This window comes from Papio anubis, chromosome 14, assembly GCF_008728515.1.
Source record: "Papio anubis isolate 15944 chromosome 14, Panubis1.0, whole genome shotgun sequence".
NCBI lineage: Eukaryota > Metazoa > Chordata > Mammalia > Primates > Cercopithecidae > Papio > Papio anubis.
In genome coordinates this window covers 34830398-34974576 of record NC_044989.1, presented here as the reverse complement: position 1 = coordinate 34974576, position 144179 = coordinate 34830398, and the positions used below count along the sequence as shown (strand labels likewise).

General features: G+C 35.7%; 1 long non-coding RNA gene across 1 annotated transcript; it reads right to left on the bottom strand.

Moving 5' to 3' along the window:
- Positions 1-63480: 63480 nt before the first annotated feature.
- Positions 63481-112775, bottom strand: LOC103876849. The gene is made up of 5 exons (XR_004178217.1): positions 109845-112775; positions 93298-93361; positions 87656-89706; positions 83781-83841; positions 63481-64299 (listed from the first exon to the last, which is right to left on the bottom strand). It is a non-coding gene; the product is annotated as an uncharacterized LOC103876849 (long non-coding RNA).
- Positions 112776-144179: the final 31404 nt, after the last annotated feature.

The window sequence follows — 144179 nt, the reverse complement described above, 5'->3', positions numbered from 1 at the left end:
CTTAAAAATAGAAAAGCAAGAGCAAACCAAAAATGAAAATAGTATAAGAAAATAAATAATAAATATCAGAGAAGAAATAATTGAAATTGAAATGAAGAGAACAATACAAAAGATGGAGACAAAAAGTTGGTTTGTTGAAAAGTTAAACAAAATTGACAAACTCTTAATCAGATTAACTAAAGAAAAAAGAGATAAGATCTCAATAAATAAAATCAGAGATATAAAAGAGAATGTTACAACAAATACCACAGAAATTGAAAGGATCACTATTGGCTGCAATGTGCAACAATATGCCAATAAATTGGGAAATCTAGAAGAAATGAATAAATTCCTAGGTACATACAACTTACCAAGAGAGAACCATGAAGAAATCCAAAACCTGAACAGATCAAAAAGTAACAAGATCGAAGCTTTAATACAAAATCTCCCAACAACAACAATAAGCCTGGGACCCAATGGTTTTCCTGTTGAATTCTACCAAATTCATTAAAGAAAACTAATGTCAATCCTATGCAAACTATTCTAAAATAAAGGAAGGAATACTTTCAAACTCATTCTGTGAGGCCAGTATTACCCTGATACCAAAACCAGACACAGACACATCAAAAGAAGGAAACCACCCACAAATATCTCTGATAAATATTGATGCAAAAATACTCAACAAAATACAGGCAAATTGAATTCAACAACACATTAAAATGATTATTCATGATGACTTAGTGGGGTTCATCCAAGGAATGGTTATAAATGCAAATCAAACAATATGATACATCATATCAAGGGAAGGAAGTACAAATCCCTATTTATCATTTCAATTGAGCTTAAAAGGTATTTGATAAAATTCAACATACTTTCATGATAAAAACCCTGAAAAACTGAGTATAGAAGGAACATATCTCAAAGTAATAAAAGCCATATATGACAGACACATAGCTAGTATCATTCTAAATGGGGAAAAATGGAAAGCTTTCCCTGTAAGATATGGAACATGACAAGGATGCTCACTTTCACCACTGTTATTCAACACAGTACTGCAGGACTAGCTAGAGCAATCAGCTAAGAAAAATAAAGGGCATCCAAAACCAGGATACAAAATCAACATATAAAAATCAGTGGCATTTCTATATGCCAACAGCAAACAAACTGAAAAATCAAGAAAGAATTCCATTTAAAATAGGGATAAAAAATTAAACACCTAGAAATTAACTTAACCAAAGAAGTGAAAGATCTGTACAATGAAAACTATAAAACACTGGTGAAAAAAAATTGAAGATGACACAAAAAATTGGAGAGATATTCCATGTTCATGGATTGGATGAACCAATATTGTTAAAATGTCCATACTATCCAAAGCAATCTACATATTCAATGCAATCCCTATCAAAATACCAATGACATTTTCTACAAAAACAGAAAAAGTAATCTTAAATTGTATATGGAACCACAAAAGACTCAGAATAGCCAAAGCTATCCTGAGCAAAAAGAACAATACTGAAGGAATCACATTATGTGACTTCAAATTATACTACAGAGCTATAGTAATCAAAACATTATGGTACTGGCATAAAAACAGAAACATAGATCAATGGAACAGAATACAGAACCCAGAAATAAATCCACACATCTGCAGTGAACTCATTTTTGACAAAAGTGCCAAGAACATACATTGGGGAAAGGACTGTCTCTTCAATAAATGTTGCTGGTAAAACTGGATATCCATATGGAAAAGAATGACACTAAACCCTTACCTTTCATCATATACAAAAATTTAGACTTAAATCTAAGATTTCAAACTATGAAACTACAAAAAAAAAATTGGGGAAACTCTCCAGGACATTGGACTGGGCAAAGATTTCTTGAGTAACACTCCACAAGCACAGATAACCAAAGCAAAAATGGACAATTGGCTCTGTGCCAAGTACAGTCATGACTGAAATCTGGCTTTTTCCTTTTTCTCAAGGAGGTCATAATCTTGCTAGAGAAAACAACATTATTTAAATAATGTGAATAAACATTTGATTACTAATTAAATACAATTTTTAACAGAGGCATCATTGTCAGAAGAGTCAAAAGTGTTCTCTGAGAAAATAAAACTCTATCTGAGACTTATAAGGACGATAATAAGTTAGACAAAGAGGAGAAGGATGTATAATCCAGGCAGCGAGAATATGACCAACAGCCCTGTGGCATAAGTGATGGATAGAGTATTATGAAACTGATTGAAGGCTAGTAGAGCTGAAGCATGGTAGACTAGAGAGGCATAGGCAAAAATGAGAAATAAGTTGGTAACAATTCACATAAGAATGTATAGGGTGTGTTAAGATTATTTTTCTTCTATCCTAGTATGATAGTAAATCATTAAGTATTTTAAATATGAGAAGGACCTGACTGGAGTTTCATTTATGAAAAATTTATTCTGGATAGATTGTAAAGACAAAAATATATGGAAGGCAAATGGATAGAAGTATAGAATTGTAAAAGCTATTATATTAACACAGCCAGATTTCAGAATAGTGGCACTGGAATATAGAGAAGAAGTAGTCAAGACATAGAAGTGGTTAAACCAGGGATAATTAAGAAGTCTTTCTTAGGAGATAAAATTAATGAGAATCAGTGGAGGATTAGTTATGGTAGTTATGAGAGAGGTTGACAATGATGAAAAGATGGTGAATTGAGAGGAAGGAAGACTTCTTAAACATTCAACAGAGGCAACAGGACTGTTTAACTGAGTGGTATGATGTAAACAGCATCAGAATAACAATCTTTGTTCCTAAGCAAACTTCAAAATAAGAGTCATTTCATTATTTGCACCTTTTGCCAGCCTGTTCTATGTTGTTGACCTCTGATAGGTCAATATCAGCAGTCAATTGATTTCTAGCAGTGAAGTCTACAGTTTTCTTTACTAGAAAGTCAGTTTAATGAAGACAAAGAACTTGTCTGTTTTGTTTGCTTACCAATCCTCAATATCTAAGCCACAGCTTGGCCTGTAGCAAGCACTCAATAAACATCTATTGAAAAAAAAATGACTTACTACCTCCTAACTCCTTCAATGTGTCCTCAGTTACCAAAACGTCTTGTTTGTTCTCAGCTAAAAAGAAAAGTAAGACAATTGACCAAGAATTGGGGTTTGTTCTAAAGTCATGTTTTTTGTTTGTTTGTTTTGAGACACAGTCTCACTCTGTCACCCAGGGTGGAGCCAGTGGCACTATCTTGGCTCACTGCAACCTATGCCTCCCAGGTTCGATCTATTCTCCTGCCTCAGCCTTCTGAATAGCTGGGATTACAGGCACCCACCACTATGCCTGACTGATTTTTGTATTTTTAGTAGAGACGGGGTTTCACCATGTTGGCCAGGCTTTGTCTTGAACTCCTGACCTCAGGTGATCCGCCCGTCTCGGCCTCCCAAAGTGCTGAGATTACAGGCATGAGCCACCGTGCCCAGCCGCCATGGGTCATTTTGATGTTAATAATACTAAATGACAAAAGCAAGTGAATATATGATACACTGACATTCTCTAAAATCAAAGCTATAGTTATTTGATATACAAGTCTAATTAAATTGGGGGCTAAAACATTGTTTTGTTACTTTCTGAAGATGTTCTCATGTATTTTATATTTCAGATCTAGAGGCGGTTGTATGTAAAACTTTATTAATATTAATTACACTAGCTGTTTTGTTTATGACTGTCCTATCAAAGCAGTTAATCTGATGTATGGTCATGTAAATTAGTGTGCTGGATTTAATAGTGTTTCTACAAAATTCATGTCTACCGGAACCTGTAAATGTGACCTTATAATGAATTCCTATCATTTCAAACTACCTACTTCATAGTACTTTGTTATAAAAGCCCTACAAAACGTAATGAGCAAAGCTAAATTGCCTGTATAGAAATTATGCCTATTAGTTGCTCTTCATTTTCGTGCACCAAACGAATGAACTAAGTATAATTTTGTAACTATGTTTGAAAGTGGAATAAATAAGATACTCTTGTAGTAGCAGCATGAACTGCAGAAAGCTAAAAATAACATTCTGAGGCTGGTCAGGAGTAAACTTTTTTCTTTATTCAAAAACATGAGCACTTTTGTCCATGATTTGAAGTAAGTAACATGTTTCTTGCTCAAGCAATTAGATTTTGTAGTTTATTCCCTATGCAAAATGGAGTTCAAGTATGAGATTACCTAGCAGTTAACAGATTAAAAATTCAAGTTGTCCGTCTTGGTTTGACTGATGATAAAAGAATCAATATATTGATGCTATATATAAAATGCTATTGCCTTGGCTAGGCTCATTTTCCTGTACATTTTCCTGTACTCTTCTTTTCTGTTGTTTTGGTGTAAATACATTCAATGTCTTACATAATAACCCACTGAGGCTACCCAGGTAAAATAGCAGCACAGTTATTTTTCTAAAAATGCCATTGATTTATTTTGACCCAGAATGACTTTTTAATTCAAATTATTCTGTACATTTTTGAGTACATGAACTCATTCATTAGTAACCAATTTTCAGTTTCTGAAAGATTCACCTCAAAGTAAAAATCCAGAGGAGACAGAAATAAGCTTGTTACAGAGAAAGAATAAAGAACGGTTCACTTTTATTTTCCCAAATGCCATATGCTCTGTTGATTTGGTCTGCCATCTGGAGATGAGGGCTATAATAGCCCCTGCTGGGTAAAACATCCGTAAGAACAGACACGTGTTGGTGCACACTGAGGAATGCAAACACTTGGCATTCACAGATCACAGTCTGAAATAACAGTGAAGGTGTTTAAGCAGGAAAAAGAAAAAGATTTTGGCAACTCTATAGTATTATGCAAAAAGTAGGTCCAGACTTTGGAATTATGTTATCAGTCAGGAGGATCTAAGCGATTTTTTTTTGGAGCACTCTTTGGCTCTTCTTTCTCATGGACATCTGTGTGTGTCTGAAGGTGCTTCCATTCTGAAATTAAAGGTGTGTGAAAAGATATTAGAATATTAATTGATGCTATAAAATTAAGTATAAATTAGTGTGTAATCTATCTCACAAAAAATTCCTTATTTCCTGAATCACACCTACCATGGAATCTTCACTTTCCACCACATTCTACTGAGATATGTGTGTGTGTGTGTGTAACCATGTGTGTATATGTATATTACTTGTTATACTATACATATATAGAAATACATGTGTGTATATTTAAATTATTTTGTATATACGTATATACAAAATAAAAATAATATATGGTTTTTAGATGTTATATTTAAAGAAATATTTTATTTTTATACTCTGGAAGACTTGACTGTTTGTGGAGGAAGGCTACTGTCAGGCTTTGGGAGAGGTGGTGCTAGATAATGACCCCTCCTTATCCTTGTGTACCATGGAACACAAATATCCACGCAAGTCCTATGTGTGCAGTTGTCATTTTTCAAATTACAGCTCTTAAAGCCATATAAACATATAATTACAGTATATTACTGAGAGGTATTTGTTGCACATAAGATGCCTCTTACTGCAACCTCCTTAAGTTGCAGAGGAATATCATGGATACAGGATTCTTAAGGTGTGGCCCCTTTCAAGGGTCCAAAAAGTAAAAAATAATTTAATAATAATATGAAGACACTATTGCCAGTCTTATTATTTCACAAGAGTACAAGGGAGTTTTCCAGAAGCTACATGATGTGTGGTATTGCTACCTTTTGAATGCAAAGGTGTGTGTTTCTGCTCGTCTTTCTCTCCCCTCCCCTCCTGTCTTTATCTCATCGTATTTAAAAGCTACTTACTTGAGGGTTTATATTTGATTCTGGAGTGTTAAAGGGATGAGAGTGGATCCCAAATAACTGCAGAATTTCTCTGGATTAGTTCTTCAGCTCTGAATTCAATGCAGCAAAGAAGTCTGGGGCTCAGGAAAGAAACTAGAAATCATGCATATTCTATAGATGGAGATCTCTTACATTCTGACTCTTAGAAACCTCAACATGGTATTTTAATCCAGAAGAGCCAGATACTTTAGTGGAGAACATAGCCCAATATGCTATTACTAACTTTCATTGTTTCATAATAAGTTTCTTATCAAAATGGTTAAGCAAGCATGAATTTCAACACAAACGCAATAGTCGTATTATGATAGGTACTTGGAGAGCCAGAAAGGTGAGCAATCAGAGATGTTTTGGTGAAATTATGGTCACCCAGGGAAAACTGCTAGAACACAACTCTAGGTAGCACTGGGGCCACGTGAAACAGGGTCAGGGAAATGGGAGACAGAGAACAAAGCAATTTAAATTAAATATCATTCTGCTTAGATTTTAGTCCCACTCCCTCATGAGTTTGCATAAATTTAAACACGTTTGTAAATGGTCTCAAGTTATGTGTATGGTTTAACATAGAGATAATCGGAAGAGATGTGAGCTTACATAAATTTGCTCTCTAAATTAACCATTAACAAGCATCACAGGGCTTTGTGCTAATGATGTATCCTCTTTAAATTTCACCATTTTTTTTTCTGAAATAAAGATAAGCTGTCTGTCCTGGTAGCTCATGGAGTGGTTGTAGTCAACATGTTAGAAATATCAGTGCTGCCCGTACATTAGCACACTGTAAAATTGTAAGAGAATCATTACTTTCCCAGCGCTCTTTACCAGAATTATATTCCATATATAATGCCATTACTTTATTGAATATTTTCTTACTAGAAGCTGTCATATATAATTATATTTAGGCTTTTGGGTTTTTATTTTAGATCTTCATTTAGAGATTATACAGTGCTTCAAAATCCATAGAAATGGCGATTTTAACTTCAACATTGAAAGTGACAATCTTTCTTCAATATTGCATTAGTTTCCTTTGGGTAGTATTAAAGTGACTCACTCGTATTTGGTTTAAATACCTTTTAAACGTATTATTGAGGTATCTATCATACTTTAAAGCATGTAAAAATTAAGTATAATTTTTCCATATGTATTCAATCATATAACCATCATTTGGATCAAGATTTTGAACTGAAGGGACAGAAGGTCTTTTCTGTCATCTCCCAGTCAGTATCCTCAAATATGAACAGTAATCAGAAAGAATATGTTTTAAAATATGAAATTCTTTTGTGATTAAAAATATAGATGTATTTACATACATCAGATACTCTGATAAAAAAGTGCATGCACTATAAATATCCATCAACAAAAGCATTCAGCAAGAATTTGTAATCAGTACTGTTTTAGATACAATCTGGGATTTTTTTTAAGTATAAATCAATGTTCTTCCCTCTCGCTCTTCCACTCCATCTCTCTTTCTCCCATCGCTATCTATCCAGTTAAAAAGAAAGCATTTAGCAAGCTTAGAGTATACAAGGAGTAACAAGATTAGCACACATGAAACCAGAATCAATAATGCATTTTTATGTTATTCATCCATTGGGTAAACAAATACATAGTATTGCAGGTGTTTAAATGCTATTTTTTTTAACCAACAGTAGGTGCTGGTTCAGAGGGGATAGAAATGAATAAACTTTGAGGAAGAGGAGACTATCAATCATCCATGGAAGAATGAGTATCGCATTGAGATTTGATAGTTTATGCAAACGTAGGAAGCAAAGAATAGAGCATTTAAATGTAACAAAAAATAAAATAAATAAAAAGGTAGTATGAGTTTGTGGAACAGCATGAAATAGTATACGAAAGATAACAAATGTAAATCTGACTCGGCAGAAGCAAAAGAAATATCCTGAGAACTCATGAAAATTAATGCTATATAAGCAGAAACAGCTTAAAGAAGACGTTGCAAGTAAGGCAGGGACATTGAGTAATGAAGAACTGAGAGATACTGCAGCAGTTTGAGATGAGAAGTACTGTTATCAGAGCAGCATTTACAGAAGCTGGATATGCAATCCCACTTTGAGATGGATGTGCTGGCAGTAGAATTTAGAGGAAGACACAGGAGAAAAATCTGCAGTATGATGTGGAGATAGACACAAACTACATCATGAAGAAGGCTAAATCACTGGTTGTAACAAAATGCAGTTCTGTCTGATCGCCACTTACAGAGCCCAGTGACAACATTGAGGTATGGTGGAAAAAAATGTATTAACCAAAACTAGTAATAGGGAAGTGACCAGATTCCCATCCAAAGTGGCCACTTTCAATTTCTGGAGAAAAGGCACAGGCTTGAAAAGGGGGGAATTGATATGGAAGGCATGCAGGAGTTGTTTGAAAAAGGAGAACTTGACATAGGAGGCATATCAAGTTGTGCTGATTCTGAGGTCTGCATGTCTTGTTTCAGTGACTATCTTGTGTCTCAGTCCACCTGGAGTTCAGGCTGGCATCATGTCAACAATGGCCAGGTTGTTGACTAGTTGTCTTGAGGTAAACGCTGGAATTTTACAGCTGGGTCTGTAAAATTCAGGCTTGGTCTCTCTGTCTCACAATTAACCCCTGGAACTTCTAAGTAAGCATATAATTAGGTAGTATCACGCAGATAGATAAATGTGAAGGGAGAATATGGTGAGAAAGCGGGGGATATGAAGTGTATTTCAAAGTTAAGGGAAAAAGCTTCTGCAGTTTGCTTCACGGTTATGTCTTGAGACTAGGGAGAAAAGAGAAAGGGGGAAAAATTAAACACGTTTTGAAGTCAAGCGGCTCAGTTACAAGGTGATGTCAAGATTTTGCATCTGGCTAGAATAAGAGCTTCTCTTAGAAGAAAATATGGAAAAGGTGAATGCATCTGCATACAGAAAAGTCTGAGTTGTGTAGACATAAACTTGCCTGTCTACACACCACACCCCTCCACAATTTTGATGTCATATGATAGGGTCTCTGTGAGAAGATAAGACTAGAGGTACAAATGGGTAATGATCAGAAGATAAGTTGCCACTCTTGATGTTTTGGGTGAGACCGGGGTGAAGGGAGAGACATTAGATTGATGCATAAGCAGAGATGAGCACAACAGATGGTGCTAACCAATTCTTCATTTCAAAGGAACAGATAGGATTGAGAAACAGTAAGCTCAGTTGGACAAAAGAATTGTTTCAAATTAAGTTCCTTCATGCAGAATAGGCATGCTCAGAGACCACACTTACAGTGTGTGCAAGATAGGTGCTTTCAAGTCGAAGCTGCTCTCAAAGCAGTGGGCCATTCTGACCCTAGACAGTTTGCTTCTTACATTTCTTTATTTTCCTTGCTATGGGGAAGTGTCAAAGACTTGAGGCGTGTAACACAGCTAAGATGGGAGAAAAAGTGCCCAATTTGATCAGTTTGTTTATGGTTAAATCAGAATAAGAAAGAAGAATGAGCATAAAGAACCAACCCACCCATCTCTGAAGATATATCTGTATTTACTCAGTGAGTTTTTATGAAATTACAACATATGTCATTAATGTATTAATATCTGCCTTAAATTTGGATTTTTGCCATTTCACACACAAAAAAATTTAACTTTATTTACAACCTCACAAAATTTTAACTTTATGTACCACTTTCTTTCACGGCGTACTATTGCTGGCATGTATTTTTATATTTAAATTATTTTAATTGGAGTTTACTCAGTTGTAATTTAGAGGCATTTACATGCTTACTTGCATGTTCTTTATTTCTCCAAGATACCTATTTAATCCAGCTTTTATAGAAATACTTTGTAGAAGGATTAGTTTAATTCCAGTCATTATGTCATTGCCAGCAGGAGAACTCCTATAGGATTATTGTTTTTATGCATATTCTCTAATAAATCAATTAAATTCACTCTTGTGACTGGTTTGTGAATATTTTTAGTTATGAGTGGGAATCAAATTTTATCAAATTTTGATGCATCTATCGAAATGCTCAAGGGGCATTTTCCACCTCTTATTTTCTCAAGTATAAACTTAGATTTATAGCTTCCCTAATATTAAACTACTCTTGCATTTTCAGGAGGCAACTTAATTATCATGTATTATCTTTTTCTGTATCTGGCTGATTTAAGATTGTTTTTTAAAAAATTGCATTTGTATGCATCAATGAGATCAATTGGCAACTTTCCTTTTTGTTTCTGGTGTGGTAAGCAAGGTTGTATTTGACATAGAACGAAATTGGAAATGTTTCCTACATTTTCAATTCTGATTAACTGTGTGCGTAAAATTCACATAATATGTCTCTACTAAAAATACAAAAAACTAGCCGGGCGCGGTAGCGGGCGCCTGTAGTCCCAGCTACTTGGGAGGCTGAGGCGGGAGAATGGCGTGAACCCGGGGGGCGGAGCTTGCAGTGAGCCGAGATCGCGCCACTGCACTCCAGCCTGGGAGACACAGTGAGACTCCGTCTCAAAAAAAAAAAAAAAAAAAAAAAAAAAAAAAAAAAAAAAAAAAATATGTTCCTTAAAAGTTTAAGTAACCTGTTTTATAAATTATCCCAAGTATTTTCTCATTGACATATACTGTTTCAATCCCATTATGGGCTTATTACCCCCTTGATATGGTTTGGCTGTGTCCCCACCCAAATCTCACCTTGAATTCCCATTTGTTGTGGGAAGGACCCAGTAGGATGTAAATGAATCATGGGGGCAAGCCTTTCCCATTCTGTTCTCATGAAAGTGAATACGTCTCATGAGACCTGATGGTGTAAAAAAATGTGAATTTCCCTGCACAAGCTCTCTCTTTGCCTGCTTCCGTCCATGCAAGACGTGACCTCCTCCTTGCCTTCCACCATGATTGTGAGGCCTCCCCAACCACGTGGAACTGTAATCCATTAAACCTCTTTCTTTTGTAAATTGCCCAGTTTCAGGTATGTCTTTATCAGCAGCCTGAAAATAGACTATTAAACCCCAGCTTTCCCCTACCTGAATAAAATAGGATCTTTAAAATAACCAGCTTTTCCATCACTTTCCTTTTTTTACCTATAATTTTAATAATTTTTAATTTTTTTATCTCCCTCCCTGGCCTCCAAACCTCCAATTCTAGTTCTGCATAATCTAGATTAGTACTTAATTGAAAATCTCCTTTATAATATGTTCCTTCTATGAGTGTCTCTTCTATTAATACATTGCTATTTTCAAAGGTTTCTAGTAGTTGGCAGAGAAAACTTAAATGCAGTTCTAACTTACTCCAAAACCTATACCCTTCCCAGTACCAAACATAGCCCCTATAAAATGAGACAATAAGCTTTATGTCACATGTTAGAATATTTATTAAGATAAAGCACATGAAGTTATTGTCTCATGGCCACAAATCTTAACATTTTTTAAACGGCCCTGAGAAGTAAGTTTTCTGATTAAGCACATAGGGAAATAAGGCCTACGGAGGTTAAGATATTCCCTGAAAGGCAAAAACAAAACAAAACAAAACAGTAATAGACAGAGCTGAAATTCAAATATGCACCTGTCTGACTTCAAAAACAAGCTCTTAACCACAATGTTCTGTGTTTTTCATATGGCATACAAGACTTGGTCCAACTTCAGTCACCTGAATTTATAAATAAGTATGGCCTGAATGGTCCAGTTGTCTCTAACTCAGCAACACAGTATAAGAAAAGAAAATGAAGCACAACTTCAGAATACCTGGAATATTATTTGTGAGATTTTAACAAATAAATTTATTTCCATTTCTTTATATATAAAGCGTATCTATAAAGTTCAGATGTTACTTGGGTCTTCTTTCTTAAACTGTTCATTTTCTGCACCTTTTTCTGCAAAATAGAAACAGTAGTATTTTCTGCACAATAGGAACATGCAGTAAGTACAATAATTTAAAAGGGTTATGCAAAGGAGAGTCCATGGCACAGCTTCCAGGTCACAGGAGCTTTCATGATGAACCTATCAGTTTGTTGACTGAACCTGAAGAGCCAAAAAGCACTGTTAGGGCTCCACAAGCCTGAGAAATATAGGGAGGGGAGAAAGATGACAGTGAGAAGTGAAGAGGCGAGGAAGAGCTTATTCTCTGAAATGGCTTCACCTAAGATTAGCACTTGTGGCGGGGGTGGAGGGGAGGGAGCTAGGGCAGGAAATGGGTTGTCACCTCCATGATCTTCTGCTCCTGTACCCCATCCTCCATCGCCCATTATTTCTAAAAAAAATTATACACACACGCTCGCACTCACATGCATGCACGTGTACACACACACACACACACACACACACAGAGTCATCTCTCTGTGTCCATGGAAGATTGTTTCCAGGACCCCCTGCAAATACCAAAATATACAAGAGCTAGAGTCCCTTATATAAAGTGGCATAGTATTTGTATGCAAGTGCACATCCTCCAGTATATTTTAAATAACCTCTAGATTACTTATAATATGTAATACAATACCTATGCATCACTTCCTTTGCATGTATTCAATGTAGTATTCAGTGCACCATAAATTCAAGTTTGACTTTTTGAAATTTTCTGAAATATGTTTTACCAACAGTTGTTGAATCCACGTACTCAGAACTCATGGATATAGAGGGCTGAGCACACACATATATATGTGTGCGTGTGTGTATATATGAATATGTGTGTGTATGTAGTGTGTATATATAAATACTTTATGTGTATATACACATATATAATGTATATGCTTACATTTTTAAAAGAACGAACAAATTGCAGTCTGAAGAAACTATAAAATGTTATTAGAAAGTTAGCCCTTTGTTGTCTAGAACTGTGCATTACATTCTAACAAAGACGACTACCTTTTTCAAATTGCCAAATCCAAGGTAAACATTTACACTTTTTCATAGGAAGTGTTGTGACTTCCTTAGTTTTCTTTGACGGAAAATCAATCTTCTGTGCGAAATCACTCCAGAATATTCCCTTAGCTATCATTATCCCTCTTCCTGCTTTAATTTTCTGCATAGCACTTAAAATTATCTAACATACTATGAATTACTTCTTGCTTGTCATATATATAGTATATATGTGTATATATATAATATATATGTATATACATTTTTTCTCTGATAGAATGTAGGTTATGCAAAAGTAGTAATTGTTTTATCTTTCTTGGTTTTATTCTTTCTTGTTCTTTGATACCCAAATTCTAAGAAAATACAGGTGCATAATAGGTACTTTAAAAATTGTTGAATGCATGAATGCATGTCTGAAAGGGCTTTCCCTGTTTACTTAGTGTGGAGAAACTAGAAGCTTGCATCGGAATATTTCTGTTCAAGGATTTTAGTTTGTTATATATGTATGTTTAATTTGACTGTAGAAAAATGCACAGTTATCATTTCATAATGTATTTAGCCATTAATTTGGTGAACACTTACTGAACACCACAGGGCAATAGTCATTCTTTCTCAAATAATTCTTCTGCTGTCTTTATAAAAGGTTTTGTAAAGAACAACTCAAAATATGATTGCAAATCATATCACCTCCTCTAGTGAAGATTCGGATGCCCAGTGTGAGAAATCCCACCTGAGTATCAACCTTAGAGAATGTTGCTTTGACAAAGGCTGTTTCTTAGGATGCTACATGAGGTGCAAGTCTGCTCAGTGAGAATCTGCTTGGTCAGTCCTGTAGCCATCTGGCAAATTATAACCACTGAGTGATAAGCATAAATGCCATTAGGCAGCTTCCTGGAACTTTCCTTAACTGACTTCTAGAGGTATGACTGACTTCTATACCTTTTGTTCCCTCTTAGGCCGTTCTTTTCCTGTCCAGCTCCCTACAATGTGCTGCCACCTGAATATGAGGATGTGTGAACTACGCCTAAGATGATAGAAAGGTAAGGACTAAAGGAGCCTGGATGTCTGCGGACATTGTAAGTACAGTTGCCTCTATATCCAAGAAAACTATACAATTCTTCGTAGTGAAGGATGAATGAAAAGATTCTTCTATTTCTCACAGAAGAAATGACCCTAGCAAATTATCAATTCTATCTGGACTTAAGTCACATGATTAAGAAAATCAGTGAAGCATTCCAGTTGATGTACTTTTAAGCATATATTCTTCTCTTAAGATCCAAAATCTTTTAAGATAGAGTAACGGAAGACATAAGGTTAATTGTTTATTATAACTATAATATTCCAAAACAAAATTTTAGGTTAATTATGTATATTAAAATGATCAGGACATAGAAAATATGACTAGAATAAAAATTGGCCAAATATTGAAAGTTAGTATGTAGGCCATGAGATTCTATCCAGGCAATAATTTGGGGCAGCAGCTCTCTTAGTTTCTTAGCAGACAAATTATAGTGGGAAACAAGAGCAATTAAAGTGTTCATTGTCTGTGAAAGGAAGAATATCAAGTTCCCAGAAGAAAAAAGAGACTTATCACAAAAGAAATTTATTTTACAATTAAAAATTAAGAAAAAAATCTTACTTCCCAAGGGTAAGGTTGCAAGTGATGACCAACCTCAAATGAAATTCAAAGTCATTCAAAATACAGTTCAAAAAGCACTTTTGAAAGTACATTTCAAAGTCACCAAGAGTAAAGTTCAAATGTTCTCATCTAAAACAGAAACGTATTTGAGGTGATTGATATATTAATTAGCTTTATTCAATTATTTCATATTATATTCATACATCATCAGTTTGTGTCTCCTAAATATATATGGCTATACTTTATCAATTTAAAATTTAAAAATACAAATTAAACAAAAAGAATTGCGACCCAACTTGGGTGTCTCTTTGATCACCTAACACTACTAATTAATCTCAATTATCTCTGGAAAAAAAATGTTTCTCCATTAACTAAGAAAAGTATTAATAGAGATGTGTACTCACAGGGATGTGTAGGTGGAATCTGTATGTGTGTGCATGTGTGTGTGCACATGTGTGGTATGTGAAAAGTAAGATGAGAAAATATAAAGATTATAGTAACATTGAATGCCAGTATATGTGCTGAGAATTTCCTTCCAATACTACTTCTGAAAACACATAAGCACATACACACACACATACACACACACCCCTCTACACCAAACAAGCATACTAACTTCTGTGATTATCAATATAACTGAATTCAAGTTAGTCATTAATTTATATTTAAACAACAAAAATAAAGTCTTCATCATCTCTAGAATGTAGAAAATATAGTTAATAAAACTACAGGTAAGTAGCCAAACTAATCCAGGCTTCAAGATTTTGACTGAATTTATATAGTAAGTACACGCCTTCAAACAAAAAGTTGGAAGTTGTATTAATTTTAAAACCCATATGGGTTCCTTATAGATTAGGAAATATTTGAATATATGTTATTAATATTCATCCAAGTTTCATTAAAATAACATATACAGAGTGACAGATAACTTCCAAAAGTTATTTTTTAACAAAGTGGTTAACAATCCTAAAGGAAACTGGACTCGGTTATTTATCTGAATTATAACAATATATTTATTTGGGCTTCTGTTTTTCTTTTGGGACTTAATAAAATTCTCAAGATAAAATGCATATGTCAATTCCTGTATTCCTAGTCACATTTAAAACTGGAAACTTGTTTGGGGAAGTGTTCTCATCACATTCAAAAGGAGATGAAACTCCACAAGCCAGCATAAAAATAATAAATCTGCTTAGAATATTTTCCATTTACTGTCTCCTGTTAGCAGTTTTGGAAAAGCTTTCCACTGTCTTCTCCATTTGATTTTGGCACAAGAAGCCAAAACCAAAATAAAACCAACCAACCAAACAACAACAACAAAAATCTGCTACTTAGGGAGAAATAGCAGCAAATTCAGAAACTTCTATTACCTCATAAGGAAAATAAACAGAAACACACACAAAGTAAATAAGAGAAGAGAACCATTTCCCCTAGAGACAATCATGTATGCCAGTGTCAGGTAAACCCCAAAATTCACATTCTCAATGCATTTCCAATGTAGTGTGTCTGAGGGACAAAGCAAACCATCTTTTAATTGTAGAATTCAAAGGGTCATCATTTGCTGAGCTATTTAAACTCTGGAATTTCTGAAGAGATGATAGAGACCATGTAACTTGCAGACAATCCTGAGTCTTATGTTTTATAAGGGATATGTTGGCTCATCTTTATCTTTAAGTTGAATTACTGCCCAAGGCACATTGGTACGTCCAGCTACAAGGCTGGAAGAACTATTTTACTCATGCATTCAAGGATCAGGTAGACATCTGAGCACAGGCAGCCAGAATTATGCCTGTATGTTGTTCTGAATCTTTAGCCTAAAGCCACCTGGCCATTTAAAAAAAATGAAACAACATATATTTGTTTACTGTCTATCTCGGTTCTGCTTCTGTCAGAATGCCTGGACTGGCCAACAAATGTTTTGAATATATGATGGCATGTTCGAATCTGAGACTGCATCCTTCCCGTCCATTCTAGATCAACTGTTTAGTTTAACAAAGGACTTACATGTGGTTTAGAAAAGACACTCTAAGCAGCATTCCCTTAAAGAAAGCTTGGTCTTTCCTTCTCCGTGTTTGGGTGATTGCATGAGAATGTACTTAGCCCAGGGTTTAACCATCTTATTAAGCCCACTGACCACCACAAATGTACTTAAAGCACATTTGTTATGCAGTTATTTCATAATGTAAAATATTGTAAAACCCTATTAATATGTAATCCAGAATTAGGATGGAAACATTTCATAAAGGTATTCAGCCATTAATTTAGTGAATACTTACTGAACACCATACGGCAATAGTTGTTCTTTCTCAAATAATTATCCTGCTGTCTTTATGAAAGGTTTTGTAAAGAACAACTCAAAATATTATTACAAAACATACATACAAAACATATCAGAAAAGGAGTATAGTAATCTCATAAACAGAGACCTAATTTCAAACCCAAGTACAGGTTAGCTCTGGGATCTTAAACAAACATGATTTCTCTAAATTCAGTGTCCTCATCTACAAGATACTGGAAACAATACTTTCCCTATTGCTTTCACTCACCTGAAAACAAATACTCTTTAAAACCGAGTAACAAATAGCCCAAGCCTGTAGACATTACAGATTGGTATAGTCTGTTGTCTTAGATAAACTAAGTACTCATTAAATATATGCCAACATAAATGAAGATCCCTGAGGTATAAAGCCTAATTTAATATTCTATATTATGTGCTGCCTTAACATCTAGTGAAACCAGAAAAGCTTCAAATGGCCTAACAACAAGTTTTCCTCCTCACATTGCTCCCATGGATAACGTCTCTGGTCAAACAACTTTCCTTACCATGGGACCAGCACAGTGCTTGCTTATCCCTGAGGAGCAGGTTTCAATTCCTTTCCAGGCTGCAGAGCTATTCATACAAGCTAATCACATCCTTCCCTGGGATTCAGGGGTCACTTCACCACAGCTTCTGCTTATCCACTGTTCCTAAATGCAATATCCATGTGGTTCTTCATGGCATGCACTGTCCTTCCCCCGAGACTGTGAGTGGATGTGATTAATAATTGCTGTCCATCTCATCTTCCTAGTGTCTAATGTAGTGTGTGTGTGGCCATCCTCATAGCCATAGGGTGTGAGTCCCTCTCTCATCAAAAGGGTGCATTAGAGGTGAATAAAACAACGGAAATTTTTTTTTCTTTTTTTTGAGACAGAGTTTTGCTCTTGTTGCCCAGGCTGGAGTGCAGTGCACGATCTTGGCTCACTGCAACCTCTGCCTCCCAGGTTTAAGCAATTCTCCAGCCTCAGTCTCCCAAGTGGCTGGAATTACAGGCGTGTGCCACTGTGCCCCATTAATTTTTGTATTTTTAGTAGAGACAGGGGTTTCACCATATTGGCCAGGCTGGTCTCGAACTCTTGACCTCAGGTGATCTTCCCGCCTTTGCCTCCCAAAGTGCTGGGATTACAGGTGTGAGCCACTACATCCGGCAACAATGGATAATTTTTTTAATGGAGAAAAAAAAGGAATAAAACTACGATAATGCAAGTAAAAAGCTAATTGGAGATAGAATAAATTGTTAGACTCACAGGTGGAAGAGTAATATGATCTGTCACAATTGCTTCAAGGGTTGCCTTTTCCTCAAAGCTTGGCACATTCAAATGAAAAAGGAGAGAACCCCAGTAATATTTTTCAACATACATTTGTATATAGGTTGATGAGAACAGTTTTTCAAATGTGCAATTGAAAATTGGCAATTTTATAACTTTCTAGATGAGAAGAAAATAAATAGAATAAATGCCTTGTGTGCATTTATTTTAAGACATATTGCAGAAGATCAGCAATAACACTGGTGTCCTTTGGTGTATCAGTGTAGGCTGGAGAATGTGGGCAGAGAGCCTGGTTCTCAGGAAGAAATCTCACTTCTCCGGAGGCTGACATTTAGAGATTTTGTATTAGTTATGTCTTCCTTGAATTGCTCTGGAGACAGGAAGGCTTCATAAATACAAACTTAATTAAATGTGGAAATGTAGTGGTAGATTTGAGATGAAGAGGTGGAAAGAGCTCAAACTGCCATGTTCTTCAACGAAGCAGTTTGCTTAAATAAATGGGAAAGTCATGATAAATCCTCTGCTAAAGTTCACTCTATTTTAGGAAGGTGCTGCATATAATTAAAATACTTATGAAAGCATTCTCTGTTTCTCTATAAGAAATAATCATAGGAGCAGCAGAATTTTCTTTACCCTGGTTTCCTTAGAACCCAAGTTAAATATAGTAAATAACTTTTTTGTACTTATAAAAATATGGCTTATTGTATTGATAAAAATAACTATTCTCTGAGTTTAAAAGCCTTGCATTTGTGTTCCTAATCTGCTGTCATGCCATGAGTTGACTATGGGCAAGTTGCAAACTCCTTAATGTACCAGAAGAAAAAGGCAAAACAATTTTTCTCTATAGTTAATTGTTTTGCTGTATTTGAAAATATGTATACCTATTTATTTATTTATCAATATCATCCAGCACATCTGGCACTCAAGAATTACTACTTCTTTTGGCCTCGCATCACTAAGTCTATTTTTAAAGGTTTCTAAAATGAAAAATATTGAGATATTCTAGTTCAAAGGATCTCCCTGTCTTTCCAAATGGTGCCTTTCTCGTTCTCTGAGCTCTCCTGTGATATGGAATTTTCATTCTCATTCCATGAGTTCAGAGATCCTATTTCTATAAATAGGGCATTTCAATAAAATTGATCTGGACTATGGAGTGATAATGCTGAATGCAGGTCTGGTCTTTTAACTGCCGACATAATGTGAGTTAAGTTTCAAAGACAGCATTACCCAATTTTATTCTATTGCTCTTTGATTGTTGATACATTATAATGTTTCAGTTTGTATAGATTGTATTGAATCAGCCCAACAGAAAGCAAGGCCTTGTGAGGAAACAGAAAGTTAGCCAAGCAAGTTTTTATTGTAATCATCAATCTTGTGTGCCTGTGTGTGTTTGTTGAGGAAGGGCTGTGTATGGTTTTGAAATGGAAGAAAGAATAATGAAAGCTGGCTGGAAAAGCATAAAAGACCAACACAAATCACAATGTTGGTTTGCATAGTAGAAACTCTTAATTTGAATCTTGTTTGTAAGGTTTCTTTTGATACAATCTCCAATAATTATATCAACACTCTCAGCATTATCTGTATCTCTTTTTGTCTTTTCTGCTATTATTACCTTGTCCCTACCACAAATCTCAAGTCATCCTACCATCCATGTTTATTTTATAAACATGGTTGAAATCAGTTTGTTTGGGGGGGGGAAAAAAAAAAACAAGAATAAGAACAAGATGAACAGCCCTCCCCACTGCTTTCCAACTTAATGCCAGTTACTATTCTGTTGGAAGCAGTCCTTCCACCTGCTTTTTGTCTGTTTTTACACCTGTCTGGTCATGTATGAAAAAGACCCAGATATAGTCATTCTTTTCTTCTTTTGTGTTTCATACTTTAGAGAAACCAGAATGTGCCAAGATCCTGACATAAGTAGGACTAACCTAAGTATGTGCTAGAGTTGGAAAAAAATGTAAAGGAAAATCAAAGTTTTGTAGGGAAACAGAAATGGAAATAATCCCTCTTCTTGTTTGATATTTCTTTATTTTGTTATTGAACAACAAAAAAGTTCCTTTCCAATACAATTTTTAAAAATTGACCAAATTTTTTTTTTGAAAATAACTGTAGTGGGACATGGTTTTAGTGTTCTTTGAACCATTTTGCTGTATAAAGTGGGAATATAGGTTATTATTTGCGGCCAGATTTTGCGTTTGATAAAGATTATTTTATTTAATCTAGTAGTATGCATGCCATTGTTTCCATTTTTGAAAAGGTAACTGACCCCTACAAGGGATAAATCACACCTCCAAAGTCCCATGAAGCCAAGATATTAAACCCAGATGTTGGGATTTCAGAGCTCATGCTCTTGCTGCTACCCCATTAATGCTGCTTTGTGAGATACTGAAAAGTTATTGTTCTTACCTCTATCTAGTCCATCAATCCTTTTGACACTGGCCTAATGATGAGCTTTACTGGCAAAGTAGACATCACTGAGAATTTGTAAATATATTAAGCACATTTCTGCTATTGCAATGTGGTTCTAAGCAGAGCAAAAACCTCATCTATTTTCACCCTGAACTGGATTCTTTCCCAACTGGAGGCTGAATATTTGAAGGCTTGAGGATTGATGTCAGGGTGTCCTCCTGAACAAAGACTGAAGTAATTACAATTAAGTATATGGTTGATGGTCTCATTCTTTCCTACATGTTTGCATCTCCACTTCCAAGATTTTCTTAAGCAGTTCTTTGGAAACATTTCAATCCCTGTTAATGCTTCTTTCAATTGAAATCTCTTCTTAAATCCTATATCGAAATGGATATATTGCACTCTACTGAGCAAAGTGGAGGATGTAAAAAATAAATAAGATTAGGGCCTTCCCTTCAGAGAGTTACAATTTAGTGGAAGAGTTTCTTGTTCACAGTCACTAAATAATTTCCCTGGGATTCAGTTTCATATCATGCACATCCTTATGCCTTCTTTCCAGAGCAAAACTCACCAATCTCATAAATAAATAATTTGTTTTAATACAGCAACCCTCTTTTGTTAGCTTACAATAATTTTTTAATAAAAGCTCTCTGGAGACAATAATAACCCAAATGAATAACTCCAAAAGAAGAAATTTCAGGAACTTCAGCACATTGTCTGTGGAAGTTTGGTGTAGATAGCTAACACCGCGGCATCCTTCAAGTGTCATTCACCTATTTTTATCTACATATATGACCAACCTTGATATGTAATATGTCATTCCCTGGCAATCAACTTACTTTAATTCAGAAAACTTGACCCACCTTCTAGATGAGACAATGGCATTATTTTAATATTCATCTTTTACTTATAACTTACCATTTTCTCTATCTTTACAAGGTGGTATTTCAGGAGGAAAGCAGTTATGTGGCCTGAATAATGTCAGACTTTTCACATTATTAGTATTCAGGCTTTGGGTTAAGGAACAAAGTTGCCAGCAGACCTGAAGATGTGTTTAGAATACGCTCAGTGTTAAGGGCCCTTTCAATGATTCAGAGCGGTTACAATTTTTGCTTTTATTAAGCTAGAGCAATTGAAGAGGAAAGATGCCTGCTTTTTCTTTAGGGAGGAGGGAAGGTCTTAATATCTTAACCCCAAACCAAAAAGATGAGAGTATGCAAATTTGCCCTTTTACAATATGAACCAAATTGTCTATCTCCACACAAAGAAAGAAAAAATAGGGCATTCCCAAGGTCATGTTTCCTGAATGCTTTATTGTACAATGGCAATTCAGTGACCTTTCTGAAATAAAGATATAATAAGATCAATCTGATTTGTTTAGTCACTGGTAATGTTATCATGGACATACATACAAATCAATGAGATGAAAAGAAGAAGAAAAGAAACATACTAGAGGCCAATTCAACTATTTAAAACAAAGCATTGCCATCTCCATTTTAGTGAAGTTGATGTGAATATCTGAATAATCCATTTTTTTTTGACATTAACGATTGAAGTTTGATAACATTAATGATTGAAGTTTGATAATCTTCTGAAATGAAAATAGTAAGATGGGAAAGGCAAATGTTTACATGGCCTCTTTTGGAAGCTAATAATTTAGGAAGCACTTTGAAGATACTGGGACAGAGAATATATTGTATAAAGAGGAACCATGTGGATATCGGTGTTAATATTTTTGGAAAATTAGAAATACATATTATATGCTAGATTAGGACTACTTCTCAACTATTGCATATGGATATGGTTTAACTATCATTATGAGCAAGTATCAGAATAAAGATGTTAAAAATACTTTAATAAAATATTCAGAAATAAGAATATTTGTGCCACAAACAGTAACTTTAAATACTAAAATTTAGCATTTTTTTCTAGTGAGCCTTCTGGATTGCTTATCTTCTATGAGGGTGTCTAGGCGTCCCTTTGGTTCGGAAATCACATAAAACCATCACTTAACGACAGAATACATTTTGAAAAATGCATCATTGTGCTAACACCACAGAATGTACTTATACAAACATAGGTGTTATAGCCTACTACACACCTAGGCTATATTGTATGACCTATGGATCCTAGGCTACAAATTTGTACAGCATGTTACTGTACTGAATATTGTAGGCAAATGTAACATAACGATATTTGTGTATCTAAGCATATCTAAATATAGAAAAGGTAATGTTTTGCACTGCCGTGTTACCCCAGCTATGTTTTCACTAGGTAATAGAAAATTTTCAGCTCAATTATAATCTTATGGGGCTTCATCTAATATGTGGTCCATCATTGGCCAAAATGACTTTATGATGTGCATGAATGAGTTGCAGAAAAGACGGAGCATTTGCTGAAAATGTGATGTCAGAATTTTTCCCCTATTATAAGAGCAGAAGGGCCCATTTTGGTTTATGTATGCTGGATCTAATTAAATATACATTTTCTACAACTAAAAACGACCACTATTAGTATTTTAATTTTATCCTTTAAGGGCTTTGATCATAGCTGAAATCATATAATAAATTAATACCTTTTTCACTTAACTATAAATAACAACTATTTCCTTGTCAATCAAGGTTTTAAGACAAATACAAAGAGATTTCAAATTTACATTTTTCTTAAAGGACTGAGGAATAAAAGCTCAGTCTCCATTTTGCTTTAGACTTAAGCGGCATCATTGATCCTAGTTACCAGAAGCTGATAGGAGGTCATTACCATCCCTGAGCTTTCAACAAATAGAACTGCAAGAGTTAGGAAAATGTAAGAAAGAAACTGGAGAGAAATCCAAAAGCATATCCTAGTAAAATACATTCTTGTAGTAAAAGACCTATTTTAGTTTGCACTTCAGATATCAGAAACTGGTTTAGAAATTGTTCAACTGAATAAAAGGAAAACAATCTCATTCTCTACTTCTTATAAATGAAAACTGCATTTGAGTGGGCACATCTGTCATGTGCTGTGACAGGAATTTTTATAAATGTGATTTATTAATTCCCAAACAGCCCATATAAATGACAATATTACTCCTAATGTTAATCTGGCTCCCAATAGCTAATAATAATAACAGCAACCATGTTAATACTTGCCACTCAAGTACTAAATCAGGCACTTAATGTGTGTTTGGAATGTATAATCTCATTTAAAAATTCTTCTCAAAGCTATATATCATGGAGATATACATTTATTACTATTTTACAGAAAACAGAGGCTCAGAAATACAGTTACTAGATAGAATAAAATGTCTGAGTCCAAGCTCAGGTCTGTCTGTTGTCAACATCTGTACTTTCCTTTCTAAAGCGTCCTGCTGCATAACTGTCCTGGAAAGTCAACAGAGTAGGCAAAGTCTACATGCCAGGATGGGAATTCTGTGTGAAAAATAGAGATCAATGAGCTTGCCTGAAATCCTGCTCCCCTGGCATGATCTCTTTTAGCTTTTTTTCCCTTGGCTTTTGATCCTCAAAAAACTTCTAATTTTAATATGAATTACCTTAAAACACAAATTATTGTAACAAGCAGCAGTTAGAGTTGGGAAGAGGCTGAAAATTATAATGGACAGCAAGCTAAAAGAATTCCATGAAAAGTAACCTGCAAGGGGACATTAAAAGTAAACATGGGCACCAGAAAGAAGGCCATCAGAAACATAATTGTCTACTTTGTTTTGGCTTAGTCTCGTGCTGTGTGTGTGTGTGTGTGTGTATGCTTGTGTGGTATGTGTGTGTGCGTCTGGTGTGTGTGTAGACAAAATACGTGAAATGGAGGCCTCCAAGCATTATTTAGACAAATTCACACAGCATATAAAATAAATAATTATTATTTTGCCTTGAGATGTTTCCAAGAGGTCATTTGCATGAATCTCATTTATTGGCTAATCATTCAATCATGTCGTTCCCACTTTGCCTGCATGAGCACAGTCTGCAGCTCAGCAACTGATATGCCACACTGAAGGCAGAGCTGGTAATAAGAAACCACTGTGTGAGATTCTTTTATGCGTTGTTCATGCTATGAAGACACCAGCGGAGGTTGATTTTTTTTCCTTTATTTCTAAGTTAACATCTTTCTTTTCTTGCCATCACATTTTTGTCGGTCTTGCCTTACAGTTCCTTGTATCTGCCAACATTTGGCTGTGCCAAGCAAATTTATTGTTCTCCCTGCTATTCATTTTCTTCTCTATTTCCTTGATATGTTCAGACAAAAATGTTTTATTTTTTTCTCAATAAGGGTAGTTCTGGGTTTTGCCTCTGTTGATTCTAAAGATAACTGCTATGCATTTTTATTGCGGGATCTGGCCGGCAGCCTGCAATGCAATGGGGCTCTCTCTTTGTTCCCAGGCAGGTTGGCAGGTCGAGAAATAATAGACACACACAAGATAGTGAAAGCTGGGTCCAGGGGGGTCACTGCCTTCTGGTCCTGTGGTGCCAACAATGCATTGGATATGCCAGCATTTATTATTTAGTTTAGTGAGGGTGGGGGTAGGTTAGTGAGGGATTTAGGGTCATTTGATTATGAAGTGAGATGGTCACATGGGGATGAAGTAATTCTTTAACATAACATCTGTATGCAGAAGTACAGTATACAGAGGTAAGAATTTACAATATAGTGTGTGCATCAGTAATTTCTAACAGAGCCTTAAAACAGAAATACAGTCTTTCCATAACCTATGATTAGCAAGATATTATTAATCAGCAGTAACAGTTGCAGCAAAAGCTGGTTCCAAACAATCCATAGAAACAGGACATGAAGCTAGACAACTGGTTAGACCAGAAATTCTCAGAAGGGAGTCTGCCTTAACCCTAAAGAGGCCTAGAAGAGCCATGGCAAGATGAGGGCATTTATAGCCCTATCTTATCTATATGGACAGGTGCCCCACCCATGCATCCGTTTATAGGCTCTCCACAAGGGTCTCATTCCATTCTCAGAGCTATGAACATCTGTTTTTCTGGGATAGGAATATTGGTGATGTGAAACGTCCCTGATTGCACGTCCATTCATAGGCTCTCTGCAGGGGGAAGCACATCACGCGCTGTTGGCTCATTCTGGCAGTCCAACCTGGCATTGTCTTTACACAATCCTGCATGCAATTTTGTATTTACAATAATCAGGAGCATTTCATCTTTTATTCTGTAGCAATAGTTTCAGGGGGTCTCCCTACACATTTTATTCTCAAACTTGAAGAACTGTATACATCAGTAATTTTAAAAGTTAGTCTCACATAAAAAACTTTTATACATTTATTTTTCCTTGAGTAATATTGGTAGTATATATGTAAAACATCAATAATCTATCTACCAACCTACAAATATATGTGTAGATAGCATATGTATATATAAACACAGAATTATCTTTATATATATAACATATATGTTTATATACTATATATGTATGTATGCATATATGTTATATGCATATATATACTCAATTGTAAGATAGTATAATAAATATCTTAGAACTGAAAATAAAAGTTTAATGAAATTTTGCTTGCAAAGCCCCACATGAGATAATATTAGGTAGAATTTTTTTTTGAAGTACACATTATGTATGTCCATTTTAGAAAAGATACTGTATGAAGCTATAAAGAAACAACATCAAAAGAAAGACGCAATTTGAAACAAAGATTTGTTGCTTTTATTGTCATTTGGGGTTGTTGTTTTAAACTTAATCTCCACTAAAATAGCTTAGATGAATGCATTAGCCAAGGTTCTTCAGAGTAGGATATATACACACATATATATTAATATAGATATAGTTATATATATATTTGTTTATAAATAAGAATATTTTTATAAGGAATTGGCTCATGTGATTATGGAGGCCAAGAAAGACCAAGATCTGCAGTTAGCAAACTGCAGACCCAGGAGAGTTAATTGTATAATTCTCGTCTGCTTCCAAAGTCCTAAGAACATGAAGAGCTAATGGTGTAAATTCTAGTCCATGTGTAAAAGACCAATGTCCCAGATCATTTGGTCAGGCAGAAAAAGTTCCCTCTTACTCAGCCTTTTTGTTCTATTGAGTTCTTCAGTAGATTGGATGAGGGCTACACACATAGGGAAGACAATCTCTTCTACTGTTTTCATGGGTCGGTCAATTCAACTGTTAATCTCATCCAAAAACACCGTCACAGAAACACCCAGAATAATGTTTGACCAAATATCTGGCCACTCCCTGGGTGGCCCAGTCAAGTTGACACATAAAATTAACTATTATAGAAGGCAAAATATTTCCAGAGGAACTAAAGTATATAAAGAAAGAAAAAAGTAATCTGAACTATATTATCTTGAAAGCTTGGGGGTAATAATGTCACTATCAAAGGTATTTTTTTTTATTTTGTTCTTGTTAAAGAAACTAGCAACTATTTAAAATTTTTCCAAGCATTTATTGTGTAGAGGGATAGTCGCAGTAGAAAAATGAATATAACATGGCTCTAGCTTTCAGGAAACTCAAAACCTAATACATATGGTAAAATGTGGCTCTTGGGGCCATCTATGTCAAAGTTCCTGAAACCTGGCTAAAATGTAGATTTCTGGATGTCAGTACAGACCTATTGAACCAGAAACTAGGAGATATTGTGCATCTGAAAGGAAAACAAAGACTTCATTTTCAGGAATCATCAGTTTTGTAGGGCTACCATAGAGATCAATAACAACCATACCACGTGATGAAGTTTGTGAGGAGGCAACATAGGAGTGCAGGTTACTGACTTTGCTTAAACTGGCAAATTATACAAAATGTGCGCAGAAAAAGAAAGACATCTAATATCTAATTCATTGATGATCTCACTATGAATAAATCAATCATCAAAGCCTAAATATCCCCTAGAGTATATGGTCACAGAGTCATAAACAGTCAAAAACAGTCTCTCTTGTCTTTATCCATCTCACTCCTGTTTTACTCTAATATCCATGCAGTTTGATTTTTTTTTCATTTAAGTCTCTAACCCATTTGGACTTGAAGTTTATTATTGTATATTGTATGGAAAAATAATATTTTTCTGCCGTACTATTTGTAATTACATAATATAAATAACTTTCTAAATGTTCAAACTAGAAGATTTGTTGCATAAACTATAGTACATAGACACAATAAAGTAATAGGCAGCAATAAAAACTGAACCATCTATAAACTGATATGGAATGGTGTCTAAAAGATACTGAGCAAAAAAACAAACTTTAAAATAATCTATGTATATGTGTATATTTATATGTATACACACACCACACATTTATGTATATACATGACTTGAATGAAGTTCAGAATCAGAGAATGTTTACACTTAGTGGTAAAATACAAGCATATATTTCACCACTGAAGTAGCTGAGACTCATAATCAGGTAATGGCCTGACCCCAGGGTACAGATCAAGTCAGAAAATTACCTCCCACAACCCAATACTAAACGGCTTGGAACGAACGCAAAGAATGCTAGCATGTGTCATTGGGCATGGTGGCTCACACCTGAAATCCCAGCACATTAGGAGGCCGAGACGGGCGGATCACGAGGTCAGGAGATGGAGACCATCCTGGCTAACACGGTGAAATCCCGTCTCTACTAAAAATACAAAAAATTAGCCGGGCGTGGCGGCAGGCGCCTGTAGTCCCAGCTACTTGGGAGGCTGAGGCAGGAGAATCACTTGAAGCCGGGAGGCAGAGCTTGCGGTGAGCCAAGATGGCGCCAATGCACTCCAGCCTGGGCAACAGAGCGAGATTCCCTCTTAAAACAAAACAAAAAGAATGCTAGCATGTGTCCTACTGGAATGAGTATTAACTACAGTGTCTTTATTGTGCTGAAACTCCAGGAGAAGGTGCTCTGCCATACAGTCCCCATTGCCTTTGCAATGAACTGACTTACTCTGTAAGTTATCTCCTCACTCCACTGGTTTCAGAGAATAAACCAGGGAAATGATTCTGAAAGGCAGGTGGGAATGATTCCCACAGGCTTCCTCACCTGAAAACTATGAGAAGCAGGATCAACATTACAAAGAACATTGTTCTCTGGTAAGTCATTTATTATTCTACATGTTATGTCCAGTTATAAGATTTTGCTCCTTACTTGAATTTAGAGATAAAATTGGAAATCAGAGAACTGTTGGAGTTGCTGAACCCAGCTCTCAGCTGTAAAGGAGGGTGTATTGATTACTCCCTTGTATACACACAGAAAATTATTCAGAGTACATCTTTTTTTTTCTAGTATCATAAATTTCTTTATTATTATCATTATACTTTAAGTTCTAGGGTACATGTGCATAATGTGCTGGTTTGTTACATATGTGTACTTGTGCCATGTTGGTGTGCTGCACTCATCAACTCATCAGCACCTATCAACTCGTCATTTACATCAGGTATAACTCCTAATACCATCCCTCTCCCCTCCCCCCTCCCTGTAATAGGCCCCAGGGTGTCATGTTCCCCTTCCCGAGTCCAAGTGATCTCATTGTTCAGTTCCCACCTATGAGTGAGAACATGTAGTGTTTGGTTTTCTGTTCTGGTGATAGTTTGCTGAGAATGATGGTTTCCAGCTGCATCCATGTCCCTACAAAGGACACAAACTCATCCTTTTTTATGGCTGCATAGTATTCCATGGTGTATATGTGCTACATTTTCTTAATCCAGTCTGTCACTAATGGACATTTGGGTTGATTCCAAGTCTTTGCTATTGTGAATAGTGCCGCAATGAACATACGTGTGCATGTGTCTTTATAGCAGCATGATTTATAATCCTTTGGGTATATACCCAGTAATGGGATGGCTGGGTCATATGGTACTTCTAGTTCTAGATCCTTGAGGAATCGCCATACTGTTTTCCATAATGGTTGAACTAGTTTACAATCTCACCAACAGTGTAAAAGTGTTCCTATTTCTCCAAATCCTCTCCAGCACCTGTTGTTTCCTGACTTTTTAATGATTGCCATTCTAACTGGTGTGAGATGGTATCTCATTGTGGTTTTGATTTGCATTTCTCTGATGGCCAGAGATGACGAGCATTTTTTCATGTGTCTGTAGGCTGTACGCATGTCTTCTTTTGAGAAATATCTGTTCATATCCCTTGCCCACTTTTTGATGGGGTTGTTTGTTTTTTTCTTGTAAACTTGTTTGAGTTCTTTGTAGGTTCTGGATATGAGCCCTTTGTCAGATGAGTAGATTGCAAAAATTTTCTCCCATTCTGTAGGTTGCCTGTTCACTCTGATGGTAGTTTCTTTTGCTGTGCAGAAGCTCTTTAGTTTAATTAGATCGCATTTGTCAATTTTGGCTTTTGTTGCTGTTGCTTTTGGTGTTTCAGACATGAAGTCCTTGCCCATGCTTATGTCCTGAATGGTATTACCTAGGTTTTCCTCTAGGGTTTTTATGGTTTTAGGTCTAACATTTAAGTCTCTAATCCATCTTGAATTAATTTTTGTATATGGAGTAAGGAAAGGATCCAGTTTCAGCTTTCTACTTATGGCTAGCCAATTTTCCCAGCACCATTTATTAAATAGGGAATCCTTTCCCCATTTCTTGTTTTTCTCAGGTTTGTCAAAGATCAGATGGCTGTAGATGTGTGGTATTATTTCTGAAGGCTCTGTTCTGTTCCATTGGTCTATAGCTCTGTTTTGGTACAAGTACCATGCTGTTTTGGTTACTGTAGCCTTGTAGTACCGTTTGAAGTCAGGTAGCGTGATGCCTCCAGCTTTGTTCTTTTGACTTAGGAGTGTCTTGGCAATGCGGGGTCTTTTTTGGTTCCATATGAACTTTAAAGCAGTTTTTTCCAATTCTGTGAAGAAAGTCATTGGTAGCTTAATGGGGATGGCATTGAATCTATAGATTACCTTGGGCAGTATGGCCATTTTTCGATATTGATTCTTCCTATCCATGAGCATGGTATGTTCTTCCATTTGTTTGTGTCCTCTTTTATTTCACTGAGCAGTGGTTTGAAGAAGTCCTTCACATCCCTTGTAAGTTGGATTCCTAGGTATTTTATTCTCTTTGAAGCAATTGTGAATGGAAGTTCATTCATGATTTGGCTCTCTGTTTGTCTGTTACTGGTGTATAAGAATGCTTGTGATTTTGCACATTGATTTTGTATCCTGAGACTTTGCTGAAGTTTCTTATCAGCTAAAGGAGATTTGGGGCTGAGATGATGGGGGTTTTCTAAATATACAATCATGTCATCTCCTAACAGGGACAATTTGACTTCTTCCTTTCCTAACTGAATACCCTTGATTTCTTTCTCTTGCCTGATTGCCCTAGCCAGAACTTCCAACACTATGTTGAATAGGAGTGGTGAGAGAGGGCATCCCTGTCTTGTGCCAGTGTTCAAAGGGAATGCTTCCAGTTTTTGCCCATTCAGTATGATACTGGCTGTGGGTTTGTCATAAATAGCTCTTATTATTTTGAGATATGTTCCATCAATACTGAATTTATTGAGAGTTTTTAGCATGAAGGGCTGTTGAATTTTGTCAAAGGCCTTTTCTGCATCTATTAAGATAATCATGTGGTTTTTGTCTTTATATGCTGGATTACATTTATTGATTTGCATATGTTGAACCAGCCTTGCATCCCAGGGATGAAGCCCACTTGATCATGGTGGATAAGCTTTTTGATGTGCTGCTGAATCCGGTTTGCCAGTATTTTATTGAGGATTTTTGCATCGATGTTCATCAGGGATATTGGTCTAAAATTCTCTTTTTTTGTTGTGTCTCTGCCAGGCTTTGGTATCAGGATGATGTTGGCCTCATAGAATGAGTTAGGGAGGATTCCCTCTTTTTCTATTGATTGGAATAGTTTCAGAAGGAATGGTACCAGCTCCTCCTTGTACCTCTGGTAGAATTCAGCTGTAAATCCATCTGGTCCTGGACTTATTTTGGTTGGTAGGCTATTAATTATTGCCTCAATTTCAGAGCCTGCTTTTGGTCTATTCAGGGATTCAACTTCTTCCTAGTTTAGTCTTTGGAGAGTGTAAGTGTCCAGGAAATTATCTATTTCTTCTAGATTTTCCAGTTTATATGCGTAGAGGTGTTTATAGTATTCTCTGATGGTAGTTTGTATTTCTGTGGGGTCGGTGGTGATATCCCCTTTATCATTTTTTATTGCGTCTATTTGATTCTTCTCTCTTTTCTTCTTTATTAGTCTTGCTAGCAGTCTATCAATTTTGTTGATCTTTTCAAAAAACCAACTCCTGGATTCATTGATTTTTTGGAAGGTTTTTTGTGTCTCTATCTCCTTCAGTTCTGCTCTGATCTTAGTTATTTCTTGCTTTCTGCTAGCTTTTGAATGTGTTTGCTCTTGCTTCTCTAGTTCTTTTAATTGTGATGTTAGAGTGTCATTTTTAGATCTTTCCAGCTTTCTCTTGTGGGCATTTAGTGCTATAAATTTCCCTCTACACACTGCTTTAAATGTGTCCCAGAGATTCTGGTATGTTGTATGTTTGTTCTCATTGGTTTCAAAGAACATCTTTATTCCTGCCTTCATTTCGTTATGTACCCAGTAGTCATTCAGGAGCAGGTTATTCAGTTTCCATGTAGTTGAGCGATTTTGATTGAGTTTCTTAGTCCTGAGTTCTAGTTTGATTGCACTGTGGTCTGAGAGACAGTTTGTTATAATTTCTGTTCTTGTACATTTGCTGAGGAGTGCTTTACTTCCAATTATGTGGTCAATTTTGGAATAAGTGCAATGTGGTGGTGAGAAGAATGTATATTCTGTTGATTTGGGGTGGAGAGTTCTGTAGATGTCTATTAGGTCCACTTGGTGTAAAGATGAGTTCAATTCCTGGATATCCTTGTTAACTTTCTGTCTCATTGATCTGTCTAATGTTGACAGTGGGGTGTTGAAGTCTCCCATTATTATTGTATGGGAGTCTAAGTCTCTTTGTAAGTCTCTAAGGACTTGCTTTATGAATCTGGGTGCTCCTGTATTGGGTGCATACATATTTAGGATAGTTAGCTCTTCCTGTTGAATTGATCCCTTTACCATTATATAATGGCCTTCTTTGTCTCTTTTGATCTTTGGTGGTTTAAAGTCTGTTTTATCAGAGACTAGGATTGCAACCCCTGCTTTTTTTTTGTTCTCCATTTGCTTGGTAGATCTTCCTCCATCCCTTTATTTTGAGCCTATGTGTGTCTCTGCATGTGAGATGGGTGCCCTGAACACAGCGAACTGATGGGTCTTGACTCTTTATCCAGTTTGCCAGTCTGTGTCTTTTAATTGGACCATTTAGTCCATTTACATTTAAGGTTGATATTGTTATGTATGAACTTGATCCTGTCATTATGATATTAACTGGTTATTTTGCTCGTTAGTTGATGCAGTTTCTTCCTAGCATCGATGGTCTTTACATTTTGGCATGTTTTTGCAATGGCTGGTACCGGTTGTTCCTTTCCATGTTTAGTGCTTCCTTCAGGGTCTCTTGTAAGGCAGGCTTGGTGGTGACAAAATCTCTAAGCATTTGCTTATCTGTAAAGGATTTTATTTTTCCTTCACTTATGAAACTTAGTTTGGCTGGATATGAAATTCTGGGTTGAAAATTCTTTACTTTAAGAATGTTGAATATTGGCCCCCACTCTCTTCTGGTTTGTAGCGTTTCTGCCAAGAGATCTGATGGGCTTCCCTTTGTGGGTAACCCGACCTTTCTCTCTGGCTGCCCTTAACAGTTTTTCCTTCATTTCAACTTTGGTGACTCTGACAATTATGTGTCTTGGAGTTGCTCTTCTCGAGGACTATCTTTGTGGCGTTCTCTGTATTTCCTGAATTTGAATGTTGGCCTGCCTTACTAGGTTGGGGAAATTCTCCTGGATGATATCCTGAAGAGTGTTTTCCAACTTGGTTCCATTTTCCCCTCACTTTCAGGCACCCCAATCAGACGTAGATTTGGTGGTTTCACATAATCCCATACTTCTCGAAGGCTTTGTTCATTTCTTTTTCCTCTTTTTTCTTTAGACTTCTCTTCTCACTTCATTTCATTCATTTGATCCTCAATCGCTGATACTCTTTTTTCCAGTTGATTGAGTCGGTTACTGAAGCTTGTGCATTTGTCACATATTTCTCGTGTCATGGTTTTTATCTCTGTCAGTTCATTTATGGCCTTCTCTGCATTGATTATTCTAGTTATCCATTCTTCCATTCTTTTTTCAAGATTTTCAATTTCTTTGCGCTGGGTACGTAATTCCTCCTTTAGCTGAGAAGTTTGATGGACTGAAGCCTTCTTCTTTCAACTCATCAAAGTCATTGTCCATCCCGCTTTGATCCTTTGTTGGCAATGAGCTGCGTTCCTTTGGAGGGGGAAATGCGCTCTTATTATCTGAATTTCCAGCTTTTCTGCCCTGCTTTTCCCCCATCTTTGTGGCTTTATCTGCCTTTGGTCTTTGATGATGGTGACATACTGATGGTGTTCTGGTGTGGGTGTCCTTCCTGTTTGTTAGTTTTTCTTCTAACAGTCAGGAGCCTCAGCTGTAGGTCTGTTGGAGATTGCTTGAGGACCACTCCACACCCTCTTTGCCTGGGTATCAGCAGCAGAGGCTGCAGAAGATAGAATATTGCTGAACAGCGAGTGTACCTGTCTGATTTTCCAGGTGTTGTGTGTCTCAGTTACCCTGGCTAGAAAAAGGGATTCCCTTCCCCCTTGTGCTTCCCAGGTGAGGTGATGCCTCGCCCTGCTTCAGCTCTTGCTGGTCGGGCTGCAGCAGCTGACCAGCACCCATTGTCTGGCACTCCCTAGTGAGATGAACCCAGTATCTCAGTTGAAAATGCAGAAATCACCCATCTTCTGTGTCGCTTGTGCTGGGAGCTGGAGACTGGAGCTGTTCCTATTCGGCCATCTTGCTCTGCCCCTACTCAGAGTACATGTTAAATTAGTTTCTTAAAAACTCTCAAAAACACTCAGTGTAATGAAATTCACAAAAGAAAGGTAGAACTTGTCTCATTTTTAGTATGTAGTAAAGGGAAGAAGAATAAATGAAGCCACACAAAACATTAAGAGATAATGTTAATTCATTCGCCATAGGTGTGATGATAGTAATTAATTAGAATTTCATTCATCCCAGCGTGTTAAAAATGTCTTTCTTATTGACTCTATAGTTCCAAATCCAGAATTAATTTTCCGTTAAGGTATCCAGGTGGATAAAACATATTAAATGTATAGAAGATGAAGTTGGATTATGAAGTCAATAACCATTACAATTTGTGTGTGTGTGTGTGTGAGAGAGAGAGAGAGAGAGAGAAACATGTTACCCGTGTTAAGACAATTAATTACCATGTTAATTAAGATAAAAGTAAGATAATTTCAAATGTAGTGACAAATGATGGATAATTACAGCATTTGTTTCTCCATTACTGCACATACTTCCATAAGCATACAGTTTCATTACTGGGATTCCAGCTCCTTCCCTACCCAACTACGCTTATAGAATCCCTTTCTCCAGTCTCTAGAGCAGAACCTTTTTCACAATTTCCATTTCCTAATTCATGGTAGGTTACATGGTTTCTGCTCTCCCGCCCTGTAGGTTCTTCTCTTACCATCAATTCAAGAGTTTGTGTCCTTTATACAAACCTACCCAAATGGTCTGATCTCCAAGTGAGTCCATTTATCGTAGGATAAATAGAGGCAGTCCTTGCTTTTCAGTAAGGTAGTGCAGTAGTATAAAAATGACTATAAAAGCAAAACCTATGCCATATGATCTCAACAATCAATGAGAAAAATTACAAGTTTCCTGTTACCCTTGAAAATGTTTTCTTAACACATTAAAAACTCTCTTACTGTTGGATTATAAATGTATAGAGAAATGAAGAAAATAGAAAAATTAATATTTATTTAGCACATAGTACTTTTAGACAATAGAAACACTGAGAATTTAAGGATGTTCTTTTTTGTTGTTTTTTTTAAGAGGATGAAACATAAATAACTTTAATCATTTATTTGTGCATACATACCACATTATTTTTCCTAAAATATGTACAGAAGAAACATTTGAAACTTTATAAATTTAAAGACATTTTCTGTTACACTAGTGCTTTTGGTATATATTACCTTCTGTGCTTTAGTTTTCTTTCAGAAACTGTATACTACACACCAAAATACTGACAATCATGAATTAGATGTACAGTAAGTTGTAATCAGAATGAATTTTTTGATGAGGGAGGTTACACAAATCTACATGTTATAAAATTGTATAAAATTACACACACACACACACACAGAGAAGATGTGGGCATGTAAAACTGGTAAAATCTGAACAAGAAGTTCTGTGAATGTCACAGTTTACCAATGTCAGTTTCCTTGTTTGGACAGAGTACTATCATTATATAAGGATGTTCTTTTTGAAAATAAACTATCAAGGATAGTTTGAACAGTGCTTGCCTTCTTATTATAAAAATTACAAAACTAAACACACATCTTTTCTATTACATAGTAAATTGCCTTGCTTCTTTCTAAGTTGGGATCAGCTTCTAACATTTTACTCATTGTGTATTTGATGTGATGAAATATCTCTGAGAGTTCCTTTACTGCAAAGATTTCTGTTCCTGTTACTTCCTCTGGGATATCTACATGCTTCTCATCACAACTATGTTTCTTATTTGTGTCGATAAGTCTACATTCACTAATTTCCTCTGGCTATATCTAGAACAACGGTCATATTATTTCTATAGATAGCCTTTTTTCTCTAAATCCATTTATATTCTATTTAAATTTCACTTTGAGCATTACTTTTTATTTATTTGTTGCACTTTTATCTTTGTTGGCCAATGCCCTCTTTTGTCCATTTTTGTAAAATGTCATGGGTTTATCACTAGGAGACAAGTAAACAAGGAGACAACACAACTACACATTTTACTGTCTGTGAGCAAACTGAGTAACATAAAAATGTGCAATGAACAATAGCTGACAGGCTTTGAAAGTAGTGAATCCCTGGTCACGATGTGCTTCTGTCACTCACATGATGTATGATGGACTAACGAACTAGCAGAGATGTTTGCGCTTCCTGTAGCTACTAATAGTTAATAGATGGTGGTAAGTGAAATTTGGACCATATTGTTGAGAGACTGGTGTTATTTCACTATAACTATGATAACTGAAATACATGCATATCAAAATGTGCACAGCAAGAACTGCCTGTATAGTTTTATATATGAATATGTATGTATTTCTGCATGAAAGATTTCTTTATATATGACAAAACTAGTTCAAAAATAATTTAAGGCAGATGGTCCCAAAAATTAGTTTTGATCTTTAAGATTCTTTTTCATTTCTCCTGAAAACTGCCATAACAGGCATGGTTCCAATATGAAGTTCCAGGCAATCTGGAACTTCAAAGCATATGACAGGAACTGCCTTTGCTGGTCAACTGCTCCTTGGCCACCATTAGCATCAAATAAAGATGTTTTGTGTAAACTAAAGTTAGGGTATCTGTTTTCTCCTGTAAATAATAGATGTCAGTGCCCCTTAAATGTACAAAATTCCATTTGGCTTGTTAAATGTATTTAATCCGAAAATGGAGTTAGTGACTATCAATACACATTACACAATTGTCATTAAAATAATAAAATGCAATTATATGGCATTGAACTGTATGTTCTTATGACAGCAATACAACATACAATGGCATAACACAACATACAACAGCAAAATACAACATAATATAAATAAACATCATAATAATGATTGCTTGCTTTTCAGTAGTGCTTTCACAACTCTTTCTAACGAATTGGAGCAACTACAGAATATTGGAGAAAACTCTAAGATAGGCTGCCAAAAAGGTAAGAGGGTTCTGAGTTCATGAATACATAATTTTTAACAGTCCTGAAAGTGCTGCTGTTTGCGCATCTTCACTTCATTTTTGTCCTCTTCCTTTTAGTATCTCTGAAGCACATTTGGCACAAAGCAATTATCTGTTAGCTGAGTGTCAACAATATATTCCGATTAGCAGATCATCTGTGTCAGATAGTGGTAATATGGGCCACTCTGGGAAAGGTATATCCAAGCTATGAGTTTGGCAGGAAGTGAATGGTTGGAAATAAATCTAAGAGCTACCGAAATTCTGCTAAGGAATTGGCATTAGAGACAATGATAGATAGAATATTGCTGCCACAGGCCCAAGTCATACAAACATGTTATCCATGTTATTTCCTCCTTACTGTTGGATTATAAATGTATAGAGAAATGAAGAAAATAGAAAAATTAATATTTATTTAGCACATAGTACTTTTAGACAATAGAAACATTGAGAATTTAAGGATGTTCTTTTTAAAAATAAGCTATCAAGGATAGTTTGAGGCTGAAGATATTAAGTGAAGAGGTTCTAACATCAACAAAAGTGGTCTAATGGAGAAGGCAAATGCAGGTTTTAAGAACAGGTTAATTGTGTGTGTGTGTGTGTGTGTGTGTTTAATCAATAGTGGATTAAAAATGGGAGATGGCTTAGCACTAGTAATATCTAGCAATAGGATTCAGAGACAAACCCCCAAAAATATAATTCAAAACTACCTAAGATCTTCAGTTGCCAGCCTCTCCTGGAGGTTTGGAGAAACACTTTTGGTCTTCCTTTCTTCTGGAGGTTGAAAGTGATATGGCATACCCTTCAAAAAACACAAAAGCTATCTTTGAAATGGACAGAAAAACAAAGTCACTTTACAACAGACACGAAAGTAGGTTTTGCCCGAGAACAACTGACACATACTTTCCCATTCCCTAAAGTTGTGGATCCATCTTAGCTTTGAAGGTGGAAGGACACCTGCTAAGGAAAAGAGGCTACATCCGGGGTGGGCATTATGAGAAAATGGTAACAGCTGTCTAGTTTGCTGTAAAAATAATTGTGAGGCTGCACTCCACCTCAGTGGTAAATTGAACTGTGATAGATTTTGAAAGAAATTGCACTCTGATTGATTTGGAATATCCGTCATAGGCATGACAAATATGAGTTGTAGCACATGTAGAGTATATTTCTCAATCCAAGGCTAACCCTGTAGTGGGGGTTAGAAAGAAAGCCTATCTGGCTTCTGCCCCTCCAGTTCTCCAAATAATTAATCTTGCTCAGGGGATCTCACCCTCTGCCTTTTGTTGCTTAGGTCCTTTCTGTTTTATTGTCTAGTGGAGCATTACAAGTACCTTAGCCATAAGTAGAGAACCTCAGAAATGCTTATGTCTGGGACAAGTTAGAAGTTTTTCATAGACTATGCCAAGATTATGGAAAAATCAGCAATTGTGTATAATATGATCCTGTTTTCTTTTCTCTGTAGATGTAGAACAGCACAGTTCCATTGTCCTGGGTATATTTAATTATTTATATGAGGGTTATTAGTGTGTGGTTACTCCTCGTTGAAAGTTATAGATGCCAGCAACCTGCAGTGAAACTGTGTCAGTGTTTCTGTTACATTATTAAGATATAAAATAAATAATGAAGGGCATCTTAGTGGAAACTTACCTAAAACAATTAGCTATTTAAGGTAGGGAAATGAAAGTAAGAGAGTAGAGGTAATGAGTCATTCTGTTCCTTAAGGGAAAGCAAAACCATCTTTCTCATAAATTAGTGTGTGATGGATATATACCCATAGCAGATGACACAAAAGGCAGTAATATTGAGACTTAATGTATCCTGAATTTTTTAAAATGGCATTGTGTAGGGCACTGATATTCTTCCTCAAAGTACTCCAGTGTGTTATTGAACTATAGTGTAATTTTGCCTCTCTTCTATACCCATAAACCTTACCTCCATTCAGTTGTATCTACTGACTTAGCCTTGTCCTGTCCACAAAAAAAGAAAAAATCTAGGTGGTTCTTGCCACAAATATAAGGAAAGGCCATTTTCCATTTATTTTTCCTTAGACTTACTGTACCAACCCTGTATCTATATCACTATCTTCTTCTTATCTCGATGGTAGATGTGTGACTTATTTTTTACTAGTTTTTAAAAAATGTTATTCACATAGCATAGTTATACATATGTTGGGGATACACGTGATATTTTGATACATGTATACCATGTGTAACGATCAAATCAGGGTAATTGTCATATCTATTACCTCAAAAATTGGTATTTTCTTTGTGTTCAGAATATTACAATTCTTCTTTTCTAGCTGTTTTGAAATATACAATTATTCTTAACTATAATTTCCCTACAGTACTATCGAGTATTAGAACTTATTATTTTTATCTAACTGTATATTTTTACCCACTAACCAGCTCCTCTTCACCTCCCACTACCTTCCTATTCCAGCCTCTTCCAACCATAATTCTACTCTCTATTTTCATTAGATTCATTTTTTTAGCTTCCACGTATGAGTAAGACATACAGTATTTGTCTTTCTCTACCTGACTTATTTCACTTAACATAATGTCAGTTCCATCCATGTTGCTGCAAGACAGGATTTCATTCCTTTTTAATGGCTGAAAAATATTCCATTGTGTATATATATTTTTTCTTTATTCATCCACTGGTGGACACTTAGATTTATTTCATATCTTGGCTATTTCAAATAGTGCTGCAATAAGCATCATTGTGAGATACCTTTTTGATATATTAATTTCCTTTCTTTCGGTTATATCCCCAGCAGTGAATATCTGGATCATATGGTATTTTTATTATTAGTTTTTTGAGGAATCTTCATACTGTTTTCCATAATGGCTGCAGTGCTTTATATTCCCACTACCAGGGTATGTGAATTTTAACTTTTAAGTTACATTTCCCTGCCTGTGTTTCTAACTTATGCTATTCCATTCCTATTGTATTTGTTCCTTATTCTTGCTATAACAAATTACCACAAACTAAGCATGGTAAAGCAACACAAATTTGTGATCTTGCTGTTGTGAAGATCACACATTTGAAATAGTTTGATATGGCTATGTTGCTTCTGGAAGTGCTAGGGAAAAATTGTTTTCTTGTCTCTTCCAGTTTCTAGAGGCTTCCCATATTCCTCAGCTGTGGCCCTGCATTATTCTGACCCCTGCTTCTGCCATCATATATCCTTCTGTCTCTGTTCTTCCATAGTCACATCACTTTCTCTGACTCTGACCTGTACTCCTCTTTCTTATAAGGACCCTAGTGATTACATTGAGCTCACCCAGATAACCCAGGATAATCTCCCCATCTCCTGAAACTTGATTTAGTCACAACTTTGAAGACCCATTGGCCATGTAAGGTAACATATTGACAGATTCTGGGGATTAGGAAGTGGACATTTTGCAGGGCCATTGTTCAACCTACTACACCTATGTGAATCTATCTGTTTGATCTTGTCATTTAAGATATTTTAGTCTATGTCTTGGACCTTGTTACTTCAAGTAGCTCTTACACCTGAATTTCTTGGCTCTGTAATTTGATACCTCATGTTGCCCTCAGTTGAGTTTGGTTTACTAATTTGGATTCTCTCCACCTCCGTTGTTTCACTTGGGATTCTTAAATCCAACCATTCCATTGAAAACTGACATTTCCTTCTTTCTTGCATTAACCTTTGAGCCTTTAGATTCAGCCAGTCTGGTGCCTTGGTAGGAAAACCAAGCATCCTTCTAATAGTGAAATGTAGAAATTCTTCATCAACTTGGAGCTTCTAAGTCCATGTCCTCACCCAACCTCCCCATTTATAGCCCTCCACAATCCTATGGAAAGAATATATTTTTGCTCCATAATCATTAACTTAGTCCAAGCCTAGTACCCCTGGGTCCAGCATTTGCAGTGATGAACTGTCCCATGGCTGAAAGCCTGTCTGAGACACTTTGGGTTGGCATCTTAGACAAGCTGAATTTCTCAGATGCTTTTGTTATCATGTAACCCAGACAACCAAGAAAAAGGAAAGGGGGGAAAAAAAACAAAAAACAGGCAAACAAAACTCTGCTTACTTGAGTTTATTGTTGATATGGCTTGGCTTTGTCCCCACCCAAATCTCAACTTGAATTATATCTCCCAGAATTCCCATGTGTTTTGGGAAGGACCCAGAGAGAGGTAATTGAATCATGGGTGCTGGTCTTTCCCATGGTATTCTCATGATAGTGAATAAGTCTCATGAGATCTGATGGGTTTTCAGGGGTTTCTGCGTTTGCTTCTTCCTCATTTTCTCTTGTTGCCGCCATGTAAGAAGTGCCTTTCACCTCCACCATGGTTCTGAGGCCTCCCCAGCCATGTGGAATTGTAAGTCCAATTAAACCTCTTTTTCTTCCCAATCTCGGGTATTTCTTTATCAGCAGTGTGAAAATGGACTAATACAATTGTTTTGTTGAGTTTTTCCTCACACTTTTACCCTTACCTATTCTGTTTGCACCTGAAATGCAGCAGAGTCACAGGAACTATGGTGAATTCTTAGTCAATAAAGTTCCTAGCCACAAATTATTGTTTGCTGTTTGTCCCTATAGATTTCATAGGATTCAAACGGGCTTGTGATTATTAATCTATTTGGTTACAGATAGGGCTTTGGTTTGCACAATTTAAAGAAATCCCCCTACAGAGCTAATGTTTTCATTTACATTTGGATTTCCATTTCAAATATTTGTCCCATATTTTCACAAGGGGATTTCTAAACTGCACTTCTGGGACCTAAATATAGAAAAATAATTCTTTGTTTAATTGCTTGTAAACTTTGGTAAAGTGCTTGTCTAGTAGGGGAAAGCATCATGAATAACAAACCAAATTGAGGAAAAATTTGAAGGAGGGTTTGGGTAATTAGAAAAAATCTATTAAATATAAAACTTTGCTGCACCCATCAACTCGTCATTTACATCAGGTATAACTCCCAATGCAATCCCTCCCCCCTCCCCCCTCCCCATGATAGGCCCACATGTACCCTACAACTTACAGTATAATAATAATAAATAAATTTAAAAAAAAAAATAAAATAAAAATAAAAATAAAAATAAAAATTATTTTAAAAATAAAAAAAAAAAAAACTTTGTTTTACAATATAATTTGTTTTATTTAAGCTATACAAAATGTACCTTGAAATTTTAAATAACACTAAGGAAAGTCTTATGATTTTTATGTATATTTAAAGGGCACCCGATTTTTTTTTTTTTTTTTGAGATGGAGTCTTGCTCTGGTCACCTAGGCTGGAGTACAGTGGCATGATCTCAGCTCACCGCAACCTCCGCCTCCTGACTTCAGGTGGCTCTCAGCCTCCCGAGTAGCTAGGATTACAGGTGCCTGCCACCATACCCGTCTAGTTTTTCTAGTTTTAGTAGAGACGGGTTTCACCATGTTGGTCAGGCCGGTCTTGAACTCCTAACCTCAAGCAATCCTCCCGCCCCAGCCTCTCAAAGTGCTGGAATTACAGGCGAGAGTCACTGCGCCCAGCCTGGGCCCATAAATTAAAGAGGCTGAGACATATTGTTCTTTTTAAAATCTCTTCGCATAAACTTAAATGCAATTTTTCTCTCTTATTTTTAAATGGATTTTAAAATTATTTTGTTTACCTGTATTGTCTCAGTCTTTCATGGTTTTCAAGTTAGGGGATGTGGGCAGAGATAGAAAGCCATATAAAGGAAGATAGTAAAAATAATATTGTAGAAGACATATGGAAACAAAGTGAAAACTTGGGACTGAGAGATTTGAGAAAGATGTAACAGCCATTGGAAGGAAGAAGTAGATTTGGGAAATCTCAAAATAGAGAATAGCATACTTAGAGGGAAGATTTGTTCTTTTACATTTAAATGTAGAGACTTTCCTTATTTTAAAAGTGAGTAGTTGCCTGGGTGCTGAATCAAATATACCTTAAATTCTCATGTTTCTGTTGTCCTCTGCTGCTAGACTTTCTGTACTTTGTATGATTCAAAGTCATAGGGTAGCTATTAGACAATAAAAGCATTAGAAAATATTGTTTACCTAAAATACGTTAAATGTGAAAACTCAATAATTTAATTTTGTTCTGTTTTTTAAAGTGCTATATTCAAATTAGTTCGGATCAATGATAAGAAAAATTTTGGGAGAGAAAATTGATTTACCAGTATTTTATTTTATTCTATTTTTGTGTTGACATAGATGTACAAAAATTTATACCTCTGGGACTAATTCACTTTTTGGGAGCCTAGGTATTGAGTATTATTTAGATAGGTAACATTATTAAATAATAATCATAATTTTCATTCAGAAAAATACTTTTGGATGGACACGGTGACTCACGCCTGTAATCCCAGCAATTTGGGAGGCCAGGGTAGGCGGATCACTTGAGCTCAGGAGCTCGAGACCAGCCTGGCCAACATGGTGAAACCCCATCTCTACCAAAAAAATACAAAAATTAGATGGACGTGGTGGCACAGCCTGTAATCTCAGCTACTTGGGAGGCTGAGGAAGGAGAATTACATGAATTCATGAGGCAGAGGTTGTAGCAAGCCCAGATTATACCACTGAATTCCAGCCTGGGCAACATAGTGAGACTCCATCTCCAAAAAAAAAAAAAAAGAAAGAAAGAAAAAAGAAAATTCCACGAGTACTCATTTCATTTCTGAATGGTCTCTACAGAATATGAAATAGAAAATCATGAAGAATGGCTATTTTGTCTAGAATTTTCATCAAATATATTAGAGATGAAATTGTTATGGTTTAGTCTATCTCAGCAATGGGATTTCTTATCATTCTCTAGAACAGGCAGTCATCTAGAGCCAAATCATTTTCTCCATGGAAACCAGCACTTTCCCACTCACCCAGAGCTCTTTTCAATTCTTTTCTGAAAGTTACACAACTGACAAGAGGTTGCAGAGCTGTGACTTCACAGAGGAGCCATTTGAAATAATTAGCCTTTCCCTTAGATAAGCCCTCTTAGAAATTTTCCACAGATGGTATAGAAAGCACAAGCCGGGCACGGTGGCTCAGGCCTATAATCCTAGTGCTTTGGGAGGCTGAGTTGGGCGGATCACCTGAGGTCGGGAGTCAGAGACCAGCTTGACCAACACGGAGAAACCCTGTCGCTATCAAAAATACAAAAAAATTAGCCGGGTGTGGTAGTGCATGCCTGTAATCCCAGCTACTCAGGAGGCTGAGGTGGGAGAATCACTTGAGCCCAGGAGGCAGAGGTTGCAGTGAGCCAAGATCGTGCCATTGCATGCCAGCCCGGGCAACAAAAGCAAAACTCCATCTCAAAAAATAAAAAATAAAAATAAAGAAAACGAAAGCACAGGCATTTTAGATTACTTCCCTATTGGTATTTGCCTCTTTTATCACTAAAATTAATTATCCAAATGTTGGTAGAGTCTGATCTCTCATCAGTCAGAGATTGTCAACTGCACATAGTTCATATTTAAATATTTGCTTATTAAATTGCTTTCTATAATTAAGAAGAATCTTTGGTCATTAAAAAAAAAGACACGATGAAATCACAATTGAAGGTTATTGTAATGGGTTTGGTTTACTAAAATATATTGAAAAAGCGTAAGAATCCCATTAAGAAGGCTTAAGGTACTATAATTAACTGATCTTAGGCATCAACAAATACACAGTGACTACTTTTAGTTCTAGCATATAATGTTCCTTTTCATTCTATGTTTGCTTTCGTCAATGTTGTCTGTTATCTTCATGCTTTAAAATGTATAAGCCTTTATTCAAACTTAGGTATTATCTCTAATCAATTCCCAATCTAATAAATACCATGAAAAAGACCAATTGTAATAATTCCAGTGTCTATGGAATTTATGAGATTGAGTTATTGCAGCATCAAGAGTAGTGCTACACCTTGAAACAGAGTCAAAGCCACTATTTCATAAAATGAGCCTTAAATAATGACATCTCCCCGTCTAAGTTGATTTGAGTAGTCATACTGTATTCTTTCATTTGTTGATTCAGCAAAAATATAACAACTGCCAAACATGTTCCAGATATATTACACTCTGGGAGATGTGTCTATGTGGGATTAGGATGAATTTGAGAATTTCCTTTCCAACCCATGAATCATTAATTTGGAATATGGAATTTAATTTGTACCAAACATCATTAATGAGTTAGTTACTTAAACATACTTCTTCAAATTTAATAAAGTACGGGGCTATATAATGTAATAGGTAAGAAAATGAGCTCTAAAAGCCTGTAGTTGAGATTCAAAGACCATCTCTACCCTTTACTAATTGGGTGGCCTTGGCAAGTTATTCTATGCCTCAGTTTTCTCACTGATAATATATTTTAAAGTTCTGTTGTTATGAAACAAGATAACATGTAAAAAGCATTGAGCACAACTCCTGGCATATGGCCATGTTTTATATCTGTAAAAAGAAAGATTATGATAAAAGAAAACAAATTTTTGGCTGAGGTATTTATTGACATAATTGTTTAACTGGTTTCTTCAGACAGATGATAAAGTATTGGGAGCTTCATCTTTTTGTGATCCTGCCTTTATATCTCAGAACTTACTGTTTATGCCTTCAGAAGTTTATGACTTTTGAAATTAGAATTTTTATAATAAAGTGCACATGCTGTAGATAGGGATCTATATGCTCACTCGGTTTGGAAAATCTTAGGGTACCAAAGTTTACTTAGCCTATGACTTGAAAGAGATCAGAACAATCTTCCCACAAGAATAAATACAGTATTGCATTAATATAATTGAAATAAGATTATGTCTCTTCAACCTAATGGATTCAATTTACCACAATAATCCATCATAGAGATTTTAGGATGAGAGGATATTAAGAAAATACATGTAATTCTGAATAAACATATATGGAATTAATGTCTGTCCATAAGTGTGTGCCTGTGTGTGTGTGCATGCATGTGTGTGTATATAATTCCAATATTAATACAAATATTATCTTCTTTGAAACCACCAATGCTGACTCCATCCAGCCTCTCTCCACGAAGTTTAATGGTATGGAATTGAGTCTTGCTCATATGTTGCACACCTAGGTGCTATTTCTATTATGGAGAACTCTAACTATATAATTTAGTTTAATTGTGCCTTCTTTTCCCCAAAGTTCATGTGTATTTATGTCGTCTGTTTGGCCTTGTTTATTTTGTTATCACAGATAAAACAGGAGTTAAAATTTGAATTAATGTGCTGATATGTTTCACGGTGATAAAATATAATTGCTTATATACATATGCAGGTATTTAGTCTAGTGTGTGTGTGTGTGTGTGTGTGTGTGTGTGTGTGTGTGTGAACTTAAACTTATGAGCCTGTGGACATTGTTTTGTGGTTATTTTTTGAAATATATAATTGAGTTGGACAGACATAGAGGCTCACAGCTTATGATTCACTTAGCCCTTACATGTATTGCTCTTAGACATTAAAAATTTGTTTAGTGATATGACAATTTTTCTGTAAGTTCACACTCAACCTTCTGAGCAGTGATGCTTTCCTTATGGCTCCTCATAAGCTTAGTGTGCCCCTGAGTACATTTCTTTTTCCAGATGATGTATTGTGTAGTAAATAAGCAAACAAGGTGAAATAACTTGTTAACGTCCATTGTGTTTAGCTAGAATGGATATTAATAGAAGTCATTTTTCCCCTGGCCTAAAATGAGTCTATGTCTTCTTCAGGAGAAACAAATTTATGTTACTTCTAAAATGTGGTTTCACCATGCTTCATTTAATTGAATGCAATATTAATATAATCTTTCAAAATGGCTAAAATAATGCCAAAAATATAAACCACTATTTTCTATCCAACTCATTTTCTTACTTTTTAATGCTACTTTGATTTACCTATTTTTGGCTTGATATTTTAACACACATCCATGAACATCAGAAAATTTGTGGGTAGCCACAATCATCAATATGAGATTGAACAGCCTAGAAATTAAATACAAATAGATGTTGAGATTTGATGAAGTCTACTGTAAAAGCATTGCTGAAGCTTCCCTTTATTAAATGACCTTCATTCCAAATGGCTTATATTATTTCCCATACAGTGGACAGGCAATCATCTCTTTTCTAGTTTCATTTCCTTCAAGAGACGTTTTCTCCACCATTGTTCCTTCTTGGCTTTCCTCACCTTGTATTGATAAGGTAGTATATTTTCATTACCCTCACTGTCTTTTTTCATTCCCCTTAAAATTGAATTAAACATAGTCTGTTGTTCCAGACATGAAGTGTTGACCCAACAGAGTTATTTAAGCTAAAAGGAAGTACAAGATCATTATTATTCCAATAGAAGCCTTTTATGTTACAAGTTTGTCAAAGATGGAAAGTTCGTAAAAAGGAAATAATCTTTCTGTTCTTGTGACTTTGGAAAATGCACATAGTGCAACTGATAACCATTCTTACCCCTGGCCCCTATGTTTTCAGACCATCTTGCAGCTGACACTCAATTGATTTTAATATCAACTATATAAGAAATTTAACATACATTTTTTATGTTGTCTGAACCTTGCATTAAATGTTTTCTGCAATTGTACAAATTGGAATTATTCAAAAAAACAGTATTAAAATGTTGATGATACATAGGCTAATTTAGCACAGAAAGGATGGTTTTTACCTCTACATGTTACCAACATGATTCTCTACTCCAACTTTGGCAGCCAAATTGGTTAGTAGTTTATAATTTGGTTGTAAGTGAGTTGTAACATTCTTATCAGGTTTACATTTGCTATCTAGGAAATTGAGAGTTGGATCGGTGTTGATCAAAACTTTGATTTTCATTCTCTTTAAACCCACTAAAGCTGGGATACGAAGAGGTGTATATTTGCCAAAAAAAGAAAGGGATAACACCGCATGTTCTCACTCATAGGTGGGAACTGAAATGAGGATCACTCTTGGACTCCAAGGAACATCACACACCGGGGCCTATCATGGGTATGCAGGTTGTCCCACATTGCAAAACACTGAGCCATGTTACAGCCGACAGCAAGCACACCAACATGGCACAAGCATACATATAACAAACCTGCACAAGTATATGCACATGTACCCTAGAACTTAAAGTATAATAATAATAATAAATAAATAAATAAATAAATAAATAAAAATTCAAGAGGAAGCAAAATGTGGGAAAAGTATGACTATTAACATGTGATAGTTAATTTCCACACAATATTACATAGTACTTATTTTAGAAGTTTCAGAATTAAAAAAATAAATTATAATAAAATACTATCTGCAAAGTGAATCCTGTAAGTTCAAATTTCTTTGACCTTTGACTTATTCACTAGAGTATTAGAAGCAGAGAGAACCAGCAATTGTTATTCCAGAAGTTAGAAAAAAATTGCTGTTAGATTTTACAGATATTAACTAAATTTCATTTATTTTTATATAGTCGTAAACAAAAAGTTTATTTTTAGTATAGTTTTAATATTCATCCATAATTCTAAAAATATAAAATACTTAAAATTACAATAAAAAGAGAATGGAAAGTTTGACAATTCTCAGATAAAAGCCACCTAAATGTTTAATTTATTTAATACTAACCCCCTTTTAATGCGTATTTTTGCTTAATTATGTTATAATTATGTTATAATTAAGTAAAAATACGCATTAAAAGAGGGTTAGTATTAAATAATTTAATGTGTAAACATTAAAGATGTTTCTGATTCCTGAATGCTTTACTTATCATAGCAAAAGCATTTCTCATGACATAAACTTAGAGAAAAGTTTATATTATTGGCTGCATTAATGCCTGGTCATTGCATAACTATAGTATTATTTGCTTCCTGGTTTTTTATTATGTTTGCCACCATAACACTAATTTGAAGATCATTCGTATAAACCTATTTCTTATAATATACTCCAGGTGTTTTCCTTAGGAAAGCCTCTAAAAGCGAAATTACTGTTTCAATGGTTAGGGCCAGATCTTGTAACTCCTAATTATTCTGAGTTTAAAGTGTATTAATTTGCAGATAATATATTAGAAAATATTTCATTACATTTATTTATTGTTATAAGAAACTTCAGGTCACTTTAACAACATATTTTTGCATTATAAATTGGCTATTTCTTATCTACGGTACTTAGTCTAAAGTAATCCTTGAGGATTACAAATCAGAATACTAGAAACTGTCTAATAACTGAGTGTTCATGAGTGAGTGAAATAAAAATTGAGTACAGGTGTTCCTAAGTGAACAATATACCTAAAGACCAGATACTTGGATATTTAGCTTGTTTTACTCTGTGTTTGCGTATCTTCCCTTCTTCTGCCCCAGACACCTAAAAATGTCAAAATTCTATAGTACAAAAATCATGCCTTACAACTTTGGCGCTTCATTGAATTCTCTCTATAGATAGATATATATAGATATAGATATATACACACATATGTGTATATATCTGCACACCTATGTATATGTATATACATTACGTATGTGTACACATTACATATGTGTATGCATTACATATATACACATGTGGAATGTAGACATGTGTATACATCACGTGTGTACATATATATACATACACACCTATGTGTGCATATGTGTGTGTGTAAATATATTTTTTCTTTCCAGAAATTTGCAATTAGATTTGTAAATTAACAAAATCATGTTAGTGAATTAATATAATATGCACAAAACAGATTCCAGAGGGTGTTTGTAAAACTAATAATAATCATCACTCCAGAAAGGACTATTGCCTCTCACCAAAAAGAAAGTCTAAATGGTATCACAGCTATTTACATAAGCTGCACAATGTAAAAGAAAAAAGTAATAGAAAGAAGAGGCTCAGAGCACCTCTTAGAAAAGTGACAGTAGCTTTCTATCCTCCTAATGAGGCTATATGCAACTCGTTTTCTAATTCCCCTGTTGAAGAAGTAGGCAACGTATTATCTCCTAGAGATTGTAATCCCTATGTATGTTCTTAACTTTATTTTCCTGGAAACTTAGCTGTGTCCTGAGCTATTTAAATGAATGTCTCCTGAGAAGCATAATTCAGGACATGTTTGTCAAGAAATTATGTAATTGTAAATATCTAGCTATTCAGAGGATTAAAGACTATCCTTCAAGAATATTATTATTATTTTTAGGGTTAGGTCTCATTTTGTAAGAAAAAATGGAAATAGGTAACAGTAGAAATGGGAAGGGTATCATAAAAAGTAATCACCTCTCCCAAGAAAGATAAAATAGAAGTTTTTTCTGTGTGTTTCTTGTAATTATATCTTTACTTAATGAATATTTGTTTAACACTTTAAGACTCAGGAATAAATGCTAGGGATTTAAAATTAAATAAAGCAGGGTTCCTGCCCTCAAAGAGCTTAGGCCATACAGAGGACAGACAAGTGAATTATTGAGCACATTGAAGTGTGAATACTTCTTACATACTCTTATGTAAGAAGAGTATGCAGAATCCTCTGAGAGCACAGATTAAGGGATATGGACATTTGGCTGTGGCTTAAGAAATATTTTTTGAAGGCTATGTTCAGGTCAATTAGATGAAAGATGAAAAAGATGGGGAAGAGAGAATCACATTTCAAGCAAAAGAATTGCATGTATAATGCACAGACATAAAACATGAGAAGGAAGCTGGAGCAGTGGGCAGGTTCCAGATCTTGAATGGATATCATAAAAATTCTATGCTGAATAAAATCCTGAAGGAGTTTTAACATTATTTTAATGGAAATGATATGATCAGATTTGCAACACTGTGGAAAATGGGCAATTTTTATGCCTGTTTGGCAAAGGATATGAGGATAAGATCACAGCCAGGCAAAATAAGAGATTCCTTATTTTGTTTGAAAAAATTACAGGGCTCTGAACTAACTGGGTGGCAAGAATTCTAGAAAACAGACATGATAAGCTATCAAAGTTGTAGCATCAATGAATTTGATGGCCATTAGATGGGGCAAGGTAGAGGACAGTAATGTTAAAAAACAAAAGTGGATGTGTCTTAGGTGACTTACTTGGTGGCTAATGATGTCATTTTAAAAACTGACAAATGTTAAAAGGCTAAAGTTTTTGCTTTGTTAGTTTGTTTTAATTATTTCCATTTTAGCATGAATTATTTCATTTTAACATGAAAGCAAAGATGTCTGACAGACCACTGGAGATAGAGGTCTGGATTATATGAGAGATAGTTCTCTTGTTATTGATTAGCAAACATACAGTAGTTGAACACCAAATAAAGGTATTTTGAAGAAGTTATGAATTCAAAAGAGCAGAGGGCTGAGGACACAATTTTTTTTTAAAAAAGCAGAGAAATTGAAAAAATATATAAATGTTAAATTTAAAAAAGGAATGGTAAAGGACATAAGGTAAGGGACAAAAAGTAAGGTCCTACAAAAACTAAAGGAAGAGAAATATAAAGTAAAATCTAGAGAAGAAAAACTGAATGGATTAAAGAGTTAAGCAGTCACTTCTTTGTGATTAAGTTGATAGAATTGCCATGACCTAATCTGCAACAGTATCTTAATCTGTCTAAGGGAGTGAGGATGGAATGAGATCACTAAGAAGGGCCAGATGTTACTTTTGGATATTTTAACCTACCTGGATAGTCTTTACAATCTTTAGAAATGATAGCCAAAGGAAACTGGTGTGTGTTATAACAAAAAAGTCGAAAAATATTTTATGTTTATGGATTGGAAGAAGGAATACAGTTAAAATATCCACACTGTCCAAAGCAATCTAGAGATTCAAATCAATCTATTTAAATACAAATGATTATTCACAGAAATAGAAAAAATAATTCTAAAATTTACATGGGACCACAAAAAACAAAACAAAACAAAACACAGAATAGCTAAAGCCATCCTGAGCAAAAATAATAAAACTGGAAGAATTACATTATCTGACTTCAAATTATACTACGGAGCTACACTAAACCAAACAGCATGATACTGGCATAAAAACAGACTTACAGACTAATGGATCAGAATAGAGAACCCAGACATAAATCCATACATCTACAGTGAACTCATTTTTTACAAAGGTGCCAAGAGCACACATTGGAGAAAGGACAATCTTCAGTAAATAGGGCTGAAATAATTGGATATCCATATGCAAAATAATGACATGAGACACTACCTCTCACCATAGACAAAAATCAAATCAAAATGGATTAAATACTCAAATCTGAGAGCTCAAGCTATGAAACCATCACGAAAAAATGTTGGGGAAGCTCTCCAGAACACTAGGCTGGGCAGAGGTTTTTTGAGTAATACCCCACAAGCATAAGCAACCAAAGCAAAACTGGACAAATGGGATCACCTCAAGTTAAAAAGCTTCTGCACAGCAAAGAAAGCAATCAACAAAGTGAAGACACAGCCCATAGAATGGGAGAGAAATATTTGCAAAGTATCCATCTGACAAGGGATTAACCAGAGCTCAAACAACTCAATAAGAAAAAAAATCTAATATTCTCATTTAAAAATGGGCAAAAGTTCTGAATAGACATTTCTAAAAAGAAGATATACAAATGGCAAGCATGTGTATGAAATGGGCAAAAGTTCTGAACAGACATTTTTAAAAGGAGATATACAAATGGCAAGCATGTGTATGAAAAGGTGCTCAACATCATTGATCATCAGAGAAATACAAATCAAAACTGATGAGATATCAATTTACCCCGGGTAAAATGGCTTATTTCCAAAAGACAGGCAATAACAAATGCTGGTGAAGATGTGGAGAAAAGGGTACCTTCTTGCACTGTGTGTAGGAATGCAAATTAGTAAAACCACTATTGAAAACAGTTTGGGGGTTTTTCAAGAAACTAATATTAGAACTATCAATATGATGCAGCCACCCCACTGCTAGTTATACAGAAAGGAAATCAGTAATCTGGAAATCAAAGAAATATTTGCACTCCCATATTTACTGCAGTACTATTCAGAATAGCCAAGATTTGGAATCAACCTGATTGTTCATCAAAAGATTCATGGATAATAAAAAATTGGTACATATACACAATAGAGTACTATTCAGCCACGAGAAAGAATGAGATCTGATGGTTTGCAACAACATGGATAAAACTGGAGATAATTATGTTAAATGAAATAAGCCAGGCACAGAAGGACAAACTTTGCATGTTCTCACTTATTTGTGGGAGCTAAAAAATTTTAAACATTGAACTCATCGAGACAAAGAGTAGAATGATGGTTACCAGAGGCTGGGAAAGCTAGTGAAGATGGGAGAATAGAGATGGTTAATAGACACAAAAACATAATTAGATAGGATGAATAAAAACTAGTATTTGACAGCATAACAGGGTAACTACAGTTTCTTGTACATTTTAAAATAACTAAAAGTGTAATCAGATTGTAACACAAGAAAGGATAAATGCTTGAGGTGATGGATACCCCATTTACCCTGATGTAATTATTATGCATTCTATGCCTGTATCAAAATATCACATGTACCCCATGAATATGTACACCTACTATCTATCCAGAAAAATAAAAAATAAACTGTTTATTATATATATGTATGTTTGTGTGTGCTTGAATTTTCTGCCTGCGTGTGTATATGTGCATGCACATATATATATGTGTGTGTATGTATATCTGTATACATAGTAGGTATATATATATGCATGTCTATATATGTGTATACATCGTAAGTGTATTTATGGGATACATTAGATATATATATTATATATATGCATGCACGTATACACACAAGCAGGCAGAAAATTCACACTTTCTTTTCTTTGTTATTATACTTTAAGTTCTAGGGTACATGTGCACAACATGCAGGTTTGATACATGTGCCATGTTGGTTTGCTGCACCCATCAACTCATCATTTACATTAGATATTTCTCCTAATGCTATCCCTCCCCTAACCCCCACCCCATGATAGGCCCTGTTGTGTGATGTTCCCTGCCCTGTGTCCAAGTGATCTCGTTGTTCAATTCCCACCTATGAGTGACAACATGTGGTGTTTGGTTTTCTGTCCTTGTGATAGTTTGCTGAGAATGATGGTTTCCAGCTTCATCCATGTCTCTGCAAAGGACATGAACTCATCCTTTTTCATGGCTGCATAGTATTCCATGGTGTATACATGCCATATTTTCTTTTTTTTTTTTTTTTTTTTTTTTGAGACAGAGTCTCGCTCTGTCGCCCAGGCTGGAGTGCAGTGGCCGGATCTCAGCTCACTGCAAGCTCTGCCTCCCGGGTTTACGCCATTCTCCTGCCTCAGCCTCCCGAGTAGCTGGGACTACAGGCGCCCGCCACCTTGCCCGGCTAGTTTTTTGTATTTTTAGTAGAGACGGGGTTTCACCATGTTAGCCAGGATGGTCTCGATCTCCTGACCTTGTGATCCACCCGTCTCGGCCTCCCAAAGTGCTCCAGTCTATCACTAATGGAAATTTGGATTGGTTCCAAGTCTTTGTTATTGAAAATTCACACTTTCTATGTAAGAGAGGTTTATAGGTAGCAGTACAATTGAAACACAAAGTTAAAGAATATTTTTGGGGTTGTATTTCTATTAATACAAGCACTCGATTTTTACTTGGAGATTGTGTTTTATCAGAAGTGATGAATGGAGGCTTGGGAAATGGAGTTTTGAGATGTGATACTTATCCTACCTGATTGCTAGCTCTTGGTACCATATTAGATATGTGGAATCATAGTACTTTACATGTTTTTCCTGAAAAATTGTCATTGACTTTAATGTGGAACCTGAAACAGGTAATTGAATATTTCCATTTGTTACAGGTATAGTTACCCATTTAAATGAAGTCTTCCTTAGAAGGTGAATACTTAGAATACACTATGATACTCTTTTGAAATGTCTTACAGTACTGCTAGTTGTAGTTTCTGTAATCAAAGCTCCAATGTATATATATTTTTTAAAAAAAAGATGGACAAAGATAAAAAAATAGTAATCGATGTTTTACAATAGTGTAGCTTAACCAGTCAGAGTGACTATTATTTAAAAAATAAAATCAAAAACAACAGATGCTGGTGAGGCTACAAAGAAAAGAGAATGCTTATACCTTTAGCAGGAATGTAAATTAGTTTAGCGACTGTGGAAAAGAGTTTGGAGGTTTCTTAAACAACTTAAAACAGAACTACCATTTGACCCAGCAATCCCATTACTGAGCACATAAAAAAATTGTTCAACTAAAATAAATCACTCAACCAAAAGGACACATGCACTCATATATTCATGACAGCATTATTCAAAATATCAAAGACATGGAATCAACCTAGGTTCCCATCAATAGTGGATTGAATAAAGAAAATGTGGTATATATATACCATGGAATACTACACAGCCATAAAAAAAAAAAAAAAAAAAAAAAAAAAAAAAATTGGCCAGGAATGGTGGCTCACACCTTTAATCCTAGCGCTTTGGGAGGTTTAGGTGGGCAGATTACGAGATCAAAAGTTTGAGACTAGCCTGACCAACATGGTGAAACTTTGTCTCTACTAAAAATACAAAAATTAGTTGGGTATGGTGTAGGTGCCTGTAATCCCAGCTACTCGGAGGCTGAGTTGGGAGAATTGTTTGAATCCAGGAGGTGAAGGTTGCAGTGAGCCAAGATCACACCATTGCACTCCAGCCTGGACAACAGGGCGAGATTGTGTCCCAAAAAAATAAGTAAATAAAAATAACAAATGTTGCCCTTTGCAGCAACATGGATGCAGCTGAAGGCCATTATCTTAAGTGAATTAGCACAGAAGAGAAAACCAAATACTGCCTGTTATCACTTATAAGTGGAAACTAAACATTGTATACTCATGAACATAAAGATAACAACAATAGACACTGGGGATGAAAGGCAGGAGAGGGGTAAGGGTTGAGAATTAACTATTGGATACTATTCTTACTACCCCACCGGGGCAGTGGGATCAACCTACCCCAAACTTCAGGATCAGGCAATATAGCTGTATAACAAAACTGTATATACACCCCCTGAATCTAAAACAAAAATCAAAATTTCAGGACTCTTTCAATTAAACAATGTTATTTATTCTACTTATTCCTCAGACCCTAACATAGTTGATGATGCTGGAGGCATTTCAGAGTTGACATAGCTGGTATAATTTCTGTGAAAGTTTCAGTGAGTGATTGAAATGTGAGGCTCCTTTGAAAAGCCATTCTCCCTTATCTTAAAAAAAAAAAAGTTTATATCCTTTCAAAGGAAGACTTCTCAAACATTACCATTTTATGAGTAAAGATAAGTAAAATCACTTCATCCAAGTGTAAGTAACATGCATAAGAAAATTCTCATTATAAAAATTTTCTAGAACCTTTTCATTTAGTTCAATAACACTCAAAAGGCAATAGTGATAAACTTGAAAGTTGGCAGTAGTGGAATATTCCTCCATATAACACCCACACAATACTGAAGAAAACTGCTGCCATATTTTCTAAGTTATTAACCTTTACAAGGATATATATTTTTTATGCATAAATAAAAATGTTCTCCTTTAATGTGAACTTAAGTTGGAAATACTAATCAAATAAAGAAATAAAGAAAGCTGCTCCATTTTATCCTTTGTACATTTGCCTTTAAGTTACATCCTGGAAAAATAATCGTAGAAGATGTTTGAACCTCTTGTATTGATCGTAACAATGGCATTCTATTATATGAAAACAGGTAAAGGTATTAGTTAAGGTAGATACCTTTTTCTTAGAAGTGTGCTATATAATCCTGATGCTCTTAAAATCTATATCTGATTCCTTCATTAAAACTTCCCATTTTCACTATGGTTCTAGAAAACTTCTTTATCCAAAGTAATTCCATTTTTTTTTTTTTTTAAGTTCTGGGATACATGTGCTGAACGTGCAGATTTGTCACACAGGTATACATGTGCCACAGTGGTTTGCTGCACCCATCAACCCATCATAGGTTATAGGCTCAGCTCGCATTAGGTATTTGTCCTGATGCTCTCCCTCCTCTTTCCCTACACCCACCAATAGGCCCTGGTGTGTGATGTTCCCCTCCCTGTGTCCATGTGTTCTCACTGTTCAGCTCCCACTTATGAGTGAGAATATGTGGTGTTTGGTTTTCTGTTCCTGTGTTAGTTTGCTGAGGATGATGGTTTCCAGCTTCGTCCATGTCCCTGCAAAGGACATGAACTCATTCTTTTTTATGGCTGCATAGTATTACATGGTGTATATGTGCTACACTTTCTTTATCCAGTCTATCATTTATGGGCATTTGGGTTGGTTCCAAGTCTTTGCTATTGTAAAAAGTGCTGCAATAAACATTTATGTGCATATGTCCTTGTAATGGAATAATTTATAATCCTTTGGGTATATACCCAGTAATGGGATTGCTGGGTCCAATGGTATTTCTGGTTCTAGATCCTTGAAGAATCGCCACACTGTCTTCCACAATGGTTGAACTAATTTACACTCCCATCAACAGTATAAAAGTGATCCTATTTGTTCAGCATCCTTGCCAGCATGTGTTGTTTCTAGACTTTTTAATGATTGCCATTCTAACTGGTGTGAGATGGTATCTTATTGTGATTTTGATTTGCATTTCTCTAATAACCAGTGATGAGGTTTTATTGATACGTATGTTGACTGTGTAAATGTCTTCTTATGAGAAGGGTCTGTTTATTTCCTTCACCCACTTTTTGATGGGGTTGTTTATTTCTTGTAAATTTGTTTTAAGTTCCTTGTAGATTCTACAACCATCTGATCTTCAACAAACCTGACAAAAACAAGCAATGGGGAAATGATTCCCTATTTAATAAATGGTGCTGGGAACCTGGAGAGCCTTATGCAGAAAACTGAAATTGGACCCCTTCCTTACACTTTATACAAAAGTTAACTCAAGATGAATTAAAGACTGAAACATAAAACGTAAAACCATAAAAACCCTAGAAGAAAACCTAGGCAATACCATTCAGGGCCTAGACATGAGCAAAGACTTCATGACAAAAACACCAAAAGCAATTGCAACAAAAGCCAAAACTGACAAATCGGATCTAATTAAACTTAAGAGCTTCTGCACAGCAAAAGAAACTAGCATCAGAGTAGACAGGCAACCTACAGAATGGGAGAAAAATTTTCCAATTTATCCATCTGACGAAGATCTAATATTCCAAATGCTTTTATCCATTCATCTTCTATGTTAAAGCATTTACATAGAACTGGTTATGCAAGTTAACCCAATTCCCCCCAAGAGCTAGATTTTCATAAATAATTTCAAAATGTTAACCTCTCCTAAAGAAAACCTCACTCAGATTTATCAAAATAGGATGGAGTACTTCTCATCATATATAGATCTAGCACATTTGTAGCTAAACTCTATGAACTCTCTCAGTTTATGTACTTACCTTGATTAAAATCTTCCCTTGTAAAGAATTCATCTCCAATCTTATTTTGATAGACAGTCTTTTGTCCCATTCATGTTTACTCTTATGGTTAAACATGTGAGTTTGAGATAAGGCAGCCAGGGGATAAAATTTAGTTTTGCCATTAACGTTTTTATAGCATATGACTTGATTCTTTGAGGCTTAACTTATTCATGTGTATTAAAGGAACAATAACAATATTTATTACAAGGTATTCTTATAAGTATTATATAACATAAATAATGTAAAATCGATACATTAGAATAGCACATTGAAAGAATTCAATGTGTTAACTATTCTCATTCTCAATAATTTTATTATTCTGCTGTTTTTGCATCTCTTTAAGCAATGTAAAATGACATGAGATAGAGCAAAATAAGCGTGGTGTTTTAAGTTAAAAAGTCCTGAATTAGTGACTTGATTCATACCTTATTTGCTGTGTGACTTTAGATTAGTGTCCTAACCTCTTTAAGTCACATAGTAGTGATTCAATGACATGATATGTATATAGCAGCTGACATGAATTGTGTCCTTATCAAATGCCTGTTGAATAAATATATGAGTTATATGAATGATGTACATATGTGTTGGTCTTAACAGTTTCAAAACAACCTTTATTAAATCATTTAGCATAGGTTTATTTCTTACATATGAACAGTATACTATGGAAAGCACTAGGAATAACTTCAAATAGGCCTGGTAAGGACCATTATCTACCTATATGCTATGTAATATAACACTGCATGCTGTTGAATCGGTTAATAATTCTCTGGAAACAGTAACATGTGTCTTTGCTCAGGCCTAAATTATAATTCACGTACATCTGAGTGTGCCTAGAAAACTGATGGGGGAAGGCCTTCTCAAAATCGATTCCCATAACCCCTTATCTTTTCCTCTAGAAACCTAACAAGACACCTGAAGCAGTGATGGGTGTGGCCACAAGAGCAAAAAGTCTAGAGTAAGATACTAAGAGAAAACATTCAAGGTCAGCAATGAGTATACTTGCAAGGCAGACTCTGATATAAGCACTGGGGAAACAGAGACTTTGGAGCTAAGTGGCATGGCTGAAAAGGATCCATGAATCCAATTTGAGGACCAGGATATAGTCACAGGGCAAAGATTTTCAGTGTCCGCTGAGAAGCAACAAATCTGAATTACCTAAGAGATAATGGTTGAGGCCATCTCAGTTATGTAATCTAGACATATGTATTTCCCTACCCAAGGGTTCAATCTTGGTAAAAGGAAAACTTAATTTAGTGTTTACATATAAGGCATTCAACCACAATAGTCAAAACAATAATAGTTAATTCTAATGTTTACCAGATGAAATATGCCTTTCTATAATCAAGTTCTTATTACTTATTGGCTTCACAGGGGTTGGTCTTTAAATTAATTTTATAAAGTCATTAGAATATGCATTATGACCAAATACACATTAAATGCATTAATAAATTATTCCTCTTTTTAGACATGTGGTTTCTCCAGTGGCTTCTATTATTTTCCAAAATCATGTAGTAATAAACTAATCCATAAATAAGAAGTGAAACAACACTTTTGATTGTACATGTGCCATTTTAAAACTCGATTATAAAAGTTAATGGTCCATAGAACTTTTTTTTAAGTTCACAAAAGGTACTTATTTAACCCAGTCTTGGAATCTCTGACAATTACAAGCATGATGTTGTTATATTGGATTAAAATTCAATTAAACTACAAAGCTACATCTCTTCCTCCAGAAACTCTCAGAGAAACAATAAACAACCCTTGAATATAAGTTATTTCCAGATTTGATTTTAAACAATATATTTGCAATAGAATTATGTAGAGAATATGATTGAAAATAATTGAGAAACAAAATTGAAATATTGTAGTATTATTTCCAGAAACAGATAAGATGACTCACACATGCCCAATAACTTTTCAAATGAAAGTAGATGGAAATCTCTTGCCACTTGACATTAAAATTTCAATAGCAAGTGTATCTGGCTATATTCCAAGCTGAGTGATTATATTTGGTCCACAGCATAGACATTTCATGCCTCAAAATACTCTAATCTAACTTTGAGGGGTATAAAAAACCTAGGTCCAGGACATTCTAGCAAACTTTTGGTTCTTGGAATTGGTTATCAAGCATGAAACTTAATAATTCCAGAAGTTCCTTTAGATAGCTTGCTAATTCAGAATCAAGAGAAAGTATGGCTGAATTGTTTTCAACCACTCAATCAATTTTGGCATGTTCACTTGTTTTAATGAACAGTGTTGAAAAAAATTAATACAATGGGGGGCTAACATTAAGAAATGGGATTTAGAAAAAAAACAAACCTCTAAGAGGATGTGCTAAATTCTGCCTGGGTTGCTCTTCATAGAGTGGCAGCCCATTAACAAGCTCTTTTGGAACATTCAGTGAGCAAGGAAAAGGCAGGCTCCTGGGTCTTACTGTATTATTCTAAGTTCATTACATGTTTTGGAAGTATGAGAGAACAATGTAATTTGTGAGGTGATGCCCTTTGCCCTTATATATGTGGGTTCTTGCACTAAGCCTCCACTGTGGAAGATAATCTATAGAACCCTAGAAACATTAATGTGCTTGTCTCTTATAAGAGATCAAGCACAGTAACATAAGCGTCCAGATTCAGAAACTGTTGTATTATGAAAGGGCATTGTAAAATCAGGCTGAATTTAAAGCAGAGTTTTTAAAATTAAGGACTGTTTCCGTAAAAATGTAGTTTAGTTTTGAAGAGAGGTTTACACTTTATAGAACACTATATGTAGACGTTATCTTATTTAACCTTCAGAATAGCCCTAATAAAAAATAGGTACTATATTTAATTTCAAGATAAAGAAATTTAACCCCATAAAGACTGAGAGATTTTTTTTTCCTGTTTATTAGAATGGAAGGGCAGAGTTAGGAGTGACAGACAGGTGTACTGAATTTGATTCCAGTTGAATGCCCCCTCTTTGAAACAGGCCTCATTATGTGGTGTTATTCAATTGAATGTCTACTACTCATAAATGATTCACCATTGCAATAAACATTGTCATGTAATTGATAAGAGTTAGAAGCTCAGGTAAAGTTACTCTAGCTTAAAGCGATTTTCTATTTTAATTTTTTTGATCAAATCTGCAAGGCTATTATGGGAAAACTGAAATTCCATTTGATTTGCAGAATTCCATTTAAAACAAGAACTGGACTATTTTGTCATGCAAAGTGAACAGTAGTAAAAAGACATATTTGATACAATCAAACCACATCTATAGATCTATAGATGAGGTTTTGTATTTTTGTTGTTGTTGTTGTTGTTGTTTGAGACAGAGTTTCGTTCTTGTTGCCCAGGCTGGAGTGCAATGGCACAATCTCGGCTCACTGCAACCTCTGCCTCCCAGGTTCAAGCGATTCTCCTGCCTCAGCCTCCCTAGTAGCTGGGATTACAGGCATGTGCCACCTTTGTATTTTTCATAGAGATGGGGTTTCTCTATGTTGGTCAGGCTGGTCTCAAACTCCCAACCTCAAGTAATCGGCCCGCCTTGGCCTCCCAAAGTGCTGGGATTATAGGCGTGAGCCACCACGCCCGGCCCTAGATGAGGTGATTTTAATCTCACAACTCTCTCTCTCTCTCTTTTTTTTTTTTAAGTATTTATTTTTATATATTTAGAGGGCACAAGTACGGGTTTGTTATATGCATATACAGCATAGCAATGAAATCTAGACTTTTAGTGTACCCATCACCTGAATAGTGAACATTTTAGCCAATAGGACTCTCTTTTTGAAATAAGAATAAAGTTAAGAATAGCAGTGAGTGACACTGAAGGAATGCTTTTATATCAGGCATTATCCTAAGCGACTTACGTCTATTACTTTTTTGAAAGCTTACAATATCCACATGAAGAAAAAACAATTATTTTCCCCTTTTACCATAAAACTGAGGCGCAGAGCCTAGACTAGAATAACTTCTTAAGGATTGCATAGCAGGCCAGGTTGGCTCCAGAATACATGGATTTAAGGAAGATACTATGCTATCTCCTACAAGAGTAGGATTATATAATGGAGAGGAACTGGAGTCACACAGAATCAAGTGGATTCCTGGCTCCATTGCTGCCCAGCTGTGTTACCCTGAACCAGATATTTACCTAATTTCTGCCGTGGTTTATTCTCTGTAAAATGGAGATGCTGGAAAAGCCTTTTCCCTAGAATCACTAGAAGGGTCAAGTGAGACGGTGCGAGTTAAGTCTACTTTCTTTCACATTAAGTAATGAACAAATGGTAACTGTAGAACAGCATAAATAAATCGTACTTTAAAAATAATCTACCCTAAGCTCTTAATTTTAAAAGGAAGATGAGAAAACTAAATTCCAAAGGGCTAACTGGCTGATTTTATATCATTTTGTCAGTGTCAGAATGAAGAGTAGAAGCGAGGCCTCTCAATCCTTCTAGGGTTCTTTGAACCAAAAAGTAGTAAAGAATTTTATCTCATGTGTCATTTCTCCCATTAAAAAGAAATTATTCGATCTCCTGACCTCGTGATCTGCCCACCTCAGCCTCCCAAAGAGCTCAGATTACAGGCGTGAGCCACCGCACCCGGGCAACATGGTGCAACCCGGTATCTACCAAAAATACAAAAAATTAGCCAGGCATGGTGGCGGATGCCTGTAGTCCCAGCTACTCAGGAGGCTGAGGCAGGAGAATAGCATGAACCCGGGAGGCGGAGCTTGCAGTGAGCCAAGATGGCGCCACTGCACTCCAGCCTGGGTGACAAAGTGGGACTCTGTGTGAAAAAAAAAGAAAGAAAAGAAAAGAAGAAAGAAGGAAAGAGGAAGGAAGGAAGGAAGGAAGGAAAGGAAGGAAGGAAGGAAGGAAGGAAGGAAGGGAAGGAAGGAAGGAAGGAAGGAAGGAAGGAAGGAAGGAAGGAAGGAAGGAAGGAAGGAAGGAAGGGAATTATAATCATTTCTTCTGTCTAAGATGAGTCTACTGATGGTGATCGTCATTGGAATATCTTTGTAGTCTTGTTTACTATATGTCATAACTATTTGTGCAACAAAATAAGCCGGACAAATATCGATAAATAAATTGCCTTGAAAAAAATAAGAAATAGCAAGCATAATCCCACATTTTGTGTTTTTGAGGCAACAAATTCACAGAGGAATCATTTTCTCCTTGCTTCGCAGAGTTAGGATGTCTGCTTATTTGTGTATTGACAGCAGCCGTGGCTTGAAGTAAATTCAAGAACTAAGAGGTCAGGAGATCCACAAAAATATTATAAAAAATAAAAACAAGCCCAAGCAAATGCAAAGCAAACTCTGAAAGCAAGAAAACCTTCAACTTTGGCTGACTTGTCCATCAGAAAAATTCCTAAGCCAATCACATGGAACATTTTACCAAGACAATGAGCGTACAAGATGTCAAACTGATCATGCTCTCTTAACTTGCGGCAGTCCCTGATGCCAGAACTGCTACTAGTAGGGCAAGGATTGAAATGAACTTTGTCATATTTGATAGTTTTATATGGGTACCATAGTATTCAAAGAGAATTCAAGTTATCAAAAGGCAGGAGTCTTAAAAATCTTCTCATAGTTGCATAGAATTAACTAAAGAGATTTTTTTTTTTAAAAGAAGAAAAGAAAAATAACATAGTTATTAATTGAATTGAAATATGGTTCCTAAGACTATTAACAGCAAACAAGGGTAAATGTATTTGTTCATTTGATATTGTAGGGTCACTACCTTTCAGCAGTAAAATCTACAGATAGACTAAAGAAAGGTACAAAGATAAATGAAGATTAAATGCAATGATGATCCAGCTTTATGCAAAATGACAGCTGAATTCTCCCTGCACTCAGCCTATGATGAAGGTGCTTTAAGTTATCATTCTTTCATTTTTTTAATCTGAATAATAGATGTCACTTACAAAACGAGCCTTGGCCATATACTTAATCTTTTTCAAGCTGACTCAGTTGTAAAGTTGCAGCAGCAGAAACTCTGAACTTATAGCCTGGAAAGAAAGAAATCACAGTTTAGCAGTCTAAGATACCAACGCTGTTTTGATGAGGTTTTCCTTAATAGCATATTATTTGACACTCATGGTAGTATAACAAATTGACAAGTGGAAGAAATTTAGACAGCCAAAGGAGATACTTTAGATTTTACTTGGGCAAATACAAAACAGGCAAAATTCTAACAGTGAACAGACTAAGGATGCTCCCTTTATTTTCTGATTATTAAGTATCTATACACTGAGCTGAATAAAAGATAGGAATACTTAATGAGGCATACAAAAAAAAAGACAAAAGCTGGTGGGAAAGTGCAAATCATATATAAAAACCAGTAATAACTGTGATCAATATGGTTCTATTTTCTATCTCAACTTTTCTTTGTTTTCATCTGTCTTGCTATACTTAGGTTTATCCACCTAAATGCACCAATCTCTTCTAGAATACAGCATATTATACATTCAAAATAAGAAAACAAAAACACATATAATCAAATGGAAAAACACACTGTTAATATGTGTTGGTGTTTCTTAAATTTAATGTAATTCAGAAAACTTTTACAAAACATCTATTAGCATCTACTTTCTTTCACTGATGTAAGTATATATGCAGACACATGTACATAAGTGTACAGCTCAATGACTTTTTATGAAATAGACATCTCTGTAACAGCACCAATATCAAGAAAAAAGACATTACCAGCACCATGGGAAGCACTTCTGTGCTGTCTTCCCATTTCTATCCTACCAGGAGTACTGGCTGTCCTGACTTCTATAGGAGTACATCAAGTTGGCCTGTTTTCGTACATTATATACTAAAATCAAAATATATGTATTCTTGTGACTTCTTTGGTTCAAATGTTTATTTACATAATTATATTTATACCATTCAGTATGTAAACTCATAATAATATTCATAAATACCTTACTATATAGGTAATTTGTCTATTTTAAAATTGGGTTATTTGTCTTTTGGGTTTTTTGATTTTTTTTTTTTTTACTTATTTGTATATTCTAGATATAATTTTCTAAAAAGCAGTAAAGAATTTTCTCATGTGTCATTTTTTTCCATTAAAAAATTTACAAATATTGTCTCCCATTATATAAGTTGTCTTTTAACTCTTTCAATGGTATGCTTTGGACAAAAATTTTAAATTCTGATGGTGTTCATTTTATGTATTTTTATTTTATGTCTTTTTTGTTGTTGCTCAAGTTTTGGGAGTTATAGTTCAGAGCCTTTTGCTAAATCTAAGGACACAAAGATTTACTCCTATATTTTAAAGTTTTATAATTTTAGTTCCTACATTTATGTCTTTGATCTATTTTGAGTTAATATGTGTATATGGTGTGAGGTAAGGTCCAACTTCATTCCTTTGCATATGGCTATCCAGTTGTATCAGTACTATTTGTTGAAAATACTGTTTTTTTCTCTATTGAATTGTCTTGGCACAACTATCAAAAATTATTTGAATTGCTGTATGTATGGGTTTATATCTGGACTCAATTTTATTCCATTAATCTATATGTCTATTCTTCATCAATTATTACACTGTCTTGATTACCACTGCTTTGTAGTGAAATCAATAAGTTTAAGTCCTTCTAATTTATTCTTCTTTTTCAAGATTTTTTTTTTTTTTTTTTTTTTACGATTCTGGTTTATTTGTAATTCCATATGAAATTTAGAATCATCTTATCAATTTGTACAAAGAAGTCATCTGGAATTCTGATAGGGATTATGCTGATTTTATAGATCAATTTGGTGTGTATTATCTCAACAATGTTAAATTTTCAAATCTATGCACATAGATTATTTTCCATTTATTTAGATCTTCTTTAATGTACTTCAACAATGGCTTGTAAACTTCAGGGTATAAACCTTGCACTTCTTTTGTTATATTTATTTCAATGTTATTTTTAAATTGCTACAGTAAATAGAAATTACACTATACAATTATACCATAATTGTATAAATTATAGATATAATTGTATATATATAATTGTATTTATCAGTTTAACAGCTATTTATCAGTTTAACAGCTATTTACTGGATCTTTTAGGATTTTCTATATACCAAGTTATGTTATCTGCAAATAGAACTTTTTTCTTTCTTTCCAATCCAGATACCTTATATTTACTTCTGTTGTCTATTTGCTCAAGCTAAAGACTCCTGTACAAATAGAAACATCGAGAGTGCACATTCTTGTCTTGTTCTTAATCTTAGGAGGAAAGTATCCAGTCTCTCACCATTAAATATAATGTTAGCTGTTGAATGTTAGCTATAGGCACCTTTTATGAGATTGAGGATGTTTCCTTCTGTCCCTAATCTATTCAGTGTGTATTATCAGGAAAGGGTGGTAGATTTGTTAAATTCTGTATCTATTTAGATGATCATGTGAATGTTGTCTTTTATTCTATAGAGAGAATGTATTATGTTAACTGATTTTCAAATGTTAAACCAATACTACATTCCTGGAATAAATAATAATTGGTCGTGATGTGTAATTATTATATGTTGCTGGTTTGGGTTTGTAGTATTTTGTTGAGTATTTTTACATCTATATTCATAAAATGTATCAGTATTCTTATCTTGTGACATCTTTGTCTGGTTTTCATGTCAAGGTAACACTGGCCCCATAACATAAGTTAGGAAGTGACTCCACTCATATATTTTGCAGGAGTTTGTGAAGAATCATTATTAATTTATAATTAATTGAGAATCAATAATTTATGAAATAGAGTTTGGGAACTATTGTTTTGGACAAGCTTCTCTCTAGATAGAATAAAAATGCCAACATTTTTGTTTTTTATCTTGGGTTCCCTTCTGATTTTTTTTAAAACACTTTTAGAAAGTAGTTTTGAAGACTACAACTAGAATTACTTTTTGTTTTAAAGTTCAATTTTCTGGTGCCTAAAGATATAGAATGCTGAGATATGCTAGAAACAATTCACTGATTGAGACTCAAGATAATTACTAGGTATGAACTCTGAAGTTAATTATATATCTTGATAGATTTTATTAGGTTGTTATTTTGCTCTCTCTCGGGGTGTGTGTGTGTGTGTGTGTGTGTGTGTGTGTGTTTTAAGGACACAAACCAAGGTTCTTTTTATTATTATTATACTTTAAGTTCTAGGGTACATGTGCACAACGTGCAGGTTTGTTACATATGTATACTTGTGCCATGTTGGTGTGCTGCACCCATCAACTCATCAGCACCCATCAACTCGTCATTTACATCAAGTATAACTCCCAGTGCCATCCCTCCCCTCTTCCCCCTCCCCATAATAGGACCTGGTGTGTGATGTTCCCCTTCCAGCGTCCGAGTGATCTCATTGTTCAATTCCCACCTATGAGTGAGAACATGCGGTGTTTGGCTTTCTGTTCTTGCAATAGTTTGCTGAGAATGATGGTTTCCAGCTGTATCCATGTCCCTACAAAGGACACAAACTCATCCTTTTTTATGGCTGCATAGTATTCCATGGTGTATATGTGCCACATTTTCTTAATCCAGTCTGTCACTGATGGACATTTGGGTTAATTCCAAGTCTTTGCTATTGTGAATAGTGCCGCAATAAACATATGTGTGCATGCGTCTTTATAGCAGCATGATTTATAATCCTTTGGGTATATACCCAGTAATGGGATGGCTGGGTCATATGGTATTTCTAGTTCTAGATCCTTGAGGAATCACCATACTGTTTTCCACAATGGTTGAACCAGTTTACAATCCCACCAACAGTGAAAAAGTGTTCATATTTCTCTACATCCTCTCCAGCACCTGTTGCTTCCTGACTTTGTAATGATTGCCATTTTAAATGGTGTGAGATGGTATCTCATTGTGGTTTTGATTTGCATTTCTCTGATGGCCAGTGATGATGAGCATTTTTTTAAGTGTCTATTGGCTGTATGCATGTCTTCTTTTGAGAAATGTCTATTCATATCCTTTGCCTACTTTTTGGGTTGTTTTTTTCTTTGTAAATTTGTTTGAGTTCTTTGTAGGTTCTGGATATTAGCCCTTTGTCAGATGAGTAGATTGCAAAAATTTTCTCCCATTCTGTAGGTTGCCTGTTCACTCTGATGGTAGTTTCTTTTGCTGTGCAGAAGCTCTTTAGTTTAATTAGATACCATTTGTCAATTATGGCTTTTGTTGCCATTGCTTTTGGTGTTTTAGACATGAAGTCCTTGCCCATGCCTATGTCCTGAATGGTATTACCTAGGTTTCCCTCTAGGGTTTTTATGGCATTAGGTCTAACATTTAAGTCTCTAATCCATCTTGAATTAATTTTCGTATATGGAGTAAGGAAAGGATCCAGTTTCAGCTTTCTACTTATGGCTAGCCAATTTTCCCAGCACCATTTATTAAATAGGGAATCCTTTCCCCATTTCTTGTTTTTCTCAGGTTTGTCAAAGATCAGATGGTTGTAGATGTGTGGTATTATTTCTGAGGGCTCTGTTCGGTTCCATTGATCTATATCTCTGTTTTGGTACAAGTACCATGTTGTTTTGGTTATTGTAGCCTTGTAGTACAGTTTGAAGTCAGGTAGCGTGATGCCTCCAGCTTTGTTCTTTGACTTAGGATTGTCTTGGAGATGCTGGCTCTTTTTTGGTTCCATATGAACTTCAAAGCTGTTTTCTCCAATTCTGTGAAGAAAGTCATTGGTAGCTTAATGGAGATAGCATTGAATCTGTAAATTACCTTGGGCAGTATGGCCATTTTCATGATATTGATTCTTCCTATCCATGAGCATGGTATGTTCTTCCATTTGTTTGTGTCCTCTTTTATTTCACTGAGCAGTGGTTTGTAGCTCTCCTTGAAGAGGTCCTTTACATCCCTTGTAAGTTGGATTCCTAGGTATTTTATTCTCTTTGAAGCAATTGTGAATGGAAGTTCATTCCTGATTTGGCTCTCTGTTTGTCTGTTACTGGTGTATAAGAATGCTTGTGATTTTTGCACATTAATTTTGTATCCTGAGACTTTGCTGAAGTTGCTTATCAGCTTAAGGAGATTTTGGGCTGAGATAATGGGGTTTTCTAAATATACAATCATGTCATCTGCAAAGAGGGACAATTTGACTTCTTCTTTTCCTAACTGAATACCCTTGATTTCTTTCTCTTGCCTGATTGCCCTAGCCAGAACTTCCAACACTATGTTGAATAGGAGTGGTGAGAGAGGGCATCCCTGTCTTGTGCCAGTTTTCAAAGGGAATGCTTCCAGTTTTTGCCCATTCAGTATGATATTGGCTGTGGGTTTGTCATAAATAGCTCTTATTATTTTGGGATACGTTCCATCAATACCGAATTTATTGAGAGTTTTTAGCATGAAGGGCTGTTGAATTTTGTCAAAGACTTTTTCTGCATCTATCGAGATAATCATGTGGTTTTTGTCTTTGGTTCTGTTTATATGCTGGATTACGTTTATTGATTTGCGAATGTTGAACCAGCTTTTCATCCCAGGGATGAAGCCCACTTGATCATGGTGGATAAGCTTTTTGACGTGCTGCTGGATTCGGATTGCCAGTATTTCATTGAGGATTTTTGCATCGATGTTCATCAGGGATATTGGTCTAAAATTCTCTTTTTTTGTTGTGTCTCTGCCAGGCTTTGGTATCAGGATGATGTTGGCCTCATAAAATGAGTTAGGGAGGATTCCCTCTTTTTCTATTGATTGGAATAGTTTCAGAAGGAATGGTACCAGCTCCTCCTTGTACCTCTGGTAGAATTCGGCTGTGAATCCGTCTGATCCTGGACTTTTTTTGGTTGGTAGGCTATTAATTATTGCCTCAATTTCAGAGACTGCTACTGGTCTATTCAGGGATTCAACTTCTTCCTAGTTTAGTCTTGGGAGAGTGTAAGTGCCCAGGAAATTGTCCATTTCTTCTAGGTTTTCTAGTTTATTTGCATAGAGGTGTTTATAGTATTCTCTGATGGTAGTTTGTATTTCTGTGGGGTTGGTGGTGATATCCCCTTTATCATTTTTTATTGCATCTATTTGATTCTTCTCTCTTTTCTTCTTTATTAGTCTTGCTAGTGGTCTATCAAGCAGAGGCTGCAGAAGATAGAATATTGCTGAACAGCGTGTGCTGCTGTCTGATTCTTGCTCTGGAAGCTTCGTCTCAGGGGCGTACCCAGCCGTGTGAGGTGTGAGGTGTCGGTCTGCACCTAGTGGGGGATGTCCCCCAGTTAGGCTACTCAGGGGTCAGGGACCCACTTGAGCAGGCAGACTGTCTGTTCTCAGATCTCAATCTCTGTGCTGGGAGATCCACTGCTCTCTTCAAAGCTGTCAGACAGGGTCATTAACATGTGCAGAGGTTCCTGCTGCATTTTTTTTTTTTTTTTTTTGCTATGCCCTGTCCCCAGAGGTGGAGTCTACGGAGACAGGCAGGCCTCCTTGAGCTGTGGTGGCCCCCACCCAGTTTGAGCTTCCCAGAGGCTTTGTTTACCTACTTAAGCCTCAGCAATGGTGGCACCCCTCCCCCAGCCTCGCTGCTGCCTTGCAGTTAGATCTCAGACTGCTGTGCTAGCAATGAGGGAGGCTACATGGACGTGGGACCCTATGGGCCAGGTGTGGGATATAATCTCCTGGTGTGCCCTTTGCTAAGACCCTTGGTAAAGTGCAGTATTAGGGTGGGAGTTACCCAATTTTCCATGTGTTGTGTGTCTCAGTTTCTAAATGGATTCCCTTCCCCCTTGCGCTTCCCAGGTGAGGCGATGCCTTGCCGTGCTTCAGCTCTCGCTGGTCGGGCTGCACTATCTGACCAGCACCGATTGTCCGGCACTCTCCAGTGAGATGAACCCAGTACCTCAGTTGAAAATGCAGAAATCACCCATCTTCTGTGTCACTCGCGCTGGGAGCTGGAGGCTGGAGCTGTTCCTATTTGGCCATTTTGCTAGCACCTCCCCCACCAAGGTTCTAATGAATGGGTCAGAATGTCCTCTAGAAAGAGATAACCAGAAACACACCAGTAAAACAAGTTGGACTTATTGGGCATTACAGGGAAGGAGGACATACATCATGGCAGATTATGGGGTGTGTCAGTAAGAGGGTATCAGAAACGACTTATTACAAGATTCTGCCTTTTGTTAGGTGATTTGGGAGAGGGTTCAAACAAGTAAGACTTTTGTCTGCATCAAATGTTATCAGGAACTGTACATAATTTTAAGATCCATAATTTTTAAATCTTATTGGAAGAAGAGAAGATTAGAGCAACTTTAAAGCTGTAATTCATAAATAGATACTAGTCACTCATTTTAGTTGGAAAGGGAGGATGTTTGATATTTTAGGGTTTATACAGTAATGTGGTTTTTCTCTTTACTTTGTCAACATCATGAATTGTTGTTGGTTTTTGTTCCACTTCATCATGTCACAGAGTGACCTTTTCTGAAACAGAGATTCTGTGAAATTTTTCATGTTTAAAAGGGGCACACCACAGCCTACTGAAGGTGCTGGCACAGCTCTTAAAAATACTAAGAAAGGCCTAACTGTAAAGGTCAAGCAAGTGGATTTTATCAGATGATTTTCCCTTTCTCGTGGATGAACTATATAAAAAATGGCATATTTGATATAAAATCTATAGATAGAGGGTAATTAAAATGGAGACAAAGAACCATGATACTGTAATTAAACTTCAAATGTTACATTCTGTACATCAAAACAAAGAAACTCTAGGTGACTGTTTTTCCCTTGCAATTGTCCAAAATAAAAGATATTTAAAGCACCATAGAATCCAGTAGGAGAGGTTGGGAAAAAAAATGTATAATAAAACTCTGACTAAATCTCATGTTTGCACAAACAATCAATACTATAAAAAATGTGGTCTAATGATTACAACCCCACATGACAAATAATTTGTCACTGAAAAAGCAATAGCTTTCTAATAATGTGACAAATATTATTTCCAAATTTCAAAGTCAGCAGTAAAGTTTGAGGACCTCTATTTATATTCAGATCTTTCACTAGGTTCTACACTATCAATTTATCCAGTTTCATGTTAACCTCAGAGAATTAAAGGACACTCTTTGGAGTAAATCAGCTGTGTGTCCTTCAGAGCAGTGAATTCAACTTAAATGCACACTCATGGGAAGATCCACTTTTACAACAGAGCCAGTGTTTTATAATTTGCATGTTCCTTTACTCACAAATAATCACTTTTTTAAAGGTATTTTATGATTTCTGTTCATATAATACTATTGAAATTTCCAGGCATTGGCATCACTGATTAATTGGAAATATAATAAATTCATTGAGGCTCCTTGTGCTGTTTCTGAATTTTACTGTATCTGTAAAAATTGTCAGTAAATTTTTAAATTTGTTTTACCTATTATTTTCATTTATTAATGTAAACTAGTGTTATTAAGACTTTTAGATTTATTTGGCATACAAAAAAAAATATGTTATCTAATGCAACTTTAACCAGAGCAAAAAAGACCAGATTATTCTGACATCATTTCAAAAACATGGATCTAACTGATAAAACACATTGATCAATAACCTCTGTGTAGAATTCCTCCATCCAGTGGACCTGAACAGCCAAGCCTAAAATGAGGACAATTGGGACAAAATATATTGTGAAGTTCTTGGTGAGCAGGATTCATATGAAAAAGGATGAAGCTCGGAAGGAAGCAAATTACTCATTCTCTTCTCCATGTTAAATCTGATTTCTGAAATGACTATAATCAACCAAGCATCTAAGACCCATCTCAGAATCCTAAAACAGAGATGATCCTAAAACTGAGTCTGGGTAGAGGATTTTTTTGTTTGTTTTGGTTTGTTTTGGTTTGTTTGTTTGAGACAGAGTTTCACTCTGTCGCCTAGGCTGGAGTGCAGTGGCGCAATTTCAGCTCACTGCAAGCTCCGCCTCCCAGGATCACGCCATTCTCCTGCCTCAGCCTCCCCAGTAGCTGGAACTACAGGCACCCACCACCATGTCCTGCTAATTTTTTTTTGTGTGTATTTTTTTTAGTAGAGACAGGGTTTCACTGGGTTAGCCAGGATGGTCTCGATCTCCTGACCTCGTGATCTGCCTGCCTCGGCCTCCCAAAGTGCTGGGATTACAGGCCTGAGCCACCGCGCCCGGCCTGAGTAGATTTTTTGCACGAATTAAAGTTCTCATGGTTTCAGATTTAGACCTCAAATTACAATCTTATTCACACACATGAGCTTAGGTAGGTAAGGTAACTGAGTGGCTTTATATAAAGATGATATGAAGTGGTAGGGCTGTTGTGAACATTCTCTCTCTAATGAAATTCACCTTCACAAGTTTCTTAAATTCTGGACTAGACAAATTATGTAGATATAATTCAACTCATGGAAGAGTAGTTCACCACCCCTGTTTAGACAAACCACTGGACACTAAAATGCACTATGAAAAACCATGATTACAAATTTATAAAGTTTAGCATAGGCACAGCAATTGGAAAGTCAACTATGCTTACTTCAATTGTGTTCACACTGATTTATAGGCTTCCCTTTGTCAGTTCCTGAACATTTTCCAAGATACCTTTCTACCTAGCTTAAGCTATTAAACCTTGGACTAGGGGAACATTCCAGTCAAAAAGAAATCCAAGAGCACTTCTGTTAAATTTTGCTTTTAAATGTAATCTGCTGGGAAAATTTTGAATGTTTTAGATAAAACTTATGATCTAATGTTTTACAGGAACACTAAACTTCAATTTTTAGGATAAGATTATATCTCTGAGGATTCTATTCTGCTCCATAGAATATACAACATGTATTATATCATATATATAATATATATGGCAACATATTTGAACTAACGTTATTGAGCCAATATCACACAGTATGTATATTTTGTTATATTTCTTAATTCCATTTTAGCAAATACCTCTGCTTTCCTCCTGATTATTTAAGATCAGCTTATTCATGAATTATTCTTCCACAGAAGTTATAAAGATTTTAAAGCTTATCTAAATAGAAAATTTGAAATGCCATTGGATTGCATCAAAGTTATAGTTTAAGAACAACCGATTCATTCATAATAGTAAACCATCCCTTCTAAAAATATGAAATGTCTCTTAAAAATTAAGATATTTTATACCCTTAATTTTATAGCTTTTCACCTATAGTGTGTGCATGATAAGCTGTTACTACTTGAGTTAAAGTTTTAGTTGCTGGTGTGATGGTGTCCTGCTTTCTACGTGGTGTCAAGAACTGTGCAGGGTCTGAGATTCTTACCTGGCATGCAAGCTAATAAGTTAGCCTATCACAGTTTCGTGGATGCTGGCAGAAGATACATGACTTGGTTCAGAGACAAAAGGACAATTCATTACACACAGTGATAACATTAGCCAGAATATCCGTTTTTGCACTCATTCTTTGAAGTCTAGTTTCTATGAGGAAATGTGAAGAAGGCTAGATGATGCCTGCACATGCAGTGGGGGAGGAGCGGGGCTTTTAGGAGCTAAAACCTGGACTTAGAGAGCTCAAACTTTTTATAATGGAAAACTGACAAATCTTTTCTTACTCTGGACACCAACATCCTCAATAAGTGTATGAAAGTGCTGTAGGCAATCATATCCCTTCAGTTGGTTAATTGTTTAGAAAAAGTGTCGAGAAATGCTATTGCCTTTCATAGGCATATCTTGAGTCCAGGCAACTCACAGGGTTCTCATTTATTCTTTTTGTTTGTATGTTTATTCTATTGCTCTGTTTTCCTTAGGTAGATAAATAAATATCTGCATATAATGAGATTTATATATTTTCATTTCTAATCATTGCACTTCTTAATTATTATTCTTTCTGTTACCATTAGGTAAGACTTCCAATACTATGCTAAATACGTCTTTGGTCCCAATAGTAAAAGAAGTATGTCTAAAATTTCCTTGTCAAGTATACTGTTTACTCTTGGTTTTGGTGTACAATTTTTATCAAGTTAATGAAGTTTTCTTCTAGTCTTCATTTATTAAGAGTGATTTTTTAAGATAACTAAAAAATATTTTTATAGAGATAACAAAAATATTTTTTCTTTTAATGGGCTGTCATTGATAAATTTTTCTTATACTGAATCATTCTTATATTTACATCCAATCTTATGATTATAACACAAAACTTGAAATTTGGTAAGCTTATGTATTATTTTAAGATTTAATGCCGGCCAGTCACGGTGGCTCATGCCTGTAATCCCAGCACTTTGGGAAGCTGAGGCAAGCAGATCACCTGAGGTTGGGAGTTTGAGACCAGCTTTACCAATAGGGACAAACCCTGTCTTTACTAAAAATACAAAAATTAGCCGGGCATGGTGGCACATGCCTGTAATCCCAGCTACTCGGAAGGCTGAGGCAGAAGAATCACTTGAACCCATGAGGCAGAGGTTGTGGTGAGCCAAGATCATGCCACTGCATTCCAGCCTGGGCAACAAGAGTGAAACTCCATCTCAAAAATAACAAAAACAACAAAAAAAAAGAAAACGAAAAGAAAAGAAAAGATTTAATGCTACCTGTATATATTTTAATATCTAAAGATATATATTTAAATATTTAATGCTACACATATATTCCTAAGTGTGTGTGTGTATGTTCCTATGTAAAAATAAGCCTATACTTTTCTTATATTGTCATCATCTTTATGATATTCAAAAACATACTAGCTTCATAAAATTAGCTAGGCATCCTTGTCTTTTATTGCATTTTGTCAGACAACTTGTATAAAATAGGAATTTAATATTATTTGAAAATTTGTGTCAACTATCTTCAGAATCTTTTGTGCCCAGCTTTTGCTTTGTTACTAAATCATGTCTATTATTTTAATTTTGTTTAAAATTTATATTTACTGAGGAAACATTGGCATTATCTATTTTTAGGAAATTACCATTTTTCTCTACATTTTCAAATTTGTTTATTTGTATGGGAACCCATATATGACAATGGGAGAGTCGAAAGTAATGGGAAAAGAACAAATTCGTTTATAGGCATAGATAAACTCTTCAAGGTAGAAAATAAAAGTGGATGCCTACTTAACAGCACATTCAAAAGCAGCTTGATGAATTAAAGATCTAAATGTGAAAGATAAACTATAATAGGAGAAAAAGAAATCAAATATATATAGGCAGAAAGCTGCTTGAAAAACAAAACTTCAAAATCAAAGACAAAAAATTAATGAATGCAATTACACTGAAAATACAGACCGCTTGTCAATAAAAGTCACAGAAAACAATGTAGATACGGGTGGCTGACAGAGTGGGAGAAGGTATATAAAGGAGATAAAGGTTTAATATGTGAAAAACAAGACACGCATCCCAATATAAAGATAAACAAAGATAAACTTCCAAAAACCTACAGCAAACATAAAGTGTACTGTGAAAATTTAGAAGCATCCTCTTTTTAAAATGAGAGACAAGCAATGATGCCCCAAGGTTCTGTTTGGGACAGTAGGCATACAACATAGAAACCAACAGACTAAAATCCCGGTCCCCATAGGGCTTTTGTCACAGTGGAACTTTTGAGATAATCTCATCCCTTGAATCTGTAAGTATTGTTTTTGTATGTTTGTTTAGGCTGGATGTGGTGGCTTATTCCTGTAATAGCAGCATTCTGGGAGGCCAAGGAAGAAGGATCATTTGAGGCCAGGAGCTACCAGCCTGGGCAGCATAGCAAGACTCTGTCTCTATAAACAATAATAACAATAATAATAATAATAATTAGCCATATGCGGTGGTGTGCTCCTTTGGTCCTAGCTACTTGGGAGGCTGAAGTGGGAGGATTGCTTGAGCCTAGGAATTTGAGGCTGCAGTGGGCAATGATCACACCACTGCATTCCAGCCTGGATGATAGCAAGACTCTGCGTCTAAATAAATACAAAGTTTGTTTAGATTAAATACTGCTTAAAACCGTAAAATATTATTCTTTTTTCTAGAAAGCTTCAGGGAGTTTTTTATTCAAAAATTAATCATGACTCTAATAAACTGTCATACAAGAAAATAATTAAATGAGCACACATGATGGAACCAATAGGTAAAGAATTCACTTAACTAACTTATATTTAATACCTAGAGACTTGAAAGTAGAGTAATATTATGGAATTTATTGTAACTATTTTCTTTTTCTTTACTATTATTTTAGGTTCAGGGGTACATGTGCATGTTCTTATATAGGTAAATTGCATGTTGCAGCAGTTTGGTGTACAGATTATTTGTCACCCATGTAATCAGTACCTGATACATAGTTTTTGATCCTCACCCTCATCCTACCCTTCACCCTCAAGTAGGCCTTGATGTGTGTTGTTCCCTTCTTTGCGTTCATATGTACTCATTGTTTAGCTCCCACTTATGAGTAAGAACATACAGAATTTGTTTTTCTGTCCCTGCGTTAGTTTGTGTACAGTAACAGCCTCCACCTTCATACATGTTCCCACGAAGGACATGACCTCATTTTTTATGGCTGCATAGTATTCCATGGTGTACATGTACCACATTATTTTATTTGTCCAGTGTACTATTGAGAGACATTCAGGTTAATTCCATGGTTTTGTTATTGTGAATAGTGCTGTGATGAATGTACACATACATGTGACTTCATGGTAGAATGATTTATATTTCTCTATAATGGGATTGCTGGGTCATATGGTAATTCTGTTTTAGTTTTTTGAGAAATCCTTAAACTGCTTTCCAAAGTGACTGAACTAATTTACATTTCAATCAGCAGTGTATAAGCATTCCTTTTTTTTTTTTCACAATCTCTCCAGCATCTGTTCTTTTTTACTTTTTAGTAATAGCCATTGTGACTAGTGTGAGATGGATGGTATCTCTTTGTGGTTTTGATTTGCATTTCTCCAATGATTGGTGATGTTGAGCTCCTCTTTTCATATGCTTGTTGGCCACTTGTATGTCTTCTTTTGAAAAGTGTCTGTTCATGTCCTTGCTCACTTTTTAAGGGGGTTGTTTTTGCTTGTAGATTTAAGTTCCTTACAGATCCATCCTGTGTATTAGACGTTTGTTAGATGCATAGTTTGAAAATATTTTTTCCCATTCTGTAGGTTGTCTGTTTACTCTCTTAATAGTTACTTTTGACCAGGCACCGTGGCTCAAGCCTGTAATCCCAGCACTTTGGGAGGCCGAGACGGGCAGATCACGAGGTCAGGAGATCAAGATTATCCTGGCTAACACGGTGAAACCCCGTCTCTACTAAAAAATACAAAAAAACTAGCGGGGTGAGGTGGCGGGCACCTGTAGTCCCAGCTACTCGGGAGGCTGAGGCAGGAGAATGGCGTAAACCCGGGAGGCGGAGCTTGCAGTGAGCAGAGATCCGGCCACTGCACTCCAGCCTGGGTGACAGAGCGAGACTCCGTCTCAAAAAAAAAAAAAAAAAGTTACTTTTATGGTGCAGAAGCTCTTTAATTAGGTCCCATCTGTCAATTTTTTGTTTTTGTTGCATTTGCTTTTGGCATCTTCATCATGAAATGTTTGCCGGGTCCTGTGTCCAGAATGTCCTAGTTTATCATCTAGGGTTTTTATAGTTTAGGCTTTACATTTAAGTCTTAAATCCATCTTGAGTTGATTTTTGTATATGATGTAAGAAACAATTATAATTTTGGTCTTTTTATCATTAATTTACGACTATCTTATTAATTTTGAGTTTTAGATTTGTAAGAATGAAGATGAGGCTGAAGTAAAAAAAAAAAATTAAAAAGGAATGAGTCATCAAAAATTGTAACTTCATAGACTAATTAATGTGGCATATTACTTTTAGTATGTTTATAACAAGCTAAGGTACAAATATTCTGTTATTGTGGGGAAAACATTGTTTTGAGCTTTGTTTGGTTTTAGGTTAGTTTTGATCTTCAAAAAAGCAAGACTGACTCTATTGATTAATTGAATCATTGTTAACAGTTGGTGTTTATGTTGTCTATTTATGGAAAGAAAATAATATATTCCACTTGAGAGAAAATAATCCAATAGGTTTCTGATTCGTTTGCTTAGATATTTTTGACAAGTCTTCCTGGAAATCTGATTTTTATTTTATTTTATTTTATTTTATTTTATTTTTTTTTAATTTATTTATTATTATTATACTTTAAGTTGTAGGGTACATGTGCATAACATGCAGGTTTGTTACATATGTATACTTGTGCCATGTTAGTCTGCTGCACCCATCAACTCGTCATTTACATCAGGTATAACTCCCCATGCAATCCCTCCCCCCTCCCCCCTCCCCATGATAGGCCCCGGTGTGTGATGTTCCCCTTCCTGAGTCCAAGTGATCTCGTTGTTCAGTTCCCACCTATGAGTGAGAACATGCGGTGTTTGGTTTTCTGTTCTTGTGATAGTTTGCTAAGAATGATGGTTTCCAGCTGCATCCATGTCCCTACAAAGGACGCAAACTCATCCTTTTTTATGGCTGCATAGTATTCCATGGTGTATATGTGCCACATTTTCTTAATCCAATCTGTCACTGATGGACATTTGGGTTGATTCCAAGTCTTTGCTATTGTGAATAGTGCTGCAATAAACATACGTGTGCATGTGTCTTTATAGCAGCATAATTTATAATCCTTTGGGTATATCCCCAGTAATGGGATGGCTGGGTCATATGGTACATCTAGTTCTAGATCCTTGAGGAATCGCCATACTGTTTTCCATAATGGTTGAACTAGTTTACAATCCCACCAACAGTGTAAAAGTGTTCCTATTTCTCCACATCCTCTCCAGCACCTGTTGTTTCCTGACTTTTGAATGATCGCCATTCTAACTGGTGTGAGATGGTATCTCATTGTGGTTTTGATTTGCATTTCTCTGATGGCCAGTGATGATGAGCATTTTTTCATATGTCTGTTGGCTGTATGAATGTCTTCTTTTGAGAAATGTCTGTTCATATCCTTTGCCCACTTTTTGATGGGGTTGTTTGTTTTTTTCTTGTAAATTTGTTTGAGTTCTTTGTAGGTTCTGGATATTAGCCCTTTGTCAGATGAGTAGATTGCAAAAATTTTCTCCCATTCTGTAGGTTGCCTGTTCACTCTGATGGTAGTTTCTTTTGCTGTGCAGAAGCTCTTTAGTTTAATGAGATCCCATTTGTCAATTTTGGCTTTTGCTGCCGTTGCTTTTGGTGTTTTAGACATGAAGTCTTTGCCCATGCCTATGTCCTGAATGGTACTACCTAGGTTTTCCTCTAGGATTTTTATGGTATTAGGTCTAACATTTAAGTCTCTAATCCATCTTGAATTAATTTTCGTATAAGGAGTAAGGAAAGGATCCAGTTTCAGCTTTCTACTTATGGCTAGCCAATTTTCCCAGCACCATTTATTAAATAGGGAATCCTTTCCCCATTTGTTGTTTTTCTGAGGTTTGTCAAAGATCAGATGGCTGTAGATGTGTGGTATTATTTCTGAGGACTCTGTTCTGTTCCATTGGTCTATATCTCTGTTTTGGTACCAGTACCATGCTGTTTTGGTTACTGTAGCCTTGTAGTATAGTTTGAAGTCAGGTAGCGTGATGCCTCCAGCTTTGTTCTTTTGACTTAGGATTGCCTTGGAGATGCGGGCTCTTTTTTGGTTCCATATGAACTTTAAAGCAGTTTTTTCCAATTCTGTGAAGAAACTCATTGGTAGCTTGATGGGGATGGCATTGAATCTATAAATTACCTTGGGCAGTATGGCCATTTTCACGATATTGATTCTTCCTATCCATGAGCATGGTATGTTCTTCCATTTGTTTGTGTCCTCTTTTATTTCACTGAGCAGTGGTTTGTAGTTCTCCTTGAAGAGGTCCTTTACATCCCTTGTAAGTTGGATTCCTAGGTATTTTATTCTCTTTGAAGCAATTGTGAATGGAAGTTCATTCATGATTTGGCTCTGTGTTTGTCTGTTATTGGTGTATAAGAATGCTTGTGATTTTTGCACATTAATTTTGTATCCTGAGACTTTGCTGAAGTTGCTTATCAGCTTAAGGAGATTTTGGGCTGAGACAATGGGGTTTTCTAAATATACAATCATGTCATCTGCAAACAGGGACAATTTGACTTCTTCTTTTCCTAACTGAATACCCCTGATTTCTTTCTCTTGCCTAATTGCCCTAGCCAGAACTTCCAACACTATGTTGAATAGGAGTGGTGAGAGAGGGCATCCCTGTCTTGTGCCAGTTTTCAAAGGGAATTTTTCCAGTTTTTGCCCATTCAGTATGATATTGGCTGTGGGTTTGTCATAAATAGCTCTTATTATTTTGAGGTACGTTCCATCAATACCGAATTTATTGAGCGTTTTTAGCATGAAGGGCTGTTGAATATACTAAATTTTGAAGAAATCTCAAGTCTAATTAGTGGTAAGTCCCAATAACTTAAACTAAATGCAGACCTTCTGATTTAGGATTCCCAATGCTCATGCTAGTTTTGTACCACAATCCTGTACAGATTCATCTGCCTGTTTTTTAGTGGAAGATTTCTGGTATATTTTTTCCTTAACTTTTTCTGTACATCTATTTCTTCGTAGTTCATTGAAATGGTTGACAATGATTTCTCCTACCACGGTTACAAAATACTAGGAAGTAATGTGAACATAGATTATACGAAGAGCTACTATATATCAAATTGTCACTTAAAGATCAATTGTAAAATGGAATCTAGAGAAACAGGGTGCAATTTTAAACCTAGAATAAATACCAGAAATTCATTGTATCAGGATTTGAAAACTAGTTGATATGTTTTGTAAGTTCTGCTATTTAATACACAGCGAGAAATTTGAATGATTAAGGACTCAGATACCGCCACTTTCTAGACTCAGTAAGGGGACATTAACAAACAAGGTCAAGCTGAGGTGTGGTGATAGTTTTCTAGTAGCCCAAAATAGACTATTTTACCATTCTATGCAGAATGGACAATTCTAATTGGGAAGAGAGGGGGTGGACGTGAGACACTGTACAAAACATGACGAACTGAAAAAAAGACTTCTCCTCTCCCCCTTACATTCATCTGCTTCCTATTGGAGACGATTTTATATAATCATATTACTTTAGTCAAAATTGATAGACCCAAGGGACTAGACCTAATTTTTCCCTAGAATAATATTTTTTTCTTTAGGATTGTGGACTCAGAAGTTTAAAAGATCCAAAGTTGTCTCAGGTGATAGAACCTGGCTATTGGATCTGTAAGTTCGGGACTATTAGAGGCTATGCAGAGAAAGTAGGTCTGTATTGACAGAGCAATAATGCCAACAGGCATGGTAGAAAAGACTTGCCTCCCTGGGAGCAGTTCTCTTGGCAAAAGGAGCATAGATCAACTTCCGCTCTCAGAGAACAGAAGTTATACTGTTCCTCTACTGGTACCCAAAATTACCAATGAAAAAAGCTACTAATGAGTCATATCCTTTGCCATTAAGCCAACAGGAGTGCCTCTGAATATACCTTTAGTTTAATAAAGATAAAATATTATCCCTTTTCTCCACTGTCTCCTCCACCAAAGGTTTTTGAACAATTCAGGATAAGCTAATGTATAAGAATAAAGGTAGAAGGTCTCAGATGGTCCTTCTTTTTTTGTTGAAGCAATATTGCTATTACTGGAATTAGAGTCAGCAGGGAGTAGTGCTGATTTGGAGTTAAAAATCATCGTCCTGTACTGGGTAATCAGCGGGTATTGGATGAAGTCACAGTGCTGAACTGTTGTGCTGGCTGGAAGTGCTGTCAGCAAAAGAAATACAGGACAGCCTAGTTACAAATTGCACTTTATATAATAAACAGATAAAGAAAATTCTTATTAGGAGACTTCAAAAATGGCTGGTTTTTCCCAATACAGTTCTCAAAGACACTTAGAAGCCATGCTGACAATCAAAAAGATGGTATAGAAATGAACCCAATGCTTGATTAAGGTTTCAAATTAAACCGTATCAAATCTAGTGAGTACTTTGATTAAAAGAGTATGATAATAAAAAGAAGGGACAGTTGGGATGGCTTTCCTAGATTAAAATCCAGGAAACAAACGATTGGTAGGAAGAAAAACAACTTCTTACCAGGCAATTTTATCCCTATATACGGAACTGCGTTTGGCACTTCCATCTAAATTCCCACTGTATTTAAGGAAGGAAAAGTCAAAAAAGGGACAGAAATGTTTCCTGGGATTAAACTTCTTTCTCACTTAATTTAGGTTTTCAAGATTTATCTGTATCAAATCTCTTCCAAATCTAACCAAACTATAAAAATGCTAACCTGAAACTCTGTCATAGTTATCCAGTGATAAAAAAATTGTTTTCTAATATACATCAAAATAATTGACAAATTTGTGTACAAATAAAATAATAGTAAATGATATTAATTCCTGACAGGCCTGATGTTTAAAGCAGTAATAGTTCTCACTGTACAAAAAAAAATCTTATCATGCAGTTGAATATTTTTAATACAAATAATAAAAGCTACTATTGATTGAGGACTTACCATGTGTCAGGTACTTTCTCTATCCAGTGTTTAGTACACATTATTTAATTCCCACAAATTTATAAAGAATTTTTATTCCCATTTTAAATAGGAAAGAGAACATGAAGTTAAAAATTACTTACCATTTGCTTTTTCAATAAGCATTTCTTGTGTGATTGCTTCATACACACTGTGTGGTGGGTGCTATCGATTAAATAACAAATAAGGAACAGGCCTTATCATTAAAGAATATGTGCCCAGAGTCACATAGCATGTATCACTTGTAGGAATTAAACCTGTTTGTCTACAAGATGTATTCTTGATCTTTGTGAATGTTACCGCATCCTTCTCCCACTCCCCCTACTAAAAACAAAATTAAAACACAATATGCTATATATAATAATTAAAATCAGATCTAACTGTAAATGAAGTTTTCTCAGTTTGCAATACCAACATGTGGGATCCGTTAGTTTCAAGGGAATGAAAGGTCAGGAGTAAGACCAATAAATTGAAAACCTTCTTTCCGATGAGACAAGCAATGTGAACTAGGGCCTCTGATCGTGTAGGAACAAATAGAAGCATTAGATCACCTGTTGTCTGCATACTCCAAAACATCTTTCTCATAAGTTATTAACCTGGTGCTTGCAATTCAAAAGACATAATGATCTTGTAGACCTTTTCCAATTACAGATTTTATTTTTAGTCCCCGAATCATAAAAACATCCCTTTTTATTTCCCAGCTGACTCTTCTCCATCTCCAAACTCCCTGTAAGGTGCTATGTCATCTAAAAGTCTATACCCTTTCTGAAGTGAATTTTCTTTGAGGTCTCTTGTTAGTTTTCTTCCCTTAACCAAAACCCCATTTATTAAGAGTGCTCCAACAAGGGAACAGCTTTCCTGAAAGATCTTGAAGAGGATAATTTTCATATAGATAAAACTGCTAAAGAAAAAACAGAAGCCTAGTTTGGTTGCCTGTTTGATTAGATTAGCATAGTCTACTTAGTTGTAATCTATTTAACTGCTTGCAAAGCTGTTATAAACCCAAACACCATAAAAATGAAACAAAAATTTACATAATTGTGTTCTGCATCTAAAAATGTCTTTAATGGGGGCTATACCAAAAACGTCAAAGCACAGCTAATATTTTAAAACGTACTAGTTTTCATTTACTGAAAGCTTTAGTCTGTGTCAATGTTCTATCTTATATATTATTTGATTCAATCTTTAAAAAAATCATAGCAGATGAGTATTATTATCTTTATTTCATAAGTGAGGAAAATGAGATGAAAGAAAGGTATAATGGACAACTTGCCTAATTCTCAAGAAGTTATGCAATTAATATTTAGTCTGCACAAGTATTCATCATGTGATAATAATGTTTTGAATAAAGATAATATGGTAAGCTCTGTGACTCAGTATATGACCATAAAAACAAAGTCTTTTGAGGTCATTTCTGAATGCCCATCTGCTTTGATTACTTTAGCTGAAATCAGTGCCAGACTCTGATATACTAGCTCACCAAGGTATTTCCTTTTCCAGTTCAGAAAATGCACTAATTTTAATTAACCTACTCTTTCAGCCACTTATTTCCTAATTTATTCATGCTATAAATATGATTTATTCTACAAGTTTGGTATTTCAGAAAGCATTGCCTTGATTATTAAATTAAATGTAATACTACTAAATCTGTCTCCTGCATATTATGATTTTTAATTGATTGTACATTATTTTTTAAATTTTATTTCATCAAAAATAAAATCATTCCTTTTGAACATATAAAATCAGCACACAACTTGTTACTTCTGCCTGCAAGTGCTTTTGTTATAGCATTAGCTAGTTACCTAAGTGGATCTGGATCACTTGATAAATTCCATTTTTAAAACTTTAATCATGTTTTTAGACAATATCCTAAAATACAGATATTTCTAACAAATTCTATTTTCTAGATTTAGAAAATGCTGTGACAGTGCTCTTTAAAATACTACCCATATCAAGAGAGATAAGATTTTAATGTGTAGCTTTTCTTTTCTACAGACAATAGCTTAATAATGTGAAAGTTTACTCTGGTGACTGCCTTAGCCATAAGGTATATTATTGGCATAATATATTTTTCAGAAGAGGCATTCAATTAGTTTTTAGATTAAAAAAAAGTTAAGGGAAATAATAAATGACCATGCCAATCCTTTCTATTTTCAAATAACTGTATTGTGATTTGGGCCAGTTCTGTGGATTCATACTTAAAAGTTCCTATTTCTCTTTCTTTCTAGCTACATCTACATACACACACACATACACACAAACACACATATGCAAACACACACATAAACAAACACACACAAATACAACAATATATATTCAGAAATAGCTCTTTCCAATAATTTGAACAATTCTTATACATTAGCTATGTATGCATATGTGTATACAAGCATATATGCATACATGTGAAAAACTACAACTAAATTTGATAGAAGCATGAATATACATTATTCAACAAAGGAGCCAGGATGGTGGAATTAAAAGGGTTTCATCTCTGTGCTTTCCTAAGTATAAAATGCATATATTTAAAATTTTTTACTTATTCCAGGGTAAATATAAAACTGATTCATTAAAAAATGATCTTTTTTTAAGAATTTGAAGGACATAGAATTTTGTGAAATCTAGTATTTTTACTTAAGGGCCTTTTTTCTTTCTAATTCCATCTCCCAATCTCTTATTTTATAAACCAGTTGATTCTTAAGTGGTTACTTGGGAGATTATATATAACTTACACATTTTCTATGTAGTAGACATTCATATTTTATATATATATATATAAATTATTCCTATGGATTGAAATTGCCAAGGCAAAGAATATGCAAAATCTATATTCTGAGTAAATTTCTCTGACAGGAGTAACTTTCCCCAGTATTTGAGAATTCCTCATTTCCTACAGCCATACAAACATTAGATATCAATATTTGTAAGCATTGATAATATAATTTATAATGAAATTGCCTTTTTATCTATTAATATTAAGCTATATCATCTTTACATAGCCTTATAAGTAATCTGTACTATTTCATTTTCTGCTTTTCTTTTTATTTTCATGTCCCTTGTAATGTTAATCTCTTTGTTACTGATTCCTAAGAGTTCATTTCTGATTAAGGATGTTAACATTTCGTCAAGCATTTTAAATATTATGTTTTTCCCATTTATTTTACTGTGGTGTTTTATTTTTTGGCTGTACAGAAATTATATATTGAAATATAATCTTGTTCTGCTTTTTAAAAACATGAATATACTTCAAATGGTAATCAATGGATTAAAAAAATCTTGCCTTTTAAATATTATAAGCCACCTTCAATCATATGTTTGGTTAATCAATGTTCTTTGGCTTTATCACTTCTCTTTCTCTAGTTCTGCACAGCATGTTTGTTCTGCATTTGCACTTCCTCTTATCAGTTGTACAGTTACATTCCAACTCTACAGGCACACAGAATGAGGGAAGTAGAGCCTACACAACTGCAGTGACTGTAATTTTATAATTTTGGCTGTCATGATCCTGTCTTGAAACCATAATTAATGCAATACATTTGCTAGCTTCTCTCATGGGTAAAAAGAAAGATCTAATTGAAACCTTGTAAAGCAACTTCACAAGTGAAATGGAAAGGGTATTGCCTTTTATCTCCCAGCCCCACCTTGACATAGTCACAGATTATTAATGTTTCATAAAAATGTTGTAAATCTTTATGCTAATATCCCTACAACTGATGAATTTAGGTCAACAATGATAATTGCATCTTTAATTGCTAATGTTTAATAGCATTTCGTTTCCGGAATCGGAAACTGTAGATTCTGAAAATGGCTCTACAATTGGTCATAGTCATTTTATAATTCTCAACAAGTTTTGCACCAGCATACATAAATTTAAGACAAAAGAAATATTTTATATTCTAATAAAGTAGCGAGTTGATTCATAAAAAATATCAGTGACATCTAGATAAAATAATAAGCACACTCCTCCTTCTCTCATACTTACTGTGTTTGGTATCACCCTTTGAACACTGTGAATAAGGCATGTTGAAATCTTAATTTTAGACACTAAAAATAGTATCTTCTCCTTTTTCTCTTCCTCCTTTTCCTCTTCTTCCTCATTTCCTTGTTTCTCCTCTTCTCCTGATGCTGCTGCAAAATAGGACAACCTGATTTCTGAGCTATGCTTATACTGTCTAATTGAAAAATTATTATCTGTTACCGGCTGAATTTTGGCACTGATTTAAATCTCTCATCATCAAAGGAATTCCAAGAAGTTACTCTAGGATGTATTTACTCAGTGAATATTTACTGAACACCCACTATGTGCCTAACTTTAATATTCACGATGACTAGGCTTAGTGTATGAGAGAGACTTAGCTTTTCTCTTTATGGAGCTTATCTTCATAATCACAGTTTAAAAACAGAAGTTGACTGGTACGTATTTGGTTATTAACTCATAGCTTTCAACTAACCTGATGATAGGAAATTCCAAGAAATAGTACTACATACTATGGTGTATAGTTGAGAGTACACTTCTTCCTTATTTTTCCTAAATTATGACCTTAGTATAATTTTTTTATGACAAAAGGCAACAGCATAGTGCCACAGATGCTGCTGTTGCCCAGCCTTTATCCTCTCTGCTTCATCATTTTGGTGCATTTTTTCAGACTTCCAACAGCTAACATCTCAATCTCTTTGCCTGAGAGTGAGTCTCTGACTCTTGAAGATCAAATAGCCTTTGTGCATGGTAGATGAGATGTCACAGAGAATTAATGACTTACCAAACCAATATTTTACCAATAACTGATCTTCACTGATGTATGAACACCCCAACTCTGTCATCCCTTGGGGAGATGACTTTGAAATTTCTTTAGGTAGTTTAAGCTCCAATTGCCCACAAAGATAACTTGCTTGATAATGCGCCCTTCATTGCCTCTTTCTTCTCCCTGTCTCAATGTCCTACCTCACTGCTTATATTTCCTTAAATAACTTACAAATAAACTATTGCCATTTGAATTATTTTCTCAGTAGTGGCTTCTGAGGGAATCTAAATTAAGACAGTTGGTGCTGGAAGTGGTTTTAAAAAGCATACCCTTAGGATAAAATTCTAAAATTAAATTACTCAATGGCCAGATAATTATTAGACTCCATTAATGCTAATAAGTAGGGTAATTATTACTCTTAAAATTCTGTAAAAACACAATAACCAATACTGTCACTTATGGTAAATTAAGATGCAAATGGAATGAAATGTAGTAGCTTATTCAATATCTCTAGTGATATGGAGATAATAATTATTATATGAGCTGTGGAATTGCTTGGTCATTAAATAATAAAGGAAAAAAACTGCAGATCAAGTCAATTCATGACATTCTTAACTTAGAGTATGACCATGTAAGCCATGGCAGTATTTATGGCAATATTAAAGATATTATTATTTCTTGCAACCAGAGAGCACAATGTATTGATTATCAGACCTAGAATCTGAGTGTGAAAATAATAAAGTTATAATGAAGGCTAAATTCATATCCTGGCAAATCTTCTACACAAAAGTCAGAGTACTGAAAAGGAAAGAGTAGGACTTTAAGACCTTAGATTAGATATCTGGGTAGAGTATTTGAGAACCTTGAACCCCAAGAGTTCCCAGAACTCTCTGTGCTAGCAAAAGTGGCCCAGTCTTCTTACCAGAAAATGACATCCCTTTTCCTGAAGTCCATGCAAAGACCTCATCTGAGGTAGATGTCTTATACAACTATGTTTTTTTTTTTTTCCTCCTCCATAGCGGCTCCCAATTTTTCTCATTGCTTTTATACCGGTAACCATTATTATGATTCAGCAAAGCCCAACTGGGGAAGTAGTATCCTTGTAGTATTTGTTATCTACTACTGCATAACAAATTACTATGAATTTAGTAGCTTAAAACAACACCCATGTCTTACAGTTTCTGTGGGTCAGTCTGAATATGATTTCGCTGGATCCTTTCTTTCTTTGTTGGTGTCTCACAAAGGTGCTATCAAAGTGTCAGCCAGAACTTCAGTCTCATCTGATGTTTATCTGGGGAAGAAACTCTTGCTGAACTCACGTAGTTTGGGGCAACATTCAATTCATGTGGGATGTTGGATTGTAGTTTTCTGAGGATTTTGTCCAATTTGTACAGTAAAAACAACACAAGCACACATACACACACACACACACACACAACAAAAACCTTAAAAGTGGGTTACAACAGGATGATGTCAACTAACACAATGCAAACTTAAAACTGTATACGAATTTTCAGGGAACCTATTGCAGAAGAGGCAGTATCCTCTTGAGGAATACTCTGGAAAACAAATCAGGTAAACATCATAGTAAATCCCACAATCTTTTCTCAACACAAACTAGAAAAAGTTTCCAGGACCTACTCTTATCTTTTGAAAGATGTTCTACATATTTCAGGATATGGGGTCTTAGATGACACAGTACTAGGAAACTCAAAATGCCATTTTAGACTTTAATTAGAGAGTAAGCATATAGAGGCCAGGTGATACATTAAATACTGGCCTTCAGTCATCTCACCGTGGGTCCACTGATTCCCAGCTCCTAAACCCCAGCCCCAGACCTGATGTCTTTTTTCAATCCATAAATACATCATCAGAATGCAAACACTTAATTGATAGTGATCTCATACTTGCAACTAGACCTGTGTAGAGTGCAAGAATTGTAGGAGCATTCAAATAAAAACTCCTGAAGCTTCCCCCTTCCAGGCAAGTTAGTAAATTGAAATTAATATTGCATCCCAGATAGAATAGTAGAATTGTGGAGAATCAATGAATGAATGGGTGGTGGTTTTATTTTAACCCTATTTAATGAACCAGTCTGCATGCCCCATGCAATCTTCCAAAAACACTAAGAAAAATAAATTAAATAAAGATGGAGCGTAACAAATTATAGCAAGTAGTATAAACTTAACTAAGTGTTATTTCCAATTGCAGCTGCTATGCTAGCTATGTAACTTTATTAGACCAGATCAATATAGCCTTGGGCATTTGATACATGGTTATTTATCTGAAAAATATGCTTTTCCTACCTGATGCTAATGAGTAAAGAGGATTTGAAAAAGTTTACATTCACCTGAATTAGCTGGAACTATGTACTTATGGTCTTCCCCAAAATGATATTAATTCTACTGATCTTAGCCATATATAGTCATCTGACAGTTATATAGAATATACAGTTGACTTCCTATATTAATGGCATCATATTAATTGGATACAGTGAATAGGAAGTGACAAACACTTTGGATGTAATGTGCTCCAGAGAATGGAAGAAAAACTCAACTTAAAATTTAGATTTAAAACCATCCTTGCAAGTGAAAGAAAATTTTAGGGGTCGAATAAACTGAAGCATACCAGGGAATTTCCTCTAAATAAAAGGACAAACTATTGTGCCTTGGTTCTCCCATGATTAACAAATTGTTACTCCACTTGGTAGCCTTATTTGGATTTTGAAGATAGCACATTTGGTATCATTGCTGTCATCCATTTATAGGGTGATGCTGGAATGTGTTAGTTTTGAGTGGGCCCAGATAAATACAGGATTCTGTAGCAGTTTCAGGCTACCATATGCAGCCCTGCAATTTTGTGTATGGGGCAAGGTAGATTCCAGAGTGCTAGAGGTAACTGTCCTAGAAAAGGGTGCTACATAGAATGTCTAACATAAAATGTTTGCAGCAGAGAATCAATAACAATTAGAAAAGCAACTTCTGACTGGGCCCTCATATGGACTCAGTGTTCAGTGCCAGTATATCAAGTGACTATTAAGGATACTATTGGTGCTACTAATCATAAATTGGGTATTATCAACCTATTAAATAATAAAGTTGTATAGGCACAATATAAATACATCATATGACAGCAATGACAAAAGATTAGGCCTACAGCCTAATCAGAATTCAGAGGCCTGAATTCAGAGATGACAAGTAAGTTACACAAAGAGGTGACCAAGACTCCAAGTACCAAATTCTTTTGTTCCAATATCTCACCCTCAGCTCACAGCTATGACTTCATATGGAATTCCTTATGTCCAGCTTGTGGATGTAAATCTGGTCCAGATTTATGAGGAGGCTAGTTAGTATAAACCAATATATTGATACTAGCCAAAAATAGAAATGGCTTCAGAAAACAGCATTGAGGGAAAATCTTACTAATGTACAGAATTTCGAACAAAGCTTTAGGTTATCACTTTGATGTAGAAGAAGATGCCTGCACTGAGGATATTAATAAGTTTGGGGGCAGAGATGAATGACCTAGTTTGTTGGTCAAGAACCAGCCGGGTGCGGTGGCTCATGCCTGTAATCCCAGCACTTTGGAAGGCCAATGTGGGCAGATCATGAGGTCAGGAGATCGAGACCATCCTGGCCAACATGGTGAAACCCCATCTCTACTAAAAATACAAAAAAATTGGCTACATGGTGGCACATACCTGTAGTCCCAGCTACTTCGGAGGCTGAGGCAGGAGAATCCCTTGAACCCAGGAGGTGGAGTTTGCCGTGAGCTGAGATTGCACCACTGCACTCCAGCCTGGCGACAGAATGAGACTCAGTCAAAAAAAAAAAAAAAAAAAAAAAAAAAAAAAGAAATATGGAGTAAGACTGGAAGAGCAGATATTTGAAGAAAAGCACACAGATTTTTCTATGAGAAAGTAAATAAAATGTGAGGATTTTTGTGTCTCATGGCGGTGCCCACCAACATTCATCCCAGAGAAAGCATGGACAACTAGGTTAGAAAGACTCATCTAATAGTGACTAACTACCCTATGACTTCAGCCACTGCAGTGCTTGCATATAATCCCACAATTGTAGTTGCCAGCATTGGAGAAAATGAGGTCACGTGTGGGACTTTCACTATGGGCTCCTTCTCACTAAGCAGCCAGTGCTGCTACTGAATGTGTGACCAGTCAGAAATTTGGACCAACACTGACCCCTTGATATCACACTGATTATTAATTTATTGTCTATAAGCTCCTAATTCTCCTTTCTTTGACCTGATCTGTGATACTTGCCCTTAATCCCGTGAACATTTCTCCTTTGCCAGCTGTTGCAATGTTAAGCTTTGTCAACAGGGGGCAATGGAAGGACATTGCAAGGTTATAGTAAGAGGTGGTGGCTTCTCTCCTTGATACTGGTATACTTTTGTTTTCCTGTGATGTAGCTACTAGGATATCAGTGTGCCAGAGACCTAGTGGCAAACACTCTGTAGTAATTTTTTGACTGCCTCACACGCCTTTCCTACCCAACAATCCAACCCCACATGTTCCAGCAAACTTCTTCCCCACTGATCTTTTGCATATTTTTGGGGGTAGCCAAACTCTAAAGACCTGATTCTCAGGCTGGGGGATGGTGTCTTTTCTCAGTTCTTATTCCTTCCTTGTTCTTTCTCTCTCAGTCTTACCTGTACAACACTCTTTCAGTCCTGTTAGTAATTAATAATACATTAATTTTTCTTGTTTAAATTTTTGGTATGATTTATATGTCCTGACTGGATCCTGATTAATACACATACCATCCCCTCAAGGAAACCAACCAGGTACTTTTTGACTAATTGACTACAATTAGCTGCCTTCCATAGTGGCAGAACAATGATTCATCTTTACAGGGATTCTTACATTTTCTAGGTGAAGGTGTATGCTTCTGTTTTTCAGTGCCTTGGACAATAACACTCTCTGAAGGCTGTCAGAGAAAAAATACACAGGACAAGTTAGGCAAGAAAGACTTTATTCAACAGTATTGCAATAGATGAAAGAGATTGGACTCAACTCTACTAAAACAAAAGACAGGAGAGTTTTTAAGCACTGTGGTGAGCTGGTGGAAAGTGCTAGACAATTTAGTGGGAAAGTGGGTCAATATGATCAGGCCTTCTGTGTTTGCTAATTGGTGCTTAGTTTACTGAAGTTAGGTTCCCACCCTCCCACAGAGACTAGGAGATTGGAGCACTATCTTATTTGATGATTGCATTTCAAAAGGATGACTCCCAGGACCTCAAAGTCCTGGACTGTAAAACTTGCAAGAGGCTGGAGAAAATTTACATCTGTTTTCTAACGTAAATTTTCTAAGAAAAGAAAGGTGAGGGGTCTGTGGTCAGGAAAAACCTGTCAAAAGTTTAGTCAAGTTTTGATCAGGGTTCACAGAATAATTGATTTATTGTCATTGGATCCCATACCATGTCACCTTGGATCAAAGAACTCATTTTACAGAAAAGGAAGTGAGCACAGGATCCTCCAGTCCCCCCATATACCTCATCACTTAGAAGCTGCTAGACTAATACAATATTAAAATGGTCTCTTAAATATATAGCAGAATACCAGCTTGTAGTTGATGCCATTAGTTGAGTTCTGTGATTCAAGATGTGGAGTCTAGTTGAAGCCATGGCCATTGCATGATTTTATAGGCCTGATAAATAGAATAAATAGATCTTGGAAACAGTGGTTTTTCTCATCACACTTCCAGGGATCCACAAACGGAATTTGTACTTCCTGTGACTATAACTTTAAGCTCTGCTGGAGGTGGTCCTGGTTTCCAGGGGGAATTCCAATAAATAGATGACATAGTAAAAGTTCCACAAAACCTAATTGTTGGACTGCTGCCTAATTATCTGACACTCCTCCTGCCAGAAGATCAGCAAGCAAAACAAGCAAACAAAGTTACTATGTTAGCAAGAATAATAGAACTTGATTATCATGAAGAGCTAGGAATGCTGCTACCTGATGGGGTTAAGAAGAATTATTTCTAAACTTCAAGATAGTTCTTGGGGAATCTTCTGGTGTTACCATATTGAGTGACATCTGTTAATGGGTAATTACTGCAAGTATGGCCTTACAAGGACATGCTATTCTTTCTTTTCAAGTTACCATGTTGAGTGATATATGTTAATGTGTAATCATAGCAAGCATGGCCTTATAAGGATATACTATCCAGTGGCACAGACATCTGAATGATTAAGTTCTATATTTATCTACTGGACAAGCAACCCATAACAGTGAGAGGGCTGGTTGAAAGTGAAGGGAATGTAAAATTGGAAAAAGAGGTGGAGAAATACTAAATATAAATTTCAGCTTCAGAACCAATGAAGCAGTGCTGACTATAGTCCCACCTCTTCTATTGTGTTTTTTTTTTCAATGAAACACTGACTGACTGCCACATGAAGAAACAGTGATAGATTAAACTTAATACCAGACAAGGAGGGATCTGGTTAGGGCAAGGGGTAAGCTGTAGTAGCAACTCTTGGTGCCCCATCCATATCTCTACAGCTCTTACCATTTAAGTGCATAATAATTAATAATTACTTTTTACTAATTATACAGGGCAGGTACAGATAAGAAAAGGGCGTAATGAGGGTTTTTGGTGGTTTGACAATGTTCTCTTTTTAGATCTGGGTATTGGTTGCACAGGGGTGTTCAGTTTGTGAAAATTTAATAAACTTTACACTTATGTGCACGTGTGTGTGTGTGTGTATACAAAATTAAGGAAAGTAGAATGGAGTTAAAATCAGAAATATTGTTCTAGAAGTTATCAGGCATAACCAGGTTTTACAAACAGCCAATTTTGTTATTTAAATACATCAAAATATTTCCTTTAACATTTATCATGATTTCAACTGAAATACTTTATTACCGCCAGGAAACTGATTTCTATTGCATCATTATTTGTTAGGTAGTTCTGTTGTATTTAAAACTGTAATGTCTGTACAATAGCATGAGAATGCTTTTTTAAAAAAACTCAGTTAAAATGCATGCCAGGCTTGACAGGTTATGATTCAAAACATTAAATGTAGCCTTCAAATTAATTTCTGTGATACTACTTTGAAATGCTTTAAAATTGGCTTTCAACTTTTTAATTTCATTACATAAATCAAAATAGACAGTCAATATTTCTTGGATACTTACATTCTCATTATATCCCCTTTCTTCTTCTTTCTTCTTTTGACTATTTTTTTTTAATTCAAAAAAAAAAATCTTATCTTTATACCTTAACATCAGATGGTAAATCATTTTATTTAATATTCAGCCTGGATAGAGACTTGAATGGCTATAATAGTGGGGGAGAGGTAGTAATAGTAGAGATTGGAAGATGACTTTTTTCAGTTTAATATCAAGGTCATGTTGTTATCAAATTTTGTTGCATAAGGCAATTTTTTATGTTCATAAACTCTATTCTGATAAATCGGTCCAGTCATTCAACATTTATAGAAAAAATAAAAAGAAAAAACTACTTTATTACAACCAAATAGGTGGATCCTGCTCTCAGAGAACTCATTGTCTAGCTACATTTCGGGATAGTGTGTCTTGAACCCCATTAGGCTGTAGCATAAGCTTGACTGTAGCAGGACAAGCCTCAGACAAAACCCCTCAGACACCGAGTTAAAGAAGGAAGTGATTTATTTGGCCCGGAGCATCGGCAAGACCCCTGTCTCAAGAGCTGAGCTCCCTGAGTGAGCAATTCCTGTCCGTTTTGAGGGCTCATAACTCTAAGGGGGTCCGTGTGAGAGGGTCATAATCAATTGAGCAAGCAGGGGGTATGTGACTAGGGGCTGCATGCACCGGTAATTAGAATGGAACAGAATAGGACAGGGATTTTCACAGTGCTTTTCTATACAATGTCTGTAATCTATAGATAACAACTAATTAGGTCAGGGGTCAATCGTTAACTACCAGGCCCAGGGTGTGGCATCAGGCTGTATGCTTGTGGATTTCATTTCTGCCTTTTAGTTTTTACTTCTTCTTTCTTTGGAAGCAGAAACTGGCCATAAGAAAACATGAGGGGTGGTCTCCTCCCTTATGACAAAGGTAATCTAACAAGCTTTATTTTTCTATTCTCGGTCAATATTCTGTCTCTATACACAGACTAAAGATAAGTACGGAATGAGAGTTCCTGCATATAGGTTATATGGTAAAATTTGTGGAATATGCAAAGAGATAAATGAGATGTAGTTATCTCATTTATCTTTACAGCATTCACCAGGGCTTAGAAGACCCCTGTGGCACCTGAAAGTGAATGTGCAGTTGGATAGGAGTCATGCTACAACAATTAGCTGCTCAACTATGTATTTATTACAAATACCAAGATCCCTTAAATAACACTACAGGTAAGACTTGAAGATTTAACCTAAAATATTTTCTCTCACAACAATTTGTGAACTGACTAGTTAAGGAAGAATAGAAGTGAAAGCCTTTGCAAATTGGAAACAATGATTTCATTCTTCCCTTTCAGTCTCCTAGTTAAGTGTTTCTCAATTGCTGGTGAATACCCCAGTGTGAATGCTTCCAGGAGAATTACTTTCTGACTGCCAAACTGAGTCATTATTTTGAATAGCTTTACCTGGCTAAAATGTTTTAATTTACATCTAGAATGTTCCTACTACTGAAGTTGCCCCAAGGCTAGTCAGAAGACGGCTGTAAGAGTTTCAGAATTTAAGTATTTCTCAAAAACATCAAAAATTCAAACCTGAGAACTATAGAAAATATATATGCCTTTTTAGGCAAAATCCATCCCAAAGAATTTTTACAGGATTGAAATTCACCAGATAATTGTTTCTTTTTCAACAATGAATAAAAACAGATGAAAGAGCTAAAGAATAACCTTAAAATTATAACTAAGCTATATGACTCTCGTTTCTTATTTAGTGTGTTCTCCCCCCCCAATTTAATGTCAAAACACTAAGAAATTTATTGTAGAATCATTGACCCAATTTGTCCTATCAAGATAATTTGTTGACTCTTTAGTAATTAAATTGGCTCAACCATACCAAAAACATATTAGTTTCTCTGTCATTATGAAACCTAAAACCATTGAATTAGCCCACAGAGTCTTATTCAGCATAGACTTGCCTAAAGCCCATATTGATTAACAGCTACATAACATGTAAACAATTTTGCCCTGTGGATGGTGAGTTACTCTAAGGAGGACTGTGATATTTTATCAAAAGTTAAGAGCGTATAAGAGACTATTTACAATATATGCCCTGTGGTTCTCAACTGATACAATTTTACCCTTTCTGTGCCCTCACTCATGGACATTTGACAATATCTGGAGACATTTTAGGTTGTTTCTACTGGGTAGCATCCAGTGGATAGTGTTATGCCCAGACCGTTTGTTCCCCAAAGAAGACCACCAGAGTCCAGAGTCAAAGCCAAGCGGCAAGGATCTTTTACTGCAAGTTCGAACTTGGTCCCTCCATTCCACAGCATACAAGAGGGCCCCGAACAATGCGAGTGCTTGCCTTTTATAGCCCGAGGTAAATAGGATAGTAAAGTTACAGAGGAACAAGGGAATTCTTTTGGTTACAGCATTACAATTGGTTTACATTTTAAGTTATACATTTAGTAGTTTTTCTATTGGTTCCCGCGCTTTCAGTAAAACTACAAACGACTGTGTCCTTATCGGGGATTTTTCAGGTGGTGTTTGTACTGGGCTCAGGAAGTTGAGAGATATATGGTGGGATGTGTTTGTACTGGGCTCAGGAAGTTGAGAGATATATGGTGGGATGTGTTTGTACTGGGCCTGTTTGTTTTGAGAGATATATGGTGGGATGTGTTTGTACTGGGCCTGTTTGTGTTGAGCCCAGGGCTGAGGAATGTGCCTGATTTCTTTCAATAGAAGCCAAGAATCTTGCTAAATATCCTACAGTATAAAGACAGTCTCCCATAACAACGAATTACCTAGTTCAAAAGGCAATAATGCCAAGGTTTAAAAAACCCTGTTATATGCCTCTTGTTAAAGATGTTTTATTTGGATTATAAACATAAAGTAATAATGTATATATTTGCTCCCATGCTTTCAATTTTTAGGTGACATATTTTATTTTATTTAAGCAAATGCAGAATATTTAATGAGTTTGAATAAAATTGTTTCTTAAAATAGAGAATATTTATTAAACCACTTAAGTTCAAAATGGCAATTAAAAAACACAGCAGTTTAGGCAAATAGAAATGAGTGATATTTATGTCTGAAGCTTTCTTGGAAAAGCGACCAGGCATAAGCTAACTGTAAGGATATTGAGAAGATTAATTTGATATGCTTTGTAAAATAGTTTTTTAATTCCTCTTGGAAAAGCTACCCCCATGTAAGAAGATACAAAGGTGATGATCTCCAGCACTATTCCCTAGAAGCAGAGAGTCTAGCTTAGGTGAAAGCAAGTGTTTGGCTTCCACTTTCTTCATTTCAACAAGTAAACTAAGAATCTACTGGAAAAACAATCTGAAGACTTGACAGAATTAAAAGGAAAAAAAAAACACAAAAAACAGAAGGGGGAAGGAAGGAAGGAAGGGAGGGAGGGAGGAAGGGAGAGAGGGAGGGAAGGAAAGAAAATAAAGAAAATTAAAAAAAAAAAAAAGGAAAGGAAAGGAAAAGAATGAGAGAAACAAGGAAGATCCAACCGTTAATGTTAAGTCTCTGTTAGGGATGGTATTTGAGAAGTCTGCATTATGGCTGTGGTTCTCTGTTGTATTCTGTACTTGCTTCTCTCTACCTTATGACTTAAATGAACTAACCTTGAAGGCAGGCGAGTCTTTTGTATAAATGACTAGAAAATGGATTTGAAGAGAAAGTTGTAAATAAATTCCTAATTGTAAAAGGCAGTTAGTTACCTTTTTACAATAATGCAAAAATGACTGTTTGAATTCCAAGCATTTTGAATTTGGAGAAAGCTCATTTTATAATTTAAGGTAAACAATATAGATCTATATTTTAAATGCAATTTTAATAGTATTGATAAATCTTACATAATTATTCCATTAACCTCTGTAAATATTTTGACTTTCTCCTGCAACTCAGTAGCTGAATAAAAACATACCCTCAGGACCTCATTTACTTGCTATACTTGTCTCATTTACAAGCCAATTAATTTACATTTTCAGCATTTCAATTACAAGGCTCCATTAATGCCCCACATAATCTACAGTAATAGCTTTCTAAATTCAAATTATTCTGAAACTCTTAAAATTCTGTAATTTGATATAAACCAATAAGTACACATTAATAAAACATATGACATGAGCCCAAATAGGTACTATTATGTTTTTATAATCCACATGGAACAACTTGTTATCAAAAACTATACAATTATTATTCTATATTTGGTTTCTCAAAAAAAAAAAGAGAAAATCATAATTCTCAAATGTGCTTGTTCTACTTTCTGGATCACTGCCTTGCCCATAGTAAAAGTTCAATGAGCATGTTCCATTCTAATGGGACAAATTGCTATCTGTTCTCAAAATCATACTTGTCTTCTTCCTGGGCACATGGCTATATTACGTGTAGCCACATAATGGAGATCTACTTACTGGAATGTGAGGAAAAGAGAAATGTGCATTTCCGGTCCTGGCCCCCCGAAAACCTCCCCAGGCATGCTCCTCCTTGTTTGTTTCCCTTTCAGTTGGAAGGAATGGAGATGATCCCTGGGTAACTAGATCCTTTAATCTCTTCCTGCAGGACAGCTGGCTGACGGTGAGCACCTACTTGGGTCTATTACATTGAGTGAGAAATGAACTTGCTAGAGTGCAAGTAACGAAGAGTGAGGGCTTTTCTGCTTTTATCTGTAAAAGCAGCCAGTAATTATCCTAGCACCTTCTGACATACAGAGAAATCATGAAAATAAGCTTTTTGGGAATATATGTGTGTATGCTCACACATACATATATATACATGCACATATAACGAAACACACTCATATGCACACACATATGTTTTGATAACTTTCTTCAACAGATTTGTTTTTTCTTTTTTTTTTGAGACGGAGTCTCGCTCTGTCACTCAGGCTGGAGTGCAGCAGCGTGATCTCAGCTCACTGCAAACTCCGCCTCCCGGGTTCACACCATTCTCCTGCCTCAGCCTCCCAAGTAGCAGGGACTACAGGCGCCCGCCACCTCGCCCGGCTAATTTTGTTTTACTATTTTTCACAGAGACGGGGTTTCACCGTGTTAGCCAGGATGGTCTTGATCTCCTGACCTCGTGATCCACCCGCCTCGGCCTCCCACAGTGCTGGGATTATAGGCGTGAGCCACCGCGCCCGGCCAACAGATATTCTTTTTAAGGAATTTTTTATTACTCACTGTGAGAAGTTTAACAAATCTCAAATCTAAAGTCAACGAGCTAAGGCTTAAAATCCTTTTCCACCTTTTTCTCCTTTCCATTATGAGTTCTCAAAAACTCTTATTCACATAAATCTTGGGCTGACATAGGAAGCAAAGATTCCTATTAAATCATTACACTGTTTAGTCCTTTCTGCTCTGATTTTCCTTCATTCCTAATGACTCAAATTCTGGCAATTCCACTTGGTTTCACTTTTTATTTTAACTTTATCATTGCAGTCCTTGACTTTTCTGCCATTAGTATTCAAGAATCATAAAACTTTTGCCACAAAAGTACTAAGCATTTGACTTGTTCTAAATATTACATAAACCTGGACTACATTCATTTTGAATGTTCTCTTTTGATTAGATCAATAGGCAATATTTCAGAGACTACTAACCTGATACTCACTTTTATAGAGCCTTTTTTTTTTTTTTTTTTTTTTAACATTTCAAGCAACTGAACTGAACACAATGATTGTGTCTTTCTTTTATTGTCTCAGAACTGTTAACCCAAGTAGTGTGTATAAAAATACAGGTAAGAATTTCAAAATTATATGCATCTGGTGACATTTCTCTTCATGATGTGAACATTGCTACATGTTCTTTTCCACTATGATAGCTTTTACAAGGTACACCATGTCACTGGCCTTTTCTTTCAGTGAGAGGCTTGCCTTGTTCACAAAAGGCTGACAGCTCCACTCCAACTAGTGAGATTTTAAAGAAACTTGTGACAGCGTGGCTAAGCCAGGCTTCACAATGGGTCGTCTTTGCAGTGTTAACATGAAAAGTCAGAGAGTGAAAGGAAGATTGAATAGAGTCCCAGATAAAAGGAAAATAAAGACCTAAGGACCTGTCACATAACACTTATTTTCTGAGTAAAAGTAACTGAGATATAATAAAGAATAATAGCTTTGAAGTCAGAAAGACCTAGATTCACATATTTTACCCTCTATCACTTTCAGTATCTTCACCTTAAAAAGGGAGGGATACAAATATCTGCATAATACAGCTATTAGGAATATAAGTGAAAAAATATGTGTAAAGAGTTCAATTCTGCATCTGTCTCCCAGAAGGACTAACATTCATAGAACCTTCTTATGTGCCAAGCACTGCTCTAGACACATAGGCAAAAATCCCTGTCCTATGGGACATTCATTCTAGTGGGAGAAATTGAGATCAATTACAAATAATTAAAATGTATAGTACATTAGATAATGACAGTGGGAAGGGAAGAAAAAATGCAAGGAAGAGGGACAGGAAGGATCATATGTAAAATAATAGATAGGATGGCCCAAAGAATCAGCACAATTTCATGAAAAGGTGACATTCCAGTAAAGTGAATGAGTGAGCAAGGTAGTCTCTTGAGGACAAGCATTCTAAAGATAAGAAAACGCAAATGCGTAAAAACTAAGGCAGATGCAAATGGCTCATCCCTAGAACAATGAGGAAGCACTAGCTCATGCACAGTGAGTGAAGGTACAATTAGTGAAAAATGAATGTCAGAAATATCATATATGACCCTGTAGGTCTTCCTCAGTGGTAATTTTTATTCTGATGGAGAAGACATGCCTGAAGTGTATTGAGCAGAAGAGTGACAAGATCTGACTAACCTGTTAAGATTACTCTGGCTGTTGTTTTGAGAATACTTGGAGCGGAGATAAGTAGCGAAGCTGATATGTCAGCTTATAAGCTTTTTACTAATCCAGGTAAGAGATGAAGGTAGCTTGACCTGCAGTGGTGGCAGTACAGATGAGAAGAAGTGGTTAAATTTTGTATATAACTTGAAGACAAAATGAGCAAGATGATCTGAGTGATTGGACTGGGAGTGTGAGAGGCAGAAAGGGGTCAGTGATGATTCCACGGTTTTATATGAACAACTGGAAAAATATTACGTTCTTTTTGTCTTTTTCTCCTTTTCCTTTTTCTTTCATATATTTTGAGGCTTATCGTTTGACAACAACAAATGATCAGTTTATCTTCTAGAAAGTAGATTCTCAACAATTTATAAATGAAGAGTCTGCTAGTCAGTGATAAGCAAAGCACTCTGTGTGGGAACTGGAGGGAAAAAAGACCCTCAATCATGTTCTAAGACCACTATTTAAAAAATATTCATAAATATATTTTTAAAAATTTTCCAGGAGTCAAACGATACAATGTTAATGAAAGGAATTCATTCTTTGTCTGCTCAAAAATCCATTTGACAATATTTCTGTCTATTCTCAGGCTCCATTTTTTGTAGGTTAAATTGTAACATCATTTGTTGACATACTCAGTCTCCAAACACCATTCTTAGTACTCTGTTAGGTATATTAGATCGCCCAGGGTCTCCAGCTTGCAGGCAGACCACTGTGGGACTTCTTAGCCTCCAGAACTGGTGTAAGCCAGTTTCCCTAATTAATCTTCTCTCAAATATCTATCCATCTCTCTGTATATACCCTATTGTTTCTGTCTTTCTGAAGAACCCTAATGCTTGTTTCCTGTGTATTAATATGTATTGGTATGTATTATGACTTAATACATGCTCCTGGTTTAGTATGATTTTATTTTTAAAAATTTATAAGATTGAAGGCTGCATTATTGATTTGCCTTCTTTCTTCTTTTAAAAAATAGGCCTTTAAAATCTCCCTTTGAGCACTGCTTCAGATGCATTCTATAAATTTTTGTATAGTTTGTTTTCATTTTCATTTATCATTTCATTGAAAACAAAAACAAAACACATCTTATTAGTATAACCGTTCCAACTCTCTTTGGGGCCTTTTATGAATGGTGCATCTTTTTAAATCCTTTTATTTCAACTTATTTGTGTCTTTGAAAGTAAATTTTGTTTCATTTATACAACATCTAGTTGGATCATATGTGTTTTAAACTAATCTTCCAATGTCTGACTTTCAATTGAAATGTTTAGTTCATTCATTTTAAGTCTCATTACTAGTTAGGTAGGATTTATTTATGCCAAACTGGTACTTGTATATTTTATTTCTTTTTTTCTGTTTTCTTCCATTACTTCTTTCTTTTGTTTTAAATAGACATAGTCTAGTATATCATTTTTATTTCCTTGTTGTTTTCTTTACTTCCTATTTTTGGATTATTTCATAGTGATTGCCCTGGGGATTATATTTGCAACTTAATTTAAAACAATCTACTTCATATTAACATCAACTTAGTTTCAATAGTATACAATCTTTTCCTCATTAACTCTATAAACTTTCTTCCTTCCATGATTATAATTACAATACACATTATCTCTTTATACATTATAAACCCATCCCTAAATAAAACCTAAATAAGTACTTATTTGTAGTAAAGTGAACTTCAGGAGATGTTTTGACCTCCAAAGCCATGGGGAATGTAATGAACTCTCTAAAACTAATTCGATCTGGTATATCCCAAAGAAGACAATGGATTTTTAGTTTGGTTCAAAGTACATTAAAAATCACCACATAACCTAAAAGTTATCATCAAGGTCCAGAAAATTCCACAGGACATTAGGAAAAGGAAATGTTAAATTGAAACCATGCAAGAAAATTTCCAATGTTTGACCCACTCACAAGTGGGCAATTCTTTCTCTGAAACAAAACAGACTTGTAGTAAACCCCATAAGCCATTCATACAATAAATGTTTAGTATGTGTTTACTTATTGGCTATTGGGAAGCAAGAATGAAGTTTCTCTTCTCAAAGAAGTAACAGGCAAGTGTAGAAAATGTTGAGAGAAAAAAAAATCAAGTTCTTAAGTCCAACAAATGCAGGTGCTGTGAAAAGGATAGCACAGGACACAATGTGTACAAAGAATAGTCCCCTAACTCCCTGAGCTCAGTGAGGGCAGGCAGGGACCACTGCTAACAAGAAGTAACACAAAAGCCAAATCTTTAAGGATAAACAGGAAAAGGAGAAAAGCAGAAAAATGCACTATTGTCATAAAGCAGTCATACGCTCAAGGAGTCATGAGATAAAATGAAGTGCTTGAGGGAAATTTCGAGAAGCTTAGTTTGGATGAACAGAGGAGAACTGGGACTTCTTAAAGAGCAAAGACACTGGTAATGTGTGGAAGAATCCAAACCACACAGTATCCAAGGACGATTTACTATCTGACATACTCAACTTTCTTCATGTGTTTTTCTCTCACAATCCACAAGTGGAAATACAGACAATAAAAACAAAGTTGAAACTGAATAATAATAGAACATTTTAAAGCACAGTTTTTTTACTTTGTTTCTTAATTTAGTTCATGATTTTATTCTGGAATATTGCATTTTCCTTTTGCCTACATTTAAGCAAACAAATGTAAGAAAGCTCCAGTAAGTATTAGTGGAATTTATGTAAAATAGTGATCAAAGCCCACTGAAATACAGAAAGTTGAGGCTCAGGGGACTAAAATAGGGGCCAGTAAAGTCACATCAAAGGTATTTTGTTTGAGTCTGTGAAAGACAAACTCAACAGAGACTCTCACTTCATAGCCCCTCTGCTTTTCCAATGTTACACTCCATATTATACATTAGATGAATTTTTGTAGCATTTTGCAGTCCCTGTATCTGATAGGTATAGAATTTCATAAATAATTGAAGTCCACTAAAATATTACTACTTGTGAATGCATTTTTAACTATTTCCATTTTAGAAATGAACAAATATGCCTCCTGGTGGCAAACTGCAGGTGCATTTCAATTGTAGCTTCCACTTTACAGACATGACAAGGGTAAAGCCAATTTCAAAATTGTCCCTGAAGCATCAACTCTTCAATAACTTTCCCATAATAATATGAACAGAAGGTTAGAACTCAAGGAAGATGCTATACTCAACATGAGGAAAATCAGACACCACAACCATGAAGCTATGATCATTTTTGCAAACCAACCAGAGAAACATTATAAAGCATCTACCAGTAAAAAGCCTGAAAATTGGTCGGGCGTGGTGGCTCACGCTTGTAATCCCATCACTTTGGGAGGCCAAGGCGGGCAGATCACAAGGTCAAGAGATGGAGACCATCCTGGCTAACACGGTGAAATCCCATCTCTACTTAAAATATATATGTATATATAAAATATATATGTATGTGTATGTGTGTGTGTGTGTGTGTGTGTGTGTGTGTGTGTGTGTGTATGCCGGGTATGGCAGCATTCACCTGTAGTCCCAGCTACTCAGGAGGCTGAGGCAGGAGAATGGCATTAACCCGGGAGGCAGAGCTTGTAGTGAGCTGAGATGGTGCCACTGCACTCCAGCCTGGGCGACAAAGCGAGACTACGTCTCAAAAAAAAAAAAAAAGAAAAAAAAAAAAAAAGCATGAAAATTGTTAGGATTCCTAAGAAGGCTTTGGAGATATTTAGTAGTTACTTACAAAGTTTGGGATAGAGTGCCTTTGGTTTAAGATCCTTGTTTTTCTTTTAAGAGACTCAAAATTGCACTATAAAGTGGATTCTTCTAAATCTGCACAATAATTTGAGAAATACTGACAACATTCTTGGTATGATTACAAAGTGACAGAGTAAGGAAATCGTTTTACTCGGCTAACAAAACTGGAATATAAAGAATAAGTTCCTACAATTATTCCTCCATTATATGTTCTTAAATTATGTTTTTTGAAACCTGCTTTCTATTTCTGTCTTTAATTCATGTAGTTGATCCCATTATACTCAAAATTGCAACATAAACACAAGATATATGAAGGGACATCTCTGAACCTGGTCACACCAAAGGATGAAGAGTTTGAAAATGTATTTTCTTAGCAAAAAGTTAGATAATGTCCATTGCAAGATTACAGTCTTTCTGAAATGAAACTTAAATGACCGTCAGAATGTATTTTGGAAATAGGTTTGTATTAGTCCGTTCTCACACTGCTATGAAGAAATATCCAAGACTGGGTGATTTATAAAGAAAAAACGTTTAATTGACTCAGTGCCACATGGCTAGGAAGCCTCAGGAAACTTACAATCATGGCAAAGGCACCTCTCCAGAGGGCGTCAGGAGAGAGAATGAGTAACAGCAGCGGAAATGACAGACGCTTATAAAACCATCATATGTTGTGAGAACTCACTCACTATCACAAGAACGGCATGAGGGAAACTGTTCCCATGATTCAGTTACCTCCACCTGGTCCTGCCCTTGACACGTGGGGATTATGGGAACTATGATTCAAGATGAGATTTGGTTGCGGACACAGCCAAACCATATCAGTGCTCGATGCCTCTACTTTAGGTAACAATTAGAATAGGTTAATCCCTTCTGTATACTCCAATCCAACTCCTGCCATAGCTCTGGAAAGATTTAAACATAATGAAGAATACATTTTAACTAATATGGGTAATTCTCCTTATTAGTCTTTAAATGAATATATGCTATCAGCTGGATTCAGTGGCTGTTTGCTATTTGTGAAAGCCAGAGATTAATAATTGCCTGCTTGAAAGAACACATTTATTCTCTGGCCTTACTGGCAGAATAAAAACATTAAAGGCTGAATGTTGAATTCATTGCTAACGATTAATTCCCCTGGATAATGCATGTGTTGTGGACATGTTGCGAGTGCAAATGGCCAGCATTCATATTAGTCTGAAATATCAGCTGTGTAAGTGATGTAAGCATTTGGCTGAAAATAGGCCCAATGTATACAAGGGATGGAGTAGAAGACAGAAATGCATGATGGAGACAGGAGCAACCCTCTAATTTAGCCACTTCTGCTATAATGTATAAGGAAAGTAAATAGTTTTGGATGGATTCTATTTAATCCCATACCTGTCAAAATTATTACCTGTCCCTTCTATACACACTACCTAACACTTGAAATATGCTGATTTTTATAGAAAAACAACGAATAACACAGGATTTAATATGAAAATTACGTGACCGAAACAATCAAGATTTAATAACAACTTAAGAAGGCTGGTTTGTAGCAGCATGTGGTAAATCATTTTGGAGTCATATGATTCTCTGAAACACATACAGTTAATTTATTATGAACAAAGCTGATGAAAGAGTCATCACTATAGGCCTTCCATACAATCTCCTGTACTCTGTTAGTAATGTAGTTGTAAGGTGCTGCTATACTAGAGAACAGAAATAGACCAGAACATGTATAGCTGTCTGTATTCTCTCTCTGTTTTTAAAATATCCAGTGAAGGAATTACTGTTTAGAACAAAATTTTGCAAACTATGGCTCAAGGACCAAAGCTGTCCCACTGGCTGTTTTTGAAAATGGCTTTTTTGAAACACAGCGACACTTACTTATTTTGTGTTTCATCTATAACTGCTTTTGCACTACAAATGTGGAGCTGAGTAGTTGCAGCAGAGAGTGCATGGCCCAAAAAGCCTAATATATTTATTATCTGGCCTATTTTCGAAAAAGTTTGTTGACCCTAGTCTAGAACTTGTAGATAACATTGGATTGTACCTACCCACCATCACTGCATCCGCTGAGAGTAATAAAGACCCAAGGAAGTTGAGGCCATAAACTTCAGTGAAGCCTCTCTAAACTAGAAACTTCTGTGAGAGTATCTCTAAGATAAAAACATTTCATCTCCGCATTATTGATTGCCTACCATGGTTCTGACATCAAATGATGTACCAGAATTAGAAAAGACAAGCATAGGCTTGTATCATAGACATATATGCTTGTAAAGAGGATGTATATTCAACACATAATTACGTAAATATTTACTCATTTTTAAAGTGGCATTTCGAAATGATTCAGTGCACAGTAAGATTTATAATCTTGTCTGGGTTGGGTTAAGGGGTAGTGACAGGAATGAAAATGATACCTGAAGAATGAGTAAGTCAGAGTGGGAGTATGTCAAACAGAGGTCAGCATATGCAAGGACCTGAGTTAGGGAGAAGTTTGATAACTTCCAAGAAGAAAAGCCATATGATATACAGTCAAACAAAAAAGAGAAATATGTATTAAAATAATGTCTATAGAGATCTAAAATATTATCTCTAGAAATGTACCCACATGTGGGCTCCCCAGAGTTTTTTAGCCTCTAAGAAAGAGTTTTACTGTAAAATCTCACTATACATTTTTTCTTTCTTTCTTTCTCTCTCTTTCTCTTTTTCTTTCTTTCTTTCTTTTCTTTCTCTCTTTTTCTCTTTCTCTCTTTCTCTTTCTTTCTTTCTTTCATTTCTTCTCTTCCTTCCTTCTCCCTCCCTCCCTCCCTCCCTCCCTCTCTCTCTCTCTCTCTCTTTCTTTCTTTCTTTCTTTCTTTCTTTCTTTCTTTCTTTCTTTTTCTTTCTTTCTTTCTTTCTTTCTTTCTCTCTCTCTCTCTCTCTCTTTCTTTCTTTCCTTCCTTCCTTCCTTCCTTTTCTTTCTTTCTTTCCTTCCTTCTTTCTTTTCTCTTTTCTTTTCTTTTCTTTTCTTTTCTTTTGACAGGGTCTCACTCTCACTCTGTTGCCCAAGCTCAAGTGCCGTGGCACCATCAGGGCTCACTGCAGCCTTGTTGGCCTTCCTGGCCTCAGGTGATCCTTCTGCCTCAGCCTCCCAAGTAGAGAAGCTGGGACTACAGGCATGCACCACCACACCCAGCCAATTTGTGTGTGTGTACGCACATATATATATATATATATATATATATATATACACATATATATACATATATATATATATATAGAGAGAGAGAGAGAGAGAGATTGGGGTCTTGCCATGTTGCCCAGGCTGGTCTCAAACTCCTGTGGTCAAACAATCTGCCCACCTAGGCCTCCCAAAGTGCTGGGATTACAGGCATGAGTCACTGCTCCCAACCACTATGCATTCAGAAAGAATGAGAAATCGTGAAGTCATGACCACTCACCTCTGATACCAACCTTGACAACGTCTCCAAGATAATTTATAAAGTGGTGTTGAAGTAAAGGGAATGGGCTTTGAATGTCTGCTAGTAACTTTGACCCACATGCTCTTGCAGTTGATGCTTGGCAGAGATCTCTCTCTTTGCTGATTTAAAGTTAACAGAAGACCTTTGGGGACTGTGGAGAGGGGACTGAGCCTAAAATACCCCACTGGACTGCTTGATGAAAACTGGAGACTAATCTTACAAAAAGGAATCTTCCTGCCTAGTCCAGTTTCCAAGCTCTAAGAAAAGTTGCAGAAATAAAAGTATTCGTCATTGTACCTTGAAGCAGTTGTCATTTTAGCACCCAACAGTTTTCTCCTTTCTACCTTCTGCAGATTAATTACATGAAAAAGTTTGTTGAAATAGTTCGAAGGATGAGTTCCTGAATCCAATCCCAGAAACCTGTGAGGAACAAAGGAATAATAACTGTAGTAGTAATTCAAGCAACATGTCTTTAATCTTATCTGAACTGTCAGGTTAGGCAAACTTATTTGCTGTACTTGGAGAGAGAGCTTCCAAAAGTGATTGCCTTCTTCAGGTATAATTCTCTCTTCACATTTGTTTAAAAGATTATGTTAAGTGAAATAAAACAGGTACAGAAAGACAAGTACCACATAATTTCACTTGCCTGTGGAATCTAAAAAAGATCTCATGGAGGTAGATAGTAGAATGTTGGTTAACAGGGTCTAGGGCAGTGGTGATGGAGAGGGTAAGAGAGATGTTGGTCAAAAGATACAACATTCTAGTTAGCCAAAAGGAATAAATTCAAAAGATCTATTCTACAACAGAGTGACTACAGTTAGCAATATATTATATTCCTGAAAAATGCTAAGATATTAGTAAGTGTTCTCACCACAGAAATGACAACTGTGATGTATTGGCTTTGTTTGGTCATTCTACAAGCTATATGTGTTTCAGCATGTCATGTTTTATATGACAAATATATATCATTTTATCAATCTCTTTAAAACAACAAATTTAATTTAAAAATACAGAAATACCCTAATTCAGATAGATTTTATTTTCACATTGAATTCTCACAATTTTGGACTTCAATTACAGCTACTTTGAAAGAACTTGTCTATGTTATAACTGCAGCATACCAATCTGGCTTAACCGTCATGTAGCAAAGTTGAAAGTTGTTTTTCAGTTGCCAGGGACCTCCAAGTTGAAGATCACATAAGCTAAGCATGCCCAGATGAACAATGTGCAGATGAACTGAGAAGTAGGGACCGAATTAAGAAACAGCACAAGGCAAGATCAGGATCCAGTCAGATTATGCATTCTGGCTTCACCTCATTGCAAGATCCAGTCAGAGCATACCTCATGACCCTAGCCTCATAAACCCAACACATCCCCCAGCTTGGGTAGATGGATTTGAGCATTTCCTAGTCTCCTTTTCAGCTGCCACACAATAAACCTTCTGCACTGCAAAATTCCAGTCTTTGTCTTTCTGTTGTTTGAGCAAATGAACCCAGTTTAGTTTGGTTACAATGTCATCTGATTTTATTCAACTGTCCTCCATAATTCCTTTCATTATTTCCTTTGTCCTCCTTTTCCTCTTTGTCCCCATTTTCCCAAGTAACACTCTGTATTCCAGGAGTTACCATAGAAATATGTGAAAAGATGGTATCTATTTTTTGTCTTGCTGTACAGTTGAGAAAGGACTGCTGAATTCTGTTGGCTTCTCTTACAAGTTCTAAGAGAAAGTGGTCAGCCCTAGACTATGGAATGCTCTAGGTACATAAAAGGCAGCACTAGGAAATTCCAAATGCATGCCTTCCAGGGGCACCTGAGACCCACTGGCAGCTGTGTGGAAAAAATAGTGTTGTATGGCAGTATTAAAATATATATATATGGAAGTGGAGATCATGGCGGATGGGAGGTAGGTAGGATTAGATTGCATCTCCTGACAGAGCAGTGAATGGGGGCTCACACTCTGAATTTTAGCTCCAGATAGACTGCAAGAACAAACCAGCAATCCCAAGAGGACCCCCAGACCATCTGAAGGAAGCGGATTGCTCCTGCAGGACCTTGGAGACCCCGTTAAAACTATGAGTGCCCCAACTGCAGAAGTGGAAAAGGGAGACCCTTGTCTCCAAAACACACACACCCACTGGAGAAGCTGAAACTCTGTTTGCAGGCAAAGTTTCTGACTTTACCTGAAGTTGAGTCAATTGGAGAGCCCAGCAAAATACAGGGATAGAGGAAGCAGCAGAAAGGCCCTGGGAGCTCGCTGGGTCCCCTCGCAGGCCATTCCTGCCTGGCACCACAGGTATCCAATGGGAGAAGAGCAGGCGCTAAAACTGTAAGAAAGAAGGAAATCTCTAGCAGAACTTTGTAACAATTTAATGGGGTAAGAAGCCTCGTGGATGGAACTTGGGAGAGAGTGCAAATCCAGTGTGCCGACTCCACAGATAAGGGAAGAACCAAGCCCTTTTCTTTCATAGCTGGGTGGTAGAGAGCCTGGGAAAGGCTTTCAAGTCCATATCGCTCTCCACCTGGAAACAGTCTGGGGGCCGTTGGGGGCGGGGAGCATAATGGGAGTGAGACTGGCCCTTCAGTTTGCATGCAAGCTGGGTGAGGCCTGTGACTGCCAGCTTTCCCTTACTTCACTGACAACCTGCATGACTCAGCAGAGGCAGCCATAATCCTAGATACAAACTCCAGTGATCTGGGAATCTCATCCTCACCCCTGACAGCCGCCGCACCAAGACCCGCCCAAAGAGAGTCTGAGCTCAGACACGCCAAGCCCCACCCCCACCTGATGGACCTTCCCTAACCACCCTGGTAGCAGAAGACAAAATGCATATAATCTTGGGAGTTTTAGTGCCTTGCCCACCACCTATTCCTCCCATTACTATCATGGCTGATGCTCTCTGGAAAGCGCCACCTCCTGGCATGAGGCCAACCAGCACAAAAATAGAGCATTAAACCAACAAAGCTATGAACCCTCACAGAGTCCATTGTACCCGACCCTCCCCCGTGCCACCTTCACCAAAATAGGTGCTAGTATCCACGGCTAAGAGACCCGTAGACTGTTCAAATCACAGGACTCTGTGCAGACAACTCCCAGTACCATAGTGGAGCCAGGTAGTCTTGCTGGGTAGGTAGACCCAGAAGACAGACAACAATCACTGCAGTTTGGCTCACAGGAAGCCATATCCATAGGAAAAGAGGGAGAATACTACATCAAGGGAACACCCTATTGGACAAAAAACCTGAACAACAGCCTTCAGCCCTAGACCTTCCCTCTGACAGAGCCTACCCAAATGAGAAGAAACCAGAAAACCAACCCTGGTAAAAACAAGGCCCTTCAACACCCCCAAAAAATCACACTAGTTCACCAGCAATGGATCCAAACCAAGAAGAAATCCCTGATTTACCCGAAAAAGAATTCAGGAGTTTAGTTATTAAACTAATCAGGGAGGGACCAGAGAAAGGCAAAACCCAATGCAAGGAAATGCAAAATATGTTACAAGAACTGAAGGGCGAAACACTCAAGGAAATAGATAGCTTAGAAAAACTTAAAAATTCAGGAAATGTCACACACACTTTCAGAAATGCAAAATGCTCTTCAAAGTCTCAGCAATAGAACTGAACAAGTAGAAAAAAGAATTTCAGAGTTTGAAGACAAGGTCTTTGAATTAACCCAATCCAACTAAGACAAAGTAAAAAAGAACAAGAAAGTATGAACAAAGCCTCAAAGAAATCTGGGATTCTGTTATACAACAAAAACGAAGAATAATCAGTGTTCCTGAGGAAGAAGAGAATTCTAAAAGCTTGGAAAATATATTTGGGGGGAACAATCAAGGAAAACTTTCCCAGCCTTGCTAGAGACCTAGACATCCAAATACAAGAAGCACAAGAACACATGGGAAATTCACCACAAAAAGATGAATTGGGACATTGTCAACAGGTTAGGGACAATAGGGACATTGTCATCAGGAAAGAATCTTAAGAGCTATGAGACAGAAGCAGCAGGCAACCTATAAAGGAAAACCTTTCAGATTAATAGTAGATTTCTCAGCAGAAACCCTACAAGCTAGAAGGGATTGGGGCCCTATATTCAGTCTCCTCAAACAAAACAATTATCAGCCAAGAATTTTGTATCTAGTCAACCTAAGCATCATATATGAAGGAAAGATACAGTATTTTTCAGACAAACAAATGCTAAGAATATTTGCCATTACCAAGCCACCACTGCAAGAACTGCTAAAAAGAGCTCTAAATCTTGAAACAAATCCTGGAAACACATCAAAATAGAGCCTCTTTAAGGCATAAATTACACAGGACCTGTAAGACAAAAATACAAGTTAAAAAGCAAAAACAAAAAACAAAAAAGCAAAGTACACAGGCAACAAAGAGAACAACAAATTCAAAGCTACCTCATACTTCATTACTAACATTGAATGTAAATAGCCTAAATGGTCTACTTAAAAGATACAGAACAGCACAATGGATAAGAACTTACCAACCAAATATCTGCTGCCTGCAGGAGACACATGTAGCACATAAGGACTCACATAAACCTAAAGTCAAGGAGTGGAAAAGGGCATTTCATGCAAATGGACACCAAATGGGAGCAGAGGTAGCTATTCCTATATCAGTCAAAACAAGCTTTAAAGCAACAGAAGTTAAAAGAGACAAACAGGGACATTATATAATGGTAAAAGGCCTTTTCCAACAGGAAAATATCACAATCCTAAACATATATTCACCTAACACTGGAGCTCCCAAATTTATGAAACAATTACTAATAGACTTAAGAAATGGCATAGACAGCAACACACTAATAGTGGGGGACTTCAACACTTCACTCACAGCCCTAGACAGGTCATCAAGACAGAAAGTCAAAAAAGAAACAATGGATTTAAACTATACCTTGGAACAAATGGACTTAACAGATATATATAGAACATTTTATGCAACAACTGCAGAATGCACAATCTATTCAACAGCACATGGAACTTTCTCCAAGATAAACCATATGACAGGCCATAAAACGAGCCACAATAAATTTAAGATAATTGAAATTATATCAAGCACTCTCTCAGACTGCAGTAGTATAAAACTGGAAAGCAACTGCAAAGGGAACCTTCAAAACCATGTAAAATATGGAAATTAAATAATCTGCTCCTAAATGAACATTGGGTCAAAAACAAAATCAAGATGGAAATTAAAACATTCTTAAAACTGAATGACAATCATGACACAACCTATCAAAACCTCTGGGATACAGCAAAGGCGGTGCTCACAGGAAAGTTCATAGCCCTAAATGCCTACATTGAAAAGACTAAAAGATCGCAAACTGACATTCTAAGATTACACCTCAAGGAACTAGAGAAACAAGAACAAAGCAACCCAAACCTAGCAGAAGAAAGGAAGTAACCAAGATTAGAGGAGAACTAAATGAAATTGAAACAAAAGCAAATGCAAAAGATAAATGAAACAAAAAGTTAGTTCTTCGAAAAGATAAATAAAATTGATAGACCACTGGCAAGATTAACCAAGAAAAGAAGAGAGAAAAATCCAAATAACCTCACTAAGAAACAAAATGGAGATATTACAACTGAAATGACTGAAATACAAAAGATCATTCAAGGCTAATATGAACACCTTTACATACATAAACTGGAAAACCTAGAAGAGATGGACAAATTATTGGAAAAATACAACCGTCCTAGCTTATATCAGGAAGAACTAGATAACCTGAACAGACCATTAACAAGCAGCAAGATTGAAACAGTAATTAAAAAATTACCAACAAAAAAAGGCCAGGACTAGACTGAATGACAGCACAATTCTACCATACATTCAAAGAAAAATTGGTACCAATCCTTTTGATGCTATTCCACAAGATAGGGAAAAAAGGAATTCATTCTATGAGGCCAGCATCACCCTAATACCAAAACCAGGAAAGGACATAATCAAAAAAGAAAACTACAGACTGATATCCTTGATGAACATAGGTGCTAAAATCCTTAACAAAATACTAGCTAACAGAATCCAACAACATATCAAAAAAATAATCCACCATGATCAAGTGGGTTTCATACCAGGAATGCAGGGATGGTTTAACATATGCAAGTCAATAAATGTGATATACCACATAAACAAAACTAAAAACAAAAATCACATGATCATTTTAGTAGATGCAGAAAAAGCATTTGACAAATCCCAGCATATCTTTATGATTATAACTCTCAGCAAAATCGAAATACAAGAGACATATCTTAATGTAATTAAAAGCTACCTATGACATACTCATAGCCAACATAATAGTGAATGGGGAAAAGTTGAAAGCATCCCCTTTGAGAACTGGAACAAGACAAGGATGCCTACTCTCACCACTCCTCTTCAACATAGCACTGGAAGTCCTAACCAGAGCAATCAGACAAGAGAAAGAAATGAAGGGCATCCAAATCAGTAAAGAGGACGTCAAACTGTCACTATTTGCTGATGATATGATTTTTTACCTTGAAAACCTTAAGGGCTCCTCCAGAAAGCTCCTAGAAATGACAAAAGAATTCAGCAAAGTTTCCATGTACAAGATTAATGTACACAAATTGGTAGCTCTTTTATACATCAACAGCAACAAAGCAGAGAATCAAATGAAGAACTCCACCCCTTTTACAGTAGCTTAAAAAAAAAAAAAAGGAATATACCTAACCAAGTAGTCAAAAGACCTCTATAAGGAAAACTACACAACACTGCTGAAAGAAATCATAGATGACACGAACAAATGCAAACACATCTCATTCTCGTGGATGGGTAGAATCAATATTGTGAAAATGACCATACTGCCAAAAGCAGTCTACAAATTCAATGCAATCTCCATCAAAATAACACCATCATTCGTCACAGAATTAGAAAAAAAAATCCTGAAATTCATATTGAACTAAAAAAGAATCCACATAGTCAAAGCAAGCCTAAGCAAAAAGAACAAATCTGGAGGTATCACAGTACCTGATTTCAAACTATACTACAAGGCCATAGTCACCAAAACAGCATGATACTGGTACCAAAATAGGCACATAGACCAATGAAACAGAATGGAGAACCCAGAAATAAACCCAAATACTTATAGCCAAATGATCTTCGGCAAAGCAAACAAAAACATAAAGTGGGGAAAGGACACCACTTTCAACAAATGGTGCTGGGATAATTGGCTAGCCACTTGTAGGAGAATGAAATCGGATCCTCATCTCTCACTTTGTACACAAATCAGCTCAAGATGGACTTAGGACTTAAACCTAATACCTGAAACTACAAAAAATTTAAAAGATAACATTGGAAAAATCCTTCTAGACATTAGCTTAGGCAAAGACTTCATGACTAAGAACCCAAAAGCAAATGCAATAAAAACAAAGATAAATAGCTGGGGCCTAATTAACTTAAGAGCTTCTGCATGGCAAAAGGAACAGTCAGCAGAGTAAACAGACAACCCTCAGAGTGGGAGAAAATCTTCACAATCTATACACCTGACAAAGGACTAATATCCAGAATCTACAACAAACTCAAACAAATCAGCAAGAAAAAAAAATCCCAACAAAAAGTGGGCTAAGGACATGTATAGGCAATTCTCAAAAGTAGATATACAAATGGTCAAAAAACATGAAAAAATGCTCAACATCACTAATGATCAGGGAAATGCAAATCAAAACCACAGTGCGATACCACTTCACTCCTGCAAGTATGGCCATAATCAAAAAATCAGAAAAATAGTAGATGTTGGCATGGATGTGGTGAACAGGGAACACTTCTACACTGCTGGTGGGAACGTAAACTAGTACAGCTGCTATGGAAAACAGTGTGGAGTTCTTAAAGAACTGAAAGTAGAACTACAATTTGATCCAGCAATCCCACTACTGGGTATCTAACCAAAGGAAAAAATGTCATTATTCGAAAAAGATATTTGCACACACGTTTATAGCAGCACAATCCACAGTTGCAAAATCATGGATCCAACCCAAATGCCCATCAATCAATGAGTGGATAAAGAAACTATGACATATATATATGATGGAATACTATCAGGTCATAAAAAGGAATGAATTAACAGTATTTGCAATGACCTGGACGAGACAGGAGACTATTATTCTAAGTCAAGTAACTCAGGAATGGAAAACCAAATATCATAGGTTCTCATTGATATGTGGGAGCTAAGCTATGAGGATGCAAAGGCATAAGAATGATGCAATGCACTTTGGGGACTTGGGGGAAGAATAGGAGGAAGACAAAGGATAGAAGACTACAAATATGGTGCGGTGTATACCACTCGGGTGATGGGTGCACCAAAATCTCACAAATGACCACTAAAGAACTTACTCATATAACCAAATACCACCTGTACCCCAATAACTTATGGAAAAATAAAAATTAAAAAATATACATATATATACACACATATATTTGTGACATTCATTAAAGATGGTAAGGAAGACTATTCAAGGGGGGCTACTACAATGGAGTTTTTTAGTTGTGAGGAGCGACTGGGCTTAACTTTGCATATAAAGATGAAAAGTAGAAGTGTATAGCCAAGGAGAAAGGTTGGGGAGGGTGAGGGTCAGTGAATGGAAAATTACTAGCAGGAAACATCAAAGCTAGGGGAATACTTGCCAGACCTACTCAAAATGAATCTTGCTGAAGCAAGGCCAATGTTAAGAGATATTGAAGGTGGGGAATGAGGAATTTTATTAGATAGCCAGGGTAGGGGTTTTACACTAAAGTGACCCAGCAACAGTCTTGCTAAAACTGAACTAAAGAGTCCAAGGACAGAGCTCGAAGTAGGCCCTCCTCAAAAAGGGATCTCAGAGCAGCTTGTCTCAAGTTTGATTAGAGAAAAGAGGTTTTTTCCAGCAGTTTTCATGAAATATTTTCTACAGGCATGAAGGAATCAAGCATTACAGATACGGAGTGACCTGAAGGGTGTATCTTACTCAAGCGATAACCATTACTGGTTCCTGAAACTGGTTTCCTGGCTTGAGCAAAAGGAGAAGGGTAATACAGTGGTCAGCAAAGTCTTCTTCAGACACCGAATACATGAAACTGCACACATGCTCACATATGGCAGCCTACACATGTGCATACATACACACACTGTTTAACAGCTGCCGTACTGAATGGAGGGAGCAGCATATGAAAAGGGACTCAGCTCTGGTTATCTATATACAAACTGATGAGATCACACAGGAAAAGTATATACAATCAAGTTCATTTTCTGTTATTCTTAATCCTCTGCTCTAAGCCTATTTGTGAAGGCAACCACTTTTATAAGCAATAGCCACAAATCTCATATTTTCTTTGTTCAAATTCAGTCAAGTTGCTTTTTCTTCTTTATTAATTGTTAGAACCTGGAGAAGTAATTGTATTATTAATACTTGTATGAATAAACTGATGAGTAGTTGGCCTTGGAGAACATGTTGAGTATTAGCCTCTGAAATCTGTACAACTGCCCCAGACACAAACACTTTAGGAGTTGTCTGTCAGATATGACAGGTAAGATGCCACCATATCACAGAACACCAATGTCTTGGGTCCACTCCTTAGATTCACTTTGGAGACTGTCAGCTTGTCAATTCTGCAGCAAAACCAACAAGAGGAATATGGACTGAAATTCTCCTTAGGCCATCACATGATAAAATCCATTTTTTTTCCAGAATAATAAAATGTATTCTCATTGAAACAATTGATTTAAATTAAACATCTTAAATATTCTCTTGTTGAAATGACTGAAATTAGTCTTGTTACTTTAATTTGTGGCAAGTCCATAGGGGGAATTGCAAATTTCCATGGTTTTGAACAAACGCCTAAAAGGCAAGACTCTTCCAATTGTAGATCTTTTTGTTAGTTAAATCAAAACTTACCAGCGGGGAAATTGTACCAATATACTGGAGATGAATCAAAGTTATAAAAATTATATAAGCAGGAGAACACAACTTAATGAGAGACAGTAAGCCAGAGACTTATTTTGATGGATTCTTAGAGATGACAGGTCTAAACAATAAATAGTGAAGCTCGATTTTAGACTTCAGAAAATATAGTATGGTTTATGAATTCACAGGTAAAAGCAGGAACGCCATCACCACCCTAGAAGAAAATTTATAATAGTATTTGAGGTATCTCTTCTAAAGGCTGTGGAAGTAGATAGACACACACAGGTGTGACATAGCTACTGAAATTATTTCTAGAATGAGATAAACTATAAATCAATCATTAGGCCAGACTTATCAAATAAGTAAGTGCGCTATCTTCTTAGAGGAATGAGTCAACCTTTTCTAATCTGTCAAAACATATTCTAACTACTAATTATTCTTGTGATTCTTGTTAAGACTAACTAACAAAAGTAGTGTTAAAAATCCAAACTGATTTACTGAGTGCCTACACAATACTAGATAATTGTTTGGATTTCTAAGTCATAAACAAAAGTTACTGCATTTGTTTCCAGGAAACTTACAATGCAGAAAAGAGACCTGCATTCAGATAAAGCAAAACAATTGAACATGTCTTCTATTTTAATGGAATAAGAACAGGAAGTAATGACGGCATAGTGGATGGAAATTCTGGATCCTGCTGAGGGGTTATCAGGGAGGGCTTCCCAGAGCAGTAAGTGCAAACATCATGGGGGGCTTGGGAGAAGTAAATAGAGATTCACAAGTGATATTATCACGCTAGTGTATTTCCAACTGTGTTATGCCAATAAAGGAACCAGATGATGATTTTCTAGAACATGTTGAAAACTAATTTTGAGGTCATAATATCCTTCTATTTGAAGTCAAATATTGTGAAAAAATGAAATATTAATTATATTTAGAAATGAATGAAATCGATCAAATTCAAGCAACACTGCTCAAAGACAGATCTTTCTCCCTTTCTCTCTCTCTCTATATGCACACACATGTATGTATATACAAATACATATATATAATAGTAGACATTAAAGAGAAGATACAAAATATATAGTGACTAATTTTGAAGTTTTAACCATATACAAAAGACTGTTTTAATGTCAATAAATTATAAAGTGTATATGTGATTAAAATTTTCTAAAAATAAATAAATAAGTATATGATCAAATTATCTCAAGAAAAAAATAGGTACCCTAAATTGATTAATAGGCATTAAACTAAATAGGTAGTATAAGTTTTTCCCTTTTTCTGGTCTTCAATGACACCATGTATAGATACTACTATAAGCAAGTTTTAGCAAACTTCCCTAGTTTACCTTTGACTTTCACAAATTTTTCCAGAGAATAGAAATGGTGGGAAAGTTATCCAACTTATTTTAGATTTATATAATTAAAATGACAAAACTAGAGAAGGACAGTTCAAAACAGATAGATTATTTCACTTGTAAGCATAGCACCAAATCCTTAGATACATTAAATTGTATTTGTAAATTGACTTCAACATTGTATAATAATTTATATATTACGAATGAAAAAGTTATCCACATTATTCATTAAGAGAGTGAAGAATGCATATGATCATCTTTAAAGAGACAGAAAAATCTTCAAATAAATTCTGCTCACAATCATTAAAAATAAAAAAGTAAACTTTGGAAGTTGGTAATAGAAAAAAGTTCTTAAAATTATTTACCAAAATCCTACAGCAGATGACATACCTAATGGTGAGTATTAAGATTTTACAATAAAGGAAATATATCTGCTCTTATTGCTGTTCTTGTGCCTTTAAATTTTGCTTTTTCGATATTTATTCATCTCTTCTGAAACTCCTACTAGACATAGGCTGCCACTTAGCATCATATAGTCGTTTACTTTAATCCTCATTTTTCACTCTTTCCTTCTCTTTAATTCTGTTTATACTATAGAAAGGTTTAGATCTATCTTCAGGCACAATTGTTCTTTTTATGGTTTATTAGTCTCTTTCTTAAAGCTCTCTATTGAATGTTCCCCTACATATTATTTATTGTCTTATTTGTAGAATATTTGTTTTCAAAATTATTCCTACTTTTTAATCCATAACATGCTGTTTCTGTCTTTTAGAGTCTATTCACCCTTGTAATCAGTTAGACATTTTACTTTTAATTCAGATCATTCTGTTGTCTCAAGGACAAGGTTTCAAGTATTCTTACATGGTTCATGTACTCACTTTCCATTGTGGTGGTTTCTTTCCCTGATTGCTTTTCAAGTGAGGCAGTCTTAATGACATCTGATACAGACTCTTGACTTGATTTCCCTCCTCATATGAGCTGTGAGACAATTTCTTTGTCCATTTCTATTTTGATGATGCATTCTAAATTCTTGCATTCCATTATTTTTGCCATGTCTATATGTTAGGAGTGGCTTTTGAATCAGCTCAGAACTCCATATTGAACAGATAATATATGCTAGACTGTTTGATACCACTTTCAAAACGACCAGCCAAAATTCAGTTACAGCTGTTTGGCTAGACTCTGTAAGGACATAGTCAGAAGTATACTCACCCTGACCCTCATAAATGTCAAGCTTCAGAAAACCCTCTTTTACATGGGCTGCATTCACAGTCCTGTAAAATTCAAAAAAGTGAGGTGTTTTATGTGGTTTTCTTAAAAAAAAATAAAAAAAGAAAAAAGAAAAAGACCCCCTCTCTCCAATTGTATGCTTCAGGTCCCAGAAAATCTGGAACTTCCCCCTGGGTATGACTTCTGAGAAACTAGAGATTAAAAAAAATTCTAAATATGCAATCAGTGATTAGCAGCTATAAAACTATTGAAACTGCCCACTATAACTGAAAATGTCAAATTCACAAAATATTTTTAAGATGGAAAGAGAAATATATAATCATAAATGTATATTAAAAGATGGTATGATTAAGAGAGAATTAGGAAAAGTATCCCATAATGAGTTGAAATCTCAAGAACGTGCCAACAAAGAGAATATATATGTGTGTGTGTGTGTGTGTGTGTGTGTATATATATATGTAGTAGTCCATTTTCACATTGCTGATAAGATATATCTGAGACTGGGTGATTTATAAAGAAAAAGAAGCTTAATGGACTCACAGTTCCACGTGGCTGGGGAGGCCTCACAATCATGGTGGAAGTCAAAAGGCACGTCTTACATGGCAGCAGGCAAGAGAGAATGAAGACCAAGTGAAAGGAGTTTCCCCTTATATAACCATCAGATCTCGTGAGACTTTTTCACTATCATGAGAATAGTATGGGGGAAACTGCCCTTATGATTCAATTATCCCCCACTGGGTCTCTCCCACAACACATGGGAATTATGGGAGCTACAATTCAAGATGAGATTTGGGTGGGGACACAGCCAAACCATATCTATATCTATATATATCTAATCATCTGTCTGTCTATACATATATATTTGTTAAAATTATGTCCATGATACAAAAAAGAAATAGAAAGTCAACAACCTAAAGGGAAGACACTCCAACTCAAATCCTATTTTGGTTCATTCTTCTAGAGTCAGAAAAATAATCTTTATTATAGAAATGTATTTGAGACCTCAAACAATGATAAAATTAAGATTTCCAGTGAGCATGTCAGGAAGAAGCACAAAAAAAGATACTGAAGAGACTGCAAATGTAGTATCATAGTCTGAACAATTTTAAAAATGGGGGAGAAAGAATGAGCTCAGAAAATGGAAGATTAAGCAAATGTTCTGATTTTTCAAAATGAGTAGAGAAAAGATGTCATTTGAGAAAATTACAGTCAGGGGAGGAGAAACTATTCTAGCAAAACTCTAAATAATCACAGAATATGAATTGATTTTTTTAAGTATATGGAAATTTTTATAATACAGTTGAACTCAACTAAAGTACATAATGACAAACTTGACTCATTCATATATTGGATGCAATTGCTAAGAGGCTCTTAGGTAGCAGTAGATTCACTGTATTAACACCAAGATACAGGATATCATGGGAATTTCTATGCAAGATAAAAAACAAAATAAGGTGATTTGAAGCAGTTTTCTTTTTCAGTTCTGTTGAAACCTGGGTAAGCTGCTGCTGGAATGCCTTGTAGCTCTGTTTAAGGTTTTTTAATGATATCTGGGGCATTTGGGGTTTTGTTTTTCTTCCCAAATTTAAAAGCGTTAAAGGCAGATTTTTCAAACTTGTAAGTGAAGCAGCTGGAGGAAAAGCTAATTTAGTAGGCAACAAAATCAACATTCATTTATTTAGGTCAAAACAAGAGATAAAATTAGAAATGATCATAAAAGCATTCTCTTTGATGTCCAAGAATATACTAGTGTGGGACATTGGCTATATACAGCACTTGTCAAAATACAAGTTTCACATAAGCCAAGAAAAGAATGATGCCACTGGTCCAAACTAATATTTGAGAAAATGCCCTAATCACGGGGAATGAAATCTCTTTGTTGCTGCAATGGGCAGACCACACCTGTGAAGTGGACTTAAATTTTGATGGTCCACATTGATAGGGACAGTGAAGAACTGGAGGATAGTCATGCAAAGGGTGTATTAGTCCATTTTCACACTGCTATAAAGAACTGCTCAAGTCTGGGTAATTTATAAAGGAAAGGTTTAATTGACTCATAGTTAAGCACGGCTGAGGAGGCCAAGGAGGCCTCAGGAAACTTACAATCATGGCAGAAGGTGAAGCGGAAGAAAGGCACCTTCTTCAGAAAGTGGCAGGAATGAGAAGTGCCAAGCAAAGTGGGAAGAGCTCCTTATAAAACCATCAGATGTCATGATAGCTCACTCACTATCACAATAACAGCAAGGGAAAACTGCCCCCATGATCCTATTACCTCCACCTAGTCTCTCCCTTGACACATAGGGATTACGGGGATTATAATCCAAGATGAGATTTGGGTGGGGACACAAAACCTAATAATACCATAGGGTAAAGAAAAGAATAAATATTTGCTTTTATTTTTCTTTTGGTCAGATGTGAATGCTACACCCAATATCTAAAAATTATGTGAGTTATTTCATCCAAAAAGAAGCAGCAGCAATGTAATAGAATTTTAAAACATGTTTAAAAATCAAGTTGATTAGCAATCAGAAAACTTCCATGCTGCTTCCTTTCTGTCTGAATAATTTGCCATTCTTCATAGACCATGGCAAAAAGTAAGCACTCGGTAGAACTCTCCAACAATCCCAAGAATGTGCTCTGCCAACTGTTATTTTCTAAACAGTTTGTGTGGACTTCTCTATTATAGTTTTTATTGCACGTGTATTGGCATTATGTGTTTATGGCTGTATTCCTCTTTAGAGTTGAGAGCAGAGACTGTATTTTATTCAGATTTACATGGAATCAAATTTTGGTTTAACTAAGCCAGCCCTCTTAAGCAATTAGAGCTCTTCAACAATGGAATGGTATGTGGTATTTTGACAGGAAGGACTCAGTTGTAAATGTTAAGGTAAAAATTCATCTTTCCAGTGGCTATTGAGAGGACTTTTCCAGCAGGTTGGATTGGGAAAGAGGTGGATATGAATAAAATGAAAGAAAATAAAGGGTTTTCTTTTAATTCTAAAATTCAGTGGTTTCCTTTCCACATCTCTCCCTCTGTCCTTCTCTTCCTACAGCATTTTTGGCACCCTATTCCCTTTCCCCACCAACAAAATTGCAGTAGTCCATCTGGGCTGCTATAATAAAATCCCATAAACAAGGTAGCTTATAAACAATAGAAAATTTTTTCTTATGCTTCTAGAGGGTGAGAAGTCCAAGATGAAGGTGATGGCAGATTCTTTGTCTGCTAAGGGCCTACTTGCTTGTTCATAAGTGGTGCCTTCTTGCTGTGTTCTTACATGGCTAAAGGGACTAGAGATCTATTGTAGCCTCTTATTTAAGGACACTAATTTCATTCATGAGGACTCTGCTAAGAACCTAATCGCCCCTAAAAGACCATACCTCCTAATACCATCATCTTGGGTGTTAGGATTTAAACATATGAACTATTTAAACATATGTTAAATATGATTTAGGATTTAAACATAAATTTAAACATTTAAACATAAAATAAAGATGGTCCTGATATAGGATTCTTTAGTATTAAGATCCTCACTGGTAACCAAAGGTTACTTGTTTTACTTCAATAAAACCACATTATGTGGACACATCTTCTAAGAGGCTCAACTATTTATAACAAATGGAACATATAGGTAAAAAGGGCTCTGGACATTGATTTAAAAGACCCTTGCCCGAAGATTATCCCAACTTACTCATTACATGAGCTTTGATAACTCACTTAGTTTCTCTGAATCTAATGTAGTTATTGAAAACCTCAAATAGTATTATTGTGAGGAAATCTGTATGGTGTTTTCTAAATATAAGTAGTACTCTCAGTATTATCTTCATGGTAATTCTGCCTTCAATGTCCTCAGCGTATGGTGGGAGGGGTTTTTTGTTTGGACAGGAGTATATTCAGGACATAGTGGCTACATATAATACTGGCTTCTTTCCCTTTATTTGCCTATAAGATTATTGCACTATCCCAGCAGAATGTAAGAAGGAAGTTTAGTATCATTTAGCTCACAGATTCTAAAGATACTTAACTTCTGGAATCATAGAAAATTGCATGTTTCTATTAAAGATCACTTTAATCACTCTACTTTTCATTCAGTGAAGAGAATTGTGACACATCACTCTGAAGAAGCCTGGCTCTCTATATAAAACCCGTTTGTCTTGTCAAAATGGACACATGTACTCAAACACTAGAGATTTTGTACTTGTGTCTCGGGATCATCCACACCCTTGAAGTCTTACTTTTCTTTTTAAAAGGTGCCTGTACTTGTTGCATCATTTGTAGGACCCAGTGCAAAATAAAAGCATGGAGTCTTTGGTTCAAAAATGATAAAAATTTCAAGATGGTGACATTAGAGTATTAAACTAAGCACTAGGCCTTTCTGGGCATGGGGCCCTATGTAACTGCTTTGGTGAAAACCCATGAAGTCACCCTGCCAAGTGTCCATGCAATAGTGAAGGTAAAATAGCTGTACACCACTATACAGGAAAATGAGCCCTTCTACTAACTGTGTAAACATTTGAATTAATGCAAAGAGAAATTTCTGAATAGCCACAAGCCTTTAAGGAACTTCAAATACAATACAAACTGTATTTGGAACTAAGAACAATTCTGCTTTAACTCTCTCAAAGCAAAATTGATTATCTACAGTTCTGTCTTTCAGCTGCAGACATAAACACCAAAAAAATTTGAGTTTCTACTAAATGACTCTTGTGTTTCACTAGAGGTGGTTTCAGTTCAGCAACAAGGTGACCTCACAGCAGGATATTGGTAAATATTTGTAAATGCTTTTGAGATAAAAAATCCTTCTGTTAATATAAGTTACTAATTATCACAAAATTGACTCTGCTAGAGACTCTGTTAATCATTTTTTATCTTAATGGCAATAAAAGAGCAAAATGAGGAGTGGAAGAGGAGGAGGAAAAGAAGGAGGAACAAGAGGGGGAAGAAAAGGAGGAGAAAGGAGGAAGAGAAGGAGGAGAAAAAGGAGGAAGAGAAGGAGGAGGAAGGAAAAGGGGAAGGGGAAATTTCCAGGGGGAGACTTCAGTGCTTGGACTACATTCATTACTTTTTATCACTGATGCTAAATGCTAGAATCTGTGAACCAAATTTTTTACTTTGTCATGGGCAATTCTATCTCAACTACAAGCTGGAGGTTTTCAAGGTGTGTTTTACTTCACAGCAATTTTATTTTCATTAACAGAACCAATGCTGGTGTTTTATAAACTTCTCAAGAGATGAGAATTCTGAAAAAAAGGCCTTGACTTTCTCATATTTTATAATAATATTCACTAATCCAATCATTCATCTGTTTTATTCTTCAATAATAATAAATATGGTTTAATTCAAAGATAAATTTAAAGAAGAGAGGAAAAATGTTGGTTCCTGAAATGCAGACATTAGGCAGTCTTCAAAACATTTGCTTGAATAAACATTCAGACTTTAATTTAGTGGTAAGGATAATTGCTTAAAATTATTTTTCTCAAATGTCATCTTTATTTTGGTTGTTATTCCATGTTATACATTACGATTAGAATATCTATTATATATTCTGTATTAACTGCCAATGCTGGGCTTAGCCACACCTCATTCCTTATTTAACAGACATACTATGCACACATACTCACATATTCCACCTTAAAAAGAGATTTAATGGAGATTGAACAATTATAGTATTATTACTTTATGAAAGAGCAACATCTTGATGCCATTGCCTCTGCCACCGATTTGTTTGGAAAACAATTTCAAATAACTTTTATGTTTAACATTTTGAAATGAAACAATTCTCAAAACAGGTACTTTCAGAAGTTCCACATTTTATTTAAAAGCCATAAAAACTATACCTTTAATACACAGTGCTTCTAGCCTCTGAAAATAATATTTTATGTGACATGTGACTTAACCTTATTTATCTAACAAACTTTTATTGAGGAGACACCATATGTGAATTCTGTGCTAAGAAGTTTTGATATAAATACTAAATGGGAACTTTTAGGTAAATAGAAGCCCTTTTCTTTTAGAACAAACAAAATTTGCTATGTTCTAATATCATAATTTTTGGCATATTAAAATGGGCTAAAAGTTTAACAGTAATATTATGAAACATAAAAATTAATTGATATCTTTCAAAATATTAACATGAATAAGAAATATGTTAAATAAATTTTAACAAAATAAACAAAGCCTCATGATAATTCTTTATATTTTAAGAAAAGTGATTATTTTCTTCTAGTGTCAATGCAGATGTTTTTACTTAATTTTTGATTACAGGTCAATTTTTCCTTCTAAAATTCAGCAAATAGTGAATGAGTGGTATCTACGCAACCCACTTCCTGCTCCCAGTCATCCACTAATCTGCTTTCTGTAACTATATATTTGTTTGTTTTTTTCTAGACTGTTATAAGACAGAATCATATAGTTTGCACTCTTTTTTGATGGGGGTAGATCGGACTTTTTCTCAGCATAGTTGTATTAAATTTCACTCATGTTGCTGCATGTGTCAATCATTCTGTCTTTTTTATTTCTATTAGTCCATTATAATATAATGTCACAACTTAAACATTCATTCATTTGTCAATGAAGAATTGAGGGTTTTTTCCCATAGTATTTTAACATTTTGGCAAAAATTCATTGGTCTGCTACCAAGTCATTATTTCAGATGTATAAACTGCTTCAAAAATGTCTCGGTCAGGTAAAATATCCCCTTTGTCATCTTGTGTAAGCATAATCTTTCCAAAAATAGTGCAGACAAAAAATAAATTTCCATCAGAATTTCATTCTTCAAAATATGGAGGATGTCTATAAATATGTTTTTATAACAAACCTGTATATCTGATGAAATTATCAAATGAACCATACAAGACTGCTGTTTATATGACTGGATTCTTTCAAACATTACTAGGGTGAGAATTGATAAGTTAGATGATATTCTGGAAAAAGTAGGTGTGAAATATAGCACGGATTGATATAACACGATAGCTCAACAGGGACAGTAGGTGTGAAATATAGCAAGGATTGATATAACACAAAAGCTCAACAGGGATAGTGCTCTCACCCTTTAAGTCCTGTTAGGTATTATTATTAAGGACAATCACTGTGGAAACCCACCTTTTATTTTAATAGCCTATTTTGTTTCACTTGGATCTTAAGAAGATCAGCAGAACAAAGCCTATATGACAGTGGTTGAACAGGGCATAAAAGACCCCATCTTTAGCATAATCTAAGTCTGATGCATCCTATTTCTGCCTCCCCCTACTTCTCCCTTATCTAGATATGCTAGGTCAAGCAAGGCCAAGATCAGGGCAAATAATCTAGCAATGAATTGGCATATCTCTTGACTCTGAGCCTGGAGAAATTGCAACAGATGAGACTATTCATCATAAGTGTAACCTGTCACCTCTACCTTTCATGGAATCAAAAACATTCTCTCTAAGGCAGCTCTGTGTGTGTGTGTGTATGTGTGTGTACTCTGTTTGTTTTACTCTTCACAAGAATGGCATAGAAGAAACCAACAACCGTGTATCTTGAGAGCTGCAGGATAAGCTGGGAAATGTATTCTAGTGAGATGAAACACATAGCCATACTCTTCTCTAAAATATGATCTGATAGCAGAGGACAGCTATTCAATCTAAAGCAGGAAGGGTCTCTGAAACACACTCTCCCTTTCTTTCCAGTAACACCTTTCCTTTAGGTAGTCCCAGAAGAGGTGCTTTGGATAAAGAAAGACTAATTACTTTTACTGATGTGAATGACATACTATTTATGTCTAGCATATCCTAACAAGTATTCATAGTGATTCAATATGTATAAACTCTCTCTTATTTGGTCCTCTTACCTTCCAGATGTTCTTCTGATGATGTATATTTAGCTTTATGTTTATAGTCTGTAGCTTACATAGCATGGTTACCTGCTTACAACTTAAGGAAAAAAGGTAAAAGAATATTGGCCGTCAGACATATAACAGCACACCAACAAAATGTTCCCCAAGAGATCAACAGTTCAAATGCTGGTTTCTGACAAGTTTTCTGACTTAAAAAAGAAAATCAACTCTTATGTATTTTACTGAGGAAATACCTATTATTTCCCCAGCAATCTGAGTGTAGTAAAAAGCACACACCTGGGTAATTAGGCATTAATCCCAGTAATGGAACAGCCCCACCTACCCTTGACCCCAGCAGCACACGAGACTGCTTACTTTTTAGTGAGACACTTTTTTTTTGTTTCTTTTCTTGCTTTGCATTTTGTCAAATTGAAGAAAATGGTGTTTCCTTGATTGGATCTACACTGTGGGGATGCCCTGATCCACAGTCATGGGAATAGTTGAAGACACAAAGAAACCCAGACACAAAATACTGCTACTTTCACAGAAAATATCCTGTGGAGAAATGACATTGATTATTCCTGGGGACATTTTAGGAACGCTTGATTATGGTTCCTGGAACATCTTTCCTTTTCACTTCGTGTCATGCATGGATAGAAGTGAAAGATGCTTTCACACAGCAAACCCTATGTGAGCAACAAAAATGACTCAATTGAATAAACCTGGTTCAGTAAAGATTACTGACTATATTGCTATAGTACAACAAATACCTAATCAATGCCTACTATGTGCAAAATGCTTAATACATATAATTAATATATAATTCCTGATAGCCTGAATTTTACATTCCAGTAGAAAGGCAGGCATACAGTTATATAACTGTAATGAAAGGGGGACTATGAAAGACACTATAACAAAATCAAAATCATTCTGTTGACTGTCAAATGCTAGATCCCCAAATATCACCCAAATCACTTTCATCAAAACAACATATTTATAAGCAAAGCTGATTTTTCCACAATTGAGAGAGAACACTGCATCCACAGAGCTTTGGTAATGTCTTAAATTGGAAAAGACAAGATTAGAAATTAATAACAATTGAAAGTTTGGCTTAGAGGGGGACTTCCAATGGAAATTGGAGAGAGGGGAAAAGATGATGTGTGCTTAATTCAGACTGGGTAAGAATCATAATAATAATGGTTTAAGATAGGTGAAAAAAAGCAAGGAAAAAATTTTGAGGCAAGGAATTAATAGGAACTCAAGGTGAAAATTTTCTGTTGATGTTTTCCATTGAACAACTGGTGTTTTTGGGAAAGTTCCTGCAATGAGCAATTAAGCTACTTGCCTGGGAAAGGGTATCCTAGAATAGTAGTCATGCTAATAAATGGCATAATAAAGTCATGCTAATATATAGACCAGACACCGGCAAACTGTGTCCAGGGGCTGAATTCAGAAGCTACTAGAGCTTCTCATATTTTTCTACCTTTTCCAAGGTTGCTTAAAAGGAAAGAAAGAAAGAAAAAGAAAGAAAGAAAGAAAGAAAGAAAGAAAGAAAGAAAGAAAGGAAGGAAGGAAGGAAGGAAGGAAGGAAAGGCAGAATGTGACTATTATAAACAGATAAAGCTAATATCCAGAAAAAGCTGAATATCATATTTTAACATCTGTGATGGTTAATTTTATGCATTAACTTGACTGGACTAAGGGTGTCCAGATAGCTAAAATATTATTTGTAGGTGTGTCTGTGACAGTGTTTGTACAGCAGATTAGCATTTGAATCAGTACACTGAGTAAAGAAAATCTGCCTTCACCAGTGTGATCAGGCATCATCCAATTCACTGGGCCCTAATAGAACAAAAAAGGCAGAGGAAGGGCAAATTCTCCCTCCTTGAGCTGGGACTTGTATCTTTTTTTTTGTTCTCAAACATCCGAGCCTCTGTTGCTCAGACTGGGAGTCACATCATCAGCTTCCCTGGTTCTCAGGCCTTCAGACAGACTGAATTACACCACCTGCTCTCATTCTCCAGCTCAGTGATGGCAGACCATGGGCTTTCTCAGCCTCCATAATTTCTTGAGATAATATCCATAGAAAATCTCCTCTTGTATATTTATATATTGGTTCTCTTTTTCTAGAGAACACTGACTAATACAAGATCCAATGATAAAGGTAATTGCTCCAGATGCTAGAAGCAAAATTAAAATGGAAGATATGTGAGTTTTTCCAACAATGTTAAGAGGAAAACAGAGAGTGAGAGAGAGAGAGAGAGAGAGAGACAGCACCTTTAGTCCTATAGAATTAAGAGACGTAACCAAGTTTTTGGAATTAGAGTGTTCAGCACTACTAGAATGAAAATCTGAGACTCACATTTATCATTTAAATAATTCTCTTGGAGACTTAGAATGCAGAATTTACACAAAGGATACCATCCAGTTTATTTCCATAAAAGATATGAGTATCCTTTTTCAGGAAAATATTAGAGAAGACACAGACATTCTTATAATGACTAGGTATATATGTTATAGACCATTAAGAGTTTAATTTGTTTTGCACTATTTGAAAGGTAGCACTGTGCTAGAGTATTATTCTACTTATCAGATAGAGGGAAAGTATACTAAAAAGTCTTTATTTGATTGACAATTGGTTATAAATATGTGACAAATGAGATCAATTTGTAAATTGTTCATGTAACTGAGCAAGTTATCTTTGGGAATAACTCTTTTTTTCTGTGATAATTACAACTGGGGGAAAGAGAATGGTAATGAAAGACAACCCTAGTATGCGTGTTCTTTATATTTGCATGTGGATGATCTTTAAAAAGCTCACTTATATATTCCCCTAAATTTTGATTTGTGATCTTTGTACAATGATTTGAGGACTACATAATGTTATAGATTAATTCAAATACTTTAGAGAGAGAAGAAAATGAGACTCAGAAAAGTCAAGTCTGTTTTTCAGATTCCTACAGTAGGTCTCCTGGGCCTCTATTTCTCTTTCTACCAAATCCTAACCATGATAAACGGTACAGGCTGAGCATCCAAAATCCAAAAATCTGAAATCCAAAATGCTCCAAAATATGAACATTTTTGACACTCAAATAAAATGTTCATTGGAGCCTCTCAGATTTCAGATTTTCAGATTTGGAATGCTCAACTGGTAAACGTAATGCAAATATCTCCAAATTAAAAAAAAAAAAAATCAAAAATCCCAAACACTTCTGGTCCTAAGTCTTTTGAATAAGGGATACTCAGTCTGTATTTCTACTGCGTCATACTTCAGTAAATGGCCCAATAATTTCAATAATTACCTGGCAATATTAGGGTCTCTACTTCAGGCAGAAATGAGTGGAAGGAACATTATATGCAAACAGAAAAGGACAGGGTTATTTTAATGCCCCTTCCTACCCTATCATTAGCCCTCTCTTATCTTATGACATTTATTGAGTTCATTAACCCTTAAAGAAACATACAAAACTTTAATACCTCCACTTTTCTTAGTTTACATATTATACTTCTATATCTCCATTTACCTCATGTTCCTGAATGCCATATAAACCATCTGGTTTACTCCTTCACCAGCCTCTTCAATTTCAAGTAAACTTCTGTACTTCTACCACAACCATTGAACCAACCAGAGGATATTAGCATCCACTTTGAAGCAGCCAAAAATGTTGGTTCCTTCAAAACGGATGTTAAGTGGTGCCTTTGGAGAAAAATAGTATTATTCTATTATGTGGCTGGGTGACAATTTAATGCTAGAAAGGAGTTCAAGCTGCTGGACAATTATTTAATGTGTCTTTGGTAACCTCTTTCTTGTACCCCTCAGTGACTGTCCAAATACTAATTGCTCTCCTCATGCTGTCCCACAACCCAGCTCCTGCTCTCCCATTTCCAATAGAAAAATCTCATCACTCAAAGTACCAAATAGCACAGTATTGTAGCACTGTACTGCTGCTCTATCTTGCTTATCTTTCCTCACCATTTGATTGTAAATCATTTAGGAAGCAGCATTTCTTCTTTATCTTTGTATCTTCAATGGCTAGTATACAGGAAGATCCAGCATAAGTAAATGGATATTGTTCATGTTCTCTTTCTTTGCTCATTCTCTTCTTGCTGGAATTCCTTCTACCCTATCCTGTCCCTATCTTCTTGCTTTCCTTCCAGCTTACTGCGGAATTACTTCTGAATTTGTTTGGTAATGTATTACTCATCTATCTCCTCTCAGAAGGCTTCCTTGAATATTCTCATTCTGGGCTACCTGTGCTGACTCTATGCTCACAAATGCCTTTCAATAACTCTGTTATCTTATCATTATATTGTCTCTATAACTAAATTATATACATAGTTAAAAAAATCATATAGCACAGAAAGTTAGGAAATGAAAACTAAAATTTTCTCTGTCTCCAGTTCCTTGAAAGATAATGTCAGGGTTAAATGGTTGACCTTTTCTCAAACCATGCCAGTTACTCAAAATCATGGAGCAGTTGTTTGCTTTGAATTTGGATTACACCTTTCAATAACCTTTTTGCCTTATTGGAGATTTCAAGAGTTCAATTGCCTTTCTTTGTGCTTGCCTATATAAGAAGCATATGTCTTTGGCTTGACTCTAAAATCATTCAAGTTCTCAACCAAAACATTTGTCAAAATGAAGCATCTGACTTCCTGTTTCAATTAAAGCTAGTTATTCTCTACTGATGCACTAGAGTTCTCATTATGGCATTCCAGATTAAGTGCATTTTAAAAGTCTGTATATAGTTTTTTCAATTTTGTTTTCATTTTACTTGGGAGTATAACTTTACTCACAGATTATGGATGGCTTGGCAAGAATATGCAATTTTCTCTTTGTCTCACAGCATCATTTTCTAATGCCAATCTGATTCCCATTTACTTATCCATAAACTGGCATTTTTCCCCAATCACCTTTAAGACCATCTTTTTATCTTTAATGTTCTGAAATTTCATGGATGTGTTTAAAATAGGACTTTTTCCATCATTCCAGGAACTTTTCAGGTTCTCCCAATTTGATATTTGCTGTTAAACGTTGTGAAATAATGTCAATTCATTTTTTGACTAGTTTCTTTTCTCCAGTTTTTCTGATCCTTCCAAAGTTCTCATTAGTCACATGATGGAATTCTAGCCTCTCTATCTTGTGTTTCTCTTTGATGTTTCTCTTAGAGTTTTCTCATTTTTTGACTTTTTTGCTCTATCTTTTGAGACTTTTTTCTTTTGTGTTCTAACACTTTTTAATGGTTTTCTTTCCAGTAACATTTTCTAATTCTCTGATAATTTTTTAAAACATAAGCTTGATCTTGTTTTACTTACTGCAGAATCTTCTGGAATCTCTAAGGAAATTCAAAATACATTTTTCTGTTCCTTGAGTTCTGTTTTTTGGGGCATCTTTTTTTTCTATTTGTTATCATTATGCTTCTCTACATTTGTTCTTGACTTCTTGAAAATGTCTGGTGCTACTTTGTTCTCAATTCATATCTGTGAATGAATGTGTTAAATATTAGTTATTGACCTTGATCGCCTATGACTTTGTGTAGGTATCTCTGTTGCTCTGTGTAGAAAAACTTATTGAGTTTTATATTATTTATTATTTATTTATGTATTTATTTACTTTTTTTTTTTTTTTGGAGATGGAGTTTCGCTCTTGTCGCCCAGACTGGAGTGTAGTGGCAGCAATCTTGGCTCACTGCAACCTCCGTCTTCCGGTTTCGAGTGATTCTCCTGCCTCAGCCTTCCAAGTACCTGGGATTACAGGCGCCCCACCACCATGCCTGGCTAATTTTTGTATTTTTAGTAGAGATGTGGTTTCACCATGTTGGCCAGGCTGGTCTCGAACTCCTGATCTCTTGATCTGCACCCCTCAGTCTTCCAAAGTGCTGGGATTACAGGCATGAGCCACCACACCCGGCCAAGACTTATTGAGTTTTATATCAGAGTTAGAAATATGCCAACTGGAAGAATTCATTCTCACTTACATGGGTGGAAAGAATACATGTTTCCTACAACCACCAAACCTCCTGTCTTGGGCCAAGATAAGATGTTGACTCTGAGTCCTTGCCCACCATAAATCAATTTTTCAGCTTCTTTAAATAGCACATCTCTAGTCTCCGTCTTGGTGTCAGACTCTCTAAAGGTGGAGGATGAAAGCATGTGGTCATCTGCTTTCGATATTATGAATAAAAGCATAAATGAATGACTCTGTTTTGTAGCCTACTCCTGGTCTCTAAACTTGAAGGCCCACTAAGGCTCTGGTGGGTGGGGGAGGAACACTTTTTATATCCACTAGAGTTTCCTCCTCTTTATGTTTCTACATTGCTACTAGAATCATCTGCTATTCTTTATACTCCAAATATTCAGGCATGTTTGAAAGTCTTTAAGCCACTGATGAAACTTCTCTCATTATGAGAGCAGTTATTAATTTACATCTTTTTATATAACTTAGGTGTCATTTCACAAAATCTGGAGTGAGAAGTGAAAGAAATGTATGGACTTAGCCACCTTGAACAGTGGCACAATCAACACACACTCTTAACAATATCCATTTATCAAAGTTGCAGTAAGGATTGGGACTCTTACTGATGAAGACTAGAGATTTGCTGCCTTACTTATGATGCATGGTTAACGAGCTCTCTAATTTCCTACTTGAAATACATTCACCTTTTTGTCAACAGTAAACAGGTTGTGGCAATAAGAATACCTATATGTGTAAATGTTCATGTATATGTCTTTCTGCACTAAATAGTTGAAAATCCATAGATATATAAATCACATCTTCTTAAAATTTAACTTGATAGCAACTGCTCCCCAAATGTTTGTTCAATTACTATTTAAAAATTAAATAGTAATTTTTACAGGAAAGGGGAACAGGCCGAGGTCCAATGGATGAAAGTTACAGAAAGACATATAAGGGTAGATTATTCAACAATTAAGCACTTCAGCAATCATATAATCCATCTCAGAGACAGTGAATTCTTGGTCAATAGAATGTTCAATTAGAGATTTGAAGACCACTTGTAAGGCGACATCTTTCATTGGTAGAAAGGTTTGTTCAAAGAAACTATAGCTCTATTTTAGCTCTGAGATTTTAATGTCCATTCAACTGTCGCCTGCAGCTGAGAAAAATTTATGCCACGAAATGCAAGCAAAACCAGTGAGTCAAGTAGCTAGCCAATGTGCATACTTCTCAGGCTGGAAAAGCCATCTGGTCATCAAAATCTGTTCTCTCGTATCTCACAGGAGATGCAGCTCCTCCGTGGTAAATATACTTTATAATGAGTACAATCTTATCTGTCCAGTGAAACTTTTGCTTGCTTTAAATATAGTTTCTTTTAATATTATCATAATTTATTCAACACTGTTGCTAATTTTCCAAGCCAGAGAGAATAAATTTGAAGTATAACAATTATTAATAAAGTGATGTTAATTATAAGCAAAAATGATTACAATTTCTTAAGCAGTAACATTTCTTCGCTCATTACAAAGGGGTTCAAAGTAGCTTAGAAGCATTATAAACTGCATGTCTGATCTTCAGTTTCATAGAACTCTTCATTCATTCATCTACTTTTATACAGGTCTTATGTAATGATAAGATAACTTTCTAAGCCTAAGATGTGGAAAATTATCTTGTGTTAATTATTATAATAATGAAAATATCTATACAGTGTCTTCTCTGTACTAGTGTTGATTAGTGTTCATAAACTCAAGGACCTACAGGCTGCTAGCAGCTAAAGTAAATGAGTGTTTTAGGTTGCTATTAAAAAATAAACTATTTTTTTTTGTGTGAAGTAGACTATCCTTTGAGACAGCTTAGTTTCATTTTTATCCATAACCCAGCCCAAAAAAATGGTTTCGGTGTTTTATCTTTCCGACAACCTAGTAGGGGGGTTGGGGGGCAGTGGGATGTTTAATGGGTACAAAAAGTAGTTAGAAAGAATAAATAAGGCTTATTGTTGGACAGCACAATGGGATGATTATGGTCAATAATAACATGTACGTTTTAGAGTAACTTAAAGAGTATAATTGGATTGTTTGCAATTCAGTGGATACATGCTTGAAGGGACGGATACCCAGATACCCCGTTATTCATGATGTGCTTATCTCTCATTGCATGCCTGTAATTTTTTTAAATAAATATTTGTTTCCTCTTTAGTACTACTCTAGGTAAACACAACAGTCTAAGCTTGCTCTTTTAAACTGTATCATAGTGGGGAATGGTGAGTCAGTGGTGAATTGGAGAGTAGAAGCCTTGTGTGTGTTACTGCTGTTTTAAAATTCATTGTAAAATATTGCAGGTATACTAGAAGATATAAACTATATGAAAGTAAATATCTGTGTACCCATCATTCAGTTTTAGAAGTAAAACGTTGCAAATGCTGTTGGAGATTCTTGAATACCTAACCTTTGCTTCTTATGCACCCTACCTACCTACTCTCAGACATATTTATTATATTGATTTGGTTCTTAGTAGTTTCATGTACTTCCACAAGTAATTATTATAAAACTGTGTATCTTTAAAATCAAATATAATTGCTTTATATCTTAAAATGAAGGTACATGATATACTATATGTATTCATTTATCAATGGTTTTTCCACTCAAAAGTATGTCTGTAAGATTCATCCGTACTGATACCTGTAACAGATCCATTTCTGTTTGTTGCTGTATAATATTCCATTGTATGAACACATCAACACTTATTTACTGATATATTACATTTATTGTTTATTCTTTGTGTATATTGATGAAGATATACTTTATTACTCTGAATTCATATAGATATTCCTGTATTCATTTTTAATTTGCTAGAATTTATTTTTGTATATAGTTTAGAGGAAGAATCTAACTTCATTTTTTTCATAAGGCCAACTAAAACTCAATGCCATTTATTAGTTAACATTTTTCTTATTGATCTGTGATACCACCACTTGTATATGTCAGGTTTCCATTGTTCTACCTGCCTATGCCTGTGCCAATATCACAGTATTTTAGCTCTAATAAAGATATAGTAGATCTTAATAGCTGGTTGGCCTACCTACCCATACCTACCCATCTGATTGTCAAAAATAACTTGATTCTTCATTATTTGTTTCTCTTCTACATATATTTTAGAAAAAATATAATTTTTGGGAAAAATATTATTGTTATTGGCAGTGCATTGACTTTATGAATGCATTCAGAAACAATTAACATCTTTACTAGATTTAGCACTTTCAATCTATGAACATGGAAAATTCACTTCTTTATGCCATTTAAAACATAATTATAAGACGGTTTTATATTTTGTTTTAGTGATTTTGGAAAGATTATGTTGCTGTTGTTTATTATCACTTTTATCTAAGCATCCATATTTACTGGAATAAAGTATCAAAATATTTAGTAATTTTATTTAGAAAAATATCCTGTCCATATTTTCTTGTTTAATTTTTTTAAATCTTTTTTTATACTTTAAGTTCTGGGGTACATGTGCATAACTTGCAGGTTTGTTACATAGGTATACATGTGTCACGGTGGTTTGCTGCACCCATCAATCCGTCATCTACATTAGATATTTGTCCTAATGCCATCCCTTCCCTAGCCGCCCACCCCTCGACAGGCCCCGGTGTGTGATGATCCCCTCCCTGTCTCCAAGTGTTCTCATTGTTCAACTCCCACTTATGAGTGAGAACATGTGGTGTCTGGTTTTCTGTTCCTGTGTTACTTTGCTAGAATGATGGTTTCCAGCTTCATCCATGTCCCTGTAAAGGACATGAACGCATCCTTTTTTATGTAATTTTTTATTTATAATATTGTTTGTACCTTTATGGAAAGGTTTTGTTTTTGATCAGATCACTTTTGCCAAAGGACTGGCAATTTTCTCCCTCTAAAGAAGCAACTTTGTGTTGTTTACCTTCCCTTTTGTATCTTTTTATTCTATTTAATTTCCTTTCTTTATTATTGGCTTACCTTGAATTTACTGTAGTCATAAACTTTTTAGCCGTTCTTCTTTGTAACATTAAAATTTTAAGGTTTTATATTTTCCTTGAATTATTGCTTTAGCTGCATACTTCAAGTTTTGAGATGCAGCATTTCTATTATTTAGTTCTACAAATATTCTAATTTACAATATGACTTTCTTTTGTCTCTGACATATTTGAGTATATTTTTCAATTTTAAATAAAGTTGTTATCTTTATTTTGACATGATTTGTTAGACAAATGCATGGGAGTAAGAGAGTCTGTTCTGATGACATCAATCTTTGAAATGTTTTGAGACTTCACAGTATAGTATATCTTTTTGTAAATGTACTATGGTATATTTTTTAAATGTGTACTCATTACTTGCTGGGTATAGGTTTCATTATGTGCATTAAAGCAGACTTTTGTTATGTTGTTCTAATGTTCTCTTTTTTTTCATTTTTATCTATTTGATTTATGACTTACAAAAACATGTATGCTGAAAACTTCCAGTCTGATATCGGATTTGTGAATTTTATCCTATTATTTTTATGAAATTTGCTTTATATATTTTTTCTTTTTAAAAAATTACTTCTAATTTTTATGGGTACATAGTGGGTGCATATATTTATGGGGTACATATATTTATGAGTGCATATATTTATGGGTATGAGATACATTAATGATACAAGTATCCAGTAAGTAATAATCACATCAGGGAAAGTGGAGTATACATCACTTCAAACATTTATCATTTATCTGTGTTACAAACTTTCCAATTATAATCTTAATTACTTAAAAATGTGCAAAAGATTAATTTTTACTATAGTCACCCGGTAGTGCTATCAAATACTAGATCATGTTCATTCTATCTATGTTTTTGTACCCATTAACTATCCCCATTTGCCCACCCACCTCAATCCCTACTACCCTTCCTAGCCTCTGAGAGACATCATTCTACTATCTCCATGAGTTCAATTGTTTTCATTTGTAACTTTCCAAAATGATTGAGAACATGCAATGTTTGTCTTTCTGTGCCCGGCTTAGTCCGGCTTATTTCACTTCACATAATAACCTCCAGTACCATCCATGTTGTTGCAAATTACAGGATCTCCTTTTTTATGGCTGAATTTTACTCCATTGTGTATATGTGCCACATTTTCTTTATCCATTCATCTGTTGATAGACACTTAGGTTACTTAACATGTCTGGAATAGCCAATTTTGGCTATTCTAAATAGTGCTGCAATAAACATGGGAGTGCAGATATCTCTTTGATAGATTGATTTCCTTTCTTCGGGGTATATAACTACCAGTGGGATTGCAGAACCATATGGTAGCTCTAGTTTTAGTTTTGGAGGAACCTCCAAACTGTTCTCAATAATGGTTGTACTAATTTGCATTCCCACCAACAATGGAGAAAGGTACCCTTTGCTCCACATCCTCACCAGTATTTTATATTGCCTGCCTGTTCGATAAGAGCCATTGTAATTGCGGTAAGATGATATCTCCTGTAATTCTGAGTTACATTTCTCTGATGACCAATGATGTTGAACAATTTTTCAGATACCTGTTTGCTATTTGTATGCCTTATTTTGAGAAACGTCTATGTAGATTTTACCCACTTAAAAATCAGATTATTAGTTTTTTTTTCCTATTGAATTATTTGAGTTCCTTATATATTCTGGCTATTAATCTTTTGTCAGAGGAATAGTTTGCAAATATGTTCCCCTATTCCGTGGGTTTTCTCTTCACTTTGTTAATTGTTTCCTTTGTTGTGCAGAAAGGTTTTAACTGATGTAATAGCATTTGTTGGCCGGGCACTGTGACTCACTCCTGTAATCCAGCACTTTGGGAGGCCGAGGCGGGTGGATCGCCTGAGGTCGGGAGCTTGAGACCAGCCTGGCCAACATGACGAGACCCCATCTCTACTAAAAATACAAAAATTAGCTGGGCATGATGGTGGGTACCTGTAATCCCAGCTACTCGGGAGGCTGACAGAATCCTTTGAACCCAAGAGGTGGAGGTTGCAGTGAGCCATCGTGTCATTGCACTCCAGCCTGGGTGACAAGAGTGAAACTTCATCCCCCACCACAACACACAAATTAGCATTAGTTAATTTTTGCTTTGGTTACCTGCGCTTGCAGTGTAATACTCAAGAAACTTTTGCCAAGTGCAATGTTTTGATGAGTTTCTTCAATGACTTCTTTTAAAAGTTTCATAGACTGAATTATTAGATTTAAGCCTTTAATCCATTTCGATTTGATTTTTGTCTATGGCAAGCAATAGAGGTCTAGTGTCAATTTTCTGCATATGGATACCCAGTTGCCCCAGCACCAATTATTGAGGACCGTGCTTTCTCCAATGTATGTTCTTGGCACCACTGTTGAAAATAAGTTCACTGTAGATGGATGGACTTATTTCTGTGTTGTCTGTTCAGTTCCATTGGTTTGTGTGTCTGTTTATGCCAATACCATGCTGTTTGGTTTAGCAGAATTCTGTAGTATAATTTCAAGTCAGATAATATGATTTCTCCAGTTTTGTTATTTTTGCTCAGGATTGCTTTGCCTATTCTGAGTCTTTTGTAGTTCCAGATAAATTTTAAGATTATTTTTTCTATTTCTGTGAGGAATGCCATTGATATTGTTGTGATAGGGATTTGATTTCACATCCTGCATTGAATCTGTAGATTGATTTGGGCAGTATGGGAATTTTAACAATGTTGATTCTTCCAGTCCACAAACATGGAATATCCTTCCAGTTTGTATTCTCTTCAATTCCTTGCATCAATGTTTTATAATATTCATTGTAGAGGATTATAATTTTTTTGATTGAAGTTTATTCTTACGTATTTATTATATTCACAGCTACTGTAAATAGGCTTACTTTCTTGATTTCTTTTCCAGATTGTTCACTTTTGTCATGCAGATATGCTACTGATTTTTTTATGTTGATACTGTATCCTGCAACTTTACTAAATTTATTTGTTCTGATACTTTTCTGGTGGAGTCTTTAGGTTTTTCCAAATACATGATAATATCATCTGTAAAATAAAAAAAGGATAATTTCACTTCTTGCTTTCCAATTTGGATCCCCTTTTTTTTCTTTCTCTTGTTTAGATAGGACTTACAGTACTATGTTGAATAACAGTAAATAAAGTGGGCTTCTATGTGTTTTTCCAGATCTTAAAGGAAAGGCTTTCAGTTTTTCATCATTTAGAATGATACTATCTGTGAGTCTGATGTATACAGCTTTTATTGTGTTGAGGTATGTTCCTTCTATATCCATTTTTGAAGGTTATCATCATGAAGGGTTATTGAATTTTACCAAATGCTTTTTCAGCATCAGTTGTAATGATCACATGGTTTTTGTCCTTCATTCTGTTGATGTGATGTATCATATTGAGAGATTTGCATGCATTGAATCATGCTTATATCCCTGGGATAGATCTCACTTTGTCATGATGGATGATCTTTTAAATGTGTTGTTGAATTCCGTTTCCTAGTATTTTCTTGGCAATTTTTGCATCAATGTTCATCAGAGGTACTGGTTTTCAGTTTTCTTGTTTCAGCGTGTCACTGTCTCATTTTTGTGTCAGAGGAATACTAGCCTCATGGAATGAGTTTAGATTCCTCTATCTTTTGGAAAAGTTTGGACAGGATTGATATTGGTTCTTTAAATGATTGGTAAAATTCAGCAGGGAAGCCATCAGGTCCCAGGCTTTTCTTTGCTGGGAGACATTTTTCTTTTTTTGAGGCAGAGTCTCACTCTATTGCCCAGGCTAGAGTACAGGGGCATGATCTTGGCTCACTGCAGCCTCTGCCTCCCGGGTTCAAGTGATTCTCCTGCCTCAGCCTCCTGAGTAGCTGGTATTACAGGTGTGAGTCACCAGGCCTTGTTAATTTTTATTTTTATTATTTTTATTTTTTTGAGACGAAGTCTCACTCTGTCGCCCAGGCTGCAGGGCGGAGGTATGACCTCAGCTCACTGCAACCTCCGCCCCCCAGGTTTTAAGCAATTCTCCTGCCTCAGCCTCCCAAATTTTTTATGTTTAGTAGAGACAGGGTTTTGCCATTTGGACCAAGCTGGTCTTAAACTCCTGGGCTCAAATGATCCACCTGCCTCCCCTCCGAAAGTTCTGGGATTATAGGCATGAACTACCGAGCCCCGCTGCTGGCATACTTTTTATTGTCTTTGACCTTATTACCTTTTATTAGTCAATTCAGGTTTTTTGTATCTTCATGGTTCAATCTTGTTGAGTTTTACGTATCTAGGAATTTATCCATTTCTTATACATTTTCCAATTTATTGGTGTATAGTTGCATATAGCAACATCTAATGATCCTTTGAATTTCTGCAGTATCAGTTGCAATGTCTTCTTTTTTTTTAATCTCTGATCTTATA